General features: G+C 52.1%; 11 protein-coding genes across 12 annotated transcripts in view; 8 read left to right on the top strand and 3 right to left on the bottom strand.

The window, feature by feature from the left end:
• Positions 1 to 8,966, top strand: part of LOC128269929 (O-acyltransferase like protein) — a 14,963-nt gene extending 5,997 nt beyond the window's left edge. Inside the window, exons 6-12 of the mRNA XM_053007333.1 lie at positions 432 to 530; positions 611 to 903; positions 1,144 to 1,338; positions 1,476 to 1,645; positions 1,741 to 1,917; positions 8,451 to 8,647; positions 8,850 to 8,966. Of these exons, the coding sequence (XP_052863293.1) occupies positions 432 to 530; positions 611 to 903; positions 1,144 to 1,338; positions 1,476 to 1,645; positions 1,741 to 1,917; positions 8,451 to 8,647; positions 8,850 to 8,966 (1,248 nt within the window). The remainder of the gene's footprint in view (positions 1 to 431; positions 531 to 610; positions 904 to 1,143; positions 1,339 to 1,475; positions 1,646 to 1,740; positions 1,918 to 8,450; positions 8,648 to 8,849) is intronic.
• A 19,050-nt stretch (positions 8,967 to 28,016) lies between these two features.
• Positions 28,017 to 35,356, top strand: LOC128272631 (uncharacterized). Its single transcript, XM_053010468.1, has 4 exons — positions 28,017 to 28,366; positions 28,460 to 28,639; positions 33,728 to 33,843; positions 33,922 to 35,356. Exons 1-4 carry the CDS (start codon positions 28,030 to 28,032, stop codon positions 33,988 to 33,990), a joined length of 702 nt encoding a protein of 233 aa, XP_052866428.1. The 5' UTR covers positions 28,017 to 28,029; the 3' UTR covers positions 33,991 to 35,356.
• Positions 35,357 to 35,439: 83 nt separating this feature from the next.
• On the bottom strand, positions 35,440 to 38,890 carry LOC128275183 (26S proteasome regulatory subunit 6B). 2 transcript variants are annotated; one of them, XM_053013597.1, is made up of 6 exons: positions 38,814 to 38,890; positions 37,048 to 37,236; positions 36,892 to 36,975; positions 36,268 to 36,818; positions 35,708 to 36,193; positions 35,440 to 35,630 (listed from the first exon to the last, which is right to left on the bottom strand). In XM_053013597.1, exons 2-6 carry the CDS (start codon positions 37,078 to 37,080, stop codon positions 35,546 to 35,548), a joined length of 1,239 nt encoding a protein of 412 aa, XP_052869557.1. In that variant the 5' UTR covers positions 37,081 to 37,236; positions 38,814 to 38,890; the 3' UTR covers positions 35,440 to 35,545. The 2 variants fall into 2 exon arrangements, with proteins under 2 accessions (XP_052869557.1, XP_052869558.1); XM_053013598.1 differs by lacking the exon at positions 38,814 to 38,890 and adding an exon at positions 38,651 to 38,762.
• Positions 37,478 to 38,689, top strand: LOC128275184 (surfeit locus protein 6 homolog). The gene is made up of 4 exons (XM_053013599.1): positions 37,478 to 37,666; positions 37,753 to 38,157; positions 38,218 to 38,372; positions 38,440 to 38,689. Exons 1-4 carry the CDS (start codon positions 37,564 to 37,566, stop codon positions 38,659 to 38,661), a joined length of 885 nt encoding a protein of 294 aa, XP_052869559.1. The 5' UTR covers positions 37,478 to 37,563; the 3' UTR covers positions 38,662 to 38,689.
• Positions 38,891 to 40,394: 1,504 nt separating the features above from the next.
• Positions 40,395 to 55,985, top strand: LOC128275322 (serine/threonine-protein kinase par-1). The gene is made up of 15 exons (XM_053013787.1): positions 40,395 to 40,711; positions 47,209 to 48,127; positions 48,750 to 48,866; positions 48,954 to 49,017; positions 49,392 to 49,507; positions 49,581 to 49,751; positions 49,840 to 49,963; positions 50,032 to 50,273; positions 50,342 to 50,550; positions 50,633 to 51,140; positions 51,634 to 52,048; positions 52,107 to 52,364; positions 52,450 to 52,612; positions 52,673 to 53,747; positions 54,866 to 55,985. The coding sequence occupies exons 2-15, from the start codon at positions 47,429 to 47,431 to the stop codon at positions 55,001 to 55,003; spliced, it is 4,299 nt and encodes a 1,432-aa protein (XP_052869747.1). The 5' UTR covers positions 40,395 to 40,711; positions 47,209 to 47,428; the 3' UTR covers positions 55,004 to 55,985.
• A 2,893-nt stretch (positions 55,986 to 58,878) lies between these two features.
• Positions 58,879 to 61,283, bottom strand: LOC128271556 (TNF receptor-associated factor 6). Its single transcript, XM_053009134.1, has 4 exons — positions 61,151 to 61,283; positions 60,919 to 61,034; positions 60,542 to 60,842; positions 58,879 to 60,473 (listed from the first exon to the last, which is right to left on the bottom strand). Exons 1-4 carry the CDS (start codon positions 61,199 to 61,201, stop codon positions 59,811 to 59,813), a joined length of 1,131 nt encoding a protein of 376 aa, XP_052865094.1. The 5' UTR covers positions 61,202 to 61,283; the 3' UTR covers positions 58,879 to 59,810.
• Positions 61,284 to 61,677: 394 nt separating this feature from the next.
• Positions 61,678 to 63,660, top strand: LOC128272017 (tyrosine--tRNA ligase, cytoplasmic). The gene is made up of 2 exons (XM_053009726.1): positions 61,678 to 61,924; positions 62,007 to 63,660. Exons 1-2 carry the CDS (start codon positions 61,721 to 61,723, stop codon positions 63,402 to 63,404), a joined length of 1,602 nt encoding a protein of 533 aa, XP_052865686.1. The 5' UTR covers positions 61,678 to 61,720; the 3' UTR covers positions 63,405 to 63,660.
• Positions 63,661 to 64,053: 393 nt separating this feature from the next.
• LOC128269928 (protein Spindly) lies at positions 64,054 to 65,887 on the top strand. Its single transcript, XM_053007332.1, has 3 exons — positions 64,054 to 64,744; positions 64,812 to 65,157; positions 65,224 to 65,887. The coding sequence occupies exons 1-3, from the start codon at positions 64,054 to 64,056 to the stop codon at positions 65,885 to 65,887; spliced, it is 1,701 nt and encodes a 566-aa protein (XP_052863292.1).
• A 298-nt stretch (positions 65,888 to 66,185) lies between these two features.
• Positions 66,186 to 83,113, top strand: LOC128272175 (elongation factor-like GTPase 1). Its single transcript, XM_053009932.1, has 3 exons — positions 66,186 to 68,661; positions 68,729 to 68,842; positions 82,740 to 83,113. The coding sequence occupies exons 1-3, from the start codon at positions 66,186 to 66,188 to the stop codon at positions 83,111 to 83,113; spliced, it is 2,964 nt and encodes a 987-aa protein (XP_052865892.1).
• On the top strand, positions 69,201 to 71,960 carry LOC128272176 (pre-rRNA 2'-O-ribose RNA methyltransferase FTSJ3). Its single transcript, XM_053009933.1, has 2 exons — positions 69,201 to 71,590; positions 71,655 to 71,960. The coding sequence occupies exons 1-2, from the start codon at positions 69,201 to 69,203 to the stop codon at positions 71,908 to 71,910; spliced, it is 2,646 nt and encodes an 881-aa protein (XP_052865893.1). The 3' UTR covers positions 71,911 to 71,960.
• On the bottom strand, positions 74,582 to 115,905 carry LOC128272177 (uncharacterized). Its single transcript, XM_053009934.1, has 5 exons — positions 114,937 to 115,905; positions 82,246 to 82,326; positions 82,064 to 82,125; positions 74,941 to 75,170; positions 74,582 to 74,865 (listed from the first exon to the last, which is right to left on the bottom strand). Exons 1-5 carry the CDS (start codon positions 115,903 to 115,905, stop codon positions 74,582 to 74,584), a joined length of 1,626 nt encoding a protein of 541 aa, XP_052865894.1.
• Positions 115,906 to 139,276: the final 23,371 nt, after the last annotated feature.

Raw genomic sequence — 139,276 nt, 5'->3', positions numbered from 1 at the left:
AAAATTGCGAAAACTCCCTCCCAATCGCCTGCATTGGCTGCACAAAGGTTCTTCAGTCTGCATTCTTCGCGAACTTCCCGTGTGCTAATTAATTCGTAGTTGGCCAACTGCAGTCTTCTGCCCAAGTCTCACTTTCTTTTCCAACCAGCAACGCGGTGATGGTCCGTTTTGATAGGGCGATCCGGCGGAACCCGGAATTAAACGAAAACCAATCATTTGCCGAACAGTCCGATCCGGGCCTGGGAGCTGGCTCGGGTGTCCAAAAAGGGCCAATCGATCCGGATTTGACCAGTCATCGTCCCCACGATCCGATCCATTAGCCCTCGGACCCATTTCGACGGTCACCTACATTGAGATGTCAACGGCACCCCCATTGTACTGTCCCTCTCTCTCTTTCTCTCTCTGTCTGTCTATCTCTTCCACGCATCTAGGATTCGTTGACCTGCGTGCACGGCCTCCGGCTGTACTCGCTGCTGTGGACCGTCCTGGTGCATACCTATCTGCAGCTGTTTGCCGTCTCGGAGAACCGGGTGAGACCGAGCGGCCCGTGACGGGCAGTGGCCGGACCGGGTCCAAAACTTTCTAATGCTTCCTTTAAATCTAATTACAGTTCGGGCGCAAGATTGCCGAACGCTCCTTCCTGTACCAGGTGGTCGGCAACGCGAGCTTCTCGGTCGACACGTTCTTCTTCATCAGCGGGCTGCTGATCGTGTACCTCTACCTCAAGTCGGAGTCCAAATCGGTGGCTACTGCTGCTGCCGTCGCCGCCACCGGTGGACCGAAAGCGGCCCGCGGTGGCGCGGGTGCCGCGTCCCGCAAGACGTGCCTTTCGATCTTGTACCGTTACCTGCGGCTCACCCCGGTCTACTGGTTCACGATAGTGGCGAACGAAGTGATCCTAAAGTAGGTTTCCGACCAAAACACGACCAAAATTGGGTTGCACCCGCTCCGTGAGGGCCGGGGCTGCTGCTGCTGCACTCCGGGCGGCGCACAGTGGTCTTTTGTCATGATAATCGGGGGCCCTCCCCGTTCCGCCATGAAGCCGGCCGGCCTCTGGGCTAATGTCTTAATCCCGGCCCAATGTTTTGGGAGCCTTCCAAGAATGTCTCAAACGAGCCTGTCGCTCTCTCGGTCTTTCTCTAGGTGGACGTACGATCGGTCCGTTTTCACGCCCGGCATTATCGACCACATCACCTGCGATCGGTTCTGGTGGCGTAACATTCTCTACGTCAACAACTGGTTCCCGTTCAGCGAGATGTGCATGATCTGGTCCTGGTACCTGGCGAACGATATGCAGTTCTACGTGATCGCGATCGTGCTGCTGATGATCTCGTCCCGGTGAGTTGCCCGTGGGAGCTGGAGATTTCTGGTCCCGGGGAGCTCCGTCATTATGGGCTCCGCCCGAGTACCGGCCAACTTCGGAACGAGTTAGCGAATCAATGCTTTCCATTTCATGGTCATCAACGGCACCGCAGACACTTTCGCACCGCCGCCGTACTGCTGCTCCTGTGCCTGGGCGGCTCGTGGCTGCTGTCGATGTACTTCTCGCTTCACTACCGCTACACGCACAAGGTGGCGGACCCGTTCGAGTCGTTCGACATCCTGTACGACAAGCCGTGGCAGCGGATCGGACCGTACATTGTCGGTAAGTTGGGCCGGAGAATGGTTGGCCGGGGTTCGGTGCTTCTTCGAATATGAGATTTTAAAACTCCGGCATCCGTCTGTCATCCGGACCGGTAGGTATGATCACGGGCTACATTCTGCACCGGCGCCCGTCGCCGCCGAGGATCGTGCCGCCGCTCCGGCTGCTGCTGTGGACCCTCTCGACCGGCACGCTCATCGCGCTGATCTTTGGCGTCTGGAACGGCGAACTGAGCGTGCTCTGGACCGCCTGGTACGTCAGCGTGGGACACACGGGTAAGTGAGGTCTTTGATGTAGTGCTGGGCCCAGGATCTAACACAGAACTCGGCCAAAAGTGATGCTGATTGAGAGTGCGGACCAATAAGTCGTAGACCAATTTGATGGAGTTTTTTACCAAAAGCTAGATGAAATTTCATTTGAGCAACGTTATTACCGGGTATAGTCTCCTGTTACTTTTTACCACTTTCTCTGAGCTAAAATTGCCACTTTGAGGAACACGATTCGAGACGATTAGAAAATCGGTTATCGAATCCACAGAGGTACTAAAGGTCGTTACCTACAGCAGCTTATGTGTACGGGTTTATTAAAAAAATCCTATTATTCACTTGACACAATGTACATGACACATTTTAGTGGATTAAACTCCATGTTACACGCGCGCTTTTCCTCGTGACGCGATTTTCCTTTCGTCCGCATGTGAATGGAACAAAACGGCGGGGCCAAGCGCCCACTGCCTAACTGCTGAGCTCAGTAATATATTAATGGACGTGACAGCCGTCCAGTTAAAATTTATTAAATTCGAGCCAACAAAGCCCCACATGTAAGCCGTGGTCCACATTAAAGTATTGACCGAGTGAACCGTGTGTTGGCTTACGCGCTGGCTTTAATCTTCAGCGGGCTTTGGCTGCCGCGGACGTTCCTGCCACATTTCGCACGCACGGAGAATTGACTCGTAACCTGATGCACTCACGATGCGATCCCCGCGAAATGGTCTATAAATATTAATATCAAGAGGAGCCACCCAGCACGCATTTCGCAAAACGGAACGCATTTCGAGGGCCGTTTCGGGCTGCATTTCATAGCACCACTTAGCTGTGAACGGCGACCTCTGGCGGCAGAAGAGACTGATTAATTTTCTGCCTCGCTCATTACCGCGAGCGAGCCAACTTTTACGATTGCCATGGCGGGCCCCGGGGCTAGCCCGGGAGCCCACCACAGGCCAGGATGCAGTGGCTGTGCCTTTTTTGCAATTAATAAATCCCACCGGCAGCCGGCTGGTTGGTGGCCCAACCCTGCAGCGTCGCCTGCGTAGATTACCGACCGAATGCGAAAAAGGATTTAATGATTGAGAATTAATGCATGTACATCCGTGCGATGAGGGCTTAATCTGGGGCCGGTCGGCTTTTGGGAGTAGGGTCGAATTGCCAATTTACATACCGAACATATTTCATAGCCCTTACAAGGGGCCACGTCATCACCGGTAGGAAGTTTTCCAATTGCGAAAGATGATTTAAGTACGCCCGGTGCGTTCCCAGCCCTGGGAAGGGCAACATTGACACAACCTTCGGTGGCATTCGGTGGCCAGCTTCCCAGCCTTTCCCAGGTCGGAGGCTTGGCCGGCCGGTCTAGAAGGGCTGGGAGGTGGGCTGGGAGAAAGTAATAATACCAGTGCCGCCATGAGCATAATTCTTCGGGCCGTGGGCCCCCGTCTGCCGGCTGTTCTAATGCGACAAGAATAACAGTTCCGTAACGAGACGAGCGACCGGCCGACCTACGACGTCCGGCGACCGGGCTAGCCGGCGGCGTAGGGCTTTCTCTGGCCGCGCCCTCCTTCCGCATCCGCTGGGACCGCTCAACCGTCCACAAGACGGGTTCTAATGAAACACTTCAACACACATTTACCGTTTTTCTTATTGTGCGATGCAAATTTCATCTTCATTACACTACACCTTTACGGCGTCACATTTTACGATGGCTGCTACCGTGGGTCAAAAATTCCGGAACGGTGGATGCGGAATCTTTTTCGCCAACGTTGCTTTCAAAGTTCAAACCATTCCGAAACGTCATTTTCTTGGATGACCTTTAGCGGTTGCTTCGATTAGGTTTTATTTTCTCCTATCGAGGTCGGCGGGTGTCCATGGAGACCGGGACGGTTCCAAAATCACGAACCGGGACGGTTTTGGAAGCATGTGAGCTTTGAGTTTTTGTAGGCACAAATGGCTTAAGTCCCAGAAAGTTCGTTGGGACTTCTATCTGTCAACTTGGTTGACGTGGTCGTTCACGGTGCTGTTGACGTTGACGTGATTTTTGGGGTCGTGGTCATTCACGGTGCTTCGTATACTCGACAATTTTCTGCAAATTCTATGTACTGTTGACGTTCTGCAACCCTCTGTACGATTCTTCTCTCTCAATTCTTTGTTAAACCTCACGTAGTGAATAGTGGGTATTGTGAGCATCGTCCAATTCTTCGTTTTGTTGTCTACGAATGAAGAATGTGAGATACTCACGGGATGTCTGGATGAGGAAGATGTGTCTTCATCCAGCTGGGATTGAAAGCTAAATTCATACGTACCGTGGTTTTTCGAACACAGTAGTAAAGTCACAGCGAGTGACACCGGGGTCGCCGACTGGCCTCAAAGCGAAGACACACCACAGAGACGCCGAATGGATCATCCGTCCTCGTCGTCGTCGTCGTCGTCATTGCTGCTGCTGAACGGGTTTCTTGAGCAATGAGCGAACCGCTCGAGCTTACAGCCCTCCGGGCGGTGCGGGCCGAATGGCGATACAAATGATGATAATTTGCACTTCAAACGATTCACTTTTGTCGGGAGGCCGGCCGCCAGACGAACCGGTAGGGACGGAAGTGAAATGAGAGAAATTATCCCAACGAAAATTAGAGATTAGAGAGGCCACGGGGCGGGCGTTGCGGACGGACGGAAGGTTGGCCGCGGAAACGTCGGAGAAGAACTTCAAACAAAATGTGTCCTCAGGAGGCGTCTCCAAAGTCCGCAAGACTTATTACGCTGGCAAGACATCCCGGTCTAGACTTTGGTGCTTCTCCGGATGCTCGACGGCCGATGCTCGATGAGATTGTTGACATTGTTCGTGCACCTGGAAAAATGGTTTATAGAAAAGCCATCGCCGGCCAACCCACCAATCCTGTGGAGTGGAGCCCTGGGCGAGTGTGTGAAGTGGACCTTTTTCTGTTCCATTTGGCCAACTTTGCTCCGCTTCGAGATGCTGCTGCTGGCCAACTCATGGCCAACTTAACTCACTTAATGTGTGCTTCGTCTTGGATGCTGTTTCTTGAGCAGTTTTCGTGGAGCCATTTTCTTCGTCCGTCCATCCATCCGGCTGACCGGCCGATGGGGGAAAAAGATGTCGAACGTAAGTGTAGTGAGCAGAAGCAGTCCCTCCGCCCCCCGAGGGCAGTAGAAGCTTCGCGCGGCCATTAGAAGCCACGGAAAACTAATTGAAGTGCTGCTCAAAATTGTACACCCAGCACCACCGGGTCCGGGGCTATCGAATTAGGCTGATGAGCACCTGAAAGGGGGCTGAAGGGGGCCCCTGGTGGGTGGGCTGTGCAGTGCCCGGTCCAAAGCCACCCACCGAAAGTGGGCTCTTGTGGGGCCGCGTGGACAAAAAAGTGAATCTTCGTTCCGATCCATCCGGCGGCCGCTGGTTCGCTTCTTTCCTTTCGCACGCACTCTGCTCTCTTCAACTCCTAAAGACAGTGGCACTCGGTGCGGTGCGGTTGGTGGCCACGGCGTGCCTCCGGCATTAAATGGTGGGTGCGATGGTGATTGAGGACGACTTTCATTCTCGACCGTACCGGAGTCGAATCGGATGCGCTCGAAATCATAGTAATACCAATGCACGGTGGTGGATTTTTTCCTTCACTCCGGCGGGCCTTTACTCCAAAACCCCACGTGATATCTCTCTCGAGAGCGAAAATGAAAAGTTTTTAAACCCGGGCCGGGCCCAAGGGAAAATGTCCGTGGAAATAATATACAGGTAGGGAGTGTTTTTTCTGGTAATTGAAGAAAAATGCTTGAAAAGGAAAACGGATCCGTCCAAATGCTGACCTAAAGAGCGCTAAGCGCTGCTTTAGTGTGACATGCTGTGTTGTTGTAGACTTTAAAGCCGATGAGGTAAGGCGCTGGATTCTTCGAGCCGAGAGTGGGGTAAAAAACTTAAGAAATATCAAGTGCCTCGCAGCCCACAAAAGCACTAAGTCGGGCGGCAGTAGAAGGATTTTGACAAATTAAGTTGAGCAGAAACTATGGTGTTTGTCTGGTTGGAACCGCTCACAAGTTGATGCTGGCCAAAGTAACAGGAGAGGGAACTTTTGATACGACTGTACCCTTTGTGGCTGGCGTTACATACTTTCTGGCGTTAGTGGTTAGTGGTATAATTGGCGGCTTTAATGAACTGAATACGGATTGTCTACATTCGGGCGTAATTTTTAATTGAGTAATTTCATAACTATAACAGAAACCGCAAACTCTGGCCGTTGGTAGGCATCGCAGGGTAGGGCAATAAAACATTCCCGCCTGGCAGTAATCGACTAGCACGACCGCAAAGTGCTGGATTGCAAGTTTCACAATGTTGAAAAAGAATCCATTTATGCTATGATGCGGTATCCATTTATCCACGTCTGCGGTACGCACTATCGACACGTCATAATAATGGATCGCAACTTTTTCGGTATATAGTAGCAGGATATTAAATGTTACATGAAATTCAATTAAAATAGTTCCGCTGCGTTTGATGTATACTCATACAACTTTCTTTCCTTTAGTCAGTCTCACCTATTCACACTTATTCAACCTCCATTACGTTGATAAAATTAAATACTTATTTTAAATGGTTAGTGTTTAACCATACATTTGACATTAGCTTTGGAACTTATGTTATGTTAATCGTAGAGACTGTCTGCTTCTTCTGACAGTTTTACCTCGATTAGATTTTATACATTTAGACTTCCTTTGCAATACTTTATCATACTCATACTCATAGAAGAACAATTTTAACTTAATTTGCGCTCATTGCCTCGATATCTTTCGTTCGCTCGATCAACCAAAGACTAACTTCATCTGGTGCATCTGCCATTTTAATCACAAACGTTACGTACGCTGAAAGTCCCAAGTGGATACACGTTGCTGAGTATAGCAAGCCGGAGTACAGTTTCATAGCATGCAAAGCAGGCGTTGAACGTTAAGTTGCTGTAGCATTCTTCGCCCGTACATCCGTTAAGCTTTAGTCGAGCAACGAGGTAACCAGAGCAGGCGTTAATAGAAAATTCGCCGTTACCAAGCAGCCAGCCAGCCAACCGGGAGCAGCATAGATTATTCACCAGACAATCAGAGCGGGCGTTGACGATGAGCTTTGCGTCAAACGCTGCTGTCGCCGCAACGACCCAACCCACCGCCCGAGATTATGATTTATTTTGAGAATATTCCGCCATAATCCGCTCCAATTCGCCTCGACCGAAAGCCTCTCGAAAGCCGCGACTACAGCGGTTCCGTGGTGTGTCTGCATCTGTTGCGCCCGAACGGAGATTCTGATTTTCGGTAGCCAAACGTTGCCAAAGACGACACAGGAAGACGGCGAGTTTTGACGACGACGACGACAACGATGATGGTTGCTATCTTCGTACATTTGCATTCACGAAAGCGAGCACAAGTTTGATGAGAATTTTCCGGGCTCTCGCTTATTTGGGGTATCTTTGTCCGGGCCGGTCGTGGTGAAAAGTCACCGTCGTTGCCCGGGTTTCTATAGGCACAACCATTTCCCACGGGTCGAATTTTCTTTTCAATTTGCACCCGCCATTTCGGCACGAGCACCATTATTTGGTGCGCTTCAGGGGCTGGAGCCATCACATTCCAAAACAACCCACCGGGTGACGACAATTTTTATTCCATTCGCGAATCAACATCAACGCGCAGCAAACAACCACCCCACCCGGCCGGGAAATTCGACCACAAACCGAAGCTGCCCGAAATCGATTTGTGCCAAGCGCCGGCGGCCGGCCCTGCCAGCTGGCTGCTCACACCACCAAAGGGGACCAACAAAAGTTGGTCAATTCGACACGACACGACAACTCCGAGAGGACGAGTTTGGGCGTACAGCGGGCGGGACTTTTAATTGGTGGTGGCCGCCGTTGAGCGCCGACTTCCGCCGGTGAAGCGTCACTTCGCATCGGACGCTAATTAGCGTTGGGCGACCGAAAACAAGCAGATACTCCCGGGCCGGGCAGCGTTTCAGCAAGTTAACCGCCGGCTGCCGTTGTTGTGCCGAAGCGAAAACTTTTTGGCCACCCCAACAAACAATGCCGCGGCGCGATTATTAGCAAATGATTTTCTCGCCAATTGAGCGGTTTGTGGGGGAGAAAAAGTTAAAATTGAATTGTTTCCGGAGGCCGTACAACAAAATTCGAGCGATAAACAACCGGCGTGCGTGCGTGCGAAGAACCAATCATGGCGGGCATCGTGCCATGGCCATGGCGCCGTTACTGTGACGCTTGTGTTCAATCCACTTCCAGTTCCGCTTTCAGATCTCGGGAATTCCGTTTTCCGGGAATGGAGCCAAATAAATGGAATGGATGAGAGAGATGGATTTCCAGTCCTTGTGAGTCGGGGGGTTTCCGAGAAATTTAGTTGGCCCCCATCACTGACGTCAGCTATGCGTAGAATTCCTCGCTTGGGACCTATGGATTTTTTGATATCCCTCGAATCGATCGATGCGTGTCCGTTCGCCTCCGGTTCCATTCCATTACCGAATCAATGTCCATTTTTCTCCCTGGCAGCCTGGGGCCTGGCGCTGATGTGGATAACGTTGTCCTGCTGCTGGGGCTACTCCAACTTCGTCAACGGGCTGCTGTCGTACCGCGGGCTGTTTCCGTTGAGCCGGCTCACCTACTGTACCTACCTGATACACCCGGTCGTCATGATGGCCACCTCGTTCCAGCTCGAGTCGCCGATGCACCTGCAGCACGTCCTCATCGTAAGTATCGTCAGACACCGAAACATTCCGGCCCAAAATCTGTGGCCTCCTTTCGCGCGGTTTGGAAATTAATTTGATTTTCGTTCTATTGTTTCGGGACAACCACCCCTCCATGGTGTGGCCTACTTCTCCCGTCGCTCGATCCTCGGTGTCGTTTCTATTTTTTCTCACCCTCTCTCGTCTTTTTCCCGAAAAAAACCAGATCACCGCCTTCTTCGGTAATGCGGTCATTTCGTTTTTGATCGCGTTCGGAATGTCACTAATGTTCGAAGCGCCAGTCATCAAGCTGCTCAAGCTGTTCTTCCAGAAGCCCCAGTGAGAGCCGACCGGCCGGCCGTCCGCCCCGGGAACCGACACCTCATCATTTTCACGGTCAGCTTTCCATCACCAGTACGGCTGAAAACTCGAGGCGGTAGCGAGGCGTTTGGAGAGTCTGGCCACTCCAACTAGGGCCGTGCGAGCGCGGCAAGTGGAAAGGAGAAAGTGATTGACGTGAGGTTGACAGGCGGTGGAAAAATCGTTATCGACGCGCCCTCGGCCGAGTTGACCGAGAAAACGCAACCTCAAGAAGGGGCTCCCAAAAACTATGGGCGCAACCAGAAAACCGGACCCTCTGCAACAAATCATCCAATCATCATCATTCACTCGAGTGCGCGTTTTTTTTCGTCGGGGCGGCGAGGGATTAAGGCGCACGCGTCCAAGACTGATCCAAGTTGGGTGAATGTTTTCTTTCGAGTTAGGTTTCGGTTTCGGTGATTTTCGACAGATACACACAGAAGTAATACTCCGTTTGCCCTACCTTTGCTGCGGTTGTCATCCGCCTCCCATCCGTCGATTTGTTGGGGAATTAACGTCACCCCGGGGAAGGAATGGTTTCCTTCGGAAGTCCGAAACTTTCCCTGGTGCAGCCGGCCCTCGTACAGACACGGTAGGATGAGGGATGAACTCTGGGAGCAGCTCGCGGAGCAGTTTGCTGAAAGAGCTTTGGTGCATGATTTAGTAATAGCGCGTTCGGATAGTATAATGTCTTAGGCTCCTAGTGTTACGTTGTACGAGAGTGTCCAATAAATTAAAGTTCTACTTTCACATCACCCAAGTGGACAATAACCAGTTTTGCTTCATTCTTTTCATACAATTCGGGGTCATCTAGGCGTTAATAGTGTGCTCTGTTTGCTCATAGATGGAGCCACCACATAAAAGCCACATCGTGTGCGAAACGTCAATTGTACGTCAAATCGACCTCGACGATGTCTGTTTATTCGTACGATGTCCTTCGTACATCATAAACAGTGAACATGTTGATTCTAATGAACGTTTGCTTTCATTTCCCACAACTTCCAACATTGTTGCGCAAGTTTGCCGGGTTGCCCAATAAATCGAACCAAAAATAAACCGAAACACAACGCTGTGTTCGGCCGCGACGGATCGAATGCGGGAAATTAAAGCCACAGGAACCGTTGAACCGAATTCTGGGAATTCGTCCTACACTGCGAGTGGCCTTTCGGATGCAATAAGAAACTTGGGCGAACTCCAGCGTTTGCTCAAATGTTTACACAAATCACATACTTTTATTTCTGCCGTTCCCGTACTTGGTCTGTCTACGAATCCTGTTTAAATGCTTCCGGACGGGGGGTTTTCGATTACAAAACCGGTACTAGGTGGTAGTGGTGGTACAAACACACACACACAGCGAGTTCGAATTCTTGTCTGACCGATACAAACCGATTCCAGTTTTGCGTGGTATTCGATATGTTTCGTGTTCGCGGAGAGAGGTTCTGGAGTTGGTTGTTGCTGTTGTGTCCATTTCAGGATATTTTTGGTAGTTGGGAAGTCCACTTCCAGCGCACATAATACTACATACACGCACACAGCAAGAAGCAGTATGATCGTTATGATAGTTCCCTAGGTTAGTAGAGCGCCCACAAACGGAGCGCCACAGCGGGTAAGTGTGTATCAAAGAGTGTGTATGGAGGTTGAAGGGCGCTTCGCGAATTCAGCGTTCTACGTCGGGGTCACCCTACAGCGGATGTAGTATACTTTTAATCGCCTTACATAAAAACAACCATTATCTTTCACCACAGCACATTAAGTTTTAGATATAATAGCTTCGATTTGCACGCTTTATTGTATCGGATAACTCTCTTGTTCTCTAGATTGTTCGCTTAAGGGCTTTGGGTGCCGGGGCACCTTTTTTACGGGCGGAAATTCCGTAACCGGTCTCGAGGAAAAGCTCATCGGGGTTTGCTTCTTTTTATTACAACGCACTACACGCAACGACGGATCGGATCAACGGGCGCGGGAACATTTGGTCGTAAAGAGTTTCCTTTAATTTCCTTCTCATGATATGCTATGCTTGAATAGGTTTCTGTAAATCTCTCCCTAGGGTCTCTAGGTCTTCCCGGCAAACTTTATTGATTTCTCCAGGGCCCACGGCCAGACCAGCCGGGTACGAATGATACAAATACGGGCCCGGTTCCAATGGAGTGTACACGCACGGGGGTTCGGCCCTAAAAGTTGGTTCTTCTTAAAGCATTCGGTACGGTATTTCGGTTCTACATCCTCCCAACTCGGGCGGCTATTCAACAGGGTTAGCAAGGGCTCGTCGGGGGTTACATTTTGATTGAATGTCTACAGCTAGCAGGATTCAGGTCCATTTCCCCGTTTGGGTTCTACTGATTGTTACATTTTGACCAATTCTGATCACCGGTTGCGGGGTTGCTAAAACAATTCGTTCACTTCCGTCGTCCAAAACCGAAGGGTGCCGAGACACGCACGCTTGTGTTTGTGTGTGGTCGAACTCCCCGTTCCGAAATCGCAACACAATTTACAACGTGCAATTTCATTTGTCCATTCGCCGGTTTAATGAAATAGAAACTCGACCCACAGCTCGACGCTAGAATGTTCTAATACTGTTATCTGTAGTTTAAAAGTCCGGCACACCAAAACCATCACGACCAGGACGACGACGGGTTGTGCGGTGTGAGTGATGCCGACGCATAAATGCGGGTAACCGGATATGCATTTATGCTGGACGCTGCCCACATCCGGAACATCGCGAGGCCGGGGGGGATGGTTGGTCGGGGACGTCCAGGCGGCCCGCTCACACCTCGACCGAGAACAGCGTTTCCTCGAGGATCGTGTCCAGCTCCAGCGACGGGATGCTGTGGCTTATACTTCTCTCAGAACACAAACTGACAGCTCGCGAGGCATTGTAATCTGTATCACGGGTCAACGGGGTTGAAAACAGAAACGGGAGAGCGGGAGAAAGAGGGCGAAATAAATTGTGGCAACGAAACGAAATTAGTAAGTTCAAGCGCGAATGGTTTGCGTGGAGAGCTACACACTACATTAACCACTGCTGTTTTCCACGATATTTCCAGCTTTCCAGCGTTTTTTGCAGACCCTGCAATCCTTTTCTTTTGTCCACCCCGTCCCGCCCCGTTCCGTTCCCGGGGAGTGTTGTTTCGCTTTTTCGCGGCTCATCCATTTCTATTTATGGGCGGACGCGCGCATAACACTAAATGGCTACCGCCCGTGCTCTAGTGGTTCGTTGCGGGGCCCCATTGTGCTGCGTTGTTTACGATCCTCGCGGCGCTAATAAAGAAAAGCGCTCGCACTATGAGCGGCCCCATCGAAGTGCACTATGGGAGAAGCTGTTGGACACGAATAGGAGCTCAACCGCAATAGGGTTTACTGTTAATTAAATGTTCGGGTGTGTGTGAATGAAAAATGCGATGTTTTGTGTTATAACTCCATTTGGGATGTCGGACAGAGCCTATAGCAACTGTACTGCGGTAAGGAATGAGTCTAATAAATTCCACTTCGTAGAAAATGTATTAATTGTACTGAATTACGTTCAATGTACTAGATAATCCTAACATGATTGATTATCTCGTTTCGCCCGAACAGGACAATGGTGCACCGAAACTGCGCACGGCTAAGACTTCTAACAGCGGTACGGCCGGATATTTTGTACACACACGTCGGTTGTGGTGTCAGTTCGTTGCGGTGATTAACTGATGGTGTGAGTTGATTTAATTACTGTGTCTCGAGGCTTAAATTGAGCAACTCGCAGCCGAAAGAAGAGTTACTAATATTCGCGATTTAATGTGTATCTGGACGAGGCGTTAGAAAATCTAGCTAGTAAATCACCTTAAAATCATTCAATTCTTTTAAGGAGTGGCGGCTCCGCTGAACTAGAAATGTGGCAATGGCTATGCAGCATCTGGCATCTCTGGTCATATCCCTCAATGCCGACATCAATGTCTCATTCAAATCATCACATTTTCCATTCAAACAAGCCGCTAATAGTACTCTGCTCTGGCCTCAAGCCGGCGGCCATCTTTAGGGCTATTTCGTGGCCAACTACGTCCCATAGTGCCCGTCCGGGAAAGATGGTTCGCGCGCGCGAGGGACGCATCTGGAACGCTAAACTGCTTACGGCGCTCCCGGATTCGGCTACTACACTGCTAACCAAGTGCAAATGAATGCGTTTTATGGTGTGCCGTATAATGGAAGCTGTGCTGTGGAAGTTGAAGTTGAAGTTTAAAGTGTGTGCAAACCGGTGTGCCGGGTGGAAGTGATAAGACATTCGCGGTCCGCTCCGTTCCGCGAGCGAAACGAAAGGATGACCTACGACTACGAACTACGTATTTTACTGAAAGCTGCTTCACTGAACTTCAGTGGCCCGCCGGGGCTCGCCAGGCTAGGTAACATCGTCCCGCTGTCAATGTGAGTATTTTAGTGAGAAAACTATTAAGCATAACGGATGGCTACACTAAGGTAGTTAGCAGGCGGTGCTCTAGATAAGACTAGAATGTACATAAATTCCTCTGAGTAAAGCAACAAAAAGGGTAAACAAGCTGTCGGCGTGTCAATTCTATTACGTTTATTAAGTCTTCACCGGGTGGCGGAGGAGTTTATAAATATCTAATGAAAGCCACGGTCTGGGGCTGGCCACCATGCGCCATCGTCAAGACAAGCGTCATTAAAACCAGCCCTTTCGTGGAATGGTCCCTCGCGGAGGGCCTCACTTTCTGCCCTTGGTCTCCCCAGCGCAATGTGCCGGGGGTGTGTCTCCATAATCGAGCGGACGGCGTTGCGAAAGGAATTTGCCTACAACGGAACGAAAGCAATGCACGCGGCTGTCGGTTCGCGACACTGGCCCAGCGGGCGTTCGCGACAAAGGTTAGGAAATCAATCTTCTTCTTTCCTTCTGGGTAATTGTGCGCCAAGGACCCGTGCACGCCCCGCGTGTTGCAATCAGCATAAAAGGCTCTTCGGAGGCCCAACGCCCAACGGTCGCAGTTTGAAGCTTTTTAAAGATTTATTACAGATTATCTCGGATTCGCGCGCGCGCTCCCGCGCGCACAAAGAAAGCAGATTCCTCAGACGTCGAAAGCAAGCACGAAATGGAAGAAGAATCGGAACCGGAGCAAGCGTTAAAACGCGCACGGAAAGCTCCTGCCAGCGAACCCGCGTTTGTTTCAATTAATCCTGCCAGCCGCGGGCTGACTGGCCGACCAGGAAATCCTTTGCTCCGGGCTCCGGCTTCGGTCGGGTGTCTCATTACTCGGGTTCGGGCGCATACTAAATAACTCAAACCTGGTGTGCGGTGGCAGTGTCGTTGTGGGCATGTTGCGTATCAAATTAAGGCCCCCCCACCCCGAACCACGTCTCTCGCTGCTCCCGAGGGTGGCTGCCACGTGGCTGCGGTATCCTTTATTCAACAGGACGCCAGCGGCAGTGAACCCGAGTCGCCGGAATTAACGGAGGCTTGCCAGGTTTGCGTCGGAAGCGCAATCGGACAGCGGTGGGCCTGATTGTGACACCGGGTCTGGGGGGCCTGCGAAGGGGTCTCCAGGGAAGTCGACGTCTACAAGGAATTCATCTTTTGAAGTTCTCAAGTTTGTGGTCCCAAGTGAGGTGAGCCACAAGTTGTTGGGGAGGTTTGAAATCTCGTTTAAATGTATAGCACAGAGATAGAGACAGTCAGAGAAAGAGAGACAGACAGAGAGAGAGGTGATGGGTGAACAGACGGTGATCAGCTGGACCGTAGTGATGATTACGATGATTTACGTCACACAAAACGGACAGAGAGAGAGAGAGAGGTTTTGCTTATATCTACGTGTCAACTCACTGAACCTATGTATGGCATTAATTCGCACCAGACTGACTGCGTGATCCTGGAGGTCGATGTTCCGGCGCCGGTCCCGGTCCCGGGCCAACTTGGCCCGCCGCCGCAGGCAGCATATCACCAGCAGCGCCAGGATGGGGAACCCGATGATGCAGGACACGATGGGGATGATGACCGTTTCGGGGGACACTGTTTATTGTTTTTTTTGGTGGGGAACGGGTGAGAAATGGCAGGAATGAACTCGGTTCCATAGTCCTTGTAGGAAAGTTTAGGACCCTGCTCGCTTACCCGTGGGGTAGATGACTATGGTGGCTCTCTTGGTATTTTCATTGGCGCCAAATCCTTTAGAAATTGTGCCGACGAACTGGGACCTACTGGGCGCGAACTGGGATTGACACTTCAGTTGGTGACCGGGGTGGGCAGACGGCCTAGCTGGTCTAGCGGAGCGATCTCGGCACCGGCACGACACTCACACTTCATTCCCTTCGTTGGCTCACTATTGTACAGGTGGCCCATTCAGACGCTGCTCTTGGGCATCTAATCCCAAGAATGTGCCTTCGAATTTAATTTCACACACTCCAACCGGGACGGAAGTCACTTTTTGCTGCTCTAGAAGTCCGCAGCTGCGTCACACCGGAAAAAGCGGACGGATGGAAAGCGGACCGGACTACTCACGAACTACACGAGGAATGCATGGAATGGCCGGCGCCAGCTGGCAGCGCTTTTCGCAGCAAAGCCTGCCTCTCAAAACAGGGAAGTCGGTCGGACGTTCTTTGTGTGCTCCTTTCGGGCTTACATCCTTTTAATCCTCTTACGTTTTTTTTCTAATGGGCACGAATTAAATTCCTTTCGCGTTCCGGCACGCAGCACCGTGTGGCACCCTTTGCCAACTTCAAACGTCGAAATTATGCGGGACCCACTTGAACGCGGGAATTCACCACTATCTGGCAAGGTCCACGTGTTCTGCCGTGTTTGTTGTCTCACGAAGTCGCACACGTCACCTTGCGCTTGTCGAACAGTGAACTCGGCTCTGCGAGAGGGCTCGCCACCAAAAGCGCGCCACGTACTGTCACCGGAACACACTGAGTCCTTGGTCCGCCACGCTGCTACTGACGCTTGGTGACGCCATCACCGGTGGTTCCAAGCTTTCGGATTCGGTCCCCGTCAGTCGGGACACGAGGTACGCCCGATGGCAGCCCGACACGCCGCTATGAGCTACCACCGTATTTTCACCACGTAAACGACTCCCGAGCGCCGGGCCGAGAGTTCTACAATTCCTGGGATCTGCTTGAAGCAATCGAGTGAATCCCGATTTTCGGTCCAAGGAACTTATCGAGCACCGTCCGAGGGGGCGCATGCGTGCCGTTAAAATGAAAGCTCGAAAGCTTCCCCATACTCGTTCCCGGTCAGGGACTGGAGAGCATTGGATCGGGTTTCCCCTCCGTGATCGTGTGACCAGACCGGTACCGGGCAGATTCTTGGACGAGTCCTGTAACGACCACCGGCGAGCGGCGAAATCGGGAAACTTCCGATGCCGGAATTGATTGACGTTCCGAAGGGCTGGTCAGCGAACACTGACCCGCCAGGTCAAAGAAGGGATTACACCAGGTGTGTGTGTTTGTGTGTGCCGGAACGCCGGATTGGAACGATACCTTATCGCGCTTCGCACAACAGATCATCCTTTTCGGGGAAAGGTTCCAAAAACACTGCAAACCGATAAATGGGCGAATTTTTTGGCTCTGTTCATCAAATGATGCTACACAACTCCGGGTCGAGCCGTCAATTTGTTAGATTAACCGAAACCACCGTAACCCGGGAAACTGATGCCACGTCCAAGCCCAAGTGGCCGGGCGGTACGTGCGAATGGGACACTAAACCCCAAATCGTATCGAGAGAAAGGATACAAATGGGGTTGTAATAAAAAAAAACACGGAATGTTATACCGGAAAGCGCTTCTGACGGAGTCCGGAAGAAGCCCGTTGAACCGTCATTAAAACGGAGTTAACCATACCGCCTGCGGATTGCACTGGGTTGAGGGATCGCTGACGTACCGCACGGGGTTGAAGGTTACGGGACACAGGTGGTGGGATATTTCTGGGATATTTCGCCCCGCACAATTGTGACGACGTTTCACAATTGCTAAGTAATTGCTGATTCGTTGGTTGGGACCGGAAATATTTGATTTCAGGTATTAGAAAGCCCCGGCAAGCGCTTTCAGCTTCTTATGCAGGAATTTAAGAGGCTTAACTTTTCAATGGGCTTGCAGCACCCGTTCGGGCTGGGTACCTGAAGCCTGCTCCCGCATGATGGTCCCGCGAAGAACTTTTTCATTAGGATGTCTTTCGTACTCCGGGTTTTTGTGTTACGTTTTTGGTACCATAAATACCGTTTTGGGCGCCAAACTTTACCCATATAGACGTTCACTGGCGACCGGAGTCGTGTGTTTAAAAAATGGCCCATTAAAGTCCGAACGACTGGGTGAGGCGAACGAGCCAGCAGCGTGTTAATAAAAACCGATCTGGCCGTTTGTGTCGTAAAAGGTGAAAACAAAGTAACGCGGGCGCATAAGTAGGCGCATAAAAGTCGAACAGTGGGGTCGTAAATTACTTCAACCAGCGCGACCGGCGACTGATCCAGCGGCGGACCGAGATGTAAATTGGTTTCGGTTTCAAGGCGGACGAACGGATGATTAACCTTTTCGGCGGCTGTAAAATTAGAAGAGTTAATAGAGACGAAGAGGCAGTGATTATTAGGCGCGGTTGAAACGAGCCGAACGCAGCGGGTAAGCGATTCTATTGACCTACTAATCCCTGCTGGTCCAATGGGGTGACGAAGACTTGAAAGTAAAAATCTGGTTCTGATGACATATCAATTAGTTGAAATGGGAGAACTTGTGATATAAACAGTTTAAGTAGCAGATTGGCAGATCGTGCAGGGCAGTGCTTCAAAATGCGCCATCAACGACCAAAGAGAGCCCACACTGTGCATGTATGAGCTCCTGTTGCTTCTACCGACGAGACATTTAATTAAACTATTGTTGGCTCAACACTACGGACCACATTGTAGAACCCTCCAACGAACTCCAACCATCTGTTGTCATGTGTAACCCAGCTCACAGTAAACGGAACAACACGCCATCGACCCATCCCAAAAAAACCTACTGATGACAGGTGATCGTAAAGCATCCTGCAGTGTTTAAGATCTGCGATTTGTCCTAAGCCTATTTTCGGCTCAAAACATTTTGCTTCAAACCAAACTCCTTATCCGACTACACCAAGCCAAGCCTGATATACCTCGTTTCGCTCGGGATGAAATGGCATAAACCGTTGGCAGAGGCCCCATCCGCATCCGAAATGCAAATCCAGACCCAAGGTCTCCCAGAAAGTGAGAAATGTTTTGAGCAGGGTCATGTTTGTGCCAGCTCGACCGACGCCACGCTCTTGAGGTGGGTCTCGAGATTTGGATCTCCACTCCTCGGGCTTTCCTTCGGACTTTGAAGTGAGGACTTTGCCATTGTTTCTTGATTTGCCTACCAGATCACTGTGGGATGTGAGGGTGGCCCAAAAGGGAGATTCCTAGTTCCACCGAGAGGCTACTGTAGCTGCTGTCACTGGCGGTGACTTCGGGCACGCTCCGGCTGACAACTGGAGCGTGCAGCCGCACAGCTGGAGAAGCTGCTGAAGAGCTGACATTGGGATGCAAAAGCAATGCGAGTCACACACACACACAAAGGTCACGCCGCGGGACTTTGGGTTGGGAAAGGGACCGAACAAACGCCGAAAACAAAAACTTTTCTTCCGAAATACCAGTGAGCCGGGTTTTTTTTTTCTGTGCCCCGATTGTTCCGCGTCCATTTTTTGTGCCCAACCGGGCTTGCGCTTTTACTGTGTTTTCGTGATTTGTTTGGCTAGGGCCTAACAAAATTTGCCCAGTTTTCTTTGTTCCGGTGGTCTTTTGGTTTAGGGTGTGTGTGCGTTAACACGTTGTTTATTGGCTCGCGAGCTTTGGCACACTTGCCACAGCAATCATGCGATTCTTCGTTCAAATTGAAGCATGGCGTACATCTCGTAACCGTTACGCTCAGCACGTGCCAAGCAGACGGGAAGACCTCGTTTTCGGTCCCCGGTGGGCCTCCAGAGTGACACATGAACATGAATTAAATAAACGGACCGCCATTTGCAGCCTTTTGAATCAACCACAACGCGCCGCTGACTACTTTTAGGTTAGGGCAAACAGTAATCGGCAGCAATTTATCGATCATCGTCCAACCCGACCGGAATCGGGAGCATCGCTCTTGATTGGCCACAAATTGGTCGCCCTGTCGCACCATCGGCGCCATCTGCTTCCGGGCCGGTGTTCCGGTGTTTGTACTAAATTAAAGTTGATTACTAAATGATTGGAAATCGGACGCTTTTGATCGAGGTGCCGTTCCACCGTTTTGCTGGTTCCCGCAAAACCGGCAACTTATAACTTTGTAACTTTATAATCCCGGATTTGGCCCGCAGCCAACATACGTTCGGAGTGTGTTTGGGGCGAAGCAGCCCTAAACAGTTGCATAATTCAACCGTTCGCTTGAATCGATAATCCGTCATGAGGGTTCTGGCCGCCCGTCCGTAAACCACAACTCCATGAGAAACCCCACCGATGGGGGCCGGTTTGTTTCCGGAATCCGTCCGGCGGTGGTAATGAATATTCATCGCCCCTTCAAGGGCTGGTGGTTGGTGCTGCTGCTAATGGGAGAGCCCTTAAGCAAGTTTTGGCCGGTGCCAGCGTCCCGTTCCGGTTGAACTGTTCCCTAACGGCCCCACCCCAACAGCGTAGTTTTGGGGCAATTTTTTTTTTGTGTGTGTCTGTGGCAACTTTTGCCCAGCTCCCAACTGTTACGGGAATCGTCCTGGCAGATGCTTCGCCAGGATTTGTTTCCACTTGCCACTTTCAGTTCCAGGTTCCAGGTGCCGGTTTTTGTCCGCCATTCAGTGGTGAACGTTTTCAAATGAGTTACAACATTCTGCAATAAGTTCTTCAATAACCTAAACTTTAGACGAACGATGGAGCAGCTTCCGGCAATTTCGGCTCGAAATGCTGCCAGTTCCGCTGCTGTCACGAGCAAGATAATTGATCCCGACCGGCCTTGTCGTCGCGTCGTTTCCTTGGAGTCTTCCCAGGAAGTTGAACTGCGGAATCCCGGTTCCCGAAAACCGATTCGACCGCCTGACAGGCAGCATTCGCCAACAAACATTTGTTAGTGCATTGTCTATTGTTCTGACAGATATCGCATCGAGCGACTGGGCAACTCGAACTTCCCGTGCCACGTTGGCAACGTGCCCCGGTCGCCGAAGGAGAATGTTGCCCAAAATCGGACAAAAGGAAGCAAAATAGCAGCATTCAATGGAAGCCCTAGCGGACCGGGGTACGAAGCTTCGGCGACGCTTGTTCATCTAGCTAACAAGGACGAACCGGCACCGGCGACAGAGAACGGGTTCAAGTCCCAGAATCAAGGGGCCAGCTCTAGCCCGCTGGCTGTTCGACCCTACACAGAAACCCAACCCTGCACAGACATGAAAATGGGTCCCGCTGGTCTTTACGACCCAGCAGAAGTGGAACCACCAGCCAGCCACAGTCTATTGTTGATCGTTCGGCTCGGCAGCCGGTTTTATTGTATGTCCGGACAGGTGCCGCACCAGTCCTGGAGGTCTGGATTGTTGTGTGACCTACATTTTTGGATTTGGTGTACGGGATGGGAGCAAGAATATCAAGAAACTGGTGTGCTGCTGCCGTAGACAGGTTGTCGGGCTTCGGCTCCGGAACGCTCCCGAACCTTTACAGTTTCAACCCACATTTGAGAGGGGCCGGAATTGCTGGAGAAGAAGGTTGCGTTACAACACACGTGTTGAAGAATGGCGGTCGCACGAGTGGTCGCCAAGAGAATTGGGGGCGTTTGAGCGCCTTAAAGTTGCAGAAAGTTACCAGAAGCTGACAATTCCCCGACAAAAGTTTGCATATTTTATCGACGACAGCGCTCCGCCAAAGGTATACAGGACTCGAGGCCCGCCCCGAAGTCCGGAGATAATTGGAAAAGTTATGCAAAATTCCTAATTAATTGGTCCCGGTGCGATTGTTCCGAATTCGGAACGGAACCCGGAACGTTCCGATGTTTGACGTATGAGAGAAGCTGCCGTTTGGTTTGCCAAGACGGTGATGCCTTGTCCCGAAGAGCGAACGGCACCCTAACGACGTCGTCGATCACGATGGCAACGCGAACATCAAAGTTGGCTTCGTGGCAGAACGGAAGAAGGATGACGGACGGCGGATTTCCATACGTTCTCTTATGTTGCTGCTGCTGCTGCTGAAAGGCAAATAGACGCGAACACATATTTCATCGCCGAAAACGCGCGAACACCGACAACCGAGGTTCATCATCTCGCTGGAGCTCCCAACGGGGGCCAAGAAATATCGAAATCCGCCGCCGAAACGTAAATTGCAATAATTTTTGATGATGTGATGATGACGCAGACGACGGAGTCGAAGAGTCTGATGGCACCTGACGGTTATATGAGGTTTTTCGTGCGTCGCCACGTTACCCTGCGTCGACAGATGGAAGATGAAAATGTGTGTGTGTTGGAAAAATTCGGCGGGCATTCGGTTTCGATTGAGGTTTTTGAGTTTTTACTGCAAATCTTCAAGCGCGGCGCTGGCGCTTCCTTTTTGGGTGAAGAACACTAATTTAAAGTGGCACTTTCGCTGCTGTGGAAATTATTTTTTTTTTTAAGTCCGTGCCCCACACGATCATTATCGGATGGAAAAACACTCACCGAAGTAATGCTATGCCTATTGGTTAGTTTCAGACTTCAGTTTTAATTAGCTGAAGAAGTTTGAAAGAACCAATCAAATGAGAAACTATAGTTCAGAATAAACCGACTTCCGGTTCGAGCATCAGGCAGTTCCGCGTACTTACCTGTTTTCTGTTAGATAACTTTTAACATGTTTCAAATCAAATTCAAATAGTGTTAATCAAACAATTAAGTACTCTTGAGTTTCGTTCCCAATGTTACCCCGGAAAAGGTTTCCCAAAAATGTCCAAGATAGTCGTTTGAAACTACCAAAAACTACAAACTAACTCACTTGCGAACTACGGATCACAAAGAGCACCGTGTTGTTCAGTAATTGCTCGAACAAACTAGCGGAGCAACTTCGTCCGCTTCGTTTCACCCATCACCTATTTTAACATTATTTTTCCGATGCAGGCCTGAATAGTTCCACAACTTTCGCGATCACTTTCCGTCGCTGTTGGCCCGCCAGGATCCCGTCCACCGGAGCGTAAAGCATCAAGAAGTTGCCTCGTCGTAGTAGATTGATTTTCATGACGATGGAAAGCAAAGGAGTGCAAACGACACCGGCAACAAAAAAAAACGGAATATTGTTTCACCAGAAACAGAAGACCCCGGCCTCAGGGGCCCGGTGTTGTGTTGCAGGAAACCGAGAAGGACGATGCGACGCGTACAGTAATAACGTAGCCGGGTGCGCTGCAAAAGTGCCAAGAGCAAGCCTTTAACAAGCAGCTTTTACGGGGAGAGAGAGAAAGAAACGCACAGTCATTTTTCCAGACGGAAAACTTTAACAATTGTGCGCGCCTCGGCCTCGGCTGTGCGGGATTTCTTTCATCGGTTCGGTAGTAAAATTCCGCCGAGCAGCGCAGCGGGTAAGTGAAAACCATAAACTCATTTTTCACTGGCCGCTGCACCCATTAAGACCCTTTACTTTTCCTAGCCGCTCCGCGTTACGTGTAGCACCCTCTGATAGCAGTACCCGGGAAAGGTCGGTGTGTGAAATAGACGAGATCGAATAAGTTACCGTGTGTTTGGCCTTTTAAGGCTCGCATTGTCCCGAAACGGGGTCCGTACCACTCGAGAGCAGCACATCAAAGCGCGAGCTAACTCAGAGGCGAAGAAGAAACTGAATAATATTCAAAACTTTCTTTGCAAATGATTCGAAACTTCAAAATGCTGCCCTCTGTGAGCCGCGAGAGTCTTGCGAAGTCTAGGTCGGGTAAACAGGCGCCTAAAAGGTTCCCTAAATCGAATTCCTCCGCAGGTGGAGCCGAAAGCGCCATTGGGGACTTTGCCAGTCGTTTCGCCAAATTGCTCCAATACGTTCCAACCGGTTCCGAAAATATCCCGATTTCCGGTTCACCGGTCTGGGGAGTATCGGTTCCCGTTCTTCGCTCCATTTGCTCCCCTCTCCATTCGGAGCGGTATCCTTCCCGGGTGATTCCGCTATGGATCTGGCGACTTCTTCTAGGGGAAATAAAATCAGCCCGACGAGAAAACGAAATCAAACCCGGTAAAAAACTTTCAAAGTGTCATTTAATGGTAGCTAGGATGGATTGACGGGAATGTCCGCGGGTGGTGGGCCCACGGAGGGGCTGGCTTTTACGAGCACACATAGCCTTCAGCTGGGGCACTCTCTGTAGCCCGGGATAACTGCTTGGCTCGTTTACGGAAATCGTTCGGATGCTGGACCTCTTATGAGAAGCATCAGCTGCCGCGGCCATTTTAGTACATAACGCATTTATGTTTTCCGATAGATCGGTTAGCATAAATAGTGTTTTCAATTTTCTGCGTTCAAGCGTTCCCTGTTCCGGAAATGTATTAGACCATTAGGCGTCCTTACGGACGAACCGTTGAAGTACACTCATTGAAGTTGTGAATAAAGAAATCTGCTCTATCGCGGAGCACCGTTGATGGAATGGGACTGTTTTGGCATCAAACAAAAGGTTTTCTATTAACCTTTCAGGAAGCAATAAAAACTAAATCGTGCCTACTAAAGTTTGTTCGAATCTCGAACTTTTCCTCGAATACCTTCTATCGAGATTTCAATACTTCGTAGACCTGGAGATCCGCCATTCCATTGGGTCAGTGAGTCAATTTTTCAGCATTCCTGCTATACTCACCGTTCAATAGTTTTCCAGTTTCCATTTCCAATCCAGTCTATATTTGCTCAATACTTTAGGATTGGGGAGAGAAGGGTTGATTTGATGTCTTCTTCGACGAGATGGACCCCATTCCAACGCTACCACAAATCGCAGCGAATTGTCCTAACTGGATGAACTGCGGGAACTTTACAAATTAGGCGACAAGCCAAAGGTGTTCAGGTCCAACCATCCAATCGTTGATAGACCTCAACTACGATCTGTGTCAAACATTAGTACGGTAGCTTTACATTTTCCCAATCAAATGTTTATTTATCAGATATCAATTTTCACCCCGTCAAAGTAGCCCTGATCTCAGAGACATCTGCCGGTAGAATCTTTAATATTTAAAAAACATAATAATAAATTTAAAAAATAGTTGGTCATCAAGTGCAGCCGAAATCGGCACCACACTGTGCGCGGTACCGTCTCACAAAAAGTGCTAATGGTCGCTAGTGGCTTCCCCCTACCGTTTCTATCCGCACGATCTTCTGACACTGCCAGGCGCTCAGGCAGATTATCCTCGTCGTTTGGAGGCATTCTCTCCACAAAAACACACACACTCGAGCACGCTAGTTGGGAGTGGAGTGCCCCCACCCTGCCGATGTCACTCGAGTGTCCATTTCATGCTCGATTGACAACATATTCACACATCCTCGCATCCTTCGCTGCCATAGTCGGTGTGCTTCGAAATTTGGTCCTCGTCCGTCGGGGACACTTCACTGTTCTGGACAACGGTCCAGTTCCTGCCTGGCCAGCCAGCCGGCCACTTTGTCGCCAAAGTTCTGTTCACTTTTCCCCCGGACCGGTGGACGTTTTTGCTGCCGCTCCGTTTTGGGGAAAGCAAAAGGTCGCTGGGTCGCGTGTGGTGTGGAAAATCTGTCATTCGCCGTGGGGCCAAGGGCCAAGAGATTGGACGCGGGGCGCCCAACACACATTAGGTCGGCCACGGGTAAACAAAAACGGCAAGTGAGCATGCCAAACAGCGCGTGTATGTGTGTGTGCCTACAGGACAATGGATGATAAATAGGAAGCGATAAAACGTGGCGGTTGGTATCATCAGTGTGGCAGACTTTCGTTCGCACTTCAACAGTTGTTCGATGGAGCGCGCCCGTCGGTTCGGCCGTGCGCTATTCACACGGAAAAAAGGACCTGACTCTGTAGAGAGTAGCCGGTTCGAGGTTCGCCAGACGAAGGCACACGACTACAGCCGAATCATGTCTGCTGCCGAGCACCGAATTTTCCAACGTCGGCCGTCGGCCTTTCTCATTCCAACGTCCTCATTCCAACGTCGGCTATCTCATTCGCTGGTTTCTCTCGCTTTCTTGTCTCAACTTCCGCAGCCTGTCGCCTAACGAGGCTGTTGAATTGGGCATCCTTTTTCTTATTTTGGATTCCATCTTGAGGGTGCCTGTTTTCCTTATGATTCTCGCTGAAAAGTATGCTTTGAGGTAACGGCTTGACGCCTGCCTAGGTTCTTCTTCTCATTCGGCCAGTGTCGTCTATGTTGAAACGTGTTGAATCGCCCTGAACCTTAGTAGGCATGCATTCCATTCATTCTGTTTTATTCGCCACACGACGGGGCCTTTATTTTTAGAGCCACCCGAGGGAGCTGAGTAGCTCCATTAAGCGCACGGCTGGCGGAGTCGCTCTTCGTTTCTCGCCATCATTATCATTATCCCAGCAGGATGCTTATGGAAAATTGCGCCCGCATCGCGTCTCAGTCTAGCGCGCCCGCAGCGAGTCTGGTCTGCCACTTGACACTGACGCGTTCCTTCGTTGCCTTCGAGATAAGTTCCAGCTCGGCGGGAAATGGATAGAAGAAAATGCAAAAAGAAAAGCAGGCAGTACAAACCAACCACCAATCACCGGCCGGCTGATTAGTGAGGGGCTGCTGTGAAAAAAGAGAAAAACAAAAGCGCTGGGATGCGAGCAAAAAACAAACAGTGTGTGCGCAAAACGAAGTCAAAAAGGTCTTCCCACACAGTCGGACGATGGCGGAAACGTGTGTGCCGGCGGTCGCTGGTACAAAGAATCATATTTACACCTACAGTCTGTTTCACACGCACAGCGGTCTCTGCTGACGCGAGGAAACCACGCAGCGTAAGCAGCGCAGCCACGGGAAATTGTGTTCTAGCCAATTTCTCCCATTTCCAACCGATGTTTGCCGTAATACTGATGATTCTCTCCCGCTGGCTCGCTGTACCTCAGAGTCCCAGAGTGCTGCTGGCAGGGGCTACCAGCGGAAATGGCGCAAGGCACCGGAAGATGGATTACACCACTGCGCCGCGACCACCACAGTGAGAGACAAACAATGGATTACGCTATCCCTGGCTGCTGCGATTTGGCAAGCTGTTTTGGTTTCAGTTTCGTTCTTCACTTTCCGCATCGAAAAAACTGCTGATTTCAAATAGATTATGGTAGTTTTGTGTCCTTGAAAAAGTTTTGTTTTAACAGTCGACCTTTAAAAACTAACAAGAGACTATGCCACAAGGATGTTTTGTAAGTCGGAACACATACTTTTAGGCGCAGCTACAAATCCAGTATTTCGACAGAAATCGAGCAGTTATGTGATCCCCGTGTAGTATACTTACAGGAGTAACTTAACTGCTCAATGTGGAGGCGAAAACGTGTGGCGCACTGTGTGGTGTCCACCGAAGGGACCCTTGCAACGGTCTGGTTTCTCTGTGTGTGTGTGCCGTTTGAGAGTTGAGATTATCAGCAACGCTGCCGACGACGACGTCGACGAGGCCCGAGAAGGTTGGCGGACACGGCGCTGGGAGGCGGAAAAATTGTTTCCCGCTTTGCAACAAACATTCGGAATGTAGCAACTCACTGCGGACGCCCGCTCTCTTTCTCTCTGTGGGGACTCTCTTTCTCTCTCACTCACTTCCTGTGTAGGGTCAACGTGGGTTTTTTGGTGGCCACTATACTAACTACGCGTTGAACGGACGGCACGTTAGTAGGCGACGGCGGCACCACTAGGGCTCTAGTAGTTGTTGGACTGCTGCCAGTGCCGGAGCTCGTTCTCCGTCCGCCGCCTCTCTCTCTCTCTATCTCTGTCTCTCTCTCGTTCTGTCTTCCTCTTCGCTCTCTGTCACTCCACGCTTCGTTCGATGTTGGGGTTTAGTTGGTGGTGGCGCGCGTCCTCTGTGTATTACAATCGATTTTGTGAACAACCCAACAGTGTCTCGTCCGTGCACCAAAAGCTTGGCATGACCGGCATCATTCCCTCCGTGTTATGGTTTTTTGCGTGTGTCGTTTTTTTTTTAAATAACCCCAACTCGCTGTAGTTACACGTTCGGGTTGAGTACTCGGCGCACACGGGCTAGTAGGTTACAGTGGCGTTCGGTTCGGCTTTCGCGCTCCTTCTCTCGCTCTCTCGTGTCAAACTCGGTCGGTTGGCTACATTTGGCTCACTTTTGAGTGGCCCTCGTCTCGCATGTGTCCCCGTGGGTGTGTGTGTGTGTATGTGTGCGATAGAGAGACAGCCGAAGAACCGCGGCTTCAACCCACCTGATGGCAGCAGTCAGACGGCAGTCACTCGGTCGGTTGCGGCACACGGGCTGCGACTTTGCGTGATATAACTTTTCCGGCGTCGGCCCGCGAATCCGTGGACACATGTGTGACCAACTTTGTCCTGCTAAAAGCTAACAGGCTTGTTGTTTAGTGTCTGCCCCTCACGTGTGCTTGTGTGTGCGTGCGTGTTTACTTGTTATTCCGTGGACGTCCGGTTCGGGTCCGATGGAGGTGCCTGGTAGCTCGTAACCGATTTTGGGTGGTCGGTGTGCCGTTGAACGTCCACTTCCCGCACTGCACGCTTCAGGACCCTTATTTGTTTGCCATAAAAGTGTTCGTTAGTGCGGGGTCAGGGCTGCACAAAATAATCAAATCATTTGCGCCAAAGCACGTGCGCTTCCGGTTGAAGTGTTTAAGTGGTTTACCGCTTCCCTGTTGATGGTGCTGTATCGGTGAAGATATAAAAACGGCACAAACCGGACGTTCCGTGAACAGTATCCGCTTGCCAGGATAGCGGCTAGCGCCCTTCGGGCGTCCTAACCCCGTTTCTGGAGGACCAATTTGGGCGTTGGATTTGGAAACTTGCTGGGTATGCAAAGCACCCTGGCAATATCTGGTACTTCAGCGTCCCGTAGAAAGAAGCGGCACTTGCGGCGCTCGCCTTCATGCTAATCCACTCAGCCAAGCGCAGACCCGATCGATGAGCTGATTTGGCGGTCTGAGGGCAGTAAATTGCAGAAATTGCTCTCGGAGCCGAGAATGTTACTCCAACTGGAAGGATCCACCAGCGAGCGGGTCACGATGGTCGAGCGTTTGCAGAGCACTGGGGCCCATCGGGGAGCTGCCGCCGCAGGGAGCAGCGTGCCCTACGAAGGCACGTCCGAGCCGAAGCCAATTTCGTCGAAATTGGGCACCCGGAATGAAGAGATCAGCCCGACGACGGCCGGTCGACCAGTCAACGCTAGCATCGGCACGACCCGTGTGCACGTTACTCTGTCACTGCCGCACGCTGGTGGTGCCACTTCACCAACACTCAGCACCACCGCCAGCAGTGAGCCGCCGGCACGAAAAGTAGACATATTGATCTACCCAACAGGTGAGTTGGTTCCGGATTAGTGCCAGGCCAAAACACCGCTACCGTGCTTATCCGCTTGATATCCTTGATTCCATGGCCTTCCACGGCGGACAGTTTCACCGGAAACGATCGTCGTCCCGATCCTGTCCTGCATCGTGGGCTTCCCCATCTTCGCGCTGCTGGTCATCTGCTGCCTGCGGCGCCGTGCGAAGATAGCGCGCGAACGTGACCGACGGCGAAACTTCGACCTGAAGGCGAACACCATCACGCTGGTGCGCTTCAACTCGCACCACCGTAAGTACCTGTGGCGTGCGCCCCCCGTGGTGGTGGTAAATTACGATGTCCTTGTCCTTGTTCTATTTTCTGCTACCCTCCCTCCGTCGACCGGTAACACTGACAAGTTGAAGGGAGTTGGCATCTCACGTGGGAAGGGCCGTAGAAATTGTTTGGCGCATAGTTTCTGCGTCGGATCCATCCATCCCATCCGTCGGATACCGGAGGCCCATTCCGGAGGCAACACAATTCATAGCTACGCTTCGCTTCGAGCAAATTCTTGAGACCGAATTTATAGACGCCATCGTCCAAGGCTAGCCGGAAGGCCGGAAGCTGCCAAAAGCGCGTTGCCAGTACGTTACGCAAGAACTTCCTGCTTTCAGTTTGGCGCGGGGGCTGATAAGTTTCACACCATCACAGCCTTCGCCTATGAGGACCATAGAAAGACAGAAAGACAGCGAGAGAGATGCGACCGTGTGGCGGATGTGTGGCTTGTGGTGGTTCAACTCCGGCGTTCAACCGGCGTGGCGTCGCCATCGGAAACACACTTTCTAGGCGGCCAAAACTTTCGGCCACACTTTCGGGCGTCGAATGAAAATAATTAATTAAATTTGGCCACGACAAACTCGCTGCCGGAGTGCTCGGCGAACTTTGCGCCATGATTGAATCAATAATTTCCGGAGTTTTCAGCCGGGTCAAGACGTCGGGTCGCCGCAAGACGACGTGCTAGTTGCTCCCGAAGAAGGCGTCGAGTTAGATGGCCCATTGTCACCAGTGTCGTCACCACTGCCCTTCGACAGATTAGGTGTGGCCTCCGACGCTTGAAATTGACGAAGGACACCCGACCTCCGTAAAATGGTGCAGTATGCTGCCGAAGCGCCTGTATGGTGCGCACCACCAGCGACACCTTTTGGCCCCGTTGGCGGGCGAAAAGGGTTAGTTTGAATATTGGCCCATGAATCACACTTAATGGTAGATAACTCAGCCGGGCCGGGGATTGTGTATTGTGTATTGAGATTTATTATCATGAGCCAACAACGGAGGAAGACCTTCTCGCACTGGTCGGATTAAACCGGGAGCCTCCCGGGGCCATGTTTCTCGATGTGGGGGTTGTCTGCTGTCGGTGCTAACGAACACCACCCGAGTCATAAATTGCACAGGAGAAGCGGTCCACGACAAATGATGATGCCCGAGTAGTGGCCGGGCTCCGTCAGAGCCGGCACCTAATGAAGCCATTTGCGAAATGAGTGGTGGGCAAAACAAAGCAGTCGGCCGAGCGTCGGCCTATAAATAGGATCCGGCAGGACGACAGGACACCGCGGGGGCCGTCCGTTCAGGTCCGTGATTGAAACGTGGCCGTGGCCCCGCAACGGGCCACTTTTCCCGAGTTCCTCGGTTGCCGAAGCTTTCCAATTATAAACCACTTTGGCACCGGTGCCCGGCCGAGAAAGCTTCAGCAATCCGGCGGCCTGCAAGATGGTCCAGCGATGGTTGGTGTTTAGAAAAAGCAAGGACACTCTCGCATTCTCCGTGTGGCGCTGGACCACACACTGCGAAAACAGACGAGTAAAACAAAAGTCCACCGGCTGGCAGAGGTCACCGGGCCGGGACCGACATAACACCGAATGTGCATTAGCGGATTAGAGTAATTCGATTTGGCGCTCAACACGCTCAACTCGTTCAAAGGACCGACCGGAGTCCGGGGCGAGTAAATAATCGTATCACCAAAAGTTCGGCCACCGGCTTCTTCGGTATCGGTCGGCTCGGTCGTGGGCCGCTTTGAAGGATGCCAGAATCGTTTTCTCATTACCTCGGAAGGCAGGCAGGCAGGAGAAAAAGGTTGATCCTGGCCAGTGGCGATCACACTTACGCTCCACTTGTGCTAACTGCCAGCCGGTCCAAATGAATTGATACTCGTTTCGGCGAGTTTGCTTTCGACATTGCGCCCATTGCGGGTTGATTTATTGGAATTGGATGGTGTTTGTTTATTTATGGGCGCTATGGCGAGTAACGCGAATCTGTGGCCTGTCCCCCTGGGGCGTCACTTTAAAGATAGCGATTTAAGCGATTGAAACTTTGTCAATTCGTTAACAGTCCCACAGCGCGCGCGTGTGTCCAAATCTCGCAGGGGTCGGGTCAAATCAAGCAGACCGGGTTCGGGTTCTCGAGTCAATTGGAAAGATTGCAGAGACGAGTCGTGATCAGAATAGTTCCAAGAAAGCTTCTAAACAGTTTCGAAAATCGCCTCAATCGCAATTGCCTCAAAAAGGGGTAGACGTAGAGAAATTTTGTTGAATAATAGTAATTTGTTATATTTTAGATGGTTTAATTGACAGAAATTGTGTTCCCAGTTTAATTGACAAAAATTCCCAGAGTTAATAAACTTAGACATCAAAAACTGACTTCAGGGTATTCTCAAAACATGATTTTATATTTTTCAGAATCCTTAGCCACAGATTGACAAATGATTGAACATAAGCTCGACGGTTGGTCCTCGACCTTCATCGTCCAGCCTCTGTGAAGATCGCCAGATAAAGAAGTAGCAAAAACCGCAAATTTAATCCATTACACAACAAATGTAATGATGGTACTTTTGTTAAGATAGCCACCGTCAAGATAGCTGAAATGAACCACAGTTCAGTCTACGATTTAAAAAAGGTGGGACAAAAGTTGCAATCACACTTAGAGAGGCATAGAAATCGGTAGTTACAAACCGATATTTTATTCCTCTTGACCGTGAGTCACACCTGTGATTTGTCTGATAAAGGCCAAAGCTTTCATGTTGATCTTTTGATTCTGTCGCTTTTATGTGCGCAATCAATGCGCCAGGCCCCTCCGAAAGCTTTACACCAACCTCCACCATCAGTATCGTTGTTGTTGCGGGCTTCGACAGGGAAAAGCGTTGCTCCCAGGGCCAGCCCCCACCCGGATAATGAATGTGTAAATAAATAAATAAATGAGTGTATAAATAAATAATTGATTCACGCTTCATTATGGCTGGCGCCGTTTGATGTGGCGCGAGTGGCCCCGCATAATAATAATGACAGCAATGATGATGAAGGAAAAACGCAGTCACGCAGTCACGATAGGCCGCGGAGGGCACGGGACACGCCAGGTCTGACAGCCTGCGGTACCGAAATGGCAATTACCGAGGCCACCGAGCACACTGCTGGCAGGCAGCAACAGCTGCAGCCGCTTAAGGAAGGGGCCGCTGGCTCTCGCGGGGTCGCGGAGAGCGCATCAAGACACCATCCGATCGGTCATGCTTTCTTCTGGGAACTGTGTGATTCGCGTTTGTGTTATTTACTCTCCTGGGCCTTTCTTCCACGAGAGCGCTATCAATAGTTCTGTGCCGCGTTAGTTGAGCAAATAAATAAATGGACAAATTAAAGATGGCTCCGCGCCGGCCAGCGGAAAGCGTGCGAAACCCGCTACGCGCGGTTCCAGGCGCCCAAATGAGGTCGTGATTTGCGCCACATTTAGCGTCCTTTACGTGGTCAGAGGATTAACCGCGCGTCGACCACAGAAGCCGTACCGGAGTGGGTGTTATCGTTGTCTGGATGTAAATAGTAATTTCGTTTGGTCTTTGGCCCTGCCCAGACTATTCGGGTGCTCTCCCCGAACGACCGCGAGAGAATCGCAATGAGGCACGTTCGGAAAGATTAACAGTTTTCAACAAATCCCCGTCGTGGGAGGCGCACCAAAATGTGGTCATTATTCATAGAGACTCTCCGTCGAAAAGTGGTGTCCGTGCGCCGAGCGAAGCATTTCGGAAATGAGATGGAAATAATCCCTAACCAAGCAAGTGATACAATTTCCTCGGCAGCGATTTGATTTCGGTTATTCTGCCCTTGCGGTGCGACGATTTCTGCTTATCATAATCATTTATGCAAAAATGTACTCTGTACTGAGTCTGCCGGTACGAGCACCGAGTATGGAAGGAGTATGGTACTTCGCGCATCCGGTTTGTTAATGTGACCGTTTTGCAAAATAAGCAGGGTTGGAATAAACAGATTTCTGAGGGAACGGCTCTGGAAACGAATGAAAAATGCAAGCAGCGGTTTTTTTTGCAGGATGCGAGAATATTTTATTACGCGCTTCCTTTCCTCTCTTTTAACGTAGAATTATGTTTCTGTATTTACATTTTAGATTGAATTACGGGACGAGAAAGCCACCAAAAGTAACAGGGAACTGCTTGCTCCAAATGTAACGTAGATTGCCTACCTTATGGTGCTAAGTTCGGTGAGCACCTGGGCCGGCACATTCTTCCGTTACCGTTTTCCGTCATTCCGATCAAAACCATTTATTCTAAAGCTTAGATAATACTGCGGTTTATGTGGTTTCACCGATGTCACGAACACCGGCCCACCAGTATTGATTTTGTATTTTATTTTCATTGATTTGTGGGCGGCCTTTTTTCGCGTGGCTGGAGTGCAAAAGTGCGCCATAAACAATGAAATCGATAATTCGCTAAAAATAAAAATCTGCGGTTCGCTCGAGTTCAATGATGGGTTTGCTCGGCGCTGGAGCTGTAGAGGTTCATAAAATGAAATAGGAAACCTACCGATTATCTGGTTCGAGCAGAGGACAACCACATTTCCCGTATCCTAACCGTCATTTTACTTTTCTATCTGCCGCATCAGCATTATGTGGCAGTTCGGTTACGGAATGTTGATTGGAGTCCGTTGGCCGGATGTTGACTGGCGCGCTCTTCACCCGTGCCACATGGCCACGGTGCCAAAGCAATGCAAACAACGCAACGTAAGGCCCGTGTTTGGGTCTGTTTGTGCCGAAGCCGTCTTGTTTACTCCGTACAGGAGGATTATTAGGATTCGAAGAACAAGATCGTCATCCGTGTACGGTACGTGTTTTGACTCTACAAATTGGCGTGAGTGAAACTCTACCCTCGAAGCCACGTATGTCGTTATTTTATGCTAAGCGTAATTTTATCAGGTTTCTTTTGCCTCCACAAACCAACTCTAGCAACAAAAGGTTGAACATGCGAACTAATCGAATTACAAGTAAATGGACTGGAAACCTCTGCTGGAAATCTCTAGCCATGTCGTCCATTGATCGTCCTTTTGATTGATTGATTGAATTTTCCCACAGTTAACAGCCAGCGGTCGATATTGCTGCAGTCCAGAGACAGTCTTAGCCGAGGGTATCCTTCCCTCGACCTCGACACAGTATACGAGGAAAGAAGTGACACGCACGGTAGCACTCAGGTAAGCTGCGTCTTCTTGGCAGCCCAGGTCTGGATTCTTGTTTGACGAAGTTTTCAATTTTCTCCTACTTCCCTTCAGTTCGACTCGCCTGCTGCCCAGATGCTGCTGACCGATTCGGCCCCGGAATCGGACACCGACCATTGCTAGCAGGACGAAAGTCCGATCCGGTTCCGTGGGGCGGAACTGGTCGGAGTGCTCGAACCGGCGGACCACGTCCGTAGGCCTGCTTCGATTAGAAGCTCTACGAGCATCAGTGGAGCGATCAGCGGTTTGCCGCCACCACTCGGTAGCTATGGTAACGATCGCGACGACACGGTGCTGGATCTGGTGCGTGGCAAACGGAAACGATTCCGCAACACCAAACACAAACGGTTGGCCGTCTCACACAGCGAAACGAATCTCACTGGGCTAGGGCGACCTGGTGGTCAAACCGGTGAGACGAACGGGAGTGCCGACACCGCCAGCAGCACCGAGGGACCGAAACGGACCTCCCGAACCGGCAGTTCGTTTAAGACGGGCGCGAAGCGTAAAAATCTGCAACGACAGCAGGAAGTGTGCGATGGTATCCGGGCACCGCTCTGGGCGACGCTGACCCACGCGCAGACAATAAGCGATTATGAAATTTAAACTCCTTCCGCCGAGCGGCTGTACCGGAAACGCCAACAAGAAATATTACACACCAACAGCGGAACAGGGCGACAGTGTCCTGATTTACGGTTTCGATTTCGACTGATACACGCTTAGGGTTTTGCTCCAACCGTGCCACGGAGGATGCGCGTAGTGCTTTTGTACTCAACATACACCATGCGGGCGAACGAAAAGAATGTTAGTTATTTAAAAACAAAACATGCTTTAGCTAAAGGTGTGCCAATTCTGATCAGTGTTGTAGCTAAAACGTGAACAGATGTGTAACGAATGTTTTCCAAATCGCAATAATAACGTGGAACGGGTCGCGAACGGTAAGTTTTAGACGACGCTATACGGGCATATTTTAAACGGAAACATCAACGAGAGGCTAACATGGTGACGATGAGAACAAATAACCCTGTTAACGTACTGTACAATTATACATTTATATGAATTAATTATATACATATATATATTTATCGTGTTTACTTTGATCTTATCTAAACACTGTTGCTGTAAACAAAATAACGGTTTTCATGTACGATTTGGCCAAGGCTTGTTGTTGATGAGTAAAACGTTACGAAATGATAACAATACTATTGCTAAAGTAGATATTTAAACCACAAAGCTAATAAATAATTGAGATTTTTTGCATTCATAAATAAACGATCGTTGCAGCTAAAATATGAAATAAACTTAAAAAGGCGAGTAGTATAAACCAATAAAAAGGACTTAACCGGTGTTAGTTAGGACTCCACGTGGCGCAGCACACATGTCGGGTCCGATTGGGTTTCAGAGTGGCATACACGCGTACCGTGTTTTGCCGTAACAAGCAACTATACCACCTGCCGGAAGGAAACTAGTTTTACGGTGTGTCGATGTTCAACAAGAAGAAATTATATATACACTCTTGAATGTCCGTGTACGATTAATCTGATTGTTTCATTTTTGAATCCGAAACAGTTTTAATGTAAATCAAATCATCTTTATTCAAACGGTGCGGTCATACACCGCAAAAGAAAATGTATCAGTCCCACAGCTTGTGTAGAGAAAGCTTCAGACACTCTGTTGCGGTTTACTTGTAGAACTCGTGCTCGGTTTCATCCTTCTTGATGTTGTTCTTGTATCCTTTCTCGAAGTCCTTTGCTAACACGATATACCTTTGGTGAGACAGAAAAAAAAACAAATTAAGCATATTGATCGCCGAACCCCGCCCCAAACTCCTTTCGATACGCACCTATTCTCCCGAACCGCGTGCATTCCTGCTTCTTGACAGATAGCGTTGACATCAGCACCCGAAATTTTATCCGGACGCGCCACGAAATCCTCTAGATCTACGTCCTCCGAGAGGTTCATCTTGGCGGTGATGGTGGAGAAGATCAGTCGCTTCTGGCGACGATCGGGCAGTGGGAACTCGATCTTACGATCCAATCGTCCGGGACGCAGCAGCGCCGGATCGAGCGTGTCGGCACGGTTGGTGGCCATGATCACCTTCACGTTCGTAGTCTGATCGAAACCGTCCATCTGGTTCAGCAGCTCGAGCAAGATACGCTGCACCTCCCGATCGGCGCCGGTCTGAGCATCGAACCGTTTCGTGGCGATCGCATCGATCTCATCGATAAAGATGATAGCGGGTGAGTTTTCTTTCGCCAGACGAAACACGTCACGCACCATTCGTGGACCTTCGCCTAGGTACTTCTGCACGAACTCGGAGCCAACGACACTGTAACCGAATCAAGTGGAACGAATTAGCATGAATTTCAAACTTCTTCTGAACCAAAACCGTATTGAACCTACCGAATGAAAGCTGCCGTCGTGTGGTGAGCCACAGCTTTCGCAAGCATCGTTTTGCCACACCCTGGCGGTCCGTACATGAGCACACCGCGCGGTGGATCGATACCGATCTGCTTGTAGAGCTCGAAGTGTGTCAGCGGCAACTCAACGGCTTCTCTAATTTCTTGCTTCTGCATATCCATGCCACCGATGTCAGAGTACTGCACGTCCGGTTTCTCGTCCGGCTGCAGCATCGAGATTGAACTGTCCGCTTCCGGTGGCAAGACGTCCACCAGCGCGTTGCTGTGTTTGTGCAGAGCGACACTGGCCGATGGTTTCAGCAGCTCTCGGTCGATCGTGGAAAGAATGCGCACGTAGTAATTGGACCCCGTCGTCGAACCCACGATTCCCGTATTTTGATCGACGGCCTCCAGGAACTGGCCAATCACGAGTGGTACGGACTGGATGCGCTTCACTTCCTCCTGCGCGTGCAGATACTCTTTCTTCAGGTTACGCTGCTCATCCTTGATGTACTCTTCCTGCACCTCAAGGAACTCGAGCATTTTTTGCAGTTTCTGTGGGGCGTCAACAAAGAAAAGACCCGGCCAATAAAATCTCGAAGCAGGTCCGCCATGAGTACGAAATTACCTTGTATTTGATGTAGAGGTCCTCTTCCTGCTGCTCCTCCAGTGGGTTTGCTGCGTCCTTCATTGTTCTCGTGTCGGACTCGTCCTGTGTCGGTAGCAAAAAGGATATCGATTAGCCATCGGAAGAGAAAATCCTTAGTGGCGCTCGGCCGCTCACCTTATCGGGAATAACCAGCTCAGTGTCGATCATTTTTGCTACTTTTGCGTGGAGATTAAAAATGAAGACAACAGCAAACGATTGCAATGACTCGGGCGATTTTTGACAAACTCAGCAAGCGCAAGCAACGGTTTTGACAGCAGTGCAGGAGTATGACAGCACAAGGTTAATATACAAACAAAGCCGGAGCTACAAATATACAAAAAGAAATAAGTAAAGTATTACGAACCATTTGGAAAAATAGGAACATGAACAATTTATAGTATAGCTAGGATTAGGTAAACAGTGTTATAGCACTTTTACGCTTGATATTTCACACCACAGTTTTTTTGTTTCGCGACTACTGTTATGTCGACTTTGTCGACATATAACCGGCATAGCTGTCAAACCAAAGCAAAACATTGACCATGCCGATGCCGCCGTCGTAAACTCGTGTTGAATTGAATCTGTTTTCGCGATTCGTGAACCCGTTTTTATCGTTTTGTTTGTGTCGAGCTTTGTGAACCCATCAGCAAGATGGGGAAAAAAGTTTCCGGCGAGATGCTGGAGCGTTTACAGGCGATAAACGATGAGCTAGAATTCTATATGGCCCTGTTTCGACTGCCGGAATCTAACCCAGGTAGGCAACCATTGATAGTGCGGCACGTGCTTGTGCGTTCCGAATTTTAACGAGCTTTATCCGTTCTCGGTGTGGCATTCTATCAGATGCCGAAGACTGCTCGGAATACCTGCTGGACGACAATGCGGACGAGCCCGTCAGGCCCCCCACCTACGGATCCAACAAACCGGCCGACACCGCCGAAGAGCTGGAAGCCCGTGTAGAAGTGATGAAGAACAAAATTATGTCCAAACACTTGGCTCGCCAAAACAAACACCCGACAGACTCGAGCAAATCGGAACGGAAGAAACTAAAGAAGGAACAGATGATGAAGAAAAAGATGATGAGGATTAGTTTGATATCGGCAAAGCAGGAGCAGAAACGGAATAAACTGATCGACCACAAACCGTTGGTGGTGAAGGCGGAGAAGAAATCGGCACCGACCTTCAATGCGGAGGGTAAAATCGTCTTCTCCAAGTTCCAGCTGGATGAACACGATAAACCGAAAAAAGGTACGGACAGTGAACGTTTTCGGTGATAGGTTCGAAATTGAAAACTCTCTTTTCGCGTAGGTGTGGAAACTGACAAGAAGAAGCTGTTGAAAAAGGTTATCGACAACAAGAAGCATCTGAACGAGCTGAAGGAATCGGGCGATTTAGAAAAATACGCCGAACTGAAGAAGAAACAAGCGTGGGACAGCGCCATGGCGAAAACCGTCGGCCAGAAGGTAGGTTTGAAATAGCCTACGCTGTTCAGGGTTTCGGGTAACACTTTCGCGCTTCATTATTTTCTAGGTACGAGACAATGCAGAGCTGCTGGTGAAGAAAATAAAGGAACGCAAGAAGCAGGTCAAGAAATCGAAGGAACAGTGGAAAGAGCGCAAGGCCAAGGTCGAACAGCAGAAGGACAATCGGCAGAAGAAGCGGAGCGATAACATCAAGGAGCGCGCGAAGCAGAAGAAGAACAATAAGCTAAAAAAGATGGCCAAAAAGGGTCGCATCATACCAGGGTTCTAGAAATACACGTCTCGTCACACTGTATGGTCACGCGAACAGGAACGATTTTTTGCGCCTTTCTTTAAACACAGAACAACCTGCTCTCCGTATGAACCGTAGGTTGAATGAACTTTGAGCATATTTGCTTAAGCGTAGTATGTTTCATGTCCTACCCTTCCAACGCACGTCGCGCACTGCTTTCTACGTCATCCGGTTGAGACGCTTCACATGGCCATCACGGGAACGAACAGGCCGTATCGTTAACTATCTAGAGCGACACGTCCTACGCTGCTGGCGGTGACATTCCACGATGGCCGCCGTCTTCCAGAGACCGGGCGGCATCTTGTTTGCTTTATATTTAGATAACAGTCTGGTCTGTTTTCCTTATTTATATTTAAAACTCAAAATGACGGCAACCACGGGGTAAACAACGGCGGCGCAGACGCTAGAGGGTGTCTATTTTTACTAGCAAATAGTTTTAAATGGACCAATACACAAAGACGGAGTCGCGACTCGTAAATGCAGCAGACGAAACAGCATGAAAAGATAAGCAAACAAAGCGAAACGTGCGCATACCATTGCACTTTGCATCCACGTACCGGGTAGCCACCGAATCCGGAAGCCCCGGCCCGACGGGAGAGACCCTACCCTCGGTTTGTCATCCTCCGAAACACGGAGTCAGCACTGAAGAGCCCCGCTCCGTTATCATGTTTGCTTTCCGCAGCCCAACGCCACCGTTATAGGAGGAGCAGTGGCAAAGCGGAAGGCCGCTCTTTGTGTGTTTTACGCTGTGCGCTTACGTCAAACCGCGGCCGGGTACGATGCGTACGGCATCGTGTACCGAGCGGATAGCGGGTACCGAGTGGTGCGCATGCTGCAACGTGTTACCGCGTGCGGCGGCCCGGCAGTGTGCCTTCGAGGGGAAGACGGCCAGTAATTTGAGCCATCGTCATAGCAGGCTCCGCCGGGCTCTGACGTCATCACGAGTCTCTTCGGCCGTACGATTACCTGCCTTGTCTTGCTCTATCGATTGGTGACGCGGAAGAGAGAGAGAGCATGAGAAAGAAACGAAATGAGAGAGAGAGAGAGCGAGGATGAGAGGAACCATGCGTCTCCATCGTGGTCGGGGAGAAATTGTAGTTTAAACGACGGAGAAGAAAGCATCACGTGGGAACGAACCGAAGAAAGTAACAGAGCGGGAGATCGGTACCCCGTGTGTGAGAGCGAAAGAGAGCGAGACACCGCGAGAGGGCGATTGTAAACTTGGCAGCATCACCGCACCAACACAGCGACACACAGCAACGTGAGTTGAAAAGTTACCGGAATTGTCGTTCCGCTCGAGCCGCCCTTCGAAAGAGATGCGCGTGAACACGGAACAAAAACTAGTTCCAGAGCCACCGGTCTGTTGTTCCGATGTGTTTGGTCGCCCCCGATTACCATTCGGGTGTTTTGATTACAAAACCAGTTCTGCTGGTTACAGCGCGCGGCTTCTTCGTTCGTGAAATTCGTGCCCGGTATTCGGAATACAATCGTAATGTTTCAATCCACCGTGCACGTACTTGTACGGTAGTACAGCCGAAATTATTCTACCGTGGCCGCTGTGTGTGTGTGCGAGACACGGTCGCTCTCTCGATCCTTTTGTTGTTCGCTCTCGTTCGGCCCGCAGCGAAAATCCAGCCACCGCGAGCCGCAGCTCCGGACTCAGTTCGCATTAAGCCGTCGGGGCTCGCGGGGATCGCAAAGCACACTCTCGGTCCGGGACTCGGTCTGGCGTCTCGTGCTGGTTGTACCGCGCACCGTCCACCATCCGTGGCGCAGCAGCCCGGTCCGCGCGTCGGGAGTGGTGGGGTCCAGCCCGCTCTGGAGATTCCGGTGTGTCTGGGTTTCAGCCGCCCAAAACGGTGGCCACCCGTAACAGACTCGTCCGTGGGCTGCCAGCGAGTTTGGGTGCGTGCCCTGCCCTTTTGTGACGTGTCCAAGTGAACAGCAAAAACCACTAAAAACACCAACAACAAGCTGTTTGCTGGTGAATCGCCCGCCTGTCTCTTTGTGGAAGTAACACAAGGCAAAGGTAATCCAACCGTGTGTCCCGCTCCGTGTGTGTGTGTGTGTGTGTGTTGTCCGTTCCGGACAATGTGTCTGGAGCAAATTGTGGTCGGTGAAAAGCTACTGCAATAACGCAAGTGCACGAAAAACGAGCCGTAATCGGGCGGAGCGTAATGCAAAGAAGCAAAGTGTGACGCCGGGAGTCTGTCCATGACTGGCCCGACCGACCGTGCGGCAGTGTGGCCACAAAGAAGCCGACAGGACGGCCCGTCCAATTTTCCGTTCTTCTTCGTTCGCTCAACAAGCGGCTCGCTGAACCGGATGGCTTCAACAGGACTCTACTGTTCGGTGGCCCGCGCCCGAAGTGGCCTTTTTCTTCCTAAGCTTGCAAGCTGTTGTGCGCTTATCGCGAACCGACGGACGGCTCAAATTTCCACTTCAACAGTGGCCAGCCGTCGCCCGTTTTCAGCCCATCAGCCAGCCAGCCAGCCAGCCAGACCGCAGCGCGAGCCGTCTCGACGAATCGGTAATCGATTTTCGCTCTACCACTCGCCAGCACCTGGAACATGGTCGGGAAGGTACGCAGGCTGGCTGGCTGGTTGGCGCTCTACGGCTAATTCACGACAGCCCCAGAACGCTCTTTTTTCAATCAATTTTCGCTCTCGCTTCACCGTTCCGGGAAACGCTAGTATTACTGGTTCTCTGTCTCTCTCTTTATGTTTTTCTCTTCCTACTAGTAGTATTCTCTCTCTATCTAAGAGGGGTCTCTTGGGCCGGGATGTTGGCCACACCAGAACCGTACCACTGCCGAGACTACCCGCCGCTGGGCTGGGTGAAATCAGGCGTGATATGTTGTTATCGTGTGTGTAGGCACCGGACGCCAATAACTGAATCATGCTGGAGGTTGGCCCGTTTTCCATTAACATAACCACTTCGGCCGCTAGGTCTGCACTCTCGTCTCCGGAATTCGTTGGCCCTGTTTTAGGTGGCTGAATGGACGGAAGGGGCGCCGAGCAGCATCATGGAGGTGCCTGGTGGCTCGTAACGAAGCAGTGGAATATTCCAACCCAGGAGAGACTGAGAAACAGAGAGAAAGAAAGAGAGGCAGAGCGAACGAATGGTACGCCGACGTCGTGGACGTGATTGTTTGCAAATTTCTTCGGCGTACCAGCCATCCGGTACTCGCCGCCGCCGCCGCCGCCGTGGTATGCGTCAACAAGTTTACACGCACAGCACGGCTTATAACACCCTTCTTACGCGACGGCTGGGAGGGATGAATTCCGGCCCACGGGCTTCCATGGGCAGAGCCAGCCCGCACGCAGTTATGCAACGTTTAATCGTGATCCGATTTCTTTCGCGTCTCGAGGCGCTGCGTCGCTTGTGCGCCGTGTTCTAATGCAATTACCAAGCACTTGGAGGCGGACTGAAAATGGCGTTTATTTCGTGGAAGTCGGCGCTCAGTTATTTGGTGCGCAAGATGCTCGACGAAAATGGGTTTTCGGAAAGGACCCCCGAAGGGAAAGCGATCGAAATGAAACGAAACGACATAAAGAACCACCGGCCCGGCATCGACTGTCGCTGGAACGCTCTGACGCAAATGGCCGCACACCGCGCCAGAATTATCGTCCTGATCCGGTGCTCCACATTCTTTCTCCCCTATTCTCTCTCTTTCTCTCTTTTTGTCGCTCGTCACACTCTGCTGCTGCTGCATCGATCGAGTGATGTGATTGCGCTTACGGTGGACGCACGGCGACCACAGGACCACACCGTCGCCCCACGCCACGAGCCCGAAGGTGATTCCGGTGTCGGGAGGATGATAATTTACCGGCGACCGGCAACGAGACGTTCGGACGTCGACAGCGGGCATACGGTTGGTCCGTGATCCGAGACGAAAAAAACATAAAAGGAAAACATTTACGTGTACGCGCGTTCTGCCACAAGCCAAGCGCCTAGAGTGTCCATGCTCACCTACTAAGGGAGCTAAAAATGGGCGAATCTGACGGAGGAAAACATTAAAATTTCGATGGAACTGTCGGTGGTTGATGCAACGGCCGAGAAAGGGGGCCCAATCCAGGTTTCATGTTAACATAACCTAAAACAGCACCATGAGCAATTCGTAAAGTGTAATGTGACACTGTCAATGAAGAGGCACCAAGCGCTGACAGAGAAGCGCAGAGTGCTTTGAAATGTCTTCGAAATAACGCAGCATTTTTTGAGAGGCCAGTGGGCTTATTTCAAACGTTCGAAAAACGCCCGCTGCGGCACTTTTCAGTCCACGTAGCAACATGAACCATGCTGGTTTGTGGCCCACGGTTTGTTGTCAATTCTGTGCGGTCTTTCCCTCCACTTTCTTCGGTGTGTGAAAGGTCGTCGAAAAAAATCTGTCCGCTCCCGACACCCCACCACCCCGAGGCGTGCGTTCGATAGAAATCCCATTTTGGGCCGTTCCGTGTCCCCGCGCTCTGGCCCCCCGGAATGCTGCCCGCGCGCTGTATGCTTTCGGATCAATTTCCAATTTTCCCATCTGACTCCGACCGGCTCTTTGATTGATCACTTTTGGCACCTTTTGGGGACGGGGAGATCGGATCGGCCCCGCGGCTTGTCAATTGCGCCACACACGTGGGTGACGCGCGGCCAGTTTTGGGGCTATTTTCGGCCGCCCAACGGAAAGAGCACCCACACACACACACACACGCGGCAATTCCGCTTCCGGGACAGACCTCCGTGTGTGTGTGTGTGTGTTTTGTGCCTTGCTCCCCTTGCCCCTTCTCGAGTGCTCTTGACACTCGTAATCGCTTCATCGACGCGCGCCATGCTTGCTGTGGCCCGTAACCTTTTCTCTCTCGCTCTCTCGCTCTCTCGCTCTCGCTCTGGTCGTCTCTGTCGCGTGCAGGCAGATCTTCTTTTTTTGCGCGCGCGGAGTCATTTAATCTATGCTTTGTTTACGCCGCGACCGCCGCCCCGACCGCGATGCCAACCGCAGAACACACCCGCGGTCTCGCGTCCGACCCCGATGTCCGCATTTCGGTGTCCCCCGCCGGTCCACCGTTTGTTTAAACCGTGGTGTCTTTGGGTGTGTGTGAGTGTGCGGGGGTTTTCGGCCAAAACGGGTGCCGGTCCGCGGTCCACGCGGCGCGGTGCGGTGCAGCCCGTGACGCAGAGTGTGGCGAATGCTAAAATCGTTTACCTACGTCAATGGTGAAACGGCGGCGACTGGCGACGTACGCGAAGTGCGCAAACGGGGTGCGACCACGGGGTGGCGGTGCCGCCGGGAGGGTGGTGGGCACTGGCGTGGTCACACACACAGCGCGTGCACAACGCGGCCCGCGCGCTGGTGACGTGCGAGTGCGCGGGCTCTTTCTCTCTCTCTCTCTCTCTGTTTCTCTCGCTCTCGCGTCCGCGCTTGCGGAAGTACACGGCGCGGTGCATGTGTACATAGCGTGTGTGTGGCGCGGCGTAGGACGCGCGCGCGCGCGCGTTACTTGCGTATATGCACCGCTCGCAGCAAGAAGCAGTCCAGCTTCGACGCCGGCCCCAAACAAACCGCGTCCAATCCGCGGAGTGCTCTTCCCAGCGGCGGCGGCAGAGAGAGCGTCAGTCCCTGACATTGCCGGCAAGGTGTGTGAGTGTGTGTGTGTGTGGAGTGCGCGGTGATCATCAGAGAAACCGGGGTGTGTGTGGTGGAGCAAAGTGGCCCCCCGGCCGGCCCACGATGTGAAGGGTCACCCCAGAGGGTGGTGCGCGTCATCCACGCAGTGTGAAGACCCAAAGCAACGGATGGACGACCGGCGGGTGAACGAAAATGTGTCACCGAACAATAGTGGGGCGAGGGGACCACCCCCGCAGAGAGAATGGTCCAAATTAAGAATGGATTTATTTTTGGCACCCCCGTTTTGGGTACCATTTTTGGCGCCGTTCGACGCGCGACCGTCCATTATCTGCTATCGGGGGTGTCGGCGGATGTGCGCGCCGCGCTGACATGTCCGCATACAGGTGCCGATGATGATGATGCGGGCTATCGCCGGGGTGCTGGTCTGGGTCAGACTCTCCCGTCCGCAGTGTAATCAATATTTGATCTTTGGCTCATGCTCGCGCGCGCACAACCGCGTGCCGCGGAAGGAAGCAGGAAGATCTGGCCGGTGCGCTGTTGCCGGTGGACACTCGGTGGTAGCTGCTTCGCGACGCTCGCCCCGCGTATCAGTTACGGGTGTGTAGCTCCAGCAGCACCGAGAGCGAGAACAGCGCGCTGAACTACTTGACGCAAATGAAGCGCAGACAGCTCACGCTGGATCGTGTTCTTTTTTTTTTGCTTTTGGCCCGCCACAGCAGCAGCATCACCCGCCGGGGGTGGTGGTTCAAAATGTTGCGAACCATTTTTGTAAGCGGACTCCCGCATCGCACAAACCATGGCACGGCGTGGTGTGAATTGTGTGCCCGCGTCAGACTGCGAGCGCCTCCCGCCTCCCGGGCGGGGTGTTAACGTAAACATTGGTCCATTTTTTTTCGTCTGTGCCCTGTGCTCTTTCTGAACCCCCCGGTTTGCTACCGGTTTGGCTGTTAAATCAATGAAAATCTGTGTACGTACAGTGTTGTGAATTATTCGACCGAATGTGCCGCTCGTCACGTCATGCAGGTTGCTCTCGCCATGATTGGAAGTTGTTAGTAACTGAAGAAATTAAAATCTCCATCCACTAGTTGTTGTTTAAAACGAGCAGACCCGCATTAACCTACAGTAACTAACAGTTGTGCACTCAAGTCGATGCACTCCCAGGGTCCAGGGTTCGAACTAAATGTTCGTACAGAAGAAACACGAGTAACGTCCTGAGCGCCGTAAATGGCCTTTGCAATAATCATGTGAACCGAGGTTGCGGGCCGCTACGTACTTATCGCGTAGTAACGGGAGGACTGGCGAAAATTCAGTACGAGATACGCGAGCAGTCGTACAATTTGGAGTAATTGAGGAAGCGATTAATATTTTACGCTTGAAGGACAACTTGCGTTCGAAGGTTTTCGAATCGAACGGGACGTCAAATCGTTCGAATGTTGCAAAAAGTCACCGACAGTTGCCGGAGAACGCACCGAAAGGAGGCGTACCAAGCTTGAGGTGAAATTCGGCTAACAACCGAGAAACAAAATAATGCGAATCCATTATGAATCCCACGAACGTGAGGAACGATTTGTGTCCATGTACTTAATTTGCTTTTAACATTTGGCATTATTGGTGCAGATCTTTACGGAACGACAATGCTCGTGTCGTATGCCTTTAGTTCCAAAAATCACCTTTGGACGGAACGAAGTGAGTGGGCTCGGCATTAGCAGTATTCGGTGAATAAGGTTACAAGATTGGTTTATTTTCCAAGAGAATTCAAGAGCATAACTTGAAACCGAATTCTGAGGTGGGCCATTGTTGCTATATTCGAGCAACTGTTTAGAAGTTTATCTTACCACGAATAGTCTAGTCATAATGAAGGTCTAGAGACGAATAAGTTTTACATGACATGATGATTTACATGATTATTATGATTATTTGTTGCACATTTTTGTTCGAGATATTCCATTTTTTCTCAAATTAAGTAAAACACCAACACGATCGCAGGCCTTTCACAGGTCGCAGGTCGCGCTACTTAACCGAACCATAGCGACGTTCGATTAGCAGGCTGTTTGTCACAAAGATTAAAACTTCTTCATTAAAACGGCGCACCTGAACATTCATCTGGCTAGCTTCTAAAAATCGATTCCCCAAAGTTGCTCACAAATGTGGCAAAATCGAACTCACGTCGAAACCCGCTCAAGCCCTCGGCGTAAAGGGGGCAACCGTCTGGGCGCGTAAAGAAATGTCCCATCAGGTGCGAAACAGCCCCTGACCACACTGTAAAGCACCGTTTTTCTGGATAATTGCAAAACACCGCACGACGGTCGCGGTATACGGCAGGATTGTGTACTTACGCGGGAGTACGCACCTCGCGTAACTGTTTGCACGGGGCGCGGTTAGCGCGCATGGTGCCGGAGTGGGCCGTGGCCTCAACGCGGCCCACTGCTATTTTGGCCACCGTTATTGACTACTTTTCCATTTATTTATTCGCCTCACTCTCTCACCGATAAGATAAGAGCTACAACATCGGCTAACGTAGCGCGTGAAAGTCAGGCACACGGCCCACGGCCCACGGCCGACGGCCGAACGAGATACTGCGCTGCACGATGATGACCCCCTCCGGCAGACATCTCTTAAGCGCCAAACAGCCAGTGCCGGTGCCTATCTCTTGGCGTCGCCCAATATGTTTGGCCGTCATCATTTGGGCAGCGAAGAGTTTCGGTACTTGTCGCGCCGTTTGGCCGTTTGACATAATATCTGCAAACGGTACGCAGTGTTGATAAAAAAAGAAGGTGATAACCATAGGATCCCGCGCATAACAAGGCGACACAGTGACTCCCAAGGCCATCTTTAAGTTTGTCTCCCCGGCACCACCGATGATCGATCAATGTTTACTCACATTTTGGTTTTGCATTTTTTATCTCCCGCAGTCTAGAATGACCAGACTTGGTACCGCATCAGTGACGGCAAGCTCTTGAGCAACCGGTTTGTGGAATAGAAGTCGGCCGTCGGCAGCTAGGAACTGGAACCGGACCTGAACTTTTGTCAATTTTTGTCAAACACACTTCTCGGGCGAGCGGTGTCAATAAAAGGGCCCATAGCGTAGACCGGGGCGTACCTCATACACGGAACTGGACTTTTCGCCCCTCGATGGGAGAATATGGCACACTGGCCTCGAACACCGTCACCTGCAACGGCACAGCAAGCAGCAGCGGCAACACCAGCAACCGCAACAGCACGTCCTCGCCCACGTCAATTCTGATGCCGATGGCTATGTCAGTGGCAGCAGCGCCTTGCAGCACGGTTCCAGCAATGTCGGTAACTGCCACAGTTAAGCCAACCTTGTCCTCTTCATCCGCGCCCGGAGCGCCCCCAGCATCGTCCTCCGTGTCTCCAGCGGCGGTCTCCGCCAGCGGCAGCAACGCGTCGTGCGCCCATATCCTAGCCTCGGCGTCCTCGTCGTCCGTCGAATCTGACAGCTACCATCACAGTTTCTACCACAGCGGCAGCAAGGCCGGTGGACCGACTGGCGCCAGTGCGCTACCAGCGCCCACCGGCAACGCCCATCACAACGGAAAGGGCGGCGGACGGTCCGCGGCGGCAGCCATGGTGGGACACGATGCACGCCCGTCGGTCGTCAGCAATGGATCCGCGGTGTCCGGTGGCAGCGGCAACGGTTCCACCGGTGGTGCGCCCGGTGGCACCGGCGGCGGCAGCGGCGGCAGCAGCAGTACGCGCGTCAAGTGTAAGGACCCGATACGCGTTGGTTTCTATGAAATCGAGAAAACGATCGGCAAGGGCAACTTTGCCGTGGTTAAGCTGGCACGTCATCGAATTACGAAAAATGAGGTAAGTAGTCTCACCCGACTGGCGGGGTGGTTGTGGGTTGGGGGGGAGGCCACGGCCCAATTGGCCACGCGAGAGCACAGCGATGGCTTCCCTTAACCGAGACACCGAAGAAAGTGAGTGAAAGTTTCCTCCACCCAGACTGTGTCGCTCCTTGAGTACAGACATTTCTGAGACTAATTAAATGGCAAAGGTACTAGGGGATTCCAAGAAGTGCCACCAAAGAACGGAACATAAGAATGGCAACTCGGCTAGGTGGCTTACGCCGTACGGTGCGGCCCAGATCCTGGAACTGGTGGGCTGGTTCTTGGGGCTTCTTCTCTCGGACGGTAGCAGCAGCAGCCGCCGAACATTTGGAAAACCGAAAGGTCAGGGACCATAATTAAGGGGTGGCTATTTTGGGAAAAATTCGGAGCAGTATCGTCCTTACCGGGGGCATGTCCTTGCGTGGCAGGCCGTCAAAGCCGTCGATCCGGTCGGCTGTTGTAGCCCAAGATGCAACAATGCCGACCAATTTATTCTTGCCTTCCAAGGGCCCTCCAGAACCCGGGGGGGAAATTCACTCGAAATCGTTCCCTGCACACTCTCTAATTTCACTTCGGTTCGCTCCGCTATCACTTCGCAGGTAGCCATTAAAATTATCGATAAGTCTCAGCTCGATCCGGGCAACTTGCAGAAGGTGTACCGCGAGGTCGAGATTATGAAACGCTTAGATCACCCGCACGTAATAAAACTCTACCAGGTACGTTGGCGACGCCCGCGCGAACCGAGCTCCGAGGAGTCTCGGAGTAATCGATATGCAGCGCTAAAACTTTCCCCCGTTTTGCAGGTTATGGAGACGCAGAGCATGATCTACATAGTCTCGGAATATGCTAGTCAAGGAGAAATTTTCGGTAAGTTCTGGCACCGAGCCCCTCCCCCTGTGGCAGGGCCGGGAATCGTTGGGAATTGGCGATCAATAATGTCTGGGACAAACTGGATTTGATGGCAACATGTGCCACCGGCAGAGTCCGAAAATGTTAAAACCGTAATATATTCATTAATTCGAGCTCGAAATGCAGATCCGCGCACATAAAGAGCAAGGCACGGCAAGTTTTAGGACCTCTAGGTAACATTTCCACTCGTAATATTCCAATGTGTCTGCCCCGGCAGCGTATCGATTGAGGCCAGACGACGACATGGGCAGGGGTGCTCGTCAACATTCGGTGTTCCGAGTGCATTTTGAGGTTAATTGTTTCGCCCCGGTTCTCCGGGCTGCTCCTTTCAGATTATATTGCAAAGTACGGGCGACTTAACGAGCGTGCCGCTAGGAATAAGTTTTGGCAGATCCTTTCCGCCGTAGAATATTGTCACAATAAGGGAATAGTACACAGAGATCTTAAGGTAAGGCAGCCTGGCACCGTCGACCGGTCGTCGTCGTCGATTGTTTCCTAATCCCGCTCCCGATTCGCGCTAGGCTGAGAATTTACTGTTGGATTCTAAGATGGACATCAAAATAGCTGACTTTGGGTTTTCGAACTTCTACAAGAAGGGCGAACTGTTGGCCACCTGGTGCGGTTCCCCGCCGTACGCTGCGCCGGAAGTGTTCGAAGGGAAACGCTATACCGGACCGGAGATCGACATTTGGGTAGGTGAACTGGGTGGAAAACTGGCGTGCTGGGCCGGTCTAGATGTAATGTTCAAATGTGTGTCTCTCAATGTCCCTTCCCGATTAGTCGCTGGGTGTGGTGCTGTATGTGCTGGTTTGTGGAGCGCTTCCATTCGATGGTTCTACCCTGCAGTCGCTCCGGGACCGTGTGCTGTCGGGGCGTTTCAGGATTCCATTTTTCATGAGCTCAGGTAAGTACGGGGCCATGTGAGTGATCTAAGACGGCGAGTTAACCGGGTTGGCGATCATTCGATTGCAGACTGTGAGTCACTCATCCGGAAGATGCTGGTGCTCGATCCTTCGCGAAGGTTTTCGATCGATCAAATCAAGCGGCACCGCTGGATGATGGTGGAGCTGATGGATTCCCCGAAGATCAGCAGTATCGTGATCAATGGGAACACGAGTGACGTCAGTGCGCTCGAGACGGAACCGAACGAACAAATACTGAAGATCATGCAGAACTTGGGCATCGACATTCTCAAGACGCGGGAAAGCTTGAAGGTACGCTGGGCCTAGTTTCCGAAATGCGAAAAGCTAGACTCTAATCTGCTTGATTTGTTCCTTTGCAGCTCCACAGCTACGATCACTACACGGCATTTTATCTACTGCTACTGGAAAGACTGAAGAGCCGTTCGGTTTCACACGACGGTGCCGGTGCCGGTTGCGTGGTGCCGGCTGCCGGTGTAAAATCACCCGGAATGCTCGAATTCCAACGCCGACGGCCCAGTAACGTTGCCGAGCAGGCGATGCGGAAGTTGGCCATCAGCTCGCAGCACAAGTATGGACAGCCAGCCTCAGCCTCCGAGGGCCCCAGTTTCAATCAGTTCCGTAATTCCGGTGTTTCTACTTCTTCTCCGTAGGGCCGATCAGTCAAGTTCACCGAAGCATCAGCAAATATCGCCCGCTCTGCACGCGGGTCTGAGCAACCAAAGTTCCGAGGCGTTGCACGGTCTCCTGAGCGGTGGCACGAGTGTTCCGCCGGTCGCCCTGCCCACCATCGCGCCCGGCGTGATCATGCTGCGAGATACGAGCATCCGGGAGCAGCAGCCGGTCCTCAAGGATAGCTCCTACTTCCGGGGCGTTTCGTACACGTCCAGTTCGGGGTTTGCGGACGCTTCGCTCTACCAGCTGGCCGCGCTCCGTGAGCGGGACTGCAGCTCCACCTACCTGACCGGCACCAGCGGGGCCGGGCTGCTGCCCCCGCCACTCTCCTCGAGTGTCGCCGGTGGTCGCGACAGTAGCGCGATCGTACTGCGCGAGTCGGGCATCCTTTCGAACCGCATCTCCTCGACGCGGCTCCTGTCGAGCAACATTGACAAACGCATCCTGCAGCAAAGCACCGAAGACTGCCGACGGTTGCTGCAGCAGGTGAGTCTACCAACGCTTTAAGGTGACAGGACTCGTTGCCGACGGCGCTGTTTGTGTGTGATCGGAGCGGGTGACCGTCGAGTGCCATTGTTTGTGGAACTTCCATGGAGCATGTAGCTTAGTTTAGGGTTTAGGTTTAGTGTTACGCGACGCACGTAGGTCAATTACACGCGTTTCGTTTGTTTCGACAACCGTCGAGGCCGAGCAGGAAGGAAATTTGCAATAAATCTTCATGGCACAATGTATACTTTCAACCCCTTTCTTATGAGTTCAAAACCACTAACCCGGTTCGGTGGCGCAAGTCACGTGCATGCCCTCTACTAACCCCGAGCGGTCGGTTCAGCGTCAGAATAGTTTCACCTTTGTGTACCTTCACTTTGCGCTTGCGCGGTACATTGGCACGATTGGCCTGTTCCGGATCGGCCAGATGGAAGTTTCGAACGCCCGGTGTCTAAGGATTCGTTTTTGTTATCTCCTTCGTTCCGTCCGACAGGCTCGCCCTGTGTCGATGAGTGAGTCGAATCGGTACGCGAAACCACCGAGCCACTCGCCAGTGAACAGCGATCTCCACCAGCCGTCCCAAGCGGCACAATCGGCGGTGTCGGCAGCACCGACGCCACCACCGCCACCAGCACCATCGCAATCGCAGCGTTACTCGGACCCGCTGAACGGGTTCAGCAAGGAGTACCTATCAACCGCTGTATCGGGCGCGTCATCGACCGAAACCCCATCGATCAGTGTGCCACCGTTCAAGGACTACATCAACAACATTCAAACCTACTCGTACCTTCAGCACTACGAGCCGGGGTTGTCGGTGACGAGCGTGGGCCACCCGGCACCATCAGCCGCGTCCATCACGGCACAGTACAGCTCCAGCACCGACGAAGGCTGTGAGACGGATCTGGGAGGTAGGATCTGTGCCTTGAAAGCGCCCGTGACTCGTGCTAACGGTTCCCGGTTTTGCAGACGAGGATGTGCAGCACTCGATCGACAAGTCCATCCAGCGGCTCAACTCGTTCGCCAGCTCCAGCTCGTCCAGTGGAGTCGTGACCAACATCCACCCGAAGAGCCTGAGCCAAAACCTGAGCTGCGATTCGTCGCGCAGCAATTTTTCGACCTTCGAAAGCCTGGATCTCAACCTGTCGGACTGTGCGGAGCTGGCCGGCAGTCTGCCGTCGTGCACGGCTACGACCGAGGCGTACGAGAGTGCCGCAAAAGATGAAGGTAGTACGGGGTCCGGCACCCTACGCCCTATTGCCACTGGACACCTTCTGCTAATGGACAACTTCTTGCCTGCCCCCATTTTCAGCTACGTTTCGTGCGGTCACGAGCTCGGTGTGCATCAACCAGCAGCAGTGCGTGTACGCCATGTCGGACAAGGTGGCCAGCTCGTTTCTGAGAGCGAACACCGTCTACCAGGATGTGCACAACGGTGACCATCGCAGTATTACCCGCTCGCCTGTCGACTTTCGGTAAGTGTACGCACGAACGGGTGTCACGAATGCTTAATGGCTTTTCTATCGTCTTTGCAGTGAAGGACGCCGTGCCAGCGATGGGCTCGTGACGCAGGGATTGATAAATGCAGCCGACAATCCTCTCAACTCGCCGGTGGCCTTCAACAGCCAGCGGTTGAACGAGACGTGCAAGGCGAAGGGTGTGCTCGAGCTGCACCTGCTGCAGAGGGAGGCGGCCCAGCTGAAGGTGAAGTACCAGGCGAACGTGCCGCAGGACGAGATCATTGTGCGCCAGATGCAGCACAGCCAGTTCCGGGTGAACCCGCTCGAGAGTCTCATTCTCAAGCCGCTGTCGTCGCACGGTAGCGGCTGTCTGGAGCAGTCCAATGGCTCCGGCGGTGGTGGTGGTGGTGGCTACTACAACAAGGTGGCCGACTACGTGGGCCTTCCGCTGGGCGTTAAGGCAGCGGCGGTGGCAGCAGCGGCAGCAGCAGCGGCCGCATCAGCTGGCGGTGCCGAGGCAGGCAAGCTCGATCCGGAGCAGCTACTGCTGCGGGCGGGCGTCGTGACCCGCTCGGACCAGCTAGCGGCGGCTGCGGTTGCTGTTGCCGCTGCCCAGCAGCAGCAACAGCAGCTACAGCAGAAACCTCCACTACAGCAGCAGCTGATGCAGCACCGGTTGCTGCAGCAGAAGCGGCAGATCCTGCAGAAGCAGGGTGCTATGGAAACCGGCCTCAGCCGCCGGCAAATGCTGCGCCAGCACAGCTACAAGATCGCACAGCAAACGCAAATCCTGCCGCCGCTACCGTACGGCGAGACGGACGCGGACGGCTACCCGACCCTGCAGCCCGTCCGTGAAACGGCCATCCTCGAAACGGAACCATCGCCGAACCATTACAACCACCTGCACCAGGCGCTGCATCAGGATCCGCTCGAGCTGTACGCCCAGCTACACACGCACCAACAGTTGCACCATCATCATCATCATCATCACCATCATCAGCAGCAACAGCAGTCCGGTGGGGGCACCTCTTCCGATCGGACCCTCTGCTCGTGGAGTGCTTTGCCCAGCTCGATGAAGACGTGCCAGATCAGCGAAGGAACGACACCGTCGACCGACAGTCCCTGGAACGTGGCCGCACTCTACCACCAGGTACATACGACAGAGAAGTAGAGACAGACACACGCGCTAGTGACGCCGCTGCCACCATCCGCGTGTCCGCGCTACCGCAACCATCCATCCATCCATCCATCGCTTGTGTCCGTGGTGGTGCGTGGTGGCGTCTCCGGGCACGTGCTCTCACTTCCATCCGCCGCCGCATGCATTTGCTTCAAGCTTCGAGCTGCGTAACACTCAACGGAGCGTAGTCTAGAAGTTGCCGTTCGTTGCTCATCAGACTGTAGTGGCCAATCTGGCCCGAGTACTGATGCCGATGCCTTTATGTTGTAACTAATGGTTTGGTCTCGTGAGAGGCGCTGTTTGTGTCTAGTGGTTGTCACCGAGTAGTACCACACGTACCGCAGTGTTTTTGCGCTCATTCATTCGTAAGTTGTCTGTAGAACCCGTGCTGTAGAGGGGTGAAGCGGTTAGCAAAACCAGCAGACTACACCCGAGCCAGACTGGGATAGCTGGGATTCAACTTTGTACGCACGGGAACAGTCCGCGCCCAGTAGAGGGGTAGGTGGAGCCAACATCAGTATCATCTTCAGTAGCTGGCGGGAGCTTGCGCATAGTTCGCGCTGATTAGAACGTACCCTGTAAGCCATCAGATTCTGTAGTTTGTACCGAGCGCGCAGAGCAGAGCGAGCGTTTGTTTGGCTCCTTCACTACTAGACCTTGGTCGGTTTCTACTCCTAGTTGTAATAGTTGACCAGATTCGGTTAGTTTTCTGTTGTGTTTAATCGTTTTCATTTTCATACATTTGGTACCGATAGTTAACTTTACAAGTTTCGTTTATGTGTTACATTTGTATTATGTTGTGTTGTGTTGTTAGAACCGGAACAAGAATCGATCGTTGCGATCTTTCTGGGTTCCCTTCTTTACGCGGTTGTGTTGCATTGTGCCATTGTGTTTGAAGGGTGCATTTTTGTTTCGTTTGCGCTAGTTAGCGATTGCCTAGCTCGTTCCATATATGAATCCGCTTTTGGTGTATTTTCGTTCGAATCGAACTCGGCATCTGCATCTCATACTCGCTTAGCCGCCTAGCGTAGCTCGTAAGAGGCCGTCCTTTGCGAAGCATATCGTGAGAATGATCATATCTCGCTCCACAGAACCTGCAGCCCGGTCCCTCGCTGTATCCGTCGCAGCACTGGTTACCGTCGCACTCGGCGTCGATCCCTCACTCGATGCAGCTCCCGCTGAGCGAGAGCCCCATTCCGGAGCTAGCCGAGCAAATGGAGTCCATTTGAGAGGGGGACGAGCTCTTCGAGCCGGGTGCCCTGATCCGAACCGAAGCCGGAGCCGAATGAGTTAGTCCGTTGACCGGAACAATCAGGGCGCGACCGAGTGGTCATATTGGTACGTGTAGCGTAATCTGCGGTACAGTAATAGAAGTAAACCCGTAGTCAAAATGGCGGTACACCGAACGAATGGTTTTGTACGTTAAGTCTAAGTTGCAGTTCCATCATGGGACACCGAAAACATAGAGCAATACGATAACGGTTATCTTGAATCGTCCCGCAACGCGCCCTGCATTGCGCGCACTCCGTACAACGAGCTAACTTTTTACTAAAGGCGGGACCTAGTGTAGTGAAGTAAGTCAAAGAGACTGGTCCAGGTCAATTTGGGGGTAGGCTGTGTAATGGAACTGTACGATAACTTACGAACTCGCAACGTAACGTCAATCACCGCCAGGAGGAGCCGACCGACCGAGGGGTAAGCCTCCGTTTCGTCACATTACGAATTACGCCGGAAGGATCACCTTTGGCTCTACATCCCACCCGCGGGAAAAGGCACTTAGGGAATTTGTCGTATGCAGTAATGCCATGTTTACTAGTCTCCACTACAATTTGTTGAATGGCGCAGAACTAATTGATCGAGAGTATTGAGAGTAGAAATAAAACCGATAAACCGATCAACGGAATAGCACGGAATTAAGTTATTGAAGCAAATCTGCGGCATGGCAAGCTCAGGTTGAGCAAAAAGCAATCAACGCTTGTGTTCATCACCGACAAACTCCGGAGTCAAATTAGATAATCCAAACAACACAATACACGTTTGATACAGAGAACGCAAGCAACAGGTTACCCATTGTTGCAACTTGCTTTGCCACTTATAGAAGTCACAGTTACGTTTGAACGAGTCGCAGACTCTTGGTTCTCAATCTACACTAAACTAGGACTGCGCGCGAGGGCAAGGGCCCAATCGGTTTGCTTGTTAGCGGAGTGAAAAGTATTGTACCTTAGAGCAGGTTGTAATAAGTTATTTGAATAATTATGTTCGATTTTTTTGATTTTTATGAGTTTTATTCTATCTAATAATAGTGTTGTTTAACTAACTTATAACACATTTAATTACGCCACGTGCGGCAATTTCCTATCAAAACAGCACCACCAACAAAGTAATCGAGTAAAGGTTTTCGGACGTAAGTCTGTTCACAGTAGGCCTAGAGCGTGATTGCGCCGCAACACTAATTCAAATGCGACGTTGGCGAGCCGGAAAGGGACGGGAAAAAGTGGTTTAATTTCGGTAATCTTCTCATCAGCTAAGCGACTAAAGCTCCAATGAATGCCTTTAGAAGCTGTACACGATTCCATACTACCGACCGTAGCAAGGTAACGAACCAACTGCCAAGCAAAAAGCATAAAACCTTACGGACACAAACGGCTCCGGGCGGAACGGGAGCAGGTAATGTTGTCGCGGCCGTTTGGGCCGTGCAAGTCGCTCCTAAATTCGTGAAACTAGAACATCGACTTCAATGAGTGTAGCACCTTTTTTGTAACATCGAACAACACGTGTATCATTATACGCTAAGCCAGGCTAATTCGGATTCGTTTGCCGCAGTAGGACCAGCGCGTGAAATGCGAAGTTTAAACAGGGGACAAAGAAAAACAAAATATCCAACACTATGGAGTAGCGACCATGTAAAAAAAGGCACCACGAGAAGAGCGAATAAATGTGAAAGAAAAAACGCGTTCAATCGCTACAGTCGCAGAACACTGACGGAGCATAGTGAAGTAGAGCAACACGCCAATTTATAACTCTAGTCATATCAGTCGTACACCTGCACATTTACATTAGACAAGCGTGGAAAATCACCCATACACACATCCACAAACAGACTTTACTATCCGTAGAACATATTCAGAAGCCAGCGGTTGGGGCAACGACAGGGTATCGCACCGACACCGGCACAGGGCAGGAAGCTTAATTTCACCATCATAGTTCGATAGAATGAGTTCGTCCATACTAGTCATATACATACACTAAGTAGAACAAGAACCATTTCAACAGCGCTGGATCACGCAATCGCAACAGACACGTAAAAATAATTAGTATAAATTTGGAACAAATTAAAGTATTGTCGAGTGGAAAGTGCGCCACAGGGCACCCTCTAGCATCTAGAGCAGAGTACAGGAGCGAATCGAGGAAGATAACGAGAAACGGATCACTAAGAACGTTTGCAATGCGGACCGGCGTCGAAGGAAAGTAATCGAGGTAACGGCACACTTTGGAACAGATCGTTGGAAAAGTTGACGTTGCAGCACGCAGCCAGTTCACTGTGCAGCCTGACCATGCGCCTCCATTCGGAGCCCCATGGAGCACTTGGGCCCGTGAGTTGCCGTCAACAGGTTGGGACGATTGGAACCGGTGAACGTTTGTTTGTTCTTTGTTGCGCAATAATAGGGGCTTTGGTCGATCGTAACACGAGTGTGCTGAGAAGAGATTGATTGTAATTGATGGACGAAACTGCGGAACCACGAGAGTGAGGATACATTTTGCCACATTTTGGAGAGGGCGCAAATTAGTGACCAGTGGGGCAGCACTTTTATTGGCTAACCACTCAGGGTACTGAGTTGTCGGCGGAGTTCAAGTTCTCTGCGTCCCGTTAACACATTATTACATACCGCATAGCTAAAGCGAATTTAAGCTACAGGAATCGTTCGTGTCTAAGTAACTTTCTTTTCCCCAATTCAGTAGACTTAGAGCACCACACAGCAAGCAGCGGAAAACAATTGGAACCGCGGAGTGAGGTGCGCATTGTCGAATTAATTAACATGTGGTGCGGGACAGTTGACTGCGTGTAGAACAATTAGCGAAACCCAACGTAAGTTAAAACGTAGCCAAGACTATAGTTCGACCGTGGTGGATACACATCTAAAGTAGGGTAATTCGAATAATATCCAGCGTAGTAGCAGGCCATGCAGTAGACGATGTTGTGTTTTGTCATGATCAATGACGTTCACGTTTCAATTCACGTACCGGGCGAACGGTCGTGAAACGATTAGACGATCAAATAGAGCTCCCTTTTCGCGGAGCGCTAGCAAACAATATTACTATATATCCGCTGCCATAGCTAATGCCGCCTATATACATATTATTCAGCGTAAACATTTTCAAACCATAAAGGCATCTCTTCCTCACTTTCCACGTACGAATAGCCGAATCGGAAGCCGGAGTTTGCGAGACGAGACACGACACACAATGTGGTTCCGTGCTAGTAAACATCTGCAAAATAATCAAATAAATAGCAAAATTACGCGAGTAGTGTTTGTATAGTGCGTTTTGGGCCAGAAACCATTAGCGAGATTTAACGGAGTGCGAATACACACACGAATTCGGTATTCGATTCGGCGGACGCAACAGGTTCATGTAACAGAAGACGGAAACGGAACAAAACACACACACACAAACCAATTCACTGATATCCCTCTACAAACTGTCAATCGGATCGAGGTGTCGTAAGACGGCACACCGGAACTACCTTTTGGAGGTTAGCAATACTGCTACGAACATGAACCAAACACAGACTAACTCGTAAACGGAGCGGGGTGTACCAACAACACCCGCTTGGGAGAGTGCTGAAACCGGGTGCTTTCGGCACAGGAAGGAGAGTGGTGGTTGGTGGCAGAACACTACAAACGAATGTGAACGAACACATATTGGTTATTTAGTAACATTACATTTACAGGAAACGAAAACAATAACATTATTAGATCATGTTTTTAAGAAAGAAACAATGAGAAAAAAATACAATTAAACCGTAGACTAGTCGTAATTACTTGATATACATTTTTTCACAAAAACCAATTATACTGATTAACACGGACAAATAAAGAACCATTGTGACAGGAAACGGAACTCTGGCGCCGGAGGAAGTGTTTGGGAGGCACGCAAAACGCTGACGCTCTTGGGGGTTCGCTTGTTTTCCTTTTTATACACGTTTATTTATCCCCGTTTCCGTTTGCTACTGTGTTTTCCATTCGGATACATTTACGTTTACGGTGGAACTACAAAACACGATGTACCACCACAGCCCCCGCCCGGGTCTGTTGTTTGTGCGCAAACAACGTTGAGTACACTTTTGTTTAGGTTATGATTCCTGCCCGTTTTTTTTTCTATCACGTTCGAAAATTCCTGTATTGTTGTATATAACATCTAAAATTGTCAACAAAAAAGCTTTTAGAACCCTCGATCTGTTACGCGATGAATTTTTTTTTTCTTCTTTTCTCGTTTTGGCCATGTGATGTTGAATGGATGGTTTCGGTGGAATGTGGTGCGGGTGTAGTAAGGTGAAAGAAAGAAGCATAAAATATTGCAGCGGTCGAGCGAGCGTCCGACAGTTGCATTAAAGGAGAGATTCAAGGTGAGATGGGTAATACTTATCCATAAAATGGTTTACAATTATTCAAATGGGCATACGGCGAGTTTGGCACGATCAGATCTGCAGCCGAATGGTAAGTACACAACGACGGCTCGTCGCTATCGCTAATGCGGCTACTGAATAGCTTACGTTAAAACTAAGGAGCGTAACCTACACGATCAATAGATCCACACGGTCCAAGCAGCTACGTTCTAAGACAATGCAACACAGTACACAATTATATCGATACGCGCTAGCGATAAGTAACTGGCTGGTCGAGGAGGAGCCGACTATGCAAGCGGCCGCCGCTTGGCTGGCGTACGTAAGGGTAAGGTAGGTTGGTTACGTTGGAATGATACGCAGTAAGGAATTAAAAATGGTTATGAGCTTAAGTTCTCCCCTTCGCCACCGCCTTAGACAATGTTCATCTCAATCTTGATTACAACCACGTTGCCGTTGTCCATGAACTTGGTCAGTATGTCCTTGATCTTCGCAAACTCCAAAAACCCGAAACCACGCGGGCTGATCTCCTGACTTGGCCGGTGGAAGGCGAGAATTTCGGGCTTCGACATGATCGTGTCGTGCTGCGATCGTTCCGGATTGCGCACGTTGAGCAGCGTTATCTTGATCCTGCCCTTGAACGGCCACTCGAGATGATAATCGTTCTCCGACTGCATCAGGTGCACGTGCAGCCCGATGAACTCCTTCGTGCGGGGCGACACATTGATGCGGGCACAAAACTTGTAGCCGTGCGGCGAGGTGTACGCTTCGCCGCTGTAAAACATACAGTTGCCGTTGCCGAGCATCGTATCGACCTTGCTGCTAAAATCGTCCAGCTTCCACAGGAGCACTCCCGCGCTGTAGCGCGGGTCTATCTCCTTGTGCACCTTCGCCAGCTGCGTGTCCTGCTTCGACAGCTTGATGGTGAGAATGTGCAGTTCCTGTTCGAGGATCACGATCCGTTCGTACATCGAGCGGACCAGGTCGTTGGTGCTCATTTCGGGAGCAATATTTTTGTCCGGTGGATCCCACAATCGGTAACGGTCTCCACTGCCCGTGTGTGATTCCAGAAGGAGCTGCCAACATAAAACGGGAAACCAGGACGTATTAGCAATGGCCCCCAAGCGGGTCGTTCTCTTCTCACCTGAAGGTGCCGCTGGCAGTCGGCGGCCAGGTGCTCGTTGAGGGTGATTTCGTTGGGTGCCACAAATTTGCACCGTACCCGTGCGAACGGGCATGCCTGGCTCTGGCTGGACATGGCGAACCGGCACTGCAGCTGGTGGGAGTCGATTTCGGTGGGTGAGAGTTGATCCGCACAGCCGCGCTCCCAGTTCGGGCACGGTTTCTTGATCTGCGAAATTTCGCGCCGCGTACAGTTGTCCGGAAAGATGTCGCTGTCGATGTCGAGCGGCTCGTTGTCCAGCGGACAGATGGAGTTCTTCTCGCTGCTCGAACCCGGCAAAGAAAGCAAAGCAAACTCACAACATTGACAGTTTACGCTCGGCGGCCAACCGTACTCACTTGAGCCAGTACGTGATGCATTTACGGCAGAAACGGTGGCCACATTTCGTCAGAATTGGCTCGTTAAGCCAGCAGTAGCAAATGGGACACTCGTAGCGTGCCTCGGGCAGATACACCTGTTGGGTGGCCAAAGGGAACACGGGTAACATTGAAGGACAATCACCACCACAGAGCATTCGCGAGCTCAAGTGGGCGCTTGGCGCGTAGTGGCACTACAAAACGAGCTGCTTACCTGTAAACAATTTTCTTCCGCCGATCCTTCCCGTTTCACAAAACTACTCATTTTGCAGACATGCTCCGTGGGCACGGACAAACAAAACTGAACAAACTGCGGAAGACAATTTCACCGTCGCCTTTGGTTGTGCTGCTGCTGCTGTATTGATCATCAATCTAGTCATCGAGCAATGGAATGTAAATTTTGTCGCTGTTCGTGTCGCGGACTGCACACCGCCAACAACAAAGCGCATGACTGCGTGTGTGTGTGTGTTGAGAGTTTTGGACTTGGTGAGTTTGATAATACATTGTTTTGTATGAATTTCGTTCCACTTTACGTTAATTCTGAAATTAATTGCAATAAAATATTTTGTTATTTTTTTAACATCAAGACACACTTTGACATTGGTGAACCCCTCGGAGCGAATGTCATCACCGCTGGCAACTGTCACAGGAGACGTGTACAAAAAGATATCGTAAATCCGTGGCCTGCTAAGTGGTTCGGTGTTCGATCGTTTATTTAAAATCTCGGTACGCAATCTGCTACGTCTTTTCCGGTTTTCGTGAGACAGTGAAACCCACACCGACAATGGCAAAGGCACCCACGACCGAGGAAAAGGAAACTCTCATCACGCGCAACCTGCAGGAGGTGCTCGGGCAGGATAACATGCGGGCCGTCCTGAAGGAGCGTGACCTTAAAATATACTGGGGCACGGCCACCACCGGCAAACCACACATTGCTTACTTCGTGCCGATGTCAAAGATTGCCGACTTTCTGAAGGCCGGCTGTGAGGTGAGTGAGTTGTTTTGGGGTTCGCCAATCCGTTTGAAATTTACATCAGCCCGGCCTGTGATTGATCGGTGCCCGTACGCAGGTCACGATCCTATTTGCAGATCTGCATGCGTACCTTGACAACATGAAGGCACCGTGGTCGTTGCTGCAGGAGCGCACCAAGTACTATGAGGCCGTGATCAAAGCGATGCTTACTTCGCTCGGTGTTCCGCTGGACAAGTTGCGGTTCGTGCGCGGCACCGATTATCAGCTGTCGAAGGAATACACGCTGGATGTGTACCGGCTGTCGTCGGTCGTAACGCAGCACGATGCGAAAAAGGCCGGTGCCGAAGTCGTAAAGCAGGTGGAACACCCGCTGATGTCCGGTATCCTCTATCCCGGGCTGCAGGCACTGGACGAGGAGTACCTCAAGGTGGACGCCCAGTTTGGTGGTGTCGATCAACGTAAGATCTTTACCTTCGCCGAAAAGTACCTTCCCCAGCTGGGCTACGCGAAGCGTATTCATCTGATGAACCCCATGATTCCGGGGCTGGCCGGTGGCAAAATGTCATCGAGCGAGGAAGACTCGAAGATCGATCTGCTCGACAGTGCGGCGAAGGTGAAGAGCAAGATCAAGAAAGCGTTCTGCGAGCCGGGTAACATCGAGGACAACGGGTTGCTAAAGTTCCTGAAGCACGTCATCTATCCGATGTTTAAAGACGGCGAAACGCTCGTCATTCACCGGAAGCAGGACTTTGGAGGAGATCTCGTCTTTGCGGAGTACGAGAAGCTGGAGGAAAGTTTCGCAGCGCAGGACCTCCATCCGGGTGATCTGAAGGCCGCGGTTGAAGTGTACATTAACCGGCTGCTGGACCCAATTCGCAAGTCGTTTGATAGTGATTTCTACCGGGAGCTTACCGATCGTGCCTATCCGCAGCCGGGAAAGGCCGCTGCGAAAGCGTCCGCCAAGTCGGCACCCAATGTTGGTTCCGTTCCGATTGGTGAAACTACTCCCGACAAGCTGGAGCTAAAGGTTGGACAAATTCTGGACGCAATCAAGCATCCGGACGCGGATAGTTTGTGCGTGCTGACGGTGGACATTGGCGGTGGCGAACGTAAATCCATCGTCAGCAATCTACTTGCCCACTACGGGCTCGATCAGCTCCGCGAAAAGTTGGTGGTAGTGTTAACGAACATGAAGGCATCAAAGATTCGCGGCGTAGAAAGCGAAGGTCTGGTGTTGTATGCGGCCGGTGCCGACAAAAGTGAACCGCTGGCCGTCCCGGAGGGGTCGAAGGTTGGTGAGCGCATCATTGTGGAAGGGTTTGACAATACCAACAACCCAGTGCCGCAGCTCAACCCGAAGAAGAAGGTGTGGGACAAGATCCAGGCCGAGCTGCACACGGGCAGTGATGGCGAAGCGCTGTGGAAAGAGTTTTCACTTATGACCCTAAACGGCGATCGTGTCACGTGTACTCTGCCGGGATGTAATATCAAGTAAAGGCTGCCAACGACTGACTGAGAACGGTGCAACGGCTGCTGATTACGTATTTACGATTGCATTTCATTTTTGTTGCTGCAGCTCAGCCCAATTATTATGCGTTTGCGACGTGAAGACATCCGACGAATTTCGATCATAAAGTGACGTTCATATAACAAATTTGCTATTTCGGAGAATGTCTTAAAAGTGTTTGTAAAAGAACGTTTATCGCACGAAAACGATATTAGGAAATTAAATGTAAAAATAAATAAAAAGTTAGCTCCTCTGGCAACACTGCTTAAAACGCACGCAGCATTCTTTGACCCAACTGTCAAATCGTTTCGTTTGCAGTTCAAACCGTGAAACGGTCGAAGCGCGTCGATGACGATAATGAAGGAGCGATAAAGCCATTTTATTGAATTGTGATTCGTTTGAAGAGAATGTTGAGGTAAAATAATACTTTAGATGTGAATTACCCCGGAGCAAACCAAAGCGAAGTGCTGGTTAACAAAAACATTTTCGGACTGATTCGGAGCTCTACTTACGCTTTGTTTATGTGTCGCATTGCAAAACAGGCGAGTAGGCTAAAAACAATAAAAACGCCATGAGCGATTGCTCGGACTAGAGTGCCGATAAATTGTTTTACGTTTGACATAAAAAGATAGCAGAAATGAACGACACACCCGCAGTATCGGTGGACAATCCGCAGGGGATGACATATTACAAGCTTAAACAGCGTTACAACGAGCTTAGCAACGAGAACCAGCAGTTGTGCCAAGAGAACTACGATCTCAAGCGTAATCTGCAGGCGGCCAATCAGACGAACAGTTTCCTGTCGACCGAAGTGGAATCCGTAGCTAGTGAATGGCGCGACAAGGTGGAAAGCGAGCGGATCACTGTCTGCAAAATAACCGCGGAGCTGCAGTCCGAGAAGACGCGCTCAAAGCTCGAAATCGAGGGTCTCGAGGAGCAATGCGATCGAATGCGAAAAAGGATCGAAAAGCTCGAGCTCGACCTCAAGCAGGCCGAGGAACATGGCGCAGCCGTACAAAGTGGTCCCACGGCCACGCACAGCGATTCGTTGCAGATGGACAATTTGGAGCTCCTAGAAGAGGTCGAATCGTTGAAGGACACATTGGAGCGGGTGAATTTGTGTCTACAGCAGGCGAACGGAGAAATTGCTCGACTGGCCAACGACAACACTGACACCAGGGAGCGCTACAGTTCGTTGCTGTGTAACTATGAAAGCAAAAAGCAGGAAGTGGAAGAGCTGAACAGTTTGCTGGAGGTGGCACAGGAACAAGCGGCTATGTTGACCGCCGAAATTACCTCCATGCGTGCCAACCCCGATAACGATTTGAGTAGGTTCATTAATCGGTCCATCACCGATACTCGGTCCGTTTTGTCTAATTGATTGTGTAATTGCAGACAAGAAGGGCAATTCTCTGTTCGCCGAGGTCGATGATCAACGGAAAAAGCTAATGAACATCATCGCTACGGTCAAGCAGCGCTACAATGAACTGAAAACGGAACATCGCAACTGTCCCGCCAAAATTCGCCAGTTGAAAAACATGAATGATAGCTTATCTCGCGATCTGCTCCCGTATGTGAGTATGTTTCGGCAGGCCGAGAACCGCTTTCGGGAAGCGCTGCTCGAGCAGATCAACGATATGAGCACGCAGCTTCAGAAAGCCACCGAGCGGAACAAATACCTGGAGCAGCAGTTGCGTGGTCAAAGTGCCGAATGGGTCAACTCACTGACGTCTTACTACAAGTAAGTGGAGACAAAAGCGCGTTATTGCTTGTGTAGCAGTAATAACGCGTTGTTCCTTCTTTGTAGATCTCAAACGGACAGTTTGGAGGCACGTTTGAAAGTGTTCCAGTTAAAGCATCGCCTTGCCGAAGAGGACCACTGGCTGGCGAAGAAGGATCTATGCAAGTGGCGCATGGAGGCGCTCCATTTGCAGCAGATGCAGTGCATTCAACAACTGCAAAAGCTCGACGAAAGTGATGCCGAAGACGAATGTAACGGAGTGAATCAAAGTGGCCATCAATCGGTGCGGCAAGAAGTTGTTCCTTTGGTTGCAGCCGTTGTGAAAGCGGAACCAGACGTGTTCGACTTGCGCTGCATAAAAAAAGAACTTTCTTCAGAGGGCGAAAGTTTCGAGGAAATTGAGTACAGCGTGAAAATCACGTCAAACACTAAAGCTGAGAATCTCAGTGACCAGTCACTCGAAACCGATCTTTCGGTGAACGCCAAAAAAGCAACGACAAAGGCCGGTATCCGGATTGCCAAATCTCCTGATATCTCTGAGTGGGCTAGTGCCCTGCTATCGGGTCCGAATGTGGACGGTTCTGATAAAGAAAACGAAACCATTGCGGAAGCATCCTCGAATCCAAAACTCGCTAGCAATACGCAATCGATCAAATCGGGTGGTGCCGTCATCATAAAGCGCTTCAAAATTGGTTCGAAAATGCCAGGGAGTGCAAATACGAATGCTTAAAAAGATCACAATAATGCCTGCCCTGCAGTCGATCATTCGAACACAAAGTGCAGGGCAGTGCAAATCTCACACTTATGGAAAAAAATAAAAATACATTGATTCAGATGCTTTTGAATTGTCTCTGATAATATCCACCCAAGGAACTGGCAGCACTGGCGCAGTTGCGCGTCCTCACGCAACAACGCAATGGTAAACAATAACATAAGCACGTGCGTCGTCGCGTTGTCAATTTGTCAAAAAACAGCTGCGCTGTGATCGTCACGTATTTCGTGAATGTGATAAATTGTGCGCGCGAATCATGTTGCGTGTAGAGTTAGGGACACTCCAACAGCTCCAGACGGACGCCAGCCGAGTGCGCAATATTTGTATCCTGGCGCACGTGGACCACGGCAAGACGACACTGGCCGACAGTTTGATCGCTAGCAATGGAATCATCTCGAGCCGGCTGGCGGGCAAGCTGCGCTACATGGACAGCCGACCGGACGAGCAGGAGCGCCAGATTACGATGAAAAGCAGCAGCATCACGCTGCTCTACCGGGAACTGGGACCACCGGGGGTAGATTATTTGATCAATCTGATCGACTCGCCGGGACACGTTGATTTTAGCAGCGAAGTGTCGACCGCCATTCGACTGTGCGACGGTGCGATCATCGTGGTCGACGTGGTCGAGGGCGTTTGTCCGCAGACTCGTGTCTGTCTGCAGCAGGCGTACGACGAGCAGTTATCGACGGTGCTTCTACTGAACAAGATTGACCGTTTGGTGCTGGAGAAACGCTTGGAGCCCCTGGAGGCATACCGGCACTTGGCGCAGGTACTGGAGCAGGTTAACGCTGTGGTTGGCAATTTGTTCGCATCGGACGTGCTGGCACGGGAGCAGATCGGTTCGGGAGACGATCAAACGTCGGCCTTGGAGGATGCGGACGATTCGGTGCTTTACTACAGCCCCCAGCAGGGAAACGTTTTATTCGGGTCCGCTCTCGATGGATGGGCGTTCGATTTGGTAACGTTTGCCCGGTTCTACCAAGGGAAACTGGACGGTGTACCGGATTCTACCGCGCTGCTGAATGGTCTGTGGGGTGACTTTTTCTACAGCCCACGGCGGAAGGTGATCGAACCGGGTGCGACAGAGAAGGGTCGCAAACCGTTGTTCGTGCAGCTGGTGCTCGACAATCTGTGGAACATTTACGGGCTGGTGGAAGATCGTGACGAGGCCAAGCTGCGATCGATCTCGGAACGGTGTGGTGTGGTGCAGAACGCAAGGGATCTGAAACACGCCGATGGACGTATTCCGGTGAGAAATCTTCTGTCCGGCTGGTTGCCGATCGAACGATCGCTGCTCGGTGCAGTGTGTCGTACCGTTCCAAACCCAACCGGCGTCAGTGAGGCCAAGGCGGAGAAGTTGCTGTGTTCGCGATTGTCCGACTTCGGTTCGTTCCCGGAGGCAACGCGTGAACTGAAACAGAACATAATGCGCTGTGATGCGGCCAGTGAACGGCTGATTGTTTTCGTTTCGAAAATGTTTCCAATTGAGCGTGGGGCGCTCGCCGGGGCCAGGGACACGTTGGAACGATTGACCAAGAATCTCTCCCTCGGAGTCGACGATGAGAGTGTGGACGAAGGAGAAATCTTTCTGGCCTTTGCCCGCGTGTTCAGTGGTACGCTACGGCGAGGAGCGCGTGTGTTTGTGATCGGGCCCAAGTACGATCCACGGACGATGGCGGCTAAGGATCCTGCGGAAACGGGCATGAATACGCATCTTGCGGAAGTGGAAATCGATAGTTTGTTTGTGCTGATGGGCCGCCAGCTGGCATCGGTTGAAAGTGTCCCGGCGGGTAACATCGTGGGCATTGGAGGGTTGCAGAATGTCGTACTGAAGACGGCAACGCTCAGCAACAGCCGCTACTGTCCGCCGTTCGTCGATCTACCCTTGATCGCCACACCCATCCTGCGTGTGGCAGTAGAACCCCGGGATATTCAAAATATGCCACGATTGGTGCGCGGTTTGAAACTCCTCAATCAGGCCGATGCTTGTGTGGAGGTGCGAGTGCAGGAGAGTGGCGAACACGTCCTGTTAACGCTTGGCGAGGTGCACCTTGAGCGGTGCATCAAAGATCTTCAGGAAACGTACGCCCGGATCGAGCTGAACGTGTCGAAACCGATCGTACCGTTCAAGGAAACGATCGTTCCGTTCGTGCCTACGTCGGAAGACAATCCGGAGGAGGAGATCGCAAAAGATCGCGAAAAGGACAAGACCGTAACGTTGCAAACCCCGAATCGACAGTGTACGCTGAAACTTGTAGCAGTTCCAATACCACCGGAAGTGGTGAAACTTTTAATCGACAACGAGGCGGTGTTGAAAGCATACTTTCAACATCGCGAAGCAGAACACTCGATCTGTCCGCAGGTGTTGCTCGACTCGATCGACGAGCTGAAAGCGAGCTTGAAAATGTTACTGCCGGAAAGCGTACCATTCGAGCGAATCTGGTCCTTTGGACCAAAGAAGTGTGGCACCAATTTGCTGGTGAACCGTACGGACTTTGTGCACAGCTCGGTTTGGCATGAGCTTGGTTCGGCGGTTCAGGACGACACTGTGCCAGGTGATCCTCGGGCGCAGTATGAATCGTCGTTTGTGAACGGATTTCAAATGGCCAGTCTCGCTGGACCGCTGTGCGACGAACCGATGCAAGGTGTGTGTTTCGTAGTGGAACGGTGGGAGCTGGATGTGAGTGTGGGCATCGATCTGGCATCGGTTGCGTCTCATGGACCGCTTTCAGGCAAGTCAAACGGTCGGATGTACCAGAATTACGGATGTATTTTAAAATGCAATAATTATTCTTTCAGGACAAATTATGTCGGCGGTTAAGGAAGGCTGCAAAAAGGCGTTTCAAAACCAACCACAGCGTTTGGTTCATCCCATGTACAGTTGCAGTATTACGGTAAACTCGGATGTTCTTGGTATGTTCTTTTTTGCTTCTTCATACGATTTCATAACATTGCTTTATGCATATTGAATCATCATAATATAAATATTTGATTTCGTCATTATTTCGGAGTTTCCCTTCGTTTTGAAATGTTCATGGTTCGTCATAGTTCAAAATCGTTTCCCTGGCAACACTGTCAAAGTAGATTTGTTTTCGTTCGCGTTGCTGTCACCGCTTTGACATATCGAGCACATGGTTTGTTGACGGGTACGAAGTGTGTGGAAGTGCGCCGGGTTTTCGTGTAAAAAGTGCTGTAAAATTACCATCAACTCCTGGTGTGTTGTACAAAACCGCATTATTGTGTGCTGTGATAAACCTTTCGCACGAGCAAAATGGGTAAAAAGGGAAAAGTAGGGAAAGATCGGAAGGATAAGTTCTACAAGCTAGCCAAGGAGTCCGGCTACCGATCGCGTGCCGCCTTCAAGTTGATTCAGCTGAACCGGCGGTTCGGCTTTCTGCAGCAATCGCAGGTATGCCTCGATCTGTGCGCGGCCCCGGGCGGCTGGATGCAGGTGGCCAAGCAGAACATGCCGGTGTCGAGCATCGTGATCGGTGTCGATCTGTACCCGATCAAGGGCGTGCCCGGGTGCATCAGTCTGGTGGGCGACATTACGAGCGACAAAACCAGGTCCGATCTGGCGAAGGAGCTGAAAACGTGGAAAGCGGACGTGGTGCTGAACGATGGTGCACCGAACGTTGGTAAAAACTGGCTGCACGATGCGTACCAGCAGGTTTGCTTGACGCTGAGCGCGGTCAAGCTGGCCACGCAATTCCTGCGCCCGGGCGGCTGGTTCATCACGAAGGTGTTCCGCTCGAAGGACTACAACGCGTTGATGTGGGTGCTGAAACAATTGTTCAAGAAGGTGCACGCCACGAAACCGTCCGCGTCGCGCAAGGAGTCGGCGGAAATATTCGTCGTCTGCCAGCACTACAGGGCCCCGGATAAGATCGACCCGCGCTTCCTCGACTCGAAGTACGTGTTCGAGGAGCTGGACATTGAGTCGAAGGACGGTCCCGCGGCCAACATTCTGAAGGAGCTCGAAAAGAGTACGACCAAAAAACCGAAAGTCGAAGGCTACGATGGGACGGACGTGCGAAAGATCGTGACGGTTCGGGAGTTCCTGCAGAGCGACAAGCCACTGCCGCTGTTGAGTCGTATTACGGAGATACAGTTCACACAAACCGATGCGGAGATTACGAACCACCCGGACACGACAGCGGAACTGAGGGAGTGCTGCAAGGACATAAAGATTCTGGGCCGAAAGGATCTGAAAGAGTTGCTCCGATGGCACAAGCTGTTGAGTGCGAAATTTGGCGCACCGCTAGTGGCCGCCGAAGTGGATGGGCAGGAAAAGGCGAAGAAGCAGAAGAAACAAAAGAAGGAAAATGGCGACGGTGAAAACGGCGAGGAGAGTGACGATGAAATCGATGAGGACATGGTGGAACTGCGTCAGTTGGATAAGGAAATTGCGGGCCTGCGTGATGAACAGATGCGCGAAACGAAGCGTATACGCAAGAAGGTGAACAAGGAACGCGCGAAGCTGAACGAACGGCTAAGTCTTAAGATGGTGATCAAGGGCGATGCAGGGCCGACCGAGCTGGCGTCCGATATGATTTTTACGCTAAAGGATGTGGCCAGCAAGCAAGAGCTGGAAAACATTCTCGACCAACCACCGGATCTTCCTGCCGAGGATGAGGCTGTGTCGGAAGACGAGGCAGCACGCAGGAAGCGAAAGTACGTTCGGTACGATCCCGAAACGAAGGGTGATCTGTTCGAAGACGAGCAGCTGCTGGCGGGAGACGCAGAAGATACCGATTCCGATGTGGATTCGGAGTTCGAATCGAAAGGAATGGACCTCCACTCGGATGACGGTGTGTTGAGCTTCGAGGAAGACGAAGATCGTGTCGATCCATCGGATGATGAGGATCGTAATCCTTTGATCACCGATCTGGACGATCGCAGCAAAGCGGACAAACGGCTGCAGCGGGCCAAGCTGTGGTACGAACAGGAAGCGTTCCAGAAGCACAATATCGAGGGCAACGACCAGGAGCTGGATTACGATATCGATCAGATGATCCAGGCGTACCAAAAGAGGGGCGTAAAGGTGCTCGGTGCCGAGCGCGACAAGGAGGATCGGGAAAACTTGCCGCTCGGTAAGAAAGCGCGTCGCCGAGCACGGCACAGTGCAAACGATGGGGACATTTCCAGCGACGACAGCTCGTCGGACGATGAGGCTGCTGGTGGTGGTGCGGCGGAAAGCGAAGGCCCCGCGCAGCATAAAACGATAGAGAAAGTGGCCGGGCAGGATGGTGGGTTTGAGATCGTTTCGGCGGAAGCGACCCGAAAGCCGAAAAAGATTAAGCTCAACGAGCAAGAGCTGGCCCTCGGGCAGCTGCTGGTGTCGGGGAAGAAGATGCGCCGCGATATCACGGATGCGGCGTGGAATCGGTACATGTTTAACGATTCGCACCTTCCCGATTGGTTCGTCGAAGATGAAGCGAAAACGATGCGCCGCCAGCTGCCGGTGCCGGACGACGTGGTCGAACAGTACCGGAAGACGAAGGATGAGTTTAACGTGCGCACGATCAAGAAGGTAATGGAGGCCAAGACCCGCAAGAAGCGCCACGCCACGAAGCGGCTGGAGAAGATCAAGAAGAAGGCGGAGCTGATTATGGAAAACGTCGACAACACCAACCAGGAGAAGATTCGTCTCCTCAAGAAGTAAGTGCGCTTTGGGGTTTGTTTCTCTGAGTTCAATACATAACCTGTGTTTTTTTTGTTACAGATTGTACAAAAAGGCCGACGCCAAGAAGAAGGAGGTTACGTACGTTGTGGCGAAGAAGTCTGGCGTCAGCGGCAAGAAGGTGCGCCGCCCGAAGGGTGTCGAGGGTCGGTTCCGGGTGGTGGATCCACGCATGAAGAAGGACCGACGGGGAGAAGTGACAAAAGAGAAACGCACGAGTAAACACGGCGGTGGTAAAGGGAAGGGCAAGGGCAACAAGGCCCCTGGACGCAAAGCGAAGGCCGGTGGAAAGAAGTAGCGATCGTGAGGAGCAGAACCGGAAACCCGTTTGTTGCTGCAAACAAATTGGCCAACATCAATTTAAATTTATAAATAAACATATTGTTGTGTAAACTTTGGCGAATGTTTGAAAACGATAGTTTTAAGTAGTTATTGCTTCAGGTAACTGCAATATTTATTCGAAAAGAATAAGGGCTTTCGCAATCACTAGAGAAATTATCAGTAAACTGCTAGGGGCGGAAGCATTCGAATGTGATGGATGGGTGGGTTCCGTGGTTGCGTCGCTGTTTAGTGCTCTGGTGAAAGGAAATCTCTTCCTCAAGGTTACCGGCTTTTCCGATGTGGTGGTGGCATTGGCGAAGCTCCCGTTTCGCGCACTGCTTGGTGTGCCAATTGTCGAAGTTCCCGTACAGCCACCAGAGTTCGTCGTTGTGACCAGTCTAGATGCTGGGCTACTTGAACATTGGGTGTGCACCTTCCATCCTTCGCAAAAGTGGCTACCAGCGTACGTACATCCCATCTGATAGTTCCAAGTATCCTGCACGGTGTAGTTAACCCGGAAGCAGTGGTACGCTGCAGCCGGTCCTGGGGTGCCCGATTGGAGCGACGGGTTGTGTGGTGCCAGCAGAAGATTGGTTACCTGCACGAGAGCATCCGAGCAAACGACGGTAGTAGCTATGTCGAGACATTTTTCATAGTTGCCAACGGATTGACACAACGTACAGCTGAAGTCGGGCACTGGAAGAGAATCAGTGTTGAACTGGAACAATTAATCAGTTGAGCTACCAAAGCCGGAGCCTGTACCTTCACTGCCAAACGTCCCAAAAAGAATTGCGGCCAAGAATACGGTCCACGACGTCATGCTGTGCCACATTTTCACGATCCACTTTCAGTTAGGTGCCGAGCAATACTGCAGTGTCAATTGTGAGAGCACTATCAATTGAAGAGGATCGTCAACGTTTCAACCGCGAACGAAGTAACAATCAGCTACGTTGTGCGCAATATTTTGGCAACTTGGCACTGCGCGATCGCGGTGCGTTCGAGTGGAGCAACACCTACATACTGCTACTTTCGCGACAATACCATCTTTTGTGCACGCTCGAGAAGAAAAACACACAGAAGCCGGGTTGTTATCTTTTGTCGTTTTCTTTTATTAGTTCTGCCATTAAACATTATGCTTCCCATCGCAGTGTGTGTGTTTTTTTCCGTTACTCGCAGTTAAATGGTTCCATACTGGGGCGGAAGAGTTTCTTATTCGATGATTTGCTTGAATTTAAGTTAGTTGCTTCTTCTTTCCGTTTATTCAAATTAACATACACTTACTGGTAGAAAATGTCAGAGTAAAATCCTGCCTCGGCCGGTGCCGTTAATTCTGATTTACTTTACTCCACGACACGCTATGCGCGCGCCATGTGGTCGTAGAGTGTGTGCGCACACAGTTTCGCACACGTTCCGCTTCGGTTCTTCGGTTCCGGTTTCAGGGGGCCCACAGACGTTCGTCGCCGCCCTTCCGTTTAAATACTATTTACAAAAACGCAAAAGAAAATTCTTTCACCGATTCGGCACTCGGCAGTCCTTACGGCGTATCTTGCTTCCCTATATAGCAGCAAACCAATATTGTGTGTGTGTCGGTAGTAGTATAAATAATATGTTAAAAATCGGCCCAAGGGATAACTGCGCAACTCAGTCGGTCGGAAGACGATCGTGCTCGAATTGCTTCTACTAAATATCTCTTCGTATCTCTTCCCGCGGCACCCGCGGAACCATCGGAACCATTACCATTACTGGATGCGTGTTGGTGCGTTTGTGTGGTTTGCCATTAAAACAAAAAAAGATTTCGTAATAAATAGATAGACGACGTTAATAAATAAGTTACGTTAGTAGCGATGTAAAAATACGGGGGACGATTTAGGGGTTTTTTCTCATTCGATCCGCGATTACCGTGTTTCTGCGCCTGCTGAACACCGCCGCCGCGCCTGTTACTTTGCTCGCACGTGCACCCGGTTCTCGTTCTTTCCATCACTGATGCCCAACTGATGGATGTCTGGTTTCGCTAAAATTTGGGCCACCTGCCAAGGGGTGAGCCCCGGGGTTTCTGAGGATCCGGATATTTGTGCTGACACCTTGCCTGCCTGGCGCAGTAGCGATGAAAAGAAAAAGGCACCGTGCTTATGTGCGACCCGGGCGGCTTCCGGGGACTTTGTTCGAGTTCGATTTCGTCGCAGGGATTCAGAAAGCCTCCCTCTGGTTTCCACTGGCGAATGGAAAACGGTTCCCTGGATGACGACCGTTCGCGCTCCGTGCGTACGTTCGCGATCCGGGACCGTTTGTCCGCTCCGCTGTGTGCCGTTCTGCATGATGCCGGCTTACAGTTTAAAATAATAATTCATGTAATCGGTTGTGGATGCGTTAGTGTAGTCGATCAGCCGGCATCGGAACCTGGCCGACGGTTCTAGTTACTATAAATACAGGGCAATAAATAAATGATGCGAAAGTGTAAAGGTGGTCTAGGTCCCGCCTTTGGGATGATCGCACTGGCGGTAGAAACATCCTATAGGATCTAGTAGACAGAGACGAAAGGCGGATGGATGGGCGAGCTTTCCAGAGTGCCGGGTCATAATACGCAGACCGCAGCACTGTTGTGGAACAATTTAGGACCATAGTCGGAGTCGTGTCCTAGCGATGCTCGGCTACTCTTCGCTGCTTGCTACCGTGACGCCGTCCGTCGAGTTCTGGTACGTCCGCGACTCGGTCTCTTCGGTCTCCGCTTCGACGGTGGCACCGGCAGCGCTACCACGGTACGAAGACACCGGCTGCCGGGACGGGAGCTTCCACTTGTTGTACACGTTGGCGGGTGTCTTGGCCGGTTTCGACGCGTAGTAGCTGGAAGTTTCCGGCGGCACGCACAGCATACCGTACACGTTGATTCCGGGCAGCCCGGCGTAGGTGGGCTGATCGTGCGCCAACGGTCCCTCTGTGGAGAGTTGGTTGAAAGGTTAGCAAATTGTGGCAGACGGCAGCGGTGGGGTTGCTGCTGGGTGGGACGTACCGAGTCGGTAGTGCGGTGGGCACTTGCAGATGACCAGATAGTGCGACTTGCCGGTCCGGGTGTTTTGCAGCGCCAGAATGGACCAATCCTTCGGCGCACGGCAGTCGCGCAGCTCGTTCGTGTTCTCGCACGTCTTCGCCAGCGTGATCGCCCGCTTCTGCTGGTTGCCGACGAGCTTGATCGTGTGGTTGTCGTCCTCGTTCAGGCTGGCCGAGCACGGGTCACGGTACCTGTGATCGGAGCGGGAGAGATACAAATAATTACTATACTTTTGCTGCACGGCACTCTGTGGCACTCTGGACGGGACTGGTGAAAGATTGATCGAGCGCCCGAAGCTCGTCCCGTGTAATAACGGCCGGTAATGAGTGGTGTGCCTGCCTGGTGAGGGTCGTTTGTTTTCCCCACCGAAAGCTTTAATTGAAAATAGGTCTTTTGTCGCCGATCGACAGACAGCTGTCCAGGTTGGTTTGTCAGCAGACGTCCCTATCGATTTATCGGCGCTTGTCTGTGATTGATCACCGTGGCCGGGTGAGCTCTGGGACGCCCATCGGCCCTGTGGGAAGCAAATAACCCATTTGTAACCGTCACAATCAACAGATGATGATGGGGGTACATAGCAGACTTGGGAACTGTTACTGCTCAGGTCTTAGTCACGGGCTAAGCTGTAGAAATGTCGTCGTATGTTTTGCGGATGATTAACCGTATTTGCCCAAAACTGCTGTTCAAACAACCCTTTTTCGGGGATATTGGTGAGAAGGTATGCCGGCCCCAATTGACGGCTGTGGTGCCAGAGTATTTCAGTTTTTTAGAAGATGTCCAACAGACAGTACCAACTCCGCGACACGGACGTGTCTGCGGTGCGCTTTTTTGTGTGTCTTCTCGTTGGCCTGTGCCTTGCTGGCAGTGGTTCGTACAGCTCTCCTCAGCTCATCTTGGGCCCCGCTGATTCTCAACACGTATTCACTCACTCTCTCTCGGGTGCAGGTCTTGCGCTGCAGTGCAAACTGTGCCAATCGACAGGCGACTACCGGAAGTGCCTCCAGAGTCCGGTGGTCGAGTGCACGCCATCGCTGGTCAACACGACGCACCTTTTGCTGGCCTCGGCTAACCCTAGTCTACGCTATGCCGGCTACCCACTGGGGGTGCCCCAATTTCAGTGCTTTCAGGTGAACTACACCGTGGCTGGCCTGTGGAACTATCAGATGGGATGTACGTACTTCACGACCAAAATATGTGAAGGTTGGCACAACGCCAGCAAGTGTCGGACGGACGGTGGCGGATCGGTCGTGGTGCCGGGTTTCATCTTGCCGGGCAACCGACCCCGGATTGCGGACTACAACCCGCGCGGTTCGGTGGATGTGCTGTTCCCTCACCGGAACCAAACGATCGTGCATCACGTCGTCCCAGGCGCGGCTGCCCCACCAGCGGTTGTGGTGGTGGCCCGAGATTACAAATCGAATGCCGGAAGTGGGATGCTGCTCAGTACGGTGGCAAGCGTCGCGTGTCTACTGCTCGTGATCGTCCGGTCGATCATCACTTCTAACTCTTCGTAGTGACTAACTTTTAACTTCTCTTAGTGTATGGGTTCTCCTCGTACTGATACTGAATAAACTTTCATTGACAACATCCGATAAACGAGTTCGTTCGAGATTTAAAACCTCCACTCGGTAGCTGCCTCAGAGATCTCTTCAATTTGGATTTCCAACGTCGGAACCATGAAGTTTGAGAGTAGTACCCAAATTGTATCATATTGAGACAGTAACCTTTCGCGAGAACCATCGATCGGTTACAAGGTGGAGTCGGTTCTAAGGATTTGCGACTTTAATCTTATGAAAACTCGCGTTTTACTGGCTTGCGTGAGTGTCTTAACCGCACAAGTTCCTCGATCCGGCTCGATCCCACATGGGCTCGATGTTTTTTGTCCGACCCTTAATAGGGCTTTTTTCGGTAAATTGATAACCGCAATTACAGGCTTCATTAGGCCGCCATGATACGATGCATCTGGTCTGCGTGTGGTTTCGACCGGCGCAGCCACTTCCACGCATTCCAGGTCACCGGAACCGGCCGCTGGCCAGCCCGGGTATAAACCACACGCATCCGGAACGCACAGCAGGGTTTCGGCGTCATCCGGCGCCAGTTTAATCAGTGCCACCACACGATCAGGTGCACCATTATTTTTCGGCGCACTGCTTCTGAAGGGGCCGACCCGGAAAAGTTTCTCCCATCACCCAGCAGCGAGAGCAAGAGAGAGAACCAATCGAAATCACATCGAACACTCGTCGAAAGCGCATCATTTGGCATCGTGCTGTGGGTCCGCGGCCAGCCAGCTAGCCTACCCACGGAGGAGCCCAGTGACCCGGAATGATGGTGGACCGATTAAAAGCAATTTCCGGCCAGCCCGCCTTCGAAACCTCAATTTTGGCAACCCGCGGCGGCGGCGGCGGTGGCTCCTCTAGTTGGGCGTGCGCGAGAGAAATTTTGCATACCCAGCAGTCGATCGGCTCGGATCCCTCGGAGTCGGAGCCGGAAGCTCTCGACTCGATAAAGATAAATTGCCGCCTCCGGGAGGGGGCTCTGATAAGTGAGTGCGCCTTTTATCGGATCGCCTAATGGCTCTGTTGGGGTCGATCGGATCGGATCGGAATTGAATCACCAGCGCCCGCACGCCCCCATCTCTCCGCCGTTGAACTGCCGTTGGCCATATGTCGAGCGGGCGTTTCGCGGTGAAGCCAACTTATCGAGAAAGTCTGCGAGCGACATCGGAAGGATTACCCCCTCCGCCCTAAACGCGCGGGAACGTATGGTGCGCCTCCAAAAACTGGACGAAAGAAAATCGATCGATCCGGATGGAGAGTGATAGGAGGGCTTAGCGAAGCGCATCTGGACCGGTAGGACCACCTCCCAAGAACCGTCCGTTCAAACGGAGGCGCCAATTGACCAATAGTGTTCCGCAACCACTGAGATCGTCGCGCGCGAAGTAATGAGTTTCTATCGCGTCCGGAATGGCGCCCGAAGCGAGGAAATTAATGTTCCACTAGGACCAACAACAAAAGTGACCCACAGGGGGGCCGATCGATAGAGAAAGTTCCCCGCCATCCAGTGAGCTGCGGTGGCCATTACTGACGCGGACTCCCCGGACCAAGAGGTCCCTCTAATTGTGTTGATTATTTTAACTTAATCATTTTTACAACACCGTGGTGGTCTCTCTCGGTAATAAATTCCCCGCGCTGTGTTGGTCGTACCCAGGATATAGGAAACGCAACATAAAGGCCGTGCCAACCCATCAGCATATGCATGCTTCGGGGGGGCACTATTGGCGATGCACCAGCCAGCCAGCCAGCCAGCCTGCAAGTTGATCGATGGTTGATGCCGTTTTCAGCGGACGCTCAGGACGCCGACTGGGACGTCAATTAAGAGCGGCCTAATGTGGGAATCGCAGACGGCGACCTACTGGCTGGCTGGCTGGCTGGCTGGCCGGCCCGGTAATAACCCCGGGGTGGTGGGTGCCGTTCCGAAACGCTGTTTGCTTTTCTCTCCGCTTCTCTCCTTAATTGATTGGCAGCAGGCGGCTTTCCCCACGTTAGCCGAATCGTTCAATAATGTTGTGCCTAAAACTCGAGTCACACTTTTCACCTCTCGCGTTGTCGTCGATGATTACTTGGCGGGCGGATTAAATCTTCCCCTACCGTCCACGGGGGGCGCACTCGGTTCAGGTCTGCCCGGTCCAATTATTCACAATTATGCACGATCCGCAGCACGCGATACGCGTGCGAATGAAGGATTGAGTGATCAATCCGCACCTCGACCGTGATCCGCGCGATCCACACTGTGTGTGTGTGCCGTTTTTGCATAATTATTCGATGCAAAATGGCTGATTACAGGATTACGGCACCGCTCGATTTAATGGATATAGCGGCGAGTGGCGAGTGGATCCGAATCCGCGCTGTGTACCTCGAATGGGGAGAGCATACTTTTTTGCGAGTTCACGACGTACACACGGGGGACATGCTCGGAACACGTATCACGATTACCGCGAACACAACCAGCAGCTAGCGGCCACGGTCCCGGTCGGTCCGCGCGAAGTTCTGGTTGTCCCAGAGAGACGTCCTCCCCAATATGTGTGCCGCGCTTGGCGAGGGCCAACCGATATATGCTAATAGCGAGCATATATTTACACAATCGATCGGTGGGCCGGACCCCCGGCTCATGGCCTCGGTCGCGGTCCAGGTCGACCGTTCCGTGCGGACATCACGTGGAGTTCGAAGAAGCCAACGATGACTGTAATCAGTGGTAGCGAATGCCACTTTGCGGATTGGAGGTCGCCGGCAGGCCAGGAGCGCCACCATCTCGCGAAACCGTCGATGGCGTGGGAATTGAGGCTACCCTCTAGGGGGGGGTGTTGTTTAGGTTTAGTGTTGTTGTTGGCGGAAGTTTCCCCACAGGCTTTTCATTATCTCCTGTGGAGCGTTCCGAGGCGTCCAGAGTTTGCATACCACCCGACCCGACTCCCCGGGTCCCCTGGTCGTGGACCTGATCGTGTTCTTATCCGTGTTTTTATTTTGTCGTGCACGTTGTCCCGTGCTCCACGACGCTGGTGCACCGGGACGGGACTCCGGGGCGACACAGAGTATTGCATATTACATAAACATTAGCGTACAATAAGCCCTTCCCTGCGATGGCTGGCCGGGGCGGGCAAGTATTGTTGGCGGAATTACAATTTTTCGCCCCTCACGCGAGCGGCTCAAGTTGTGTCCGCGGAGCGTGTGCTCAAGTCTGGTCGTCTGGCGCTCCGGGAACCACCGGGGTGACCCCTTTAGAGGCTATTTGTAATCCTCAGCCCCTTCCGCAGGATGTTCGTCCCGAAATATCGTTTTAACGGGACTCGCCAACATGGCTCCCTTCATCGAGTGGCCACCCACCAAAAGACCCACCACTCGTTGCGTCGTCGCCGGTGTCGTGTCGTGTTTGGCGGTGATTTAATTAGATACGTGATCACCTCCAACCTCCAACACTCGGAGGTCCGTCCGGGTCCCGAGCACCGTCCGGGTTTGGGTTTTACCGAGTGGATGCTACGAAGCTGGCTGGCTGGCGCTGCACGGTCACGGCCGGGCGGTCAGGTCGAGCGGTAATATTAATAAACATTTCCACTTAGGACCGAAAGTGCTTTTCCTTGCCGCGAACTTCCCTTCACGGGTGTGGCGCACGCAAAAGCGGAGCAACCGATTGACTGGCCGACGATTTATGCAAATGCATTATGCCACGATGGCCGCGGGGGTCCTGTGGAGACGAATTATGGGGCGTACAACAAGTGTATTGTTATGTACTGTAAATTAATAGCGCGAACATATCAACGTGACACTGAGTGCCACTGGTGGGATTACATTGCTTCGCCAGAATCCAACGGCAAAATTGTGGGAATTGTAGGTAATTGAACGCAATTTGGGTCACAAAACAAGGATCAGCCGATTGCTGGAATCGAACTGTCACTTGTTGTTGTTATTATTATTTGAGAGAATTTGAGCTTAAGCTTGTCACCAAATGTCACTGTGCCGCATGTTTACTAGATGAAATTCCTCTGGTAACTTGATCCTGTCGCTTAACATGTTTCGCACATTCTCAAGTTACATCTACAACTACATCGCCTGGGGTTGGGTTCAATCACTTTTCGCACTAATGCATGTCTTATTAATTTATGTTCCATTTTGCGCCCACTCGTGGTAACACAATTCCGGTCTGGTGCGTACGTTCGGACATTCCGCAGCGCGCAACACGGACAGTGTAATGGCAGGAGGCGATCCACTTGCACCGAGTACACCCAGATTCGATTAGCGATTTACGGCGGCGGAGGCAGTCGGTCGTTCCGCGGGCGACATTCAAGACAACAGACATTCAATAAACCCTAACCACCCCGTATTCGTTGGCCGCCTTTCGGACCAGACCGGGGTCAGCCGGCGAGCCGGGCCGCCACACCGGACCCCCGGCCACACGCCGGTGGTGTACCTGTCATACACATGTTCAGCAGCTTGTTTAGCAGGCATAATGAGACGCGCGCGCCCTACAACGGGTTTAATGCGGCGGAGCGGGGCCCTTAAACGTGTAGTTACCACCGGCGAAGGGCCACAGGGGCCGAACACCAAGCAGACCTCCGGACAGGACCGGACCGCTCGCTGTTGTTACTGTGGAAACCTCCGAAGCATGATTGATGAGGGTAATTGTGTGTTTCCCCGTGATCGCCATCCGCGGCCATAACCCAGCGGCGTGTCCATCGACCCGGCCCGGCGTCCGTTGGCCGTTTTGCGTCTTCCCTAGCGCGGGCGGCTGATAAGCCAGCGGTGGTGTCCGGGGGGGGGCGCCACTCCGTAAATCGGCCACGGCGATCGATGGACCCACCGACCGTCCCTCTGTCTGCGTGCTCAAAGTTACCACATTGGCCACGGTCATGGCTTTTTGGTGCGGAAAGTGAAAACCAATTACCCCGGCTGCATCCCACTCGTGTGGGCCACTCATCCGCCAGTCATCCCAAACGCATCCCGCGGGTGTTGTTCGGGTTTGGGTCTGGGCTTCGAACTTTAAATCGTGGGACATCCAGCCCGACTGGTGATCCTCCCGACTTTTGACCAACTGTCTGCAGAAGCGTGTGTGTGTCGAATGTCGATTCGCCCCAGACGTACCGCCAAACTAGTGGAAGCCAGCCCCTCCATCTACCCCGGTCAATGACATTGCGGCCGCGCAGTAAACCTTACGCTTCTCGGTGACCTTGCGCCGTTCGTTCTCGTTTAGAACGGCAGAACCAAGCGAAACAGCCGGCTTTGGATGTTCGGGCACCCGGAGCGATGGCGAAGCAATCCACCTGATCCAGTGGGAGCCACCCGCCGCGGGTCATTGCGCTGTGCCCCGTGGGAGCCTCCGTGCAGTGGCAGCAACCACGAAACTACTGCCCAAAAACCCGAAAACTAGCCCAGTCATGTCAATTAATGTTAGGCTTTCGATGGGGCCATTCTGCGCTACGGCCCTCGTTACTGATTAGAAAGAAGTCCTAATGCCGACCAGCCGACACCTAAACTCCCGAACTTCCGAACATGGCGCGCCACTGGTAGACGGGTGGGAGTTTCTGGGACCTTACCTGGGCGGACAGGCGCACAGTGGCTGGGTGTAGTTCAGGCGCACGTAGACCGCATTGCAGACCTGAGATCATCGCGGCGTGAAACGAAAGAAGAGTGGAATTCAATATTGAGCATTGATCGTGTTTGCGTGGCGATCGGACGAGCGATGTGTAACGGTTCCGTTTCCGCGGCCGGTTCCTACCTGCTGGATGGCGCACTCCGGCAGGAAGTAGATATGCTGATTGTGCGGGTAGTAGTGGTACTTCGTCGGAGCCAGCCCGGTCTGCAATGGAGCGAAGCAAAAAGAATTGGGGTGGGGTTAGTCCGATTATGGCGCCTTCCATTTGCTGGTGCGATGATGGGGGCTCTCCGAAATCTGTATCGCTGCCCTCGGTTGCATATGCTGTCTGTGGTGCCTGGGATGCAGATGAGACCACCGACGAAACTCGGTGCGGAGTCTGTTGCTCAAGTGTGAGAAACTTTTGAACGTTTTAACCACGATGGCGCCCGCAGATTGTAGCTCCGTTCTGGCCTGGGGCATTGTTTTCTTCTTGGTCGGTAGCTTGTGGTACTAAAATAGTGTTGCGTTCTGTTGGGCGGGGAGCGCGAGGTCTGCTTACGGCACGGCGAAAGTGAACGAAAAGTATTCCCATATAATAACTGGCTCCAATTACTGGTTCATTCCTCTGTTCGCAGGCAAGCTGTACGCCGTGATCGGCCGTCGACACGGCCGGATCCAGTCGGCCGATCTGATCGAAGGCAGCGGCCAGTTCGACGTGACCGCCGCCATCCCGGTAATCGAGTCGTTCAACTTTGCCACCGAAATACGCAAGCAAACGTCGGGCCTGGCGATGCCGCAGCTAGTGTTTAGCCACTGGGAGACGCTCGACATCGATCCACACTGGGTCCCGTCGACCGAGGAGGAGTACCTCCAGTACGGTGACAAGGCCGACTTTACGAACGTGGCCCGGGTGTACATGGACGCGATCCGCGAGCGGAAAGGACTGCCGGTCGAGAAGAAATTGGTCGAGTTTGCCGAGAAACAACGCACCCTGTCCAAGAACAAGTGATTGAAGCCTGATCGTTGCGCTCTTCCAAATAAAGGGACAGGTTTGCTGGCCCCCGAATAGTGTTGTTTCTTGTCTCACCATCTCGTCCGAAAGCCTGCAAGTCTAAGGTCAAGACTTGAACTATTTTGGTCGGTCAGATCAAAGACACCTGGCCCTACCTATCATTACCGATAACGCTGAGTACAGGAATGGGTAAGCGACGTTGAGGCTACACTTTCTCCACTTTAAGATCACCAGAGCAAGAGTATCACGTGGCACAGTGTTTATGAATTAGTGACAGGTAGATCGCCTGACATTGCCAATCCAGTTCGCGTCTGCGGTTCGCGTCATTCGATCTCCGGCTGGTGACTCCGTAAGCCGAGGCGTAAAAAATGGACCACGCCTCGGCTTACCGAACTTGCGCACCGCCTGTGCTCCCAATGCCGATCTCCCCCTCCCCGTGCCGCCTTCGGTGCTGGCCTATTCGGGTATTCGACTCAGTAGGGCACCCTCGGCGGCGGTGACCCAAAAACGGAAAGATATAATCCCCCCTCACCGTGGATCGCCGGGCCGTAAGTTCCGGGCCGGGACTTGGTCACCACAACCGGCAACCGGGCTGGCGTTGGGTGTTTGTGTTGCGGTTGATTTGGCGCCGGGTTGTTGGGTGCCCCGATCGCAACGAGTGCACGCGCGCCCTGGTGTCTCCCAGGCGCGCATCACATTTTCACCAGAGACACAACTTTCCCCCACCGGAACGGGGGGCGGTTCGGAAAATCGGACGAAGATTCGCTTTCGGGCCCTGCGGTCTGGTGTTTGCCGGTGGTTTGTTCTGTGATTAGAAACTCAGGTATGTTTCGTGCGGCGCGCACAATCTGGTTTCAACGATTGAATCTGGTTAATTACAGGGCCGCGAACCAAGAGGAGCCGCGCGGCGGTGGAGCCAGCGGAGGGATCTCCAATCGCGGCGCGATGGTCTGTCATCGCACGGTCGGTGGCTGTGCCATGGTTTGGGCGATGACAATTAGCACGACCGCGAAGAGATTGGGTACCAGCAGCGCCACCACCGTCAAGTGGGCAGATTCCCACACGCAGCCCACGGCAGAAGCCGGCCACTTTTCCCACCACACCCGATGGATCCCACCGGCACAACCACAACCGCCGTGGGACGGTGGCCGAGGTCGCGCTTTTCGCTGATTGGTTTCACTTTCACGTATCGATATTAGCATGCACCAAGACGACGACGACGACGAACGGGTTCGTGCGGGTTCAGGTAGGTCAGCACTCACTCGGCGGGAATGTTCATCCGATGCATGGTTTTGCTTTCGTTCCAGGTTTTGGTCTTCGCCGTCGTCGTCGTCGTCGGTTGGATCTCTGACGTGGGGGGTCGGAGAGAAGATTGCAAAGCTTCGATATGCGCCGCTGACGCTGCCGTCACCGTGAACCTGAGGCTCATGACAGGCGTCGGGAGGACGCGTATCATCGTATGTCCCAGTCCGCGAAGTCCCCACAAATCATGATCCCCGCATCGCGCGGTCGCAGTTTGGGAAACACACGGTGAGGAGCGAAAGTTACAAAAGCGCCGGCTGGAAAACACGGGAAAATGACAACCGTAACCCCGGCGTGTGGAGTGCGTACCACCCGGTCGTCATTCTGCGCCGTCATGCAGCAAACCGCTGGGTAACGGACCTGGGACCCCGTGGAATGCGTGGAATACGCACGAGGGACACTGATGCACGGTGGTTTCGCCAACCGATGCTGGGAGTGAAGCCAATTAACGGTGCGCGCCCGCTCTGGACGACACCGGCCAGGGACGGCGGCCTGGGTAGCGCAGGCTGACCGCCGCTGCTGCTGCTGCTGCTGTGCAGCGGTAGTGTGGCATGTTTTGGCTAATTAATAAGCGGCATAATTGGGTGTAGGTTTCATGTCGGCCCGGGTGTACAATTCCCGCAACTTCCTGCAGCGAAGGAGGAACTACGGGCACCCCGCGCTGTGGGTCGCGCGCTGGTCTACGATACCATCCACAGTTATGGCTATTAGAGAGCTATAAGAATTCGCAAGAAATGGCCAGATTGAAGAGGACGTACTGCGGACGTTCACAGAACGTTTGGAGCTGAAGGCTTTGCCCCACACCAAGCAGACCAGGTAAGGGCTGTGACGTCGCTCTCTTTTACTTTCATTGAAACGCGACTTCGTTCCGACGGCTCAGCGACATGTTTCAGTTCTGTTCTTATGCACCGAAGGCGGATGCTGGAGAAAAAACGAAAACCGAAATAGAGTCCAGGAAGGCCAAATTAATTCGTTCCAAAAGGATGGCCTGACGCGCGAGACGACCAGATGCTCCCGGCAGTGTTCGAAATGTCTCCGGCTATCAAGCGGTGGAAAATTACAAATTTCACACTTCCGACCTGATCATGCCTCCGGCGGTAGCAGCGAGATAGACGGACTGACCTCGGTGGGTCGTGACTGACCACCCCATCCATCCGGACTGCGCCAGAATTGTTCCTCTGCGCGTCCTGAGCGGTGGGCACCGTGACCAACCGGTGGGGTCGCTTTGCAGCCCGAAGCACGCCGCCAGACGCCAAACGACGCCCGGTTCGCACGACCATCGCATCGCGAATGAGGTCTTCCAATTGAGGTAGCCTCCGAATGGGTGCAGCGTGATCATCGTGACGACAGTGACAGTGATTGGCAGCGTGGCGCAGTGACCACCAAACACCCCCGGGGGACGGCGGACTACCTCGGGACCAGAGTTTGCCGGGGCGAAGCGATTAGTGATTGATTTTTACCGCCACCCATTACCGGCGACCGGTGGCCGTTAATCCAGCGGGAGCCGCTGCTTGGACTGGCGGTGGCCGCGACTATGGCGTTTAATTAATTACCCTCCCCCAACCCACAAGGGGGCGATCGATCGCCGCCGGTCGTTTGTCAGGAAGCGGCGCTCGTGTCATAATGACAGATCGTTAACCAATTATTATATTAGCGATCGACAGGACCGGATCGGCGGGCGGTGCGAACTTTTTGCGCGTGCGCAGAATCGACGAGGTGAATGAAAGTTTTTTGTTCGCGATCGCTTCGAGTTGTGCATTTCCCATTGTCCCAGTGAACCAGTATTTTGTAGCGGCGACGAACTGGGGCACGCTGCGTGGTGGGACCCGGGGTTTAACTGAAACCGATGCTCACGATCGATTGCGAGAAAGGGTGGCGGATTCGCTGCGGATGATCTGCGGTGGGCTGTGGTTAACCTTGATGGGGAATGGCACACCCGAACCGCGGTCGGTCCAATGGGCAAAAAATCGGAACACTCGCCCGGTGACAGTCCCGGGGCTTTCTACTTCGCTTCGCGAAAGCAACACGGCGTCGCCTCTCGGAAGTTCGTTGTGCCAGTTCGCTGGGGACTGGCGATGTGAACTATTGGTACCTTCCCGGGTTCACGCCCGGCCATCCTGGTCCGCTGGGTGGTGAGAAAATTCCCCACGCGGGAGATAATGGCGCCCCGAGCCAGCCCTCCAGTCAGCTTCATCACCTGTCGCATTAGCATCACGCGCGCTGCCAACGACCCGACACCTTGGACCATGGCAGCTGGATGGGCGGGGAATCATTTGCAATCAAAGGGCTGCCTTTTTGGACGCGGTGAGAGCCTGAGAACTCTCGCCACTCTCGACACAGGACGGGGACAGGTGACAAACCAGCCAGCCAGCCAGCTAGCCAGCCGCCCACGGTGAGCTCGTGAAGTGAAGAAGAAAGTTGTTAAGCAGAACGTTGCCGCGTTTCACATCCAATTAGGTGCCCGAGAGGGAGAGTTTTCCACGCGGGCGCTCGAACCGAAACGTGGCCTTGTGACGGCGTGCGTGCGTCTTGTTCCCCGAGTGCGACAGTTCTCGTGGCTTCAGCTCTTATCAAGATTCCGCTAGTTACCCCGGTGGGAAGTCGGTGCTCTGGCCACTGGCAGACTTTCCATTTCTGCTGCGTGCTGCTGTGAAATAGACATAAATCATACGAGACTCCTCTCAGGGGTGCTAAACTGATGGACGATAGCGCACAGAGCGCCACACTGATTATTCCGGAAACGTTCTCAGCTCGAAGGCGTTTCAGTCGTTCAGAAAGGAGATGATCTTCTCGAGTCGTTATGATTATGATCGGCAAATAGGAGCGAATAAAAGAAGCTTTGCCCCTAATCAAATTAATGCTATGCTAAGTGGTAACAAATCTAAATCTCCCTGTAGGATCGGTTTTGGGAACATCGTTTCGTTTGAAGAGACCGTCTCAAGTGTTTTCCATTCCGTTTAGGTTCCTTTAACCTAAGGCGCTCTTGGCCGATGGTTGATCCCTCACTACGCCTTTCTAATTCGAAACGGGGTTCTGTTCCCGTGCCTGGTCTCCTGTTTCGTTGTTTTTACAAATCGCCCGCGCGCGTGAGCCCCGGAGCGCTGAATGGTAGAAAAAGGTTGCACAATTCATGTTTCGATAATTGGCCAAGGGTCTCTGGGTGTTTTGTGTTGTTTCACATCCGTTCGCTGGGCTGTCCCGCTTTGCGATGGGGCCGCCCCGGGTGTTCCCCGGGCCGGATGGAGCCGCGGTGGTGAGCCAAATTACACCGATGTTTGCACTTGGCGCAAACAAATAATAGGCTCTGCGGCTTCGGCTGCCAGGACGGATTAGACAGACCAACGCTCGCACGCGGAGAAAGGACAATTTATGCGGTTCAATTTTCAATTACAAGCATTACCATCGGCGGACTTTCCCAGCGGCAAAACTCGGGTCGGTCCTGGGTGTGTATGTGTGGGTCAAGGTCTGGCACATGATTTAGGGTCCTCTTTTTTCTCACTCTCCCTCTGTAGGAATCTCCACCAAATCGGCGCGAGGCGAGGTCCAACAGTGAAACCACGAGACAGTCTACTGAGCCCATCGTGGACCCGCGTCTGGGCGCAATCGGCCACAATTTATGACCCTCCGAGTGCACTACGTTGCAATCGGCGTCCCTTTCCCGTGTTCGGAATGTTTCGACATGGAAGGGTTTGTTGTGCCGATCGCGGGCCGATCGAAAGGTCAGATGCATGCCCGTGGGATACGCTCGGGTTTTGCATGGCTCCGCTGCGTTTGGCCCGGAGAGCGAGAGTAAAGCCCAATCAAAAATGCAACACTGCAATTGATTTGTGGACTCATCAGCCGCCGTGGACACGGTACAACGGTGTCCCGTTCCCGGTCCGGTCCGGTTTGTTGATCCCGTGCGCGAGGCCAATGTTCCACCGTTCGGCGGAGGATAACGGGGCACCCGCGCACAGCCCGCGTAATGTTGCAGAACACCGCGACGGTGCCGGTGCCAAAGCGAGTGGACGGAAAATTCTTGGCCATTTCAGCTGTGGCGTTGGCCCTGCACCTCGGTGTGGCCGGTGGATGGTGAAATTTGTAATTCAAATTTTTACAACCCAACAACGTGGCTTGCGGCGACGGCGGCGATGGCCCCAGCATTCCGTAATAATATTAATTATGGAAATAAAAAAGAACGTACCCATCGGCCGCCGGGGGCCGGGTTAGTTGGTTGCGGCGCGCAGTTTTAATTACTTTTACGCGAGCTCAGAACGGCAAACCGTTCTGTGCTCGGGGTGGGGACCTTCAGGAGGGGAACTTCACGTTCTTGACCACGGCGGAGGTCCATCGTTTCGTATCGGGAGCAGGTACTTATGTTCAGCGCTTCGCTTGGCCAAGTGAGATAACCTTGAGCGAGATATTTTTAGCTACATTAGAGTAATGAGCTTCCTTTTTCAATTTCAGCTAAATTAGGAGAGTCGCTCCCTCCCGGCCAGCGTGAAAGCGTAGCCATGGGACCCCCTTCTGGCGTGCTTCGGTTTCTTTCCAAACCACGGAGGAGAGGACAAATATCTTGGCATCCCGATCTCACCGCGCGTCCGAATAGAACCGGGACCCGGGAGGAATGTCCCTGCAGCCGGCGTGGAAGTGTTGATGTGAGGGACGCGACGCCACAAACAAGGCGTATCTAATGCGGGGAATGGTGTCTGGTGGTAACTGATAGCGTCCGGGAGACACTCGGAACGGCCGTGGGCGCACAGGCAGCCCTTAACGAGAGAGAGCCCACGGCCGACGGATCCGTTTTCTTTCGTTGCTTTCCCGCCCGTCAGGCGATGATTACGGTGGCGATAGCCCACTCGAACGGCAGCCCGCCCGTCACAGGATCGCGGTGGGAATGGGCATGAAATTATTAATTAACTCGCATCGATCGGCTCGCCAGTATTCGCTGGTGTGGGGCAATAGCGAAAAAATGATTGTGAACCAAAGAGGGCCACCGGTCAATTACGGGTATTATCGACTCGATTATCGTCATATCGGATCGACTGTCGTTCTGTGTGTGCCGACACATTGGCCACACATTGTTACGCGGAAAGGAAAGGGCCCTTTTTTGGGGCGGTGGGGTACACTGTTTATTGTCCCTTCCATTCCATTCAGCCCATCGAGGGCCGCAACAAATTTGTCGAGAAGAGTTGTAGTTTTCCCCCTCTCGTGCCCTCGCTGGCGGTTGACCCAGAATCGAACCGAATCTCGCCGTCCGGATCGCAAAGCGCGCGCGCGCGCGCACTAGGGGGAAGTCATAAATCAAACATTGTAACCGCCTCCGTACGGCACGGAGGATCTCGGGTTGGGTGAATGCAGGTCGCGGGCGAGCGTGATCACGTAATGAAAATCTGCCATTGCACGCGGAGACATTGAGCCACCGACGATCGGGCGCTCTTTCTCCTTCGGTCCGGTCCCGGTAAGCAACCCACTGAACTTCGAACCACAGTCAAGCGCAGTCGCTGCGCGATCGCACTTCTGCTCCTGAGTGACGGGGGAGGCGGCAGGAAAGGAGGCCGACCAATAAGTGGAATCAAATGTCACGATCATCGTCGTAGCCGGGCCGGACGTTTATGGTGGGTCGATTCCCTCTGTCATTTTTTCGCTTCCCTCGTTTTTCATTCTTCCCCGGCACGGTTCGTCGTCTAATCGATCGCGCACTTCTTTCGCCGTGATTGAGGGGGAAAACGGGCGGTCCGGAACATTATTATTTCTCGTTGAACACAACCGAAACATTGCGCGGAACGATAGCGCCACGCCGGCCGGGCCGGATGACGGAGCTGCTGATGGCCTGCTGCTGAGTAAGCTGGTCGGCTGATCGTTTGCGCGATTTAAAAGCCGCTGCCACGTCCGCTTCGTTCGTGTTCCCCAAAGGCCCAAAGGCCCCCTAGGGGAGCCGCTTGGATAACCGAAACCGGAAAAGGTAGTGCCGCGGGCCGAGCAATCTCCGGCAGAGATTGTATTTGCCACTGCGCACGATCCTTCGCCGGAGATGCTGTTGCTTTTTTTGCTAATGAACTTCGACATTGACACTGACACCGTGACATTGGTTTGTTTGCGAGAAGCATTGCGAGAAGGGCATTCGCCGGAAGAGCCATTGTGGCCCGAAGCCATTTGGCGAGGTTATGGCATTTCGGTGGGTGGGTGTTTCGTGCCCGTCGTAAGGGGCAAAGGTTTGGTCGGTGTTGGAATGATGCATTACCGTTAGGTCTCAGGTTAGGGTGGAAGGTGCTGTCAGAGGGGCGGTGACAGACCCTGGCAAATGATGGTCTCGTCGTCGAGATCGTCGATAGTCGTGTCATCCGGTCGGTCGCGGCGGGAATGAGTCGCCGCGATGTGTCCTGAGAAGGGTTCCAGCCACGGAGACGGGTAGGACCGTAATGGATGTCGCTGCCGAACTGTGGCGCCGAAGACGACTGTCATGTACTGGGAGAGCCATTGTGTCCGTTATGCAAGATCGATTCATGGCCAACGCTTCGATATCCACTCAGATATTGTACGGGATTATTGCATTGCAATTCCCTCGTTAACGTTTCTGGTGTGTCACCCGTAGCTTGTTACGGAACTTGGTGTGGAAAATGGAGCTAATCAGCTTCAGCTTCATGCAACTTCCTAATTGAATCTTCTTCAGAGAATTGTAACGCTTCCCTAATTACGACGGTAATTAGAGTGCGTGTCACTGCCAGCTGCCCCACATACGCCTCGGCTCATCGCGGGCCAATTAGCGACAACGTTCACCTGTTTCACTTTCATTCGCAGGTCCGCCCGCAGGCCACCGATCCGGTTAATGAGCAAGCAAAACGGAAACTCGAAACGGATTACTTTCGCTGCTCATGTCACTATCATCCGAACCCCGTGGGGTAGTTTTCGCTTCACTTTAATCACCGGGAACCCACCGGCAGACCCGGAGCAGACCTGGAGCAGAAATAAAATATCGGTCGGCGACGATCGGTGATCACGATGCGCACACCACTAATCGCGGCGCTCAGATTACAGCCCTTCGCTACCTTCGCGCTGAATAATGGTCCTCATGAGCATCATAATTACGCTCGTGACAAGACGCCAAAGCAAAGTAGGCTTTTCATCGGGTCGGCGACCGCGTTTACATGGTTCTCCGTCGCTAGGCGACGCATTTAGGACGCGAGCTTAAGATGCGAAAGGGGACAATGATCCCACCGGCTCGGTGACGATCGCACAGGAAGTAAGGTGCGTTGCACTGAACAGCGTGGCGCCCGAAAGAGGTCGAATTGTCTGTGAGAAGGCAGCCAATTTGCTGAACGAGAAGAATCAATCAACGCGTCGGGAAGAGTCGTTTGGGCTGACGTTTGAATTTGGGCACCCATTAGCGTCTCGGAATCGCCGAAAAACAGTTCAATTAGTTACACCCATTAGCGGAGTTAACGAGAGCTTCCCATTAAATCTGGAGCGGCACGTCCAGAATTTGTGTTTGTCCTCTTGTTTTGATGTGCTGGAGGGTTGTGGAGTTTTTCTATCCACGCTCCGAAGGGTTCGCGACCGTTTAACGTATAATACTTTCATACTTCATTCGTTCATTTTAGATGGTCTCGTGAGGCTCTTGAGCTTTCCAAAATTCCGAAACGCGCCGGTGGACTGGCAGAAGAATGAAGACCACCACTTGTGTGGGTCCTAAACCTGCAGTAAGTACATTTTCTCCAACTCACTGGTCCATATATTCTACGGCACAATGGATCCTCCCGTTTTGGGTCAGTGGTTTGTGGATTCCAACGGCCGCGGTCGTCGGTCCTCGCCGTTTCGATGCCCCTCATTAGGTTCCGGTGGCGGCCGCAGCACAGAAAACAATGTTTGCAGCGGCCGTGTTTAAGTACCTTAAACTGCAATGTGAAAGCCAGCCATGGGCTCTCCTCGAGAGCCGTACAAACAAACTTCTGCTGCCGGAGCTCCTCACTCGATCGCTTAGCTAACCCACCGACAAAACAAACGCGGCCACGCGCCCACAGATCACACATAGTTCCACGTGGAGTGCGGCAGGATTGGTCGTATAATTTATGGCGTATGGCACGGACGTACGAGTGTCGTACGCCGGCATATGCCGATGTTGTCACTTTCTCAGCCACGGCTAATAGACGCCGGTGCTAATTTATTTTCACGCCAAATTTGGCCACACCACCCAACCATAGTGGCAAACAATGGGGCGGCATTCCCGGTGGCAGTAGATAGTCAGATTTCAGCTGGCCAACAGCGACGGCACGCCGACTATCACGGGCGCTTCACCGTCCAAAAGAAGCCATTAATCAACCGACCGCGCCGGCCGGCTCGAGAATGCCACCAGCGAACAGAAGTGTAATAAATTAGACAGTTCGGGGCTTCCGTTCGGCGATGGTGGTCATTTCTGGGCGTCTGCGGCCGCCGACGTGGCGACCAACGCTCTAGCATCTTTGGCCCCCTCGGGCGGCAACGGCGCTCCGTTTTGCTCCGCCGTTTTCGGGGATCAACAGTCGAGGGATGATGCGGGGTTCGACCGTTGGGCTAATGATCATCGGATAACATCTCGGACCTCCTCCGGCGGAGTTCCGATTCGGGCGACTGGGGCGAGTTTTGCCGCCTATGCCGTCGTCCAATAAACGGCCCCGTGCACCGCTATAAACATCGCAAACATCCGAAGAGCTAATCGTAACACGTGTTGTGTAACCTCTTGCGTGATTTATGGAATGCGTGCGTGGAAAAATGGGTTAATGGTTGCCCGGTTGCGTGATTAATGAAAACGCTGAAAATATTGTTCCCATTTCATCGACTCACGTTTCTTTGGGAAAGATGTTCAGGTGTTTAAGCGGGAGCGCTTCAAGTTAATGATCAGAGGCACAAAAAGTGTGGTCTAATTTAGTTCAAGGCCTCTCGAACTGTTGAGGTGTTTGAACGGAGGTTTAAAGTCATTTTCGGCGGCTGTGAAAGGTAATGATGAAGCACTGAGTATAATAAATATTTAAAAGACATTTGTTTTCGTCTAGTAAATGTATCGATTGGTTATTTTTTAGGTGTGGCCGTGTAGGGATTCTCCAACAGTTTGTGGATGGAATGGATTACTTCCAGTTGATCTCACCACCAAGCACCGGTATTTGAATCAGGCTGACTTGCAGCTGATAAACGACCTCCTGTTTCCATGTTTGGTGAATCAAGTGACTACACTAAACGACTAAATCAAGTGCTATTGGGATTTCGGGGCTTAAAGGTTAGGTGGACACCTAATACGTACCGTCAACCGAAACCGAATAGCCAGTGCGTTCACGTTCAAATAGTGATTAATTTTCACTGAAGGCGGAACCAGCTTTGAAAGAAGGAGGCTGGCCGCCTTTCGGATCACACATCCTGAGCCTGGACCACCGGCGGAGAGAAAGGCGATTAGAAAATTCTTCTCCGAACACCAAAAGTGTACGAGTGGAAGCCACGTTCAATGCGCATTTTTCGGCGTTTTCCAATTTCGCCATCATCCGCGTGACCAGGCGTTCGATTGTCGCGTGGAAAAAAATAGTTTCCCTTGCGTTGGCGCGTGATAGAGGGCTTGCGGGCTTGTGTGGCGCGCGGTAGGAATGGAATCAATTTGTTCGCCTCGAAGTGGGCCACGAGAGAGCCGCGTACCGAGCGGAGATCTATCTCTGGGCGGGATGCTAATTTATTTATCTGCCGGTTCAATATAAAATGGGATCATACTGCAATCGACCCAATCGTACAAACATCCGCGGGCAACGATAACCCGCACCACCGGTGGGCTCCGGAATCCTGGTGCAATGACTTTATTGCCCGATCTCCCGCGCCTGTTCCACTCCACGGTTGATTCCCTCCGGGAGCCGCGACTGGAAGGTGGTTCCTTGTTTCAGTTTTTCCCGTTGCCGACAGAAGCGGATCACAAATTTGCATTCCCTCTCCACGGTTGCGAATGGCAATGAATATTGCAAATGGCCGCAGATAACGATCGCCAGCAGGAGTGCAGCGGTGCCAGGTCCACGAACCCGACGTAATTCGTTCTAGCTGCATCGCGATCTGCGGGGCGCAGAACATTGCAAACCCTTCCGACATTGGTTGAACAAGGGCCCCACTGCAACCGTTGGGCCGCTCGATTTTTAATCGAGTGATCCGGGGAAGCCACTGGGGCCACTTGCTCTGCACAACAATTCGTGAGCTCCACTGCAACGCCGCCCCTGGGTTGGCGAGCCTACGATCGAGCGAAGGGCCTGGAGCGTGTCTGGACCAATTGGCCAACTAATACGCCACGTGGTTCCGATCGATTCCGTTGGGTCGCATGTTTATGTGTGGAGAGCGGGCGACACGGCCCACTCACGGAAGGGGCCCAACATCGGCCGAGCGACGGTTTTATTGATTGTTTGATTTATTGAACACCGCAACGCGGGAGATCCAATGGTCGGATCTCCAAAGCCCCGAGCCAGTCAGAGAGACATCTCAAAATTCAATTTGACAGCTTCACTACCGTCGGCCCCGGACTGTAAAAGCGGGCTCCCCGGTGTGCCGGGTGTCAGCACCGGCAACCCACCACCGAGGGAGGTCTTTAAAAGATTGATAGGGGTTTCCTTTCTCCGCGTGACGAATGAATGATTTATTGTCGTAGCAAAATATTGATGTCGGCCCTTCGGCGGCGGCTGCGGAGCGACTGTTGCTTGGCAAATGGCCCCTTGCGCCCCTGGCGAACAAAGAGCTTCTTTACGTGTTAGTTTTGGATGTCTTGTAGCCGGTACCTGGTAGCCAATTGTAAGCTGTCCGTGGCCCAATAACGGCTAAGCTTGTGGAGGTTCCGCTGACAGACAGACACTGTGGCCAGTTGGAACGGTGGATCTACTTTCGATTCCACTAATTTGATCGATTTCTTATTTGGTTCACTAGATCTCAACTGTAAGCTGATCACCGATCATACAAATTTTGCTTTTATGATACTTTCCATGTTTTTACTCAATCAGATATGACAAGAAATATTGTATAAACATGTAAATACGCACATGCGCACAAACATGTGTGACGCAAAACGTTACATGAAAGTTAGAAACATCGAAAAAGCTTGATCAAAAACATAGAAACATAACCACACTGGCAATTTGGCGAATCCTTGCCTCGTGTGATAAATGGTAGTCAATGGTAGCAATTTAAATGTCATAATAATTAAAATCAATGTAAAATACTGTATCAGGAATAAACGTTTGTAAAACTTCTCAGCAAGAGACAAGAGGATCCTTTTCGCTGCTAGTTAGGAGCGATCTCTAATTATCCTGCCCGACGAGGTTGAGTTGAGGCTTATTTGTAGACAAAAATAATGGCCTACTCGGCCTCGGCTTCAGGACAGTCGACAGCGAAGACAGATGAGTCACCGGCCGCAGCGTAGAGAGGGCCTTCAATTATTGCCATCTTCGTAGAATCGATCCTAGAATTCGATAGCATCTAATGGTTCGATAAATTGAATAGCCGGCTGTACGGTGGCTCTGCAACAATGATGCAGCAGCGCTGGCCGCTGGTTAGTTACACGAGAGCCGCCCGAGCGCAAATCGATATGGAAATTCCGTCCGCATTCATCCTCCCGCGGCAACCGAACTGTAACGCGCCCGTTGTGCCATCTGATTGTGCCGCCGCCACCGAACATTGTACTGGGCGCGGGGTGGCGATTATTTTACATAAACCATGGGCGGTTGATCAAGCGCCATCGTCACAGGCAGGACGCGCAGGCCGAAGATTGAGTATCTCGCCTGGGCACACAGGCACAGGCGAGAACGGTTTAATCAAAGCGTGGCGATCGTGGCGGTCGGTGCCCCCGGGATGGGGAGGCCGACAAAGCTCCCGAATGGGTGGTGGAAAGCAATTTGTTTCTTCCACGGCCCCCCGGATCCACCTCGGCATAGAACACCGCCCCGCGGGACCAGAACCCTTTTTCGGGCTCCGGGCACCCGGGGGTGCTATTGCGGTTTCGGACGAACGAATCGGCGTGAATGATGGTTGCGCCGATGGTATTGCGCGAATATGCCGCGGTGGCGGCGCGGACTATGGTTTCTATGCTTTCTTCTATCATTCTGTGTCTGCGAGGGCCAGTCGCTCGGCGCGGAGCGCATAATTTAATTGTGAGTTTGGCCAGCGAAGAAACCGCACATCAGGCGGTTAAATATTGTGGGCCACTGCGAAAATTCTTGACCGCCCCCAAGAACTGCGCGGCCTGGCGGGTGCTTCGGGCGGCGTGCAATGGCGATCCCCCGGGATCGCGCCCGAAGGTTGTTACCGAGAGCTGCTGCGCTGAAGCCACGATGAACTTGATGTGCTTGAGAGGAGTGTTCCTTTGTATGCCAATGCCAGCTGCCATAGTTCAATGGCTAGTCAAACTAGGCTTCTCTCGCTCTCTCGCTCGATCTTTCGATGTTCTGCGCTCTGTTCTTTATGCAAGCGTTTCGAAATCTAGTAGTCTGGGTATTCTTGGCCGGTGAGGCCGACGACGACCGATCGCCGGTGCATGCCCTGTGGGGTGTGTTTTCCGACTCAGATCGAATCAGGAATGTGGCCAAAGTGAGCAAAAACTATTGATTTCCTTTCCATTCCACCTTTTTTTTGTTGCGTTGCTGTTGAGAGAAATTTTCTACAGTTGTGGAGCGCAGCACAAGAACACCACGTGGTACGGAACGGGCTTTGGCCGCCCGCTGGCTATGGGAATTCTTGGCGGGTGTTTTTGCTATTTGACTAACCGTTTTTGTGTGGTACAAAGTGATCCGTCTCCGATGGAAAAACGGAAGGGGCTTTGAAGCTACGCCGAGGCCCGCTACAGAACGCTTAGACTAACAACGGATGACGTAGCAGAAACCGTGGGATCCCATGAGCTATTGGACACCAACACCAAACATCAGGTGGTAGCTTCTGCTGGCCTGTTTTGCCCGAAAAAGATGGCCCTTTCGATTGATTCGCTACTGGCCCTCCCGGTGCAGCATTATGATGCCCCAGGATTCATCACGTAGCTTCAGGCCGGGGTCAATTTATGCTAACGTTTCACCATTCCCGACTTCCGTCGAGCCTGCGCCACACTTTTATTTATTTCACCGTGCCCGATCATTTGTTTGTCCCGTCCAGCCTGATGAGAGCGTTGGATGGTCGCCACGAAGCCGTAGATAATTTACGTCGTCGTGGTCGTCGTCGATCGAGGTTAGCGAGAAAAGGACTCTGCCGAGACCTACTTGCTGGCGATTTACTTCATCAATCTTCAACCGCCGGCTGCTGGCCCAGCCAGCGGTCGTTGAGGCCACCGAGAAAAGGCCACTAGAAATCGGTGCACGCCACTTGCATGTGTTTGTGTGTGGCACAACATAATTGTGCTTCCGAAAGTATGCTCTTGTTTTTTTTTTTTATCAACATTGCACTCTGCTTACCGTGGCCCGGACCCCGTTCGTTCTTCGGTCACTTCGCCGGGCGTCGAGCACCGTCGTCCGACCGTTCGTTCCGAGCTGGCTGCTCTGGTGCACCACTTATGATGATCTAGATTTTTATGTTTTCCATTTTTTTGCTGCTTTGGTTGTTGAATATGTTAACGCACTCGTAATGCGTCCGTGTGACTTGGGTTCGGGGACGACAGATCGTACTTTCCATTGTAACCGTTTAACCGGCCCGATCTCATTTCTAAATCATGTGTTGCAGCGGACTTGATAGCGTCGATCTTTCAATGATATTTGTCATTATTTTTCGAAAAACCTCGGTAATGATCCTCTGGACAAGGTGTGATCACCGTGTAAGCGGCAACGAAGCTAGTCACTCGCTCTCCCATCCATGCCGAAAATTCTAAGAAAAAGTCCGTGTCCCGGACAATGTTAAAACAATCAAAGCCTGTTCGTATTCACGTAAAGTGTGAATTTTTTGCCTTATAATTTAATTTACTTACATAAAAAAGGATCAAAAGTTAGGTTTCAAAATTAAGCTTAACAACTTATTGACCAAGGGGGGGGGAAATCTATAAATTAAAAGTTTTGCCTCATTTCACGGCATTATTTCGACGATGGACACCACTTCTCGATAGCATCATGCCCCTTGAACAAATACACGAACTGAGAGGCATCACGAAGCCATGGTGTACCTTACCAGTTAGGGTCCAATTACACTTAAGTGACCCTATTACGGTACGGGCCCACTCGCTCGGGACTCTGACCGCCCACCGCTTTGTACCGCTTTTCAAAATTTATGTCACCCTCTAACGATGCCACGGGACGTAAGAATCGCACTAAAGCTGCAACCAACCCGCCGGGAGGCTTAGTAATTTCAATTGCTTTAATTTGCACGACTCTCGCTGGCTGGGGTTTGTTTGTTTGCCCGTGGCTCACGCGCAATTTAAAGCACAACCCCGGGGAGGGTACGGGAGCGGGATTAATTAAACCCTTTAGCTACGAGATCAGCGCTTAACGATCGCGCCCTACACCGCGCCCCGGCAGCAGAGAGAACCCAGCGCGGCGGCCTTTTGCTTTCCTTTGGGCTGTTCGAAACGATCTTCCCCGGTGTGTTATGTGACTTCCTGCTACTTTCTCGGGCTCCGCGCAGAGCTTCACTTTTAATCGGATCGGATGCTGTCCCCCCGGCGGTGGGCGAGAGAGACTGTGGATGGATGGATAAATGGATGGTGGTGGGGAAAAATGGACAATTTAGCATCGCGGCCCGCGTTTCCGACCGGCGCCTGGCGGAGGAGTTTGCCCCTCTAATTATGCATCTGGCGGGCAAATCTAAATGAGTGCCGGAGACGCCGGAGATGCTTGCGACGCACGCAGCCACCCCAAACGCACGTGCGCAACCGCGATGCCCCCCCACCCGGGACCGCTCGGTTTTGAAGGGTAGGCGTTTTATGCGCTCGCTAATGATCGGCTCGCCGCTCGCCGGGTCGTTAGAATGCTAAGCGCGGGCGCGCACCAAACCGGGGGTTTTGATCTTGGCCTTTTACTTACGCCACCGCCACGGTCTCTTGCCCTTAACGGGCCGGCGGCTTCCGGTTTCGTGAAAGCGAACGAGGCGATGTGTGGATTTTGCTTTCGTTTCCGAGGCTCACCTGCAAATGGAACATACAAACGGCATCAGTACAGGCTGGATGCTGGAGGGTAAACTGTGTGTGTGTGGGGGGGGGGGGAGGGGAAGAAGCGCGGAACGAGTAAGGGATCGGTCGGCTGTGTCAGCCGGTGGCAGCCGCCCTCTCGGAAAAGGAAAAGTGGAAATGTGCCTGGAAATGCCGTGCGCCATCTCGTTTTACACGGTGTACAGTTAGCTATGCCGTATGCTGCAGCAGCCGATCAGTCGATCCACCGCGTCCACCGGGGGGCCTGATCATAGTGATCGCTCATTCTCGATTGCCGAACAACGGCTTAGCGCTAGCAGCAGCAGTAGCGGCGGAGAACGAAAGTAGAGCGCATTCTGGTGGGGGGCTTAGCCCATCCCGGGCATCCCGGGAAGCTGTTAACAAGGTGGTAGTTTCATTTACTGATATTGCTTTCAATTCGCTCCAAACGTTGATCGGACGGGCGAGCAGGCGAGCATATGTGCGATGCATGGTTGCGTTAGCTTGTGTTTTGCTGAAACGGGCCTTCAGATTGATGGTTGGCCGCTAAGGAATGCTTTCCGGTCTGAGAGCTAACAAGAATCTGGTTCGATAATTAACAATCGTTTGAGTCATGTTTCAATTATGTTATCGCTCCGACTCGGCTTGCTGCTTTTAGAGACCTAGGCGAAGAAACAGTGCGGGATGCTCTGAAGGCTTGACGGCAGAAGACAGTGCTAGGATGAATGAAACAGTCTGTGCAGCTTAAGCAACAAGCCGTCTTCACTGAACATTTAGTGGAGAGCCTGGAGTGCTTAAATTGGGAAAGGCGGTTATATACGTCGAAGACATGATTTGCTTCCGAACTCAACATGAAGATGGCAATAAAAGCTAGTGAGTTCGGTTGTCAATCTTCTGACATTTACTGACCAAAAGATTCAACCAAAAACTGCAACAACCGGCGAAAACTGCCGGCGAAATAAGAAGATCGACTGTTAAGAATCATACTAAAAGTATAGACTTTTAAGGATTATGAAAAATAGAACTGAATGGACTAGACATGACCTATATGACTAACTTTGCCAACATTTAAAAGTTTTCTACATTTTGAATGATTTTTTTTAAATTTAGTGCACCTTTAATCCAAAATATTCCGCCATCACCATCTGTTTTGGGGGCGGCCTCGAACAGCCTATGGCAGAAACGGCCTGGTGTCTGGCGTCTGGAAAATAGATCGTCACATTTACCCCATTTCTGGTGGTGGTTAAAGTGGTGTGTGATCATTACGAACCAAGCACGATGAAACAACCACAACAACGAAAAAAGCAAACGAAACAAAATCTTCTCGTTAGCGCTAGCGACCACAGGAACGAGGAAACCTGGAACTAGGTTTGTGCCATTTTTTATTTCTTAATTCCGCCCGACCGCTGGCCAGCGTTCGGGGCCAGCGCTCGGGGCCACGCGCGCTCGAAACGCTTATGCTGCTTGCGGTGCGCCGTGGTTTATGCGCGCTGCCTGGCTTGGCAGCCAAGCTCCGGCAACCCGGAACCACCTCCCCGGGGTCCTCCGCCCGGTCCTTTGGTGAAATGCACCCAATGTGGACGAAAAGTACAATCATAAACAAAAAAAACGGAGAGGAGAAAGGTGCTAATGATCTCATCATCTTGGCTTCAATACCCCAATGGGGTCCCTCTGGGCGCGCGCGCGCGGAGCGATTCAAGTCAATTACCATTAAACACCCAACCAACCGGCCGTTTCGAGGCGCCACCGCTCGGGCCGGGGTTTGAAACACTTTCGGGGGTATCATTTTGGTGCGCGATGATGCTGCACTGGTTTTACTTTTTACAATTACAATCAATACAAAAGAGTGCTCAAACACTCGGCGGACGCTCCGGTGGGGCCCCCTCCAAGCGTAAGCAGCTGCTTGGGCCCATTTTTCCACCGCTTGTACATCCCCAAAATTGAGGTCTTCCGAGTGGGATTTTTCCATTAAACAGAAACGACTCGCATGATTAAGATGAGGTGCCCATCGAGAGAGACGGTGGGCCGATGATTTGGCGTGGGGTCCGAATGGAGCCTCGAGCGCATCCCCGAAAACCTCGATGAAGGGGGGCGCATGTAACAGACGGAAAAGGGGGCCCTGGGCCGTAAGAAAACAAATATTGTTACGCGTTGATTGCGTTCGACGCAACGCGCCCGCGCGCGCACACACACAGAACCCGTGGGCAGCGAGCAACAGAATTACGGCTTGCTAATAGATAAATTTCATTAAACCTCATTCCCGAGTTCCCCCCGGGGGGAAATCGCTCCCATCTGTCGCCTCCCGGTGGGGCCCTTCATCGCGTTGTTGCCGCGGCTGGCTGTCGGGTTTCCCGGTTGAGAGCAGAAGGGCTCGCCTCGGCTCGTCTCGGCCTGGGGTTTTGTTTTTGTCCGACGTTCGCCGAGCGGTTCGCCGCGTGGTCCGGTTTAACAATAAACCTAACAGTACTCCACCGCCCGGAGTACCTCTTCCGTGGCCACGGCGCATCGAACGGCCACGAAGCCCTCTCCGGTGCGGATGGACAGACAGGCTCTCGACTCTTCCCGTCGCGTTCTGGCGAGGTTCGTCGCTCGTGCGCCCGTTGAAGTCTTTCGCTGGTGGAAGCACTCTTCACGCAGAGAGCTCCGCATGGTCGTTCGCTTGTCGGTGCGTGGCAAAAATTTAATAATAATCGCCCACAGTCATACAATCAATCAACGCGCGCGCCGTCGTCTTAGAGTGTATGCGTCCCCCTTGTTGCCTTCCCCGGCGCCGGGGTGTGCAACAGGACTTCAGGAATGCGTGTAAAAGGGCCCTTTACCGGACGTATGGTGAGCCAGTGCGATTGGCGTTTAGAAGCACCCAGCCAACACCACCAAACAACTTGAAGCCGGAAGGCCATTTTTCACTGTCACTTGGTCTTTAGCCTCTTTTAGGGACTTTCTTCGGACGCGTCGGAGCTTTCGGAAGTTGGTGGGTGCAACAGTTCAAAGCAATCAGCAGCAGCAGCAGCCGCCGTTCGGAAGTTTCTTGCAACCGATCGGTGCTCGATGGGAAATTTCCCTCCAGTAATTCATCAACTTGCGCTGCCGTTAGTCATCTGGTTAGATCCCCCGAGCCCGAGCCACCCGACCGTAATCACCGTAACGAGTTAATGGGCCAATGGAAGGCGAAATAATTGCGACAACTAAATTCGGCGCCACTGTTTTACGAAAGTGAAACGACGGTGAGTTATTTTTTTTTTTCGCCACTTTCTTACGGACTCTGCCCGCCCATTTGCATCTTTGCATCGCCCGCCCGGCAGCCTTATCGTCGGCCCGGTTCAGTTCAGTGTCAAGGCCCCGCACCGGGAGCTGACCCCCCGTAGTGAGCGTAAGATTTACGAACCGATCGCTGACTTTCGACTCGCCGACCGACCGATCATCTGCCGGCCCCGATGTTAGACACCGCCCGGGGGATGCTGAGGCTCCGAAAAAAAAATAACAAAAGAAAACTCTTCCTTCGGCGGGGAACGAAAGTGATCGACACCAGCGTCATCCTGGACAGCGGCAAACGAACGATTTCCCTGAGCTGCCGCCGGACGCGTGCGAAACCTGTTTGGCATGCCACCCGGTCCGTGTGAGGGAAACCCGACATGTTGGCACCTTCGCTGCGATCGCTACGCCTTGGATGGATTTATGTTAATTTTTGGCGCACCTTATGCTAAACACCTGGCGCGGATCACAAATCACAATCGAATGAATGTTTATCACTTTCGATCGTAAATCGATCGTTGCAGGCGTGTATCGGGTTGCCGGTGGAATGTAAAGGTCCGATTCCGGAAACGCGGATCTTTACTGATCCTTTTAAGGTTAATTTATTTGAATTGAAATAATTAATTTCAAAATAATTTATTTGAAAACGATCGCAGCGAAAACATTGAATCCTCTTCCACGATGATCGATTCGTCATTATGGAGTGTTAAGGATCATAAAAAAACAGGAATATATTTGAATGTCTAAAACATCCAAAGGCCATATTCAATTGACTGCTGCCAAAGCATAAAACGGTTTTTGTTTTGCTGTTACTCCGAACACCGCCGACCAATCTGTTTCGTTAACCCTAACGGGCAGCCAAACCCGGGCCACCAAAACTGAATTGCCACAACCTGCCGTGAACTCTCAGCATATAATGTTTGTGCAGGCAAATGAACTTTCTACACTGCGCTGTGGACGATCTTCGCCGGCCGCAAAATGTAATGGTGGCGATGTAAAACAGGGAAGGGGCTTAGAATCCCACGCCCAACGTTATCGCCCCTACGTTGTTGAGAGTTCAGTTTAGAAAAAAACGGAGCAATTTGCGTCCGAAGAGCAAAGGAAGTTACAGATCAACGCAGAACGAGCTGGCGAGTAGCACGGGCTGCATAATCGCATAATGATAGGTAATTTCCGCCGCATCGATGCTGGCAGGATGAAGTTTCGATGATGGGGTGATCAAAAAAAGCAAACGAAAAAAACGAAACTTATTAGAGGCGAAATGATACGAGAAGTGAAATGAAAGTGTGTAGCCTCAAAAATCGTTTGTGGCTTTGAGTCAAAATTAATGTAAAATCCTTCCTTCGCCGAGCGAGGAACGCGCAAGATACGCGTTCCACTAATTAAGTCACTCAATTGCCGATCGACCGCTGATCACATTGATAGAGAGGGGTGAGTGGTGATGGGGGAAGTGCGTGTAATTGTTCCGATTCTCAAGCCGATAGGAGGCTTACTTTCACTGCGCCCGATCGACGCAGGGTGGTTTCACTTTCACACCGTCGCTCGGTGTGGGCGTCGATTTGAAGACAGTAGAATAATCCGATCCGCAGGGATGATAACAGTGTGTGTGTGTGTGTGAGTGTGTGCGCTGTCCGCTGCGAAGCACGGGGCTCCGCAATTGGGGCCGTACATTTGTCTCAAATGAACCGCGAAGCGGATAAACGGTTTCTAGGCTGCTCGGAGCGTTGGAAATAGGCGAATGCAGCAGAACCGACGGGGCTGATCGCAAACCAGGTCATTAGAGAGTACTCCGCTGGAGGAGGTACTGCGCGAACAATGGCACCGGGAGTGCACAGGCCACACGACGGGCTGTCGACGGCGCTATTCGGAAACCGGGAAGCCTCGTTTTGGGCGGAGCGAGAATCGATGGCAGCAAAATAGTTGGCCCTTTTGGTCGACTGAAGTCCCGAGCTGAGGGTATGATCCATGTCCGGCCGATAAGCCGAGGTATGCCAAAACTCGCCACTCTCTCACGGTGTGGGCCGCCGCCGACAGCCAGACAGTTGGGGCCTATCGATCGACGGCGTGACACAGCATGAACTAATTTATGCTAGAAATCGGACAAACACACATACTCCCGAACCGCGATCGTTATCGCCTTATTAGTGGCGCGTCAGCGACAGGCGATCGATAGCGACGCGTCTATAATGATCATGTTCGTGCGCGATCGTGCAGCCCTTCAGAAGGGTTTCGGCCCTTCGGAGCGCGACCTTTACCTTACTTTTTATGCTAATTCATGGTGGCGATGGCAACAGAACCAGTCATATGAAGTATGTCTGGGACTACGGGATAGTCATAATCATAATGGAACCATATCTTCGAAGGGTCAGCGCTGCGCATACATGTGGTACGGGAATGGACACACTTCACAACAGTTACAGAGCGGGACCGTTAGACCCGTGCCTGGCGAGAGTGAGCGGCGGTGATTAAAACGATAATCACTACAGTTAGCAGACAGCTCTTCGGACCGTGGACCCAAAATCGACCCAAAAACCCATTCCTAGAATCAACAACGGGAACCGTGGGCTTCTTTCGGGCACGAACGGGCGTGAGAATAGAGAAAAAAACATACTTGAGGCTTCACTTTTGAGGCAGCGAACCATCCCGGGGAACCATCCCCACGAGAGCTCGCTGCAGGGAGTCTCCATGAAAAATGTGTGAACTCCAACTGAGGGGGAAAAATTGGTTCCAAAGTTCCAATGGGACTAATGAATCCAAATCGATCCATTTTTTGGGCTTAAGGTTCACCTGGGTCTTGCTGTGTTTTGGGCATTACAAAAAGAATTTTATATTCCGGAATCCGGAAGCGAAGCGTTCCTGACGAAACTTCCGATCGCTAACGGGAGTCGGGCAATTTTGCGTGCAAATCGATCTCGATCGATTGAAATGTTTACTCGATTTTGATGAAATTTTCTCAGTTTTCCAGTTCAGAATGGGAGTGATTTTGCAATGGGAAAGCCTTGTGTCGAAAAAAGCACTGTTTCGTGTCGAATTTGTCTTCTTCTTCTTGAGGTACGGACCCGCGGAGCTCACGCTTATCCCAGCTAACAGTTTATCTCATTTGCTTTCCGTAAACACCAGTTCTTCGCCATCTTCGGGTTGTTACTTGGTTCCTTTTTCAGTACACCGAAGCACTTGCCGCTGCCAGGTACCCCTGTTCGCGGGGGTGCGCTTTAATCGTAATATTAAATTTGCTAAATTCTCTCCACCAAGTGAGACCCTGGTGGACTGGCCCAAAACCGGACATGGCCATTGTTTTCATTGCAGGGCGCGAAGCACCGCAGCACACCGCACCCTAACGGGGGTTTCGATTCTGCTGGCCCGCAGATCTGACCTCGATCTTAATCGCCAGAAAAGGGGCGCTCACGAAAGTGTGGAAATGATTGTTCTGTTTATGTGCGGTGCCGGACTCTCCAAATATTTTCACCGCACCCCAAACAATGCGCTGGGCTGGCCTGGCCGGCCCAGGTAACTGGTGAGGGTTAAACCGTGGCCAATGGATGCCCACCGAAGCCCGACGCCGATTTAACGCTTCTTCTAGCGCCTAGCGATGTTGAGATTGGGGTTTCGCGCCTTCTGACGCGCTCTGTGGGTCAGATGATGAGCGTGATTTTTTGTTTATTATTATCGAATCAAGAACAGGTTGAGCCCTCTCGCCCTGACGCGCTCTTGGGCAGCAAGCTTGAAATTGTCCGTTCCGTTCCGCTGTCCTGCCGAGCGCACCGAGGTACCCAAGCAATCGAGAGCTGAATCTTTCATTTTAATTACCATTCTTGGACGGCCAATGCTGGTGTATGAACCGCGCGAGTGTGTGTGTGTGGCAAGATTTAGAAGTAGCCGTTAATTTGTATTGTTAACCGAACTACTTAGCCGACCGGGGCCTTCGATTCCCAGCTCCAACGCCGGCGTTTCTAGGTCAGCAGATTAATGGTACAATTGAGGTGGCCGAACACCACCAGAACGACGGACAATGTGGCCTTGCGGAATTCTTAGCCGTCTCGGTAAGCATAAATTCTTACCCCAGCCTGCCGGCCGGCCGGCCGGCCAGAATGTTGGGCCAACTAGCGGGCCAATGATCAACGTCCGTGAGGTTCGTGTGTGTGAAATTCCAAATTGTAAGGCGCGGAACCGTGGCGCGGACCAACAACGATCTCACGGGAATTAGCTAGATCCCGCGAGTTGGAGAAACTCTTCCCTGGGCGATCGCGAAAGTTCTTCACCGACCCCGCTGGCCGCACTGGTGCGTGGCCTAGTGGCCCGGCGTTCCCTGATCATTAGCAGCGCAAAATGGGAGCTTGAAATTATCGAGCAAATGGCAGCACTTCCCGCGATGTGTCCGCCGCCGAACCATCCGCGGCCGATGGCCGTGCGGGGATGGCTTCCGTTGGCAGACAATTTCTTCGCCCGGTGGTGGCGCGAAACCTTTGTTTTATCGCTGCGCTGGTCGCAGACGGAAAGATAATTGATTTGCTGTCAGTCACGAGAATGTGGTTCTCGGTTCGGTCTGCTATTGTCAACGCGATTCCCATGACCTCCCCCGACCGGTGACTAATGTTTGTTGGTAGATGGAAGCCGTTTGAAGTGGATGTTGAAATGACCATTTTATGTACCGTCCGCTCTAGTGGCGCTAATAAATCTGCAAATACTGTAAGCTGCTCTTGACTCTTGGTCTGGCATTCCTGAGACACCCCGTTCCTGTAGGACTGTGTCAAAGAGTGTCACGACACAGTTTTAGCGATTCATTTTGCGAGAATCTAATTTGAATTCAACAGCATCTGATGTTTCGTGGAACCATGTTCAACTAATCACGGATTATGACATCGACATGTTTAGTTTAGTTTAGTTAATTTTCGATGAACGACACACAATTGCCTTTCGGGGCGTCAACCGAAGACTAGCTCCATATACAGGACTCGAGTTGCTCCGGATTTTGTCACAAAGCCCTCGCATCGCCTACTTGGTGACAAAGGTGTGAACTAACCAAATACGCCGCAGGCTACTCGAATGCCAAGACCCGGTGTATGGCAGCCTGCAGTAGTAACAATCATCATTAAAGTTGAATTTTCCGATCGCCGGGCCGGGAGCACCGGCTTCGCTAATAATAACGGTCCCGCCAATCTGCCGTCGGACGGTGACGGAGAAGAACGTCGCCGCGTCCCGGTTGCGTAGGGAGGGTGCTCTCAACGCTGCAACTGGCGACGAACCGCGGTTACTGTCACTTGTCGGCGGCGTGTACGGCAGCTAATCGATCGAGAATGGTGGCCCACGGATTGATACACGGGACGGCGCAGAAGAAGATGAAGAAGCAGAAAGTGATGCTGGGGCCACCGAGCGGCACAAAGGGGCCTAGCAGCACCAATGGAACGGTTATGCTGTAGATAAACATAAATCAACTACCTCTCGGTGCTGCAGGGTTATCATTACCATTATGATCCCCCCGCCATCGTCATCTCGTGCGCTCTGCGTGGCTCCTTGCCTCTCGGCTTGTCAGCTGGTCGAGCTTACGGGAGCGGGAATTTAGCGGGAAGCTGTGGTTGAATTCCATAGCCCCAGTGGAGACGAATAAATGGCTTGGGAATTCTGCTCATTTTCCCGCACCGCATTTGAATTGCTAATCACGATATTTCTGGCAATTATAGAACTGCTTGCCGATTCCCGCGGCCTCGGATCGTGTAGAAAAGCATCAGTCATCTCTGCACGCGATCCAATTTGGTTCAATATTTCTACGGTGACGGACGGACATCGTTAGAAAGGGAATTTCGCCGGCGTCGGTAGTGAGCTTCATTCTTGAGCAACGACGACGGCTTCATCCGGGGATAGAAAACCAATTTCTGGTCCCTAGCGGGAATGGCACCGAAGGCTTGCCTACTCCGTTTGCAACTCTCACTGATGCGGCCAAGAAACCGGTCTGCGCGATGAGAGTTGTTAAATGATTAAACGGACCGAGATTGTGCAACGTCCTGCTCCGTGGTTGGTCGCACAGAAGGGCCCACAACTGTCACAACCGTTTTCGATCTTCCCATTATTGGGAAGACGCTCTCCGGGACGCCGGGGCAATTAGCCCGCTCGTCCCCGAGCCGGAAGCCTTCGGCTGATGCCACATGTCACGGATTGCGTTTTTTGTGTGCGCTCCAAGCATCCACACACGGAGCGCAAATCAGCTGCAAGCGCACGCACCGCGGAAAACTGGTCTGACGGGTGTGCGCGCCGGAACCGGTTTGGGGTTGGCCATCGCGTAGAACGACCTTCCGAGCATCGGAATCGATCCCGGAGCCCACAACCAGGCTCTCCGGAATGGCTGGCTAGCTGGCTGGCTGTGAAGTAACAAATTGTTTTGTCGGCCACCCCCCAACGGGATCGCGACGCGCCCCCAGTGGGGGATTGATTTGGATGAAGTCATCTCGGTCCGAGCGGGGACCCCAAAGGCTATCGCGGGGAGCGCGGCGAAGTACATATGGCGACCGCGATTAGATTGATGAATGTCAGTTAATTACAGACTTCCGATGGGCGCGTGATTGTGGTAATAGAAGTGCGCGCGATAGCGGAATAGACCATAAATCAATTAGACTTAAATCGAATTAGGACTCAAAGGGAATGACTCCTGTAACGGGTGCGTCGATTACGCTGTGGAAGCTAATTTAGCTAGAGCCATCATTATCATATCATAAGAGTTACAAGATTTTGTAGTTGGCAATATAGGAAATTTCCATTTAAGTCTTCATTTGATTTAGTATATGATGGTATTTCATGCAAATTCCAATGCAACAGCTTATGGTACACCTGAGCGGCTAGTTCCCACCACATATATTCAGCGTAAGCTTCGAATGGCTTGGCTTACATTTCGTTGGGTCTCCAGTTTGAATTCCAGTTTTATTTTGAAGTAAACTCAATCGCTATAATTCCTGTGGGGTCCCTATTCCTGTCAAATGATCAATCTCAGTTGGCAGGGTCTTAAAGTTCCTTTCGTGGAAAGACAACTTATTTTGTCGAACAGTTGTCTTTTTTGTCGTAAGCTGCAGCAGGAGTTGACCGAAACAAAGAACCAGAACAGACAAAAAGGGATCAAGGCCCCACAGCGATTATGATGATGCAACATAATGGTTCGTTTTGTTATCGCCGGGTGGCGGGTGGCGGTGGCCCTAGTGCCCCCCGCAGGCTGGCATCAAATGAAGTAATTAAACGAGTGTGATTTTGATGGAGCGTAATTGTCGTAAAAAGTGGATCGCGAGCACTTCGTTTCGTGCGGCCGCTGCAACTGCGCGGCGGCCGGGTGCCCTTGTTCAAAGGGGCCCATTACCACTGCGCCGGCCTGCCCTTTCTGCCCTTCCGAGTGGCGGTGCCGCGCCACTCGGTCGCGGGTTTCCCATGAGGCCGCCGCGTGTGTGCATCGCACAGTGCCGAGAGCGGCCCTAGTATCCGCGAACAAAAAGGGACGACGACGCTGATGCTGATGATGACGATGATGATAAACGTCAAATTTTATGCTCAACCTCCGTGGCGTGTGAAGTGTGTCAGAGAGGCATCAGTCGACAGAGAGATAGAGAGAGAGAGAGACAGACACGGGGCGGCGCCACCGAAAAGCCGGGTCCCCGGAATCCGCTCCCGAGCCGTCGGGGGCCATCGGGTGACTTCCTGGAGTGGTGCCGACCATAGGAAGAGTTCCGAAACGGTGTTCCATTGGCCCAGTTGCCACTCCACCGTGGCGTGGCTGTGGTGGCTTCCGAGGAATATCGTTTCCCTGGAGCGCTCCTAAACGGTGCCCTGCGATGACGGTTGGCCGGAAATTTGATTACCAGACCCTTGAATATGGGCCCACGACCGGCAGGCGTAAACGGTGCTAATGCGATAAGATGTATGTTTTGGGGGCTCTGCCGATGGGCGCTATCGGATAGGGTCTCGGGTCGGGAAGTCGAAGAAAATTACAGCGCATCCGACTGACCGATGTTATCGGGCGTGATTATCGGCCCCGGCCCTGATGAGCGGTCCGTGGTGCCAATGGACCCACCCGGGGGTTGGCCGGGGAACGGGTGTGGCCGATCTGTGGCAAGGGCCCAAAACGGCGCTTCGCGAAGACTCTTTTCATTCAATCACACCACGGCAATCCGGTCCGGTGGAGTGAAGAACCGTTGCCGGACACGACGCCACGTTTGATTAGATCATCCAATTTTGTGTAATTAAATTTAATTCCAAGCGTAGCCCAGTATCCAGTCCGGACCAACCCGGACACCGAGCGAAACGGCTTTATTTTCGGTGCCCGGCCCTCCGCCGGCCCTCCTGCAGGAATGGTTCTAATGTGGTTCTTTCAGCACCCGACCAAACCTCATCGGGGCGGAGCGATCGGTCATTATCCAATTAGTCGGTACCGTAGCACTTGGCTCGGTGATCATCACGCGGATCACCGTTTGGGTCATCCTCAGGTCCCGTGCGCGTGCGCTCGCGCGCCCTTGGTCATTCATCCTCGTCCCACAGCCATCCGGACCACCTCGTTCCCAGCACTTCCCAGCGAACGGGGAGTTGGTCTCCGGTCCCCCAATTATGTCTGGTTTGCATCGTGGCGATTCGCACAAGTGGCGTATCTTCATCCATTCCGCGCTCCGTGTGCGCGCGTTTGCCTTTTGTTTGCCCATCACTTTCGTTCTGTCCAGCCCCGGGGGGCGCTAATTGCGGACGCAGTAGTTCTCCGCAGCCCGGCGACGGCGATCGGACGGCCCCTTTCGGCGATTCGCCAACGTTCGCGCACCGTGAAGGATCCGAGTCCGATCGCCAGCGAGCCAGGCACAGGATGACGTAGGAGTTTTCAGCACCCAAACTTTGCGTCATTCTCGTGACGCCCATCAAAGGACTCGGGAAAGCGGTGCCTGGCAGCACGGTTACGGCTTCAATTAAACAATTCGATTGCCCCGAAAAGCCATAATTTCTGCGAATACTGGGTTTCGGTCTGGTCTCGATATGGCTTCGGTTTTCAAAATAGAACCTGTTAATTTAAGCTGCGAACGAATCGCGGACATCGGTGGCGGGAAGCTGACGGACATTGGATCCCAATAGTTTGAGGAATTCAAGCCATAACTAAGTAACTAGCTACGCTGTCTCTAGGCTCAGCCGGGTGTAGTTCGCTTGAGAAGGACAAGTTCAGGGCTTTATCATTGGGCTGAACATGTCTACTTCAAAATAATCTTGGAGCATGTCCTTTTAGTGCTTAAGAATTTCATTGAAGCTCGGAATACTATCAGACGATGGCTTTTTCTATGTAATAACGGACTGGACTACATCTGTATGATAGACGACCTCGGAAAGAGTATGTAAAATACCCGTTAAAGCGGACCTTATTCTAGATGTGGAAAATAGGTTGTTTTCCCCTGTGGTCTACACTTCTTTCTGGGTTTGATGTCGATTTGGTTTTCATAGGTGGACGTATTGAGTCGATCATTGTTTAATCCTAAACTAGAAATGAAGCTACATTTCACTCCTTACATCAATTTCAAGTCATGTCTTTAACGACCTCCGTCATCGACCACAACGAACTCGAATCTGCGTGAGGTTCCCGTGCATTTCGTACATTCGTTTCGCCAAAAACAACTGGGAAATGGCAAAAACTGCGTTACGCAATCGCACGCCGCACATTAACGGACGGAACGGCGGTCAAGTTTATGGTCGGGAATTCTATTTCCCCTTATTAAATGGATCCCATAAACTTCAGCGCACAATTATCGCGCGCGTTGGGGCCATGCTCGCGTCACAGCACATAAAAGCTCGCCATCGAGCGCCGCCCGGGGTGGAAAATTATGTTGCAATGTGGTAACTTAACGAAGTCCGTCCCAGCTGCTGCTGCTGCTGACCCCGACCCGTCCGCTAACTGTTTACATTCTTGAGCAAGGTTCTGTTCTAGTAGAAGGAGAGCACACCAGGAAGAAGGAACAACTCTCGGGCGCTCCAGTGAACCACTGAGCCGCGAGGCTGGGTTCGTTTACATAATGACCGTTTCATAACCGTCGCTTCCTGGACGCGCTGTGTTTGGCGCGGCTGTTGAGTGAGTGACACAAATTCCTTCCAGGCCCGGTTCCTGCGGTTTGCGGTTGGCCCGGTGCCCGGATACGGAAGACTCGGCGGGCTGTGTGACAGAGAGTGACCATCCCGACCCGACTAACGGTGCCCTATCATGAGGCCCACCGCCGCCGCCACCGCCGCCGGCGGCATGCGTTGTGTAGAGGAGTACAAATTACACTGCGCCAGTAAAAGTCACCTCGTAAATCGTGTGGCGCGCCGTCGCCGAGGCACTGCGTTCTCGGCGGAGGTTCTGCAATCACGAGAACGCCCGACACAGATCTGCCGTGCCCGAGCCCGAGACACGCCTACGGGTCATTATCGCTAGTGCACTCCGGTGTGCAACTCCCTGTCCGGACCCCGAGTCCGACCTTCTGGTTTTCTCGCGAAACGCGGAAGACACTGGTTTGCAGTTCTTGGCCGCGCCGATCGCCACACCGCTCCGTTGATAGACGTCTTTAGGGCAGGCGATAGATCATGGGCGATTGATGGCCGTCGCGCTAGCGGAACGCAGCTTTATCAGATCGAGTGCCCTGGACATGACTTGAACTTGCCCTTAAAGTTGGGCGATTAATTAGCGTATCGCTCGCCCGATTGGCGTGATGGCGGCGCGCACCTTCTTTATGTTCGCAGCGACGTAATGGACGCCTGCTGGGCGCCCGGTTTCCTCCGCATTAATTCACGCTCCAGTCCGAATATCACGGTGGGTCGGTCGGTCGGTCGGTCGTGCCAAGTATCGCTGTCTCTGGCATATTAATCTCAAACCGAATTTCGCTCCCTTCTCCATCGGCCCTACTTCGGCCCTCGGACTGCGGCTGAACCCCGATGCAAGGGCCGTTACCAGCTCTCCACCAGGCAGGGGTGCACCTTTCGGGCACTTTATCTTAATGCAGCGCCAATCTTAATAGACCGCCAGCCAGCTAGCCAGTCAGTCGGTCGGTGCCAGGGTGCCCAGGCTGTTTTGGGTGCGATTCGCCGCGTAGTCGAATGAACCGTTAAGGAACCGTTCGAAACGAGGTAACGAACGCTGGGAAGCGTTACCGTGGCTGTCGAGAAAGTCGGCTCCGCCTCGGGTACCCGGAGCTGGGCTTTTTGTTGGTGCTGTTTGCCGAAGAATGAGTGATGAACGAGCGGACAGCCCACGGAAGGGAACGCCCCGGGGATGTTCTCGGCTCGACTGGACCGCCGGACCGGATCTCTTCTTACAGTGCACACACACACACACACACGCACCGTGGCCGTGGTACAGTACGGCACATAGTCCGATCAACCTACTTTTCCGGAAGTGCGCCGGACGGGCTAATGTGGGTGAGTGTGCCGATTTGTTCTACGTTTTATCGCCGGTACGTGTGGAAGTGGCGCAGCAATTAATTAGGCGGCTTTACTACATTAGCCTCTTAGCCGCCTCTAGCTGCTCGGTACCCCTTAACGGTGCAGCACCCGCCGGGGGTGCTATTTATTTAGCTAACGCCAGGGAAGTACGTTATGACGCAAGGCCTTGAATTAGCGTCTTCCCATTCGAGGAAATGAAGTTAATCTCTTCGTTGGAACGGGCCACGGATGGTTCTCCGGCGGTTCTCTGTGGGCCCATAAAACTGTCCGATGACATTATTGGTTTAGTTGTGTCTCTATCATTACATCACATCATTTTTACGGCCCCACGTTCCCGCACGAGCGACGATTCCCGGCAGAGTCCCGCTGGAAATCCGACAACGGCGCATAGCTTGCTTTGTTGTCAAACGAGTTGACGTTTAGCTTTCTGTGCGCTTGAAAATAAGTGCTCGACTGGCGAGTGTGCTCGAATTGTGCCTAGCGCGGCTTACAAAAACATTTAATAGTCCAACATTAATTTTCTTTTACGGTACGGTCCGCCATAAACTTGATCGTGAGGTAGCGCCACGGCTCTCTGCGATCGGAGCGCGATCTGTCGAATCAAAGTCCCCGAATTCCTGTTCGCATTTCGACACCCCTGAGCGGTGTCATTTGGAGCGCGGGAAATGGGCCCGGGATTCATTTGTTTTGTGGGTTGTTCCCGGGGGCCCGATGGATTAGACGAAAAGGAGGACAAACCACTTTCGCGGCGATGCTTTAAAAACAAAACCAAAGTGTCGCCTCATCGGGAACCTACCTTATCTTTGTTGTTTCCGGCCAGTCCGGCGGTGGAAGTGCCATTGTCGGGCGCTGGGATCGCTACGGTCGAATCTGCCTGGAGTGACTGGTTGGGACTGGCGCTGCTACTACTGCTGGCCACGGCATTACTGCTGACACTGACCTTGTTCACGTTGACCGTGTTCGGACCGGTGGCAGGTTTGTTGACGCCGACCGCCGCACCCAGTTTGTTCTTGTTCTTGTTCGACCCATTCTTGTGGGACAACCGGCGGGGGGTACTGGCACGGATGGGAACCGCTGCGGTCGTCATCTCGAGGGTGGCGTTGCGAGTGGTCGGAGATTCGGTGGAGCCAGACGATCCGTAGGACGCACTGGTGGACACGGTAGAGCCACGCGTTGGAGTTGAGGTTGCGGCCGGTGTTGTGCTGCCTCCCGCAGTGGACGCTTTGGTGACGTCCGCCTTCGTGGGCGTGCTCGTCAGGGCGGCTGCCTTCGGGAGGTTCGTATCGGTCGAGGCGGATGCAATGTCACGGGTGGACTCCACGTCGGCAGCGGGGGCCGTGCTGGCCGTCGTGCTGGCCGTGTCAACCGAGGTGCTGCTGCTGGTCGTGCTGCTGCTCGGTGACGAAGACGGCGCGGTCGACGTCCCCAGAGTGGTCGCATCGCTGCGGAACGCCTCCGGGAGCTCGTTCTCCGAGACGTCCCGTTTCCGGCGCCAGTTGCTGCCGAAGGTGTGCGCCTGTAGATCGCTGATCAGCTGCCGGTACTGCGGGTTGTTCAGGAACAGTTGGTCGATCATGAAGAAGTCGTACCCATCGTCGTCACTCTTCAGCTCGCGATCGTCACCCGTGTCGGAGTCTAGCGCTTTCGGCGCGTCATCGTGCTGCTTCGGACTCGGGTTGGCGCCGGGCGATGGAATCGCCAGGAGGCACCCCACCAGTAAGTGCAGGCTCACCAGCACCACCATCCACTGTTGACAGGCCGCCATTCCGTTTAGGAGCTCGCAAATCACTCGCAATGGGCAGTGGGCCACAAACAACACCCGAACCAAACGAACGACCGAACGCAACTCTGCAGCGCAACACTATCTTCGGAACTCCGGAAAAGGAACAGATGGCGAACAGATGGCGCGACACTGGCACGGCTTAGTAGAGGGCTTAGCACTGCCACATTGTCCCGCACGATGACCACGATGAGTGACTCCGCCGAAAGGTGTGCGCGCCGGATCCGAAATCACACCACGGTGCCGGGAAAAGGTGCCGCGAACCTGGGGCGGGAAAGCAAATAGAGACAAAATGATAGGTTAGTACCACCGTTGGCCTGCCCGAAATGTGATGTTGATGATGATGATGAGAAGCGGGTTATCTGGGCGCAAGTCGGTTACACGAACCCTTAACCTGGAGAGCATTTTTGAAACTGGGCCTTTGGGGCCCTCCACTTGCTTATCGGGGATCGCCGGTTTGTACGGCTTGATCTTGCGGTCCACGATGGGGCGGAACAAAGTGAGTCGTTTATCGATGCCATTACGATAAAACAGAGACCCCCAAACAGGCTCCGTGTAATGTGGCACCACTCCGGGATTATACACTTTAAATTGGACCTCGGGAACGTGTGAAACCGACCCCGATGGTGTGGTCGGGTTTGAGATTAATGTGTTTTTGTTTGGCGATTATAATGGAGCGTGCCTTTTATTTGGTTTTGGTGATGGTTAATATGAACGACCTTACCGGTGGGCCATAAAACATTCATTTGGTGCTTATGTTTAATTAGTATTTGATTAGGGGTTTTGCTGGCTCAACCCCTTTGTTTCGCTTTCGGTGGGCGATGAAAGTAAAAGAACCGGATATGAGGAGCCATCAATACATGGTGACGATCTTAATGGCCTAATGTACGTAATTAAAAGAAATGGCCAGGCGACACGCGTAAATCAAATCGCTTCTTCTACGCACCGGGCCGCTTCGGTGCGCCAGGCATCTGCGGGGCGATTGCGGGTGGTTCCAGACCTCGTTCGGTCCCGGTGCGGTAGAGTACAACAACTGAATTCCAGATCCATTTGCGTACCCCAGTTGCTTAATTGACTTGTCATGCTCCACAAGGGCGCTCCTGCGATTGCGATCGACCGGCAGACAGACAGACAGACAGAGAGAGAGAGTACTGCGCTAGCAGAGAAGCCCAATTTGCTGGCGGGCGCCTTTAGTGCACCATTTTTTACCACCCTTTCTGTCAAGACTGGAACTGGAAGCCGATGGAACGAATTGATTCGCTTCTTTTTGCTGCTGCCGTATCAGAGCAGAAGGAGTAGCGAAGGATCGGGTCGATGGCTTCGCGCGAATCGGTTGGCTGCGTACGTTCGGCGGTGTGCGTATATTCAAATAAAGCGCCCCGAGCAGCCTCGGATGATGTGTTTCTTATTGCTCTTCCCACTCTTTCAGTTCAGTTATGCTCGACAGAACGACACAAAAAATGTGACACACAACCGTCGTTTTCGTCGTTGTCGTTGTTGGTTCACTTTTGCGTGGCCATTTTTTTTAGTCATAGTAGTAGCAGCAGGGTTCCCTGAATGCCTTAATTCGGCGCTCATTAACTTTCTCCGAATGCCTTCCATCTGGTTGTCGTCGGCGCTGGGATTAAGCTTCTCGAACGAATTGCATCTGGTTTTTTATTCGCATTGAAAGCGAGTTGTGGTAGCTGGCAGACAGCAGACAAAAAAACCTGAATCATACAGATCGTTCCCAAACACGGGCCCGGTAAATTGACGGGTACGGGGCCAGCGCGCGGGAGAGAACGGGGTTAGAAGTCGTTCCATTTTCACACGTCGAAGATATTTTAATTAGAGGGCACCCGGGCGCTGGCTGTGGTCGCATTTCCGTGTGATTTTGTTTTTTCCTCGCCAACGCGCAGCGTGTGAGCGGAACAGGTGCAGCTCAGGCCAGGCCAGGCCAGGCCACGGTGTGTGCTCCTTTCACATCGGCCCATTAAAAGGTGCTTATACGCTTTTGGGCCACAACACTGCCTTTTACGAATATTTTCCATTTCTTTAACGTTGCTTATAATCCTGAAGGGATTACAAGGGTTGTACTAAAAAGTGTACTAAAAATATGGAAATATATGACAGCAGGCGCCGGCCAACCCAGAATGGGCGTCCAAGTAGGCCGCGTGAATGGAAAGGTAATTATCGCACCATGTTTGATTTGCTGGCACCGTTCACGGCACCTTTAGGCACCGCTGAGCCGAAGTCCAATAAATCACTTCCCTAAACTATCTCCCGCAGCCTGCAGCGCAAGGGTCAGGCCACTCTCTGTACCACTGCACGGCAGAACAGGTTGCACGGAACCACTTGCATCTGGATCAAGGCTATTACCATTTCCCAAGGGTTCCGTTTCGAGGCTATTAAGCGTGGACATTTTTATGGCCGCGCTCCATCCCGACGCATCGATGCGGGGGCCCGACCGTTTAACGGCCACCGGTAGCTACACTTTATTTATAGACCACGCTACCCCCCCACAGCCTCTGTGTCGCCTTCTGAAGGCCGCCTCGCTGGCTTTCTCTTAAGTTAGTCGTCCGTGTTTCGAACGACTCGATACCGGCTGGCTACCGGGCCGCCGGAAGGCAAATGAATTCTCGACTGCGATCATCGCGGCGCAGGCCGTTCCGAGGCAGGTCGATAAAATAATCGATCGCCCTCCGGAGGTGTCAAACGGAGGCAAAATATGCGCGTTCCTCCTTGGGCTCCAATTTGTGATGGAGGCCATAAATTTATGGTGCTGTTTCGATTAGTCCATCCGACGATCGGGCGGCGGTTGTGATTGCGTTTCGATAGAAGCTCGAATCAATTGGATTTTATTGCCCTCTGGTGGTCGGGGTGAGAGGCTTCCGAGTCTTTCCTACGGGTTGGCTATGGACGAGACGACAATTAACGATGGCCAATAAACTTCCTGTCACGTCGGGATCGGTGCTGTCTGATTAGCAGTAAATCATTGGTCATTAGTTAGATTCTGGCGCTAAGTTTTGTACTAAAAAACTTCTATGATCACATAAATTTGATTGCACTAAAGTTAGTGCATTTATTGAGTGTGTTACGGCGTTTTTGGAAAGAGACAACTTCTCCAGATTCAACCCAATTTCCCTCAAACGCGCGTAATTATTCATGAGCTTTGCCCTAAAAATGGCCACAGCCCGTAAAATAAGCTACATATTTATGCTATGGTCCGGAAAAGAAACAACTGGAGTCAAAAGTCGATGGCCTTTTGCAGAGATTCGAATACCGCCGTATACCACCGTTCCACTTTCCGACCCCACGGACCCGTGCGTTGTGGAGAAAACATGAAACACACCCCACTGCCAGCATCGCACGGCCGAGCATCACCGAGAGAAGGCGCGCAATTAGATCGCCCGCAGGCGGCCCAAGATTCGGTTGATTCGGAAAACAGCAACGAACCAAAAACAAAAATAAAACAACAAAAGGCACAACATTATGCAGCTGAGCGTTGGCGGTTGGAAAAATGGCCTTTTCCGCATCTTCCGGCCGAACCGAGTGGCCGTGTTGTGGCCGGCTGGCTGGCTGGCTGGAAAAGGTTTGAATTGGTGAGATGAATTTTATGATCATGAGATCATGATTACAGTCATGATCGCGCCCGCCAGCTCGGATGGGTTGTTTCTCAGGGGCCCGACGATGAGCACAATTTGTGCGGAGGGTGTGTGCCGTGTTGTGGGGAAGAAAAAGAAAACTGAAAGTCTCTGACTCTCGAGATGGTCTCGTTGCGCCATGTTCCGCCAATCATGGAAATCATAAACCCGTCAACGGGACACGACGGATTGTGAGCCCGTAGCTGCTGATTCTCGTGTGAGAGAGGACCAGCGATATGTCGTTTTCCGGAACCAACTCCTCGATCTCGTTGTCAGCATTATCAGGACCCCCGAAAAGTGTGACTCACGAGTAAACAAATCCAGCTGCCGCAGAGCTTTGTGATCGTGGATCCCAGAGTCTCCCTGAATTAAGCGTCCCAAGATGCACTCTGGTGGCGAGTCGAGTGACAAATTCGGCTGTCAACGCCAACAGAAACGGCAGCTTCTTCCATCTGCTGTGTGGCCGTCGGCCATCCTTTGTCTTTTTCGGCCCTCCGACCGTAAACGTAGGCCATAAGTCAACCCACCGGAAGGTTCGTTTTGCTTGGGCGCGTGTATGCCTTCGGTGTGAAGTTGAACAACGCAAACATAAACATTAAACAGAGTCTCTCTTGGGCTCATCGGGGTGTTTGTTCACCTGGCGTCCAAAGTTTTCTTTTAAATCATAATTCTTGAGATCGTCAAACTGAAGTCGTGATCTCTAAAGTAACCTCTTATCAGCCCGTTATCCGTTAGCTTTCGTAGCTAGCCGCCCCGGCACCGTTCCCGTAAACAGTTACCATGATTGACGACCAGCCCGTCGGACTTAATTTGACTTTATTTTGGCGCGCGTTAAAAGGATTTATTGTGCCGGCGGCCCGATAAGCACTGCATTATTCATCGCGCCCAGTGTATGTGTTTTATTTAAAAAATGAGCCCATTTAGCTTACGGGTTACGGTTTGGAGTGTCCCGGGTGCCAAGGGACGCACCGCGGACTGTATGCCGACACTTTGCGGCACCGGAGTAGCGCGCGCGATGACGGCGATCATTAGCGGCAGATCGAGTTTAAATAACTGTTCACCGTTTGTACTGTGGGCCCCTCAGTGTTTGGTCCGCAACATATTAACACCTTTCGAGCCGAACCGGAACACGGTTCGGGCGTGCAGATTATTTGCGCGCCGCTCACAGCGTACACTGGCTGACCGGATCGAAAGGATGCTCTCGGGGCCGGGCTTTCACCGTGCCGCCAAAGCCGCTTTTTGACAAATATTGATTAACGCCCGGCCACGGGTTCGTTCCGCGCTGGGCTGTGACATCATTTTGGCAGGCGCCGGGAGACATAGGAGAAACATTGTGCCGCGCCCGCGGCCTGTCCCAAAAAAGCGCGTGTTTGCTGCGCTAACCTACATCCGGCGGGCAAATCGGATCGGATTGGTTACGTCAGCGTGACAAAAAACACCGAAAAAAGTAAATAAATAATTCGGTCAGACGCTGATCATAATTCGTGGCCCCGGACGACGACGACGACGACGCGTAGCGGTACCCCGTTTCGGGCCGCGTCTCGCCCGGACCACCACTTTTCCCGCGAGAACCGGGTCTCCGTACCGACGCGACGGTTAATCGAGTGTGAAAAAGCGGCGGAGCCCGCAGAAACGCCGAAATAAATTAATTAAAAAACATGAAGGAACGACGATGAAGTTATTATGGAGGGCACCAGCGACGGCTCGGTCACGTGGCCACGTTATGTCAGCCGGTCAGTCGGTCTCGGTGGCGGTGAAAACCTTGAAGTCCTCGAAACGGTGGCAAACGTTAGAAAATGGAACACGGCACCGTCGGCGCAAGATCGTGTCCCCGAATCGTCGTCGAAAATCGTCGACGCCGAGAGCACACCGAGTGGCCTACTTGTACACCACTTGCTGCACTTGCTCCGATCGCACGGCCCGATCGATCGTTGGTGGCGATCGGTTGGCGGTACTCCAGTTTTTCCCACCCGAAATGCTGGCCAAAGGAATGGGGGGCAATAATCTCACTTCCGCGAAAAACCGGCCGAATAAACGAATTGGACCAAACCCGTGGCCGCCCAGGCGACCGACAGGCGAGCGGGAAAGGATGCAAATTTTGGCCCCATCGTCACGCCACAAAGCTATTTTATGACAAATTTATGAACCATTTTACTAGGCCCCGAACCCGCGGACGGCTTCGATCGGCGGCGCGCCTCCGCGGGCCGCCTGTGCGTGCGAATGATCCGCACGGCAATTATGCTTCCGAATGCCCGACTGGTGACTGGTGAAAGCCGCACCGAATAATAAAAGCTGGAGCTTTGTTTTCGTGGGACATTATTTATGTTTTGTGTCCCGAACGGGGGGTCAGGCTCCGGGCGCCGGTTTCGTTTACTCTTTTACAACGCGGACTTCCGGTTCCCGGCCGCGGATGACAAGTGAAAGTGAAGCGAGCAGCGGTGTAAATGCGGCTATAGATTTGACATGGTCCCGTTTGATGCTTTGTTGACGCGCGGCCGGCCAACTTGTTGTGTGCAAACTTGGTACTCCACACCAGAGGAGCGGGCCAGCGGGAAGGAGTGCCCGGCGGGAACGAGAGAACTCGAAACGGAGCCAGAGTCTGGTTTGCTTTTTGGCATACACCAATTAGCGGGCTCCTCGCGGGGGCAATCGATCTGCAAAACGATCCACGGCGATCCGGGGCGATCGAGTTCAACGGCAGCCGCGAAGTGGAGTTCAATTGCGGCTGTGGTGAAGTCTTCTCGGCTGGTTGTTGGGTCTATTTGTTTTTAGCTTCTGGGTTCTTTCTCGCTGCGTCCAGGTGGTCCACCTTTCAACAGCCAGCAGCACCAGGTGGCCGGTGCGCTCGGAAGGCACCGCGAAGTGGTCGGTTGGCGCCTTCCTACTCTTGTTAGTAGCGATCGTCAAGCGGTGTGTCGGTCTCAATTATGCCATAAAAAGGGATGCTCACAGCACCCGGGACTGTGGGATGTGGCCCGTGAAAACCGCCACCCAGCTCTCAGCGGCTTTCGCTCATAATTCGAAATTCGATACATATTTAGGGCCGGGTCGTTATCAGCGATGCGCATCACACACGCGTCCCACACATGAACCTTTACGATCACTATTAAGGCACCAGATAAGACCACTTAATGGGTGTACCAGCAAAGGGCTCTCCCCGTGTGTCTTATAAGATAAAGATACCTGCGCACGGCCCAGTTTAGGGCCCTTCATTTTCGTGTTCGGTGGGCTTTATTGACACGTTTCGTTTCAATGGGTTACGGTCCCGGTTCGGGGGCCCTTCGAGCGCTCCGAAACCCACGGCACATGACGCCGGGTTTCGATTAGCGGGCGAGCGTGTGTGTGCGTCCTTAAACTTAACCACCGCCATTAAATGTTTAATTAATAATTAGAAACGTTCTGCTGGTTCCGGCTGCAAGGCGGCACGTTCTGTACGGTTGCTCGCGATACAATCGTTTTTACAATCCACAAACCACACAAACGCTGCCGGTGCGCGAAATGCCACCGACATAATGGTCAATTAAGATCGTTCGCATCGATTTCGGCGAGCTAATTCGAGCCTCCGGGCGATGCAATCGGCGATGCTGCAGTCGCAGTCGCGGCGGGTTCGTCGCTTATTCTACGTTCAGACTCGCGAGTCTTTCGTTCCGTTAACCGAACTTACCGTAGGGTGCAGGAATAAATCTTCAAATTCGGCCGTGGCGTCGTATTTGAGTGTATTTGGTGCCTTTGCTTATCTCGGACGTTTAGTATTTTCGCAACCGCAATCGATTTTCTCACTGCTCAAATAATTCATCAACAATCGATCGTGCTCGATCGTTCTCACAGCGATTGGCAACTTCTTGTGCACTGCAACTATCTTTGGGATGCACTTTCTCAACAACACTTTGGCCACGGAGTGGCGCTAATCGCGCGATACGCAGGCTGCTGCAAACTGCTTGCTTCACTTAGAAAATCCGAATGCAAATGCGAAATTTTCACCGAAACCCGGCCCAACACCCGAATTGTTCACAATTCGATCAGCAACGGCACACGACGCGACGACACAAGACGAGGCGGGGTAGTGCAAACGGGAAGCGGGAGCGCAATGGTTGGGAGTCGGAACGGTTGACGTGCGCGCACACGTGCACTCGGGCCAACGACAGATGGAAAACTGAACGACCGGTCGGTCCGCGGTTCACCATTCCAGGTTTTCCTCGGTGCCCGGTCCGTTACACGTTACACTCTCGGGAGGGTGCGGCGGTGCGGGGGGAGGCGAATGCGGTCCAGCCCACCGCCGATGACGGCTGATGATGATGATGATGATCCGCGCGCGGTGCTTGTGGTAGTGGCGCCGCTACTGTGCCGGCCAGAGAGCTCTTTCCCCGCTGCGCTGCGCGAAGAGAGCTAGCGCAATGGGAAGCTAACGGTCGCCAAGGTGAAGGTGGCCCAAGATCGCTCCTCGCGCCCCACCTGAATGAACACTCCGGATGAATGCAGGGCGAGAGCAGCGGTCCGCCGGGAAAATCCGGTCCGCTCCGGGTGCATGAATGAAAAACTGTTACTCGCGGCAGTGAGAAAGAGAAATGCCCTTTTTTTGTCCTGTCCTGGCAGGGTTGAGAGCGAACGATGGAAAATTTAGCCAGAGAGAGGGATAGAGAACATGAACGGTACGAGTGAGTGAAGGTGAATGATCGTGAAATGGAAAGAGTTGAGTTGATTTGTGTCTCTATCATCATCCGACTCCGACTGGAATAAACATAACTTAGCTTTTGAGAGAGAGAGAGAGAGAGAGAGAGAAAGAGAGAGAGAGAGAGAGAGAGAGAGAGAGAGAGAGAGATGAAAATGACCATGACGATCGCACAGACGTATCTTTCTTTCGTTCGCGACTCACGACTTTCTCTGTCTGGTGAGATTCTATCCAGCTTATGGGCTCACTCTCTCTCTCTAACAGATCACTCCGTCTCATCTCCGAGGCGATGTTAGATCCGCGCATCATGCGCATGAATGCAAAGGGGTGGTGATCGTGACTCTATGCTCACCGCCCGATCGCTACGCTCCCGCGGAACAGCTGGCCTTGCAGTCTCGTCGCGCTCTCGCTGCATGATTTAGATCGCCGTATTATTTTTTCTTTAGTGCCTCTTACTCACTTATTCGCTGCTGCCTCTTCGGCCAGTAAGTAGCACTTCATGGAGCGCAGTGCTACACCGAAACGCAGCCAAAGATCGCGGATCGACATCGATCGCAGAGTCGGCGGCGGTTGATCGCGGATTATGGAACCGGCGAATGTGGCACACCCTGCGAACGGAACGGAACAGAAGCACTGCAAATGCTAATCGCGCATTGGCCAGTGGCACTGGAGTGTGCACATTCCGGCTGCGTGTGCGTGCGCCGCGCGGATTGGAGTGCAAATTAACCTATTTTTTGGAGATGTCAAAATTTGCATCACAACAATCCCCAGGGCCGCGTGCGTTCCGCTGTTGTTGGGGCGGCTGATGATGATGCACTTGATGATGGTGTTGGCGGTGGTTGTATCTTACTCTTGAGCCAGGTCCGTGGCGCTTCGCATTCGGAAGCGGGCAATAGTACGGTGATTAAAAGTTAAACAATGTTAAGAAGGCACTTGTGGAGCTCACTTTGAGCATCACATTTATTGGGGTGTGTTTTCCGGAATGCAACACACAAATTATGTCGGTGGTGTTTGGCCGCATTTCGTGCTGAGTGGCTTTCGCGGCTCACCTTACATCACGGACGGGCGAAAAAAAAACATGTAAATATTGATAATCCATATCTTTCTGCGGCCTACCTCAAGGCAGAGTTTTGGGGGTCGTTCGCTTTTTTGGGTCTTTAGTACAGGCATGTGTGCTGTTTCGAGCTCTGCTCTGCTCCAATTGTTGTGCGATCGAAAGATTGGCGGCTCTGTGGCGTTTGTTCAATTTTAAACATCAATAATGATTTGTTAGCTAACGATGCCAAAAGTAAGATTTAACAGACTCTAAGTGATCCACACCGCATAACTTAGCCAGATTAAAGTCGCTGCAACTCAACGACATTTATCCCACTTTATTTGGCAAAATCTGTTTTTATCGTTTACATATCCCATCGGTTTCTTAGGTTTCATGCCGTCAATAAGATTTTTGTACTCCATTACCTATCTAAATCAATGACTGAGTGTCATATATGAACCGTAGCCGTTTAACGGTAACGTAGCCGTTAATCGGTAGCGGTGGTTTCCATCTGTCTAAATAAAATATTAAATAGTAACGATAACAAAGGCCGTTTGAAACATCTACGAGTTCATTAAATAGTGACATCTAAACTAAACTAAACTAAACTATAACTAAATAGTGACATCTTCGTCATGCAATTTACATAGCCAATTCCTAAGTCATGAGCATTAGAATGTTCTAAAGTAGCGACCGGCGAAACTACTTTTACGATGATTCATGTTGCAAATTATTTTGTGAACATTCGGCTCCAATTGATTGCCGTTGAATGCTGATAGGCGCACTAAAGTTCCTGTTACGAGTGTTTAACATTCTAAAACAAGCAATTAAGAACACTATAACAGCTAGGCTAAGGATACCACCGGGCGCCATTAAAGTCTGCCGCAAGGCGGAGAGGACGCGCTCTTCCTTCTGGTTTGCCGCCGGAAAATTGCCAATTGCCATTCGGAATATTTTAAACACCCCATTTGTATGCCGCACGCCTGGAATGGATTGCTAATGGTGGCTGCTGCTGAATTTCACTCACTCTCTCTGTGTCGAAATTGGCAATGTCGCAGCGGTCGCCGGGTGCGGTGTGATATCGTAGAAGTGTCGATTGAAGTGCTCAATTGTATGGAAATTTGTGCGTCACACACACACACAAAACAGCGCGAACCGCGTTGGATGGAACTATCGAAAGCCTTCATCGCCGTCCGATCGGCGAGGAAAAGTGTTCGCGGCCGGCTCGGCTCATGACTCTTAATGAGCGACGCCAAGCTACCCGGAATGCAAAAGTTGTGCAAAGCAACCCAAAAGATGGAAAAAAGACGCGTCCAAACTCGCGGCGCTGGGAATGGCAAATCGTGGCAGGAAAAGTGGCACCTCTTGGAGGCCCCTTGCTGAGCGGCCTTTGTGGCTAATTTATCATAGATTTGGGGTTGTTTTCAGCTAGATACCGCTGATGGGCGATAAAAAACGGTTCCCGGCCTCATAGCAGCGCCGTTCCAATGTGTGTGCGAAAATGTGCGTGTTCCGGTTTCGGGCTCAGGGTTGGGTCCAGGGTTTTTGCGACGAAATCGAAACGGTGGCTGCCTGAACCGAAGTGTCACTGGAGCTGCTGGCTTCCACGGGGCAGCGGGTACCGCAGGAGCTCTGTCACTGGAAGGTAGGCGGTCTGGTCGACCCAACGTCGACAGCCCTTCGACGGGTGGGGTCGGCCTAAAATCGGGGAACTGAGAAGAGAAAGTGTGAAAACGCTTTGTGGTTTCGTTCACCGCCCGCCTTTCCCGCACCGGTGCGGAGGCCGCCGCCCGCCGTTTCCGAATTGTTTGTTTTGTCATTAAAGCGTAGCATAGCTAGGCCTGCGCGTTGGCGGCTGCCACCGCCGAGCATCGAGCACCGAGCTGACGGAAGTAACAAAAGCGTGATTAAAAACAACAACTTCACTTGTCGAGTTTATGGGCGCCGTCCGTCCGCAGGGGCCCTATGAAGGGCCCCTCGATAGTTAGACCCTTCTCAATGCGCCCTCCTACAAAAAAAAAACAAATGATCACTCACTGAAATGCCTTCTCCCCGCCGAGAAAGAAAAAGGGAAATTCAGGTAAAATGCCTCCGAATTTGAATTTAAATCCACATCGCGCGGTAATGCGCGTGCTCTTATTAATTAAGCTCATCGAGGCCCGCACAAATGGCCTCAAAATGGCGGACACTTTCGGCCATGTCCGGACAATAGCGCTCCGGACGGCTGCGGCAGGAAGCGAATCCAGTGAAACCACAACCAGCGATGATCGCGATTATCTGCAGCTATTTTGGATAATTGACCCACGCCAGTACCGGTAGTCGCTGGTAGTCGCATCGAATTACGCCGCGTCAGTGTCCTGGGGCGAAAGTGAAAACCGAGTCGTTAGTTCCGTGGTTGGCCTGGATGCGGACAGTTCGTGCCCGGTGCGAGCCTTTACTGTGGTGCGCTGCCAAAATTTAAATGGCGTAAATGGGCCACAAAATTTGTCGCTCAATTTATTATCAATTTTTGCCTTTCGGAGTCCTTTCACTGTCGCTGATCTGAGACTCTTAGGTTCGATAGGCCAACGAAATAACACCCGAACCCGAAAGCCCGCCTCAAATATGCCATGGGGAGGTTAATCTGGAATTGAACTCCCCGGACGATGGCAGGATTTTACGGTTGCCGGCACTCGATTGAGGGCTCGTCGGGCGCGGATCAAGACCGGTTTGGTCTGGATCCGGTAACTGCAAACTAAATGACGCAAATCCATTTTCGGCTCTGAAATATGGATAAGTGAAGATTTACGTTACGGTTTGATGCAAATCTCACGCCCAAGATCTGGGTGGCCAGTGAGTGGCAATGGGCATATTTAAATCCTAATAACGATTGTCTCACGATTCACTTTCTCCGTAATGGACACGGATTTCGGCTACGCTTGGAGGTAGCATTTTATTTTAATCTGAAACGGGATTATTTACTACAGAGTCCGCGAAGAACCATCAAACGGACCATGGTAGAATTCCCTAAAACTCGCGCACTCCATAAACGGTCATAAATCACCCACTATGCCCACCGAGGGCTTTTTCGCGCACTTCTTTGCCGCGAAAATGGCCATCAACCGCACGTTCAGAAATTGAGTACGGCCATGGTCGATCAATGGCTTGGTTTTGGCTACTTTATCTCCATCGAGTGGCCGCTCAAAAATCCGATGGATTTTCGACAGCGCATTCCCCGATAGCCAATCCGTGGCACTGCCTGACACCAATACCGGACGAACCTCTCGATGTTCTCGATGCGCGCTAGAAGTGGCCTCAAGTGGCAATTGAGAACTTTATCGGAAAACTAATAATTAACCAACTAGTAGCCGCCGGCCAATGGGGATCTCTGAGTGAGTGCAGTTTGATTTGCGGCCTGAAGCCACGCACCAAAGATGGGTCAAGTGTGTTGAGTTTTATCACCGTTGGGCAGCTGGGCACTTGCCCAACTTCCTCGGTCCGAATTCCGGACCTGTGTCACATTCATCGGTCGGCGGGTTCCCATTCGCGGGCCAACATTCCGAAGCGATATTAGAAATGTCGATGAGCTCGAGATCCGAAGCGCCGACACGAAGTAATCCGTCGACAGTCATCGTCGTCCCTCTCGAAAGTCCAACCCCAGTGGACCCTTTAATTGAGACCTTCTTTAATCTCGTCCAGCCTGATTGGAGACCGCCACAGGACACTATGGGCACCCCGGCACCAGCCTGTCTCGGACGTTGCGTCGCGGAGCGTGGTTCCACCGTCTCGCCTGTCAGCTGGCCCTGGCTCAAAAATGTCATTTCCGTCGGCAGCGAAGTCAGCGCTGCCCGGTTTGTTGCCCTTTGGCCAGCGAACGAGCGAACGGAACAAGGGGAACGTGACGTTGATGCGCCCTCCAGTTGGAGTCAACCGGCGGTCCGGACACTCCATAAATCCACTCGGGACAGGTCATTTGCTGGTGTCCCGATGAGCGAGCCCGAAGCTTGTCGCGAGCAGCACGATTGATCATTAGCATTGGCCCCGGTGGCCGCTCGGACATGGTAGTCCCACGGCACACGGCCGCCGCCGCCAGATGGTCGCAAACATCATCGGTCAATCACCTACCCGGGAGGCTTCGATAAAAATGCACGCCACCGACGGTTTGACATAGGAGAAGTGAAAAAATGGCCCAACAAAAATTGAACGTTGAACAAATTAATCTATAGGGTGATCCATCAAGTGTATGGATTTGAGGCTACCGATTACTTGACTTTTTAAACGCCACATTTACTTCTGGAAATTGTAAACATTTAGCAAAAACTTTGAGCTATACGAAATGGGACGCTATACGAGAAATATAATTAACTTATTTCCAAAGTGGTGAATTTTCAACTCAAACTGTAATAAGCAGAATTGTCGTATTTGGGGCTCATAAAACCGGCAAGTCGTGCAAGAGAAGCCAATGCACTCACAACGAGAGACTGTTTGGTGCGGATTTAGGTCTGGTGGCATCATCGGCCCAGTTTTGTTCGAAGCTAAAGAAGGAGCCACTGTTACTGAACTTAAAACTGAAAAGCTGAACGACATTTGATTTCAACAGGACAGCGACAGCCACAATCGCAATGTTTTGCACCCCCTTTTCGGAACCCAAACACTAGATAGACCACCCTGTACATGTTTTTTTTTGTTAGCCATCAAAATCGGTTTGGTAATTAATTTGGGCGGCTTTTTGCGTTATCAGCGGCAGTGCACATGTAAGTGCACAATTAGTGGCGCAATTTGACGCTTTCCACTTTTATTTCCAATCCAACCCAGCCAGGGGCCGCGCAATGTGGTTGGCCACGGGTGCGGAGTGTGACAGAAAAACAGGAGCCAAGTGCGACCTAGCCACCACAACCCACCGTTTACCGGTCCGCGGGTCGACAGTGAAATGCGAGAGGCAACGAAAAAAAATATCATTACACTGTACACAATTCGCTCGTTATGGTCCGCAATCGTTGGCAATTTATCGCCGAACGGTGGTGGCCAACTTATTCGTGTGTGTGTGTTGTGACCGCCGGCCCTAATTTCTATGGCCACTAATGGCCAACTAAAGATGCCTATGCAAAGGCCAGGCCCAATCGAGCCGCGCGCCGCGATGATGGTTGCGGTAAACCCATTTGACGTCGGCGAAGGTGCAGCTGTCTGCGAGAAAGTGGAGGCCAAGCAGTGCGCGGCACAGTGACATCGTTGAAACGGACAATTTAACCCGATCATTGGGCGATCGTGGCTCGTGTCGCCGGAGTTGGCGCCCGATTTGGAGCCTCCGACTCCGGAACGGAACCTGGCGGCGCGTGCCTCTGGCGCCGCGGTGCGGGTTTTTCGGGCGTCGTCGCGCGCTTTTGGTTTCCTTCGGAGCTCGATAATAGTATAAATTAAATTTCGCTATCGCTGCCAGCCAGCCCGAGTGATGAAGAGCAGCTTTTCCTGCAATTGAAAAGCCGGATTGCGGTGGCTGCGCAGGAAAGTGAGCGGGAGTCGAAGGAAATTGGCCAATGTCAATCATCGACGAACGCGTGGCCGAGGCCGAGCCATGCGCGATGTGCAGGCTGATATGCGCGGGCTCGTCCAAATTATGTGAAAGGGAAAAGAGTGCCAAACAATCAAAACCGACCCCGAATTCCGGCATCGAAAGGGAGCTTCCTCCCCCCCTGGGAGGCTTTTATTGCCCGATGCCGAGCCCGGGGAGCCTGATTTACGACGGCCCGGGCGTCCTCTGTGCAAATTCACTTTCTTGTGACTTTGCTGCTTCACCGTTTGCCGGTTGGTGGCCCTTTCTGGGTTCGATCGGTTGGATAATCCGATCGGTTGGTCGCTTTACTTTCTTTCGAATCCACCACAGTCCCGCGAAGGGTGTGCCCCGGTTCTTCGGCGGGCGGATTATAACCTCAAAATGCGCCGATGCGTGACAACGATATTGCGGCAAGGGGCCAGTTCACGCCTCGCCCATTGCCACGCGCATTATGCTCCAGGTCGCTCGTGCTCGGTGGCGGACGACCAAACGTGTCGTGACATTGACGAAAAACGGGTCAAAGACTCTCGGTGTTTCAGGGTTTTAAGGCTTTCCCGAAGCAATCTGGCTCCTCCCCGGAGTCCGGCGTGTTAATTATCGAGCAAGGTGGCCGCCAGCTTAAGGCGATTATGTTTAATTCCATGTTTACCTTATTTTTCGGTTTTATACGAAGTCGGAGCGGATATTTTGTTGCTGCTGTTGTAGAGTTTCTGATGGCTCATGTGTCGTTTGGTGTTATTTCACTGGCGCCATGAAAATGATGTTGACCAACTATTGCGACGCACCTCCTGGACCATCGATTCTGACTGCCGTGCCGATTGATTCTCGTCTCGTTGGTCCGGTCCGATTCAATTTCGACTCGTTTTTGTTTGCTGTTGTCACAGACAACCCATTCTGTACTGGATTTTACAGTGCCGGGGGGTGCAGAGTGCAATGAAAGTTTCAACCGCCTTTGCCTCGTGCGTTTCCACAATTTTTGGAACATAAAACATTGTATCTCTTTGCCTTGGTGTCTTTCATTGATGTATTATCAAACAAAAGCAAACGCTTACTTTGATCATTCTTTCTTGTAAGCTCACCTTGTTAGCTCAGCTGTCCACCTAAATTGAATGTCAATCATATGCTGAGTTCAAAAAACTAAAGTCCAGAAACTTTGATCGAACTTAATATTTCCTCACAGTATTTAAACATGCCCTCGTACATGATTCATGCAATAGCAAAACCTTCTGTGGAGGTTTTACGATAGAAATTCTTATCTTTCTAATGCTGCTAAGAGTAATGGGTCTCTGAATATGTAAGATGCACCTTTCTAAAGCCATTTTTGGGAGGAATAGAGAAAGGCTCATTCGATCGATCGGCTCTCAGTACATTTTTCATTAGAAATTGGACTTTATTTCTATTAGAAAATGTGTGCCCAACTTCTAATGGTTTGGCAGCCGAAAGCGAGACGGCAATATTTTAGCATTTTTGTGTGGACCAGCAACGCAACGCAACGTTTCCATTTGGGTTTTGTTTTCATCACCCGACCCGGGCCAGCTTGGCAGAGGCACCAATTAGCCTTAACCTCATTATCGGTTCGGAAAAACCATTTATCGGACCCGCGGTCGGTCGGAAGTCAGAGTGAAAACAATGACCTACTGGAAAAAAGTTATTAAACCGACTTTCCATCGAAACTGGCTCCAAAAACCGGCGTGGTGGCTGTCAGTGACACGCCGCTACGGATCCGATCCGGGTCGACTTCTTTCGCCGCCTAACCCGTGCCACCGGCTAACCTTTCGCCTTCGAGCGGTCGAATCGAACTCTTTGCAGATCAATCGTTTTCGTTTCGAGATCGTTTTTTGGGAGTAATTTGAGGTTTTTCGTTCACTTTCTTTCCGCGAAACTGGAGCTGTGGCTCGATGGCCAGGATCCTCGACGCGAACGACGCACGATTTGCGTTTGTCGTGTTTTGAAGCGGCTGCCTTCGAGGCCAAATCGATCGGGCGCTTCTTCGCCCACCACCACGTTCCATCCGTCCGCCACTTCGCTCCCACATGCGGTGGAAGCAAAAGCTGATCCGGAGGGAAAGAAAGAAAACGAAAACGCTAAATCGTGGGCCCAGATTTTGCAGAACCACAGGCCCGCCCGGTTCGACCAATCGATTAACCTTTGGCCAGTGCGGCCCCGGGGCCCCGGCAATCTCCGGATGCTGGGTAATCGCGATACGCAGAAGTTCACGCCACGAACCATCTTCACGGGAGGGGTTCGCCGGCTCGCCCACTGCCCCCACAACGAGCCTGACGTTTGACCTTTCTCTCTCTCTCTCGAGGCTCAGTTGAGGCTCAACGAGATCAGCGGGCGGTGCGCGCTAGTAAATTAAACAGCTATTTCCGGGGCGCCGATCATGAGTCCGCCGGTTGTTGGGTCACTCCCGACGAAGGAAATGACATGTCTGTCAGCCGTCGGTGTGTGAATGGCCGGTTTTACTTCGCCAAATTCGAAAGCCCCAGTCACCGGGAGCGAGCAGCTTGCGCTCGCTGAAGAAGGTGGAAAATTGGCCTGTCATCATTTCCGCTTCCGTCGCCCCGTTTCGATGGCTCAATCGTTGGCTGCCGATGGGTGAATGTATAAACGGTTGGGTTGCGTTCGAATGGATATGACCAACCTTGAGACCCCATTTTGAAGTTGTGACGTTCAAAAGTATATCGGACCACAGCGATGGACGGGATCGTCGCGTACACCAGCATCGATGTCGTTGTGCATTGTTTCTAAGTTGTTTCGTTTTTAGGTAGTACTAACCTTCGAAAGAAAGCTGGTTAAATTTCATGACATTCTACTCATAAGTTTGTGATTTCTAACGCCCCCTTCTTTTTGTACGATATCTTTGAACGAGAACTCCACTTTTCGGAGTATCTCCACCGGAGTATCTGTCTTCGAAAATGGCAGAGTTTGTGGGATGAGGACGATCTCGGGAGCTTATGGTATTCTATCTCCCCGTAAGTGTCCTTCCGACTGTGGTGTACTGCCTTCGGAGTGAACCGAGCGCTTATCTGTATGGTTTCCTAGACCGGATCGAGGTGTCCAATACTAAGCCTTTGGTGGCTGTGACGTCGATGTCGTTGCGCGAGATAATTTGATTTATTTTCCATCCGGCATCTGTTTTATGGTCCCGTTTTACAATGAAACATAATTATGCCACCCGAAAAGAACAAGTGTCCCCGCTCCAACGGGAGACTTTCCATCGCGGGGTGAAACAATTGTTTCCTCCGTAGCAAGGCGACGCCCGCGTCTTTTCAGTGGCGTATAAATTACATTCGGGACGGCTTTTCGCTTTCATGCGCACCTTGTTAAGGCGCGTCATTATCACTCCATGACGGGCCACTTCCGCCACCATGATAAGTTAGATTTAGGTTGGGACCGGGGCCGCGGCCGAGCCGGGGTCCACTGAGACCAAGAGCCCGACCCGGTTGCTGCTGGCTTAACACCTGTGCCCTTTTCGATGATGATTACGGGTGAAGGCGCCCAAGGCGCTGGCTTATGATTATGCTACGCCGCCGTGCTCATTGTGTGCTGTGTGAGAGGTCATCGGAAGGGCTCGGAATGTATGCGGTCCCAGTTTGTGGTATGTTTTTGTTTATGCTAAAGGCATCACGGATTCCACAATCACACGCCGGATTAGCCGGATGGTCGGGTCAACAATGAATCTAAAAGTGATTAAAAAACGAGCGAAACGAACCAATCCGTGTGTGTGTGTGTGCTCCGTCTCAGGACGGGTTATTTCCGCCCCCACCGACAATAGTTGTGGAGCTTGTTTTTTCTTCTTCTTATTTTCTATCTCCGTTTCCAAATGGGAAGTTGAAACGTCAATGACGCGCCGAGACCGATGAGAACCGCATCACATTGGGAATGCAATCCCTGTTCCTGTTACCTGCTCCGAGAACCGGAGCCCCGGCGGCTCCAATCATTTACTCGCGAAGTAGAACCGGGAAGCAAAAAAATGTCTTCATCTGCACGCAGCCGTCGGAAGCTGTTCGCTTCTCACCTGCGTCCTGCGTCCACTGGTGGAAGAAGCATGCTGCAAGAAGTGACACGCGAGGCCGAACCAGAGAGTTAGAACCACAGCTCGGGCCCGCCGGCCATCGGCATGATTCGGCCCGGTGAAGTGGAAAATTAGCCAGCCTGGCGGGGATCGATTTTCCGGCAGCTCTCCGGCCAAATGGTTTCGATTTCGTGGTTAAGATAGCTTCCGGTACCCGTCCGGCCAATCTGTCCCGCCCGGGTGTTTATTTTCCAACCGAGCACCGTCTGCGGGGCCGGGCGTCTGCTCTAGAAAATCGATTTCCTCCGATGACACCACACCGTGCACCGGGAACGCAAAACCTACTGCCCTAATCTCTGAATCCCAAGGAACCACTTTCTCCCCTGCTCGGCGGGGTCGACTCGCTCGGCTCGGCCACTATCGCCCGACCCACCCGTATTACCGTTGGTCCAGATCTAATTGAAGCCCATTACAGGTCGGGGCGGGGGGCAAGACTCCCGCGGGACCGCGGGTCCCGGCGTGTAGGGGTTTGACGGCCCACGATCGAATGTCGTGAGGGTCGTATTCCCGTCGCGACATCGGGACGACCCAATGGACTGGGCTGTGGTCGCCATCTATTCGGGGGACAGCAAAGCACGTTCCGTGGCTGACGAGGCCGGTTCTGGCCTATCGTTCAAGTTTTTCCGGATTTCGCTGGCGTCCTTTCGGGGCGGAGGGATAGTAGATAGGGCCGGTGTTGTTGAACGGCCGCTGGCTGCACAATTCGGGTTCGCGCCAGACGGCGAAGGTGACCATAATTGTAGTAAATCGGTCGTAAGTTAAACCTAATACGAGGCCCAACGAATCGTATGTTAAGGATGTGATAAGGCTAATGTGGAATAATTTAGTTCAGAAACGCATATATTGTTGGCTTAGGCTTTTATAAGCTTTGGCGTTAATGGCGATTTTGACTTAGCAAGCAAAGAGCGTTAGAGGACTCCCATAACGGTCGGGGACGCTGAACTACAAGAACTTTTGCACGAAACAGACACTCAAACGCAACAACAACTCGCGGATCAGTGGAAGGTATCTCAATACGCCATATATGTACATACGCTTGAAGGCCCTGGTAAAGATCTAGAAGATTGGAAAATGGATGCCACATGAACATAAACGAATGACAGCAGGAAAACCGAAAACCCAAGTGGAAAATTCTGCTCACCAGGTACAAAGGGAAGTAATTTCTCCATGGGATCGATGACAAATAACAGGACTGTGTGGGACCAGAAAGTTGTGGTGTACCACAAGCTCCTATAACCTGGTGAAACCGTTACAGATCAGATCGCTTCCGACAACAAGTGATCAATTTGAGCCATGCATTGATCGAAAAACGACCAGCAAGTCTCACTATGACCATCATTTGGGCATTTATTTATACAAATGGAAGAGTAGCGATTATTGATGTCTTTAACGCAGGGCGATGTCAGCTAGAAGTGGACGTAGCCGACCGGACCGACCGACATTTTCCAACCGTTTGGCGCCCCCCTTTTAAATTCAAACGACCGGATGGCCCGAAGGTACGCGCTGCCTAAGTCCCTCTTTAAGGAAGTGTTAACTTCTGTCCATTTTCGCGACCACCACCATGAACTGCATATGATTATCCGGTTTAGGCTATTTCTAGCGCCAGTACCATTGACACCGCGCCAGTACCCCGGGTAACCGCGCATGAAGCCCCGCTTTCAAGTCGTTGGAAAGCAGATCGTGTCAACCGACGACGACGACGACGGCAAAACGGATATTATTAATACCGAGGTGCGAATTATGTGGATTGGAGTGTTTCGTGTGCGTCGTTCCAGCCACGGCCACGGCCCTTTTGCAGCCTTCAATTTGTAGCGCCGTGCGCCACCACGAAATCGAGATCTAAATTCGATCCGCAGGCAAAATCACGACTAGCTCGTGGCCGGCGGGGGAAACCACCACCGACGGGGATTACAAATCGCGGGCCGCCGCTTTGCGTGGCCCAACCGATGCCCCGATGCTGCTGCTGCTGCGGGTGATGCTTGCCACAAACGGGTCTGACATTTTGGCATTCAATTTCACGCCGTCGAGGTGTGAAATATGATTTTTCCTAACACCCGTGTTCGTGTTGGGTCTTCGTGGTGCGGTGGCTTTCGCTTTTGTCCCTTGTACGGGATTTGCGATCCGGTTTGGTGTCATGTTTGTGCTAACATTTCAATCCGATCGCCGTGTTCGCGAAAAGTGTCTCGCAGAGGGAACTCCTGGAAGATATTTAAAAATGAAAGTCGTAAAAACTCCCAAAAACTATCTCCACATTTTCCGGCCTCCCGTTTTTACAGAGACCCCCTTTTTACTTTCACATGCAAATATGGTCCGTTCCTTTCTTATAAACGACAGTGTGGCCTAACGATACGGGTTAAGAGTAACGATTTCCTCGCTGCACTAAGTACACCCGGAACCATTGTCGTGATCTGTTTTCGGAACATCATTACCCGTCCAAAACCGGACACAGAAATGGTTCCGATGGCTTTCCCACAGCATAATAACCCTGGCTGCTGCGTGCATTTAGTGGCAATCGTTTTTCCGAACAAATTGATCTTCATAACCCGGAGTCTACTGTGCAGTTTCGGACCGCTGTTCCGGTTGTCGTTCCAATGTCGTCAGCCCTTCAGCGGGGAGACACTGACCAACATGGGACGAGTGGTTTTGGACGAGCCATTTCCGTTGCGCGTTTTTGATAATGAATGTTGGAGCCCCGGTTTTAGTCGCGATCGGAGGTTTTGGTTTACTTTTTTCATCCCCAGCCAGCGAGTTGGGATTGAGCCCAAAACTCCGCTCCGATCGAATGCTCCAGTTTGCGCTAATGTGCGATCCGGGGCAAGGGATCATTTTTCAATTTCCGCCAGCTTCGGAATGTTTGGACCTTTCGGTTCGCGGTTCGCGCTGCGGACGGAAAGCATCGGTTCTCAGGGAGGCGCCCAGCGATTATTGCAAACTAACGATCAACAAATTATCGCACGATGCTGAGGGAGTTGCTAAGTCGATAATTGTTGGGTATCGGTTTGCGATCGTAATTCGGAGCGATCGATCGCCACGGGCCGGCCAGTTGCGTGAGAATTCTGTGGCTGGACATTGTGGCACATTTTGACATAATTTTGGGAAGAAAGCTAGATCGGGGTTACGGTTGCCGTAAGCTCGTCCCGTGTGTCCGAATTGGACAGCGAAAAACAGCGACTCAGCAGCGTTATGATGTTTCCCAGTTTTGGGTACGATTAAAGATGGGATTTGATAATGATTGTAAATATTCACCCCGGTCGGGCACGGGCTATTGTTGTTGCCTCGTTGAGGACATTATTCAATTTCCACTCCATTCCATTCCGCTTTCTACACCTTACGCCGAACTTTGTTATCGTAAAATAATAATTACGGTCTTTAAATGGTTTAGTGACGACGGGCCCGAAAGACAACCGTCCCGAAATTGTCATCAGTTTGTAAATTTCCTCGACGCCGTGAATTGCGTGAGAACTCACCGTGAACAAACAGGTGGTCCATAACCTCATCCGGCGGGTGGACAAATTAAAACGCCCCGGACCAAACCCCTGGACACAAGGGTAGACAAAATGGTGGTTGCCTGGCTGGTTGGTTTGTTAACGAACGCGGCTCACCGGGGACATTGAAGCATTCCGGGATGACGGAATGTGACGGCAGCGGCCCGGCCAAGGTATGTTTTTGTGTGCAGAAAGAAGTTCTCAACTCAACGGTGCGCGCTCGCATGCGTTGGCCGCTGGTTTTCGGGCTGAATGATAGATCGTTCGACAAAAGAGCTGGCGCCCGGGGTAGAAAGTAAGGGTTCCCACGCATCGTTCGGGTGCTGGCCGCCGGTGTGACGGATTCCGATTACGGTTTTGGCAGCAGGCGTTTGCATAAACATCGCACACAGCGAGCGGTGAAATGGAACGGCGAAGAAAGATGGAAAGTGTTTCTTGGCCGGTTCACGATCGCCGAGATTTGTTCGGATGACAGTTTATGCTAAACAGCCTGTGACGCGCGGTTCTGGGAAAACAATGCCAGCTCCGAACGGTGGAAAGTGCCAGTCGCACCGGATTCCAGGGTGTGCGCTACCGTTCCCGGCGCGTGGCTTAATTCGGGTTCGTCGCTTTCGTGCAATCGATGTCTTTTGAGTTGCCACTTCTAAGACAATCGGATTTTAGAGCCGTTTTAGTTCCCTTCTGTGCTTTCTTCTGACGCTTGTTCGTCGATTAATCGTGCGACTTACATCCCCGGTAGCGCCAAGGTAGCGCTGCCACCACTCGGGAATCGGTGGCTTACGGTAAATGCGTTGCGCAACGCCCAGCGGACCCAAATTAAGGCCAAACGGTGGACCGTGAAAGACGGGTTTGAGAATCGCTCCCAACCAGCCACTTCCGTTCGCTCACCCTGCGGGTAGGTTCCACTTCCGTTCCCAAGGGCCCATGGGGGGCGC

The sequence above is a fragment of the Anopheles cruzii genome, chromosome 3 (assembly GCF_943734635.1).
Source record: "Anopheles cruzii chromosome 3, idAnoCruzAS_RS32_06, whole genome shotgun sequence".
NCBI lineage: Eukaryota > Metazoa > Arthropoda > Insecta > Diptera > Culicidae > Anopheles > Anopheles cruzii.
The sequence above is the reverse complement of the archived record's forward strand: the minus strand, read 5'-3'. Positions and strand labels throughout refer to the sequence as shown.

Coding starts and splice junctions, on each gene's coding strand:
- LOC128271556 (XM_053009134.1), bottom strand. CDS start 61,201: ATGAGTAGTTTTGTGAAACGGGAAGGATCGGCGGAAGAAAATTGTTTA. Junction 60,843..60,918: donor TGCATCACGTACTGGCTCAA/GTGAGTACGGTT, acceptor GGGTTCGAGCAG/CGAGAAGAACTCCATCTGTC. Junction 60,474..60,541: donor ACTGCCAGCGGCACCTTCAG/GTGAGAAGAGAA, acceptor TTATGTTGGCAG/CTCCTTCTGGAATCACACAC.
- LOC128272017 (XM_053009726.1), top strand. CDS start 61,721: ATGGCAAAGGCACCCACGACCGAGGAAAAGGAAACTCTCATCACGCGC. Junction 61,925..62,006: donor TTCTGAAGGCCGGCTGTGAG/GTGAGTGAGTTG, acceptor GCCCGTACGCAG/GTCACGATCCTATTTGCAGA.
- LOC128272176 (XM_053009933.1), top strand. CDS start 69,201: ATGGGTAAAAAGGGAAAAGTAGGGAAAGATCGGAAGGATAAGTTCTAC. Junction 71,591..71,654: donor AAGATTCGTCTCCTCAAGAA/GTAAGTGCGCTT, acceptor TTTTTGTTACAG/ATTGTACAAAAAGGCCGACG.
- LOC128272631 (XM_053010468.1), top strand. CDS start 28,030: ATGTTACTCCAACTGGAAGGATCCACCAGCGAGCGGGTCACGATGGTC. Junction 28,367..28,459: donor CATATTGATCTACCCAACAG/GTGAGTTGGTTC, acceptor CACGGCGGACAG/TTTCACCGGAAACGATCGTC. Junction 28,640..33,727: donor GCGCTTCAACTCGCACCACC/GTAAGTACCTGT, acceptor ATTTTCCCACAG/TTAACAGCCAGCGGTCGATA.
- LOC128275322 (XM_053013787.1), top strand. CDS start 47,429: ATGGGAGAATATGGCACACTGGCCTCGAACACCGTCACCTGCAACGGC. Junction 51,141..51,633: donor GCCGACGGTTGCTGCAGCAG/GTGAGTCTACCA, acceptor TCCGTCCGACAG/GCTCGCCCTGTGTCGATGAG. Junction 52,613..52,672: donor CGCTCGCCTGTCGACTTTCG/GTAAGTGTACGC, acceptor TCGTCTTTGCAG/TGAAGGACGCCGTGCCAGCG.
- LOC128275183 (XM_053013597.1), bottom strand. CDS start 37,080: ATGATCGACACTGAGCTGGTTATTCCCGATAAG. Junction 36,976..37,047: donor AGCTGGTTATTCCCGATAAG/GTGAGCGGCCGA, acceptor CTACCGACACAG/GACGAGTCCGACACGAGAAC. Junction 36,819..36,891: donor ACCTCTACATCAAATACAAG/GTAATTTCGTAC, acceptor GACGCCCCACAG/AAACTGCAAAAAATGCTCGA.
- LOC128272177 (XM_053009934.1), bottom strand. CDS start 115,905: ATGGCGGCCTGTCAACAGTGGATGGTGGTGCTGGTGAGCCTGCACTTA. Junction 82,126..82,245: donor CGGAGTGCGCCATCCAGCAG/GTAGGAACCGGC, acceptor CGATGATCTCAG/GTCTGCAATGCGGTCTACGT. Junction 74,866..74,940: donor CCCACCGCACTACCGACTCG/GTACGTCCCACC, acceptor AACTCTCCACAG/AGGGACCGTTGGCGCACGAT.
- LOC128269928 (XM_053007332.1), top strand. CDS start 64,054: ATGAACGACACACCCGCAGTATCGGTGGACAATCCGCAGGGGATGACA. Junction 64,745..64,811: donor CAACCCCGATAACGATTTGA/GTAGGTTCATTA, acceptor GTGTAATTGCAG/ACAAGAAGGGCAATTCTCTG. Junction 65,158..65,223: donor TCACTGACGTCTTACTACAA/GTAAGTGGAGAC, acceptor CCTTCTTTGTAG/ATCTCAAACGGACAGTTTGG.
- LOC128272175 (XM_053009932.1), top strand. CDS start 66,186: ATGTTGCGTGTAGAGTTAGGGACACTCCAACAGCTCCAGACGGACGCC. Junction 68,662..68,728: donor GTCTCATGGACCGCTTTCAG/GCAAGTCAAACG, acceptor TTATTCTTTCAG/GACAAATTATGTCGGCGGTT. Junction 68,843..82,739: donor GGTAAACTCGGATGTTCTTG/GTATGTTCTTTT, acceptor CTCTGTTCGCAG/GCAAGCTGTACGCCGTGATC.
- LOC128275184 (XM_053013599.1), top strand. CDS start 37,564: ATGGGGAAAAAAGTTTCCGGCGAGATGCTGGAGCGTTTACAGGCGATA. Junction 38,158..38,217: donor ACACGATAAACCGAAAAAAG/GTACGGACAGTG, acceptor CTTTTCGCGTAG/GTGTGGAAACTGACAAGAAG. Junction 38,373..38,439: donor CGAAAACCGTCGGCCAGAAG/GTAGGTTTGAAA, acceptor ATTATTTTCTAG/GTACGAGACAATGCAGAGCT.